The 144,179-nt window shown below is 32.2% G+C and overlaps 2 protein-coding genes across 12 annotated transcripts; one reads left to right on the top strand and one right to left on the bottom strand.

Moving 5' to 3' along the window:
- The first annotated feature begins 656 nt into the window (after nucleotides 1-656).
- LOC127724041 (anoctamin-2-like) lies at nucleotides 657-69,053 on the top strand. Of its 7 annotated transcripts, none has more exons than XM_052230807.1 (27): nucleotides 9,773-9,876; nucleotides 16,981-17,005; nucleotides 20,502-20,657; nucleotides 23,204-23,319; nucleotides 27,000-27,023; nucleotides 31,829-31,990; nucleotides 32,901-33,005; nucleotides 33,627-33,653; nucleotides 43,190-43,338; nucleotides 46,282-46,400; nucleotides 46,645-46,700; nucleotides 47,796-47,899; nucleotides 48,644-48,778; nucleotides 49,130-49,290; nucleotides 49,945-50,027; nucleotides 50,492-50,563; nucleotides 51,410-51,487; nucleotides 52,108-52,317; nucleotides 53,011-53,159; nucleotides 54,225-54,279; nucleotides 55,584-55,684; nucleotides 56,962-57,098; nucleotides 57,917-58,069; nucleotides 58,712-58,764; nucleotides 59,479-59,657; nucleotides 61,225-61,330; nucleotides 63,512-69,053. In XM_052230807.1, exons 3-27 carry the CDS (start codon nucleotides 20,546-20,548, stop codon nucleotides 63,794-63,796), a joined length of 2,931 nt encoding a protein of 976 aa, XP_052086767.1. In that variant the 5' UTR covers nucleotides 9,773-9,876; nucleotides 16,981-17,005; nucleotides 20,502-20,545; the 3' UTR covers nucleotides 63,797-69,053. The 7 variants fall into 7 exon arrangements, with proteins under 7 accessions (XP_052086770.1, XP_052086771.1, XP_052086767.1 ...); XM_052230804.1 differs by lacking the exon at nucleotides 33,627-33,653 and adding an exon at nucleotides 35,079-35,123; XM_052230810.1 differs by lacking the exons at nucleotides 16,981-17,005; nucleotides 20,502-20,657; nucleotides 33,627-33,653 and adding exons at nucleotides 657-720; nucleotides 35,079-35,123 and having other exon boundaries at nucleotides 9,777-9,876.
- Nucleotides 69,054-77,744: 8,691 nt separating this feature from the next.
- Nucleotides 77,745-101,815, bottom strand: LOC127724044 (uncharacterized). Of its 5 annotated transcripts, none has more exons than XM_052230818.1 (6): nucleotides 101,762-101,815; nucleotides 88,292-88,383; nucleotides 86,777-87,018; nucleotides 85,717-85,849; nucleotides 80,532-80,660; nucleotides 77,745-78,415 (listed from the first exon to the last, which is right to left on the bottom strand). In XM_052230818.1, exons 2-6 carry the CDS (start codon nucleotides 88,365-88,367, stop codon nucleotides 78,027-78,029), a joined length of 969 nt encoding a protein of 322 aa, XP_052086778.1. In that variant the 5' UTR covers nucleotides 88,368-88,383; nucleotides 101,762-101,815; the 3' UTR covers nucleotides 77,745-78,026. The 5 variants fall into 5 exon arrangements, with proteins under 5 accessions (XP_052086778.1, XP_052086775.1, XP_052086779.1 ...); XM_052230815.1 differs by lacking the exon at nucleotides 101,762-101,815 and adding an exon at nucleotides 93,735-94,010; XM_052230819.1 differs by lacking the exon at nucleotides 101,762-101,815 and adding an exon at nucleotides 93,735-94,009 and having other exon boundaries at nucleotides 86,777-86,880.
- Nucleotides 101,816-144,179: the final 42,364 nt, after the last annotated feature.

A 144,179-nucleotide genomic window follows, 5' to 3' on the forward strand; every position in this document is an offset into this window, starting at 1 on the left:
CTCGCCTTTTTGTAATTTTGACGATATTATGCAAATACTGAATTAAAATGGCATTACTTTAACATGTAAACTATGCTATACATACAAAGCCTATGAACAGCCGTGATGGAAGATGAAGGGCCAATTACTCTCCATGGACATGAGATATCCAAATGCAAATACAAATGCATACAGAATATCGTTTACTTATCATAACAGGTTCCCCTTGATTGACCTGATCTCAAACTTTACATGAAAACTGAGCAAATGTACTTATGTCCATAGAGCATGACTAAGGGGGCAGGCCCAGCTGAAATTAAAACTCCTATAGCCTGTTAAACTCATTGTTTCATTATACGAAATGATAACATCACATAATAACTCAGTCCCAGATCATGGCTTTGATTTTTGAAAGCATCTAACGTTATCTTTGTCTGGAATACAATCATGTGTTTCGTTTGTTAATACAAATTTGTTCGGTATTTGCCCTTTCCTCTGTGTCTGTGAAAAGTTTATATCACCTTTTCTTTCTTTAAACCAAAGAAAACTGCTGAATTTTCTACAACTTACAGGTTATTTGTTTGTGAAAATAATGATAAAATTGCGCCCCATACATTTTTTCTTTTGTTAATCGGAATACCTTCGTTCGGATATTCTCTATTGTTTTCTTCAAAATTTGGCACTGAAGTCGCCGACGCAAGGCGAAAGGGCTTGGTTATGTTTATATTGTAGAAGAATCAGGTAAAACTTTCTCAATTAATCAGATCAATCCACATTTTTGTTTATCTGCAGACAATGGAACTTTTTCATTCTACATGTAACGTCTCTGCAAACACATGTAGGGCTACACTCAACCGGCATGAAATTATTCTGTCAGAAAAGCAAAACACATGTTGCAAACATTTATTTCACTGATCCTCGTTTGCTAATTCAATTTCGATTCCAAGTTTTATGTAAAGAAGAAGATTAACATATATATATATTGTAAAGTACATGGTTACATATGCAATAAATTTGAGCATAACCAAATGCTCTACGAGTTGTCAGGTTGGAATATAACTGTCTGAATAGAGCAGGGTTTGACATTAAGGTTATCCTGTTGCCCAGCACAAGTAAAAGTCATTCACAGGAAAGTAAAGGGTCCCGGTAAAGTGAGAAACGGAACAGAAACGAAACAGAGCGAAACGAAACGAAACATGGCGAAACGAAACGAAACGAAACACAGCGAAACGAAACGAAACACGACGAAACGAAACGAAACATGTAAATTGAGAAACGAAACACTACGAAACGAAACAAAATCTGCATTTTGAGGAACGACCTATAGAAAATCTTCCTGACATAGCCGAAGATCAATGTGTGTTAAGAGGGCCCTTTTGATTGATATCATTTAATCGTTTGCTTAAAAATCGTCAAAAAAACAACATTGGTGGTATGTTTATCTTTTTGGACAATTATGCCTCCCCCTTTCCTTAAACTCTGGATCTGTCTCTGCTTTTTTTATACATGTATATGTATACAAAAGATCTCGTTTAATCCAAAGAGAACGTGTGATTATCGGTTTATTCGAACACACATTACACACTGGGATTAACTTCACTGATTGCCGCACTAGAAAGAACGCATTACATACCAGTTCTATTGTGCTTTGCATTTTTCTATGCTTTATAGTCCCACACATTGTTATAATTAATATTATTATGATATATTAGTATGTATAACTTTTCATTCGATCACGTCTGTTAATATCATTGTATATGCAATAATCTGCAATAGGTTTTTATCATTTATTGTTTATGAGTTTGTGCCAAGAAAGGTATTTGATTCATGAATGAAACACTTACATGTACGTATCCCAAGTGAAATAACCATAGTCAAAATATGTAAATGGTATGGACACTTTGCCATACATAACTTTAGGTAGTAGGATCCAAATGTTCAAGTTGGATGCATTCACCCTATATGTGGCTACAACATTGTCAAGTCCGACCTGGGACGTCAAAAGGGGGGGGGGGGGATTTGACCACGTTGCGACCTGAAAGTACATGTGACCTTTAAAATGTTTAAACCGAGAATCAAATCAGTTTAGAACTGCATAGTTTGCTTAAAAGTGACCTAGTGACCCGAGGCAATTTTTAATCGTGACCTTGTGATCTAAAGTGGTACTGGAGCACAGTCACTTTTCTCCTTTTATTCATACAATATTGTATGTTCGACTCGTCATGTTCTACTTTCTTTTTTAAACTTACGGTACCGAATATTGTGTTTTGTTATTCGCCATTTATCTTGACAGACGCGTGTTACTAGGTGTAGTATCCACCACATTTTCAAAAGATAAGCTACGAAGTACGTACGGCATCTCCATACAGTTGAAGTCGATGGTACCTGTTGTAAGTAGTTTAAAAGGTTAATATGAATTGAACTTGTATTAAACGAGATTATGTCTTGCCTGATTTGCAACAAAATGAAAGAAGAAGAATGTCATCATGGTCATGGACTGCCATAATAAAAAATCACTGAAACTTTAAAACAAAGAAGAAACGAATACAAACTAGAATATGTTATAGTGACGAATTAGAAATGGACATATTGTGTAGACACCTATCTATTGTTGAAATTATACTATATGTTGCCTTCTAGATGTCCTTAGGGGACGACCATTTGATATTCTGGGGGGGGCCAGGAGGATTTGTTTTTGATCGGTTATTTATTTTTGTAAACTAAGAGGACAGATTATCTATTTTCTGCACTGTTGAAGCAAGATTTTTCATTTTCATTAAAGCAAGGGACTGATTATTTATTTTCACAACTATATTTATAATTTTTGAAAACATACAATTTTTAAATTCATTTTTTATTATAAATAATACATGAATAGTCCAATCATAATGTACCATTTGATCAGAATTAATCATCATCATCTGTAGAAATGAATCTTCTGAATTCCCAACTGTTTACATGTATTGCATACATACAAGATATTATAGTTTGGCTGTAATTAGCGTCTTTTAAGTATTCCAAATGATTTATGCCGAGCGGAGCGAGGCTAAAAAAAATTTGAAGGGTTTTGGAGCCGCTGAAGTCCCCAAGTTGCTATAGAACTAATTATGCAAAATGTGTTTCCCATACCCTTTATTAATCTGAAAATGAAGGTTCTGTTTTAATAATTTTTTGACAAATTTTGGTCTTAAGTTTTTAGGAACAGCATCAAAAGACAAAGATAAAGCAAAAATTTAATTCACATAGTTAAGTATGTGGCTGCTGTTTTTTTTTAAACTCTTGATCAAGTTAATAACAAAATTACTAAATTACAAAAGGAATGCAACACTAACAGAATACAGAAGGCAATCAATGAACAAAAGACAAATAAATAAGAAACATTGATCCCCAAAAACAGGAGCTACGTCTGAGGGAGAACAGAACTTGCTTCTTGCCGCGAAAACAATTTGATATGAAGACAAGCTTTTGGTTTTGAAATTTCCTACATGAGGCATTTGCCTGAATGTAGTTACTGCCATATGTAATAAAAGTGAGTTAAGTGTTCCTGAGACAATATACCTCAAGTTAAATGAAACCCATTTTTCAGACATTTCAAGTATTTTAAATAATATTTATACTTTTATTATTCAAAGATTTGGGAAGTGATTCCCGATTTTTTTTTGAAGAAAAAGTTGAATTTTATGAAGAATCTGGTGCAATCTCATGCTCTCAAATAGACCTGCCGAGTTATTTATTTTTAATACATTGCAAGTCAGGTTATTTATTTTCAAACTACCACAGAACAAACCATTTATTTTTGTGATTATCAAGGCTGAGTTATTTATTTTCAAAATCCTCCTGGCCCCCCCCAGAATATCAAATGGTCGTCCCCTTAGTTTGTTCTTGTCATTTGGTTGCTATCTTATTGACGTGTAACCTACATTTCATACAGTTTTAGTTCCGTTGAGTGTACTTTTGAATCGGTGCATGAAAAATCATAACTAAACTCGTTATTGTGTATAGATTAATTGTCTTTCTTTCCCTCAATAATTCTAGGAAGATGAACCAAAGAGAGATGTACACAGACACTTGTTTCTATCAATAATTAATACATATGAATAGTCGACCTTCCCATGAGGAGATGTACCTAAATTAAAAATATTAATATGTAAACAGAAAATAATGTTACACTTTTCAATCTTTAACTTCCCCTCCCTCCATTTTTTTTACTGTATCAATTTTAAAGACATGTCGCTTCTAAACAAAATCTGATTGATCTGTAGCTTATCCCCCAAACCTGCTTTGATACAAACTTGAATATGTTCCTTATTAAATTCGATCCCAAAACTTAACAGGCATACATATCTAAATAGTCGTAATTAATTCCATTGAGCACGAAACTATAATCCAAATCAGATTTTATTTATTTGGATATTCTAAAATACATTTCTTTTTCGGCAGAAATTACAAAAAAAATTATTATTATCTGGTTTGACTGGGAAACACTGATTTCAGATGTACATTGTACACAAAATATTATAAAATGTTGTGTCCCACCCTTTGAGTGGAAAACATATCATGTTTTAGCATAAAATCGTCTATTTTGAAGTGAAAAAAATTGGATGATTTAAATAAATTAGATGTTTTTGATGGTCTTTTGGATTCTGTTGACAGTTTTGACTTTTCTACTCTAATTAAATGGTCGTTTGGTAGATCTGAATGCGAATTTTCTACTCTTTACACACAATCTTATCAAACAAAAGTTTTCTTATTTAATTAAATGGTCGTTTGGTAAATCTGAATGCAAATATATTTGCTGCAATTCATTTAAAGCCTTCTTCTCTAATGTGAAAGGTAAATATGCTAGATATACTTACTGAAGGTGGGATGAGATGATTGAAGCTGTTAATTTCCCCATGATAATATTTATGTACGTTTTGGCAACAAAGTTTATCGACAGGTTGTAGGTATTCCAATGGGCACTAATTGCGCCCCTTTAATATCAGACTTGTTTTTGTACTGTTATGAATCATAGTTTATGACCACACTAAGTAAAGACCCGTTAAACTTGCATTTAACTGATAAATTCAACAACACTTACCTTTATCTTGATGATATTTTTTCGTTAAAAAATCAAGAATTTTCTAAATATACTTCCGAAATTTCTACAAAAGGGACGATTTTTCGTTCCCGATTGTTATTTTTCCCTTTTTGGATGGTGATGTTCCATTGGCACCACCTTATGGTGTTTGAATTTCACAACTCGTTCGCTATGCCCGTGTCTGTTGTGACGTTTTTGATTTTAACGAACGTAATCTATGTATTACTGGTAAATTATTAAGCCAGGGATTTCGTTACCACAAATTACTTAAAACCTTTACTAAATTCTTCCACAGATATAAAGATTTGGTTTTGAAGTTCAAATGGGATAGCACATCCTAATTTTTATGGAAATGTTGTTTACCGTGCCCGGAAATTTAGAAACGATCCTGGTAAACTTGTCGATCCGTGAAATAAACTTATTCTAAAAGGTTACCAATTCAACACTGTAATTAGATCATTGAAAATTGTTTTATTGGTATCAATATTGATTTTGTTGTCAGTAAATTAAAAGCAAACTACATATGATTGTTATATAATTCATATACACATTCATGGATCTACAATCTGTCGATACCTGTATCTTGGCATTACACAAGGTCGTGTTTTTCCTCTGACTGTTTATGACGTCTGTACACTAAATCCATTGGATGTTGGATGCATACAGATTGATAATTTAGTCTTAGATGCATGATTTTTATATTACTTGTTAGTGGCTTTGAACAAGCTGACAGTAACTTCGAGTACTTTCAGATCAGTACTTAGTGTCTTTTTGTTGTTGGGATATACAAGTACCCGGCCACGTCCACTCTGTGTTTTTGTTAGATGTATGTTATTTATATCCATCTGATGAGTTAAGCCTTTTTCAACTGATTTTTATAGTTCGTTCTTATGTTGTACTGTTACACCACTGTCCCAGAATAGGGGGGGGGGGGGGGGGGGGGGGGGAATCCCGCTAACATGTTTAACCCCGCCACATTCTGTATGAATGTGCCTGTCCCAAGTCAGGAGCCTGTAATTCAGTGGTTGTCAATTGTTGAAGTGTTACATATTTGTTTTTCGTTCATTTTTTGTATATAAATTAGGCCGTTAGTTTTCTCGTTTGAATTGATTTACATTTGTACGTCATTTCGGGGCCTTTTATAGCTGACTATGCGATATGGGCTCTGCTTATTGTTGAAGGCCGTACGGTGATCTATAGTTGTTAATTACTATGTCATTTGGTCACTTGTGGAGAGTTGCCTCAATGACAATCATATCACATCTTCTTTTTTGTATTCGCTACATGTACACTCGGTGATATTTTTAAAATTTTATATGGAATTACACTCCTTTCAAAATCGAGGGTCCGCCCCTAAAGGTAAGAGTACTTTTGAACTGTGCAGTATATCTGAGGTAGTAAATGCACACCTTTGCTGTGCATTATCCAGATTATAGCACAGTAAGAACAAAGAGATTTTACTCATGGCATGTGTTAAGTATCCATAGGACAGTATGACTCGCTTAAAATATCAAATTTTCATGTTCATTGAATCGCAAATTATGGTTCAAATTCCTAATTTGGCATACATTTCAAAAAGAACATGTCATAATGAACATGTGTATAGTTTCAAGTTGACATGAACACAACTACATTGTAATTTAATCTATCTTAACAAACAGAATAAACCTAGTATCGGACGGACTGACGGACGGCAGCACAGGACAGAAAAGATTATGCCCCACTACCGTAGGCGGTACATAAAAATCCAAGTCACAAAGGTAAGAATGACCAATTTTGTTTGAGGCTGATATTCAGACGATCCCCAGTAACAGCTATTTTAATTTCAATGTTCCCTCGTTGTTGCACGTGACAAGAAGCCTTGATATTAGAACAGGCTCTGTGGCATAGCTGACGCACCTAAGCCTCACATTTAACAAAACAAGTTGACTAATTGCAACTAATGCACGAAGATACAAATGTAAATGACGAGTATTTTTTTCAAAGTTGAATGGAATATTCGGTGTCTTCGGCTATGCACATATCTCGTCAGGAAGATTTTCTGTATGTCGTTCCTCAAAATACAGATTTTGTTTCGTTTCGTAGTGTTTCGTTTCTCAATTTACATGTTTCGTTTCGTTTCGTCGTGTTTCGTTTCGCTGTGTTTCGTTTCGTTTCGCCATGTTTCGTTTCGTTTCGCTCTGTTTCGTTTCTGTTCCGTTTCTCACTTTACCGGGACCCGAAAGTAAAAGCTGCAATGTACTTGTCTGATTGGCCATGCAAAAATGTAGGGCATATAATAGGCCTAGCCCTTTCACAGTTATTGCAGCCATATTGGAGGGTCGTACATGTACTTCATGTCAAATATTTGTTAATAACAGTAAAAAATCTTGCCAAATGATGTTTAACAGTAATTTTCGGTGCATGATGATAAAATGTACATTTTCTGTATGCCGATAAAACAATCAACTGATTTTGACGAATCAAGACGGTAACGGATAATTATTTGAGACCTCTGACGAATCACGATAAAATTTTAACAAATTTGATGCTAGCGAAAATGACTGTTTTAGGCCTGACGGTGAAGGGCATTCCTACCCTCATATTGAATAGGTAGCAGATTTTCATAATTGAGGTGAAAATGCTTTGAAAAACAAGGGAAAACATCATTGAAACAGAACAGTTGCTTGAAAACATGCATAGGTTTCCCCCCTTCTTTTTTTACTATTTCCCCCTCCATCCAAAAAATCTGCCCCCTATTCAATATGGCTGCAATAACCATGAAGTGGCCTATTTCTCTTTGTATCAATAAATAATCATCTCAATCAGTCCTGACAATATTGTGAAATTCAATGATTTTTAGTGAACCTCATATTTTCCCTATCTCATTGTTGCTTACATTTTGTACATGGACTATAGGAAATTCAATAATATTGGCTAGTTCGGTTGTTGACACACATTTCGATGGATATATCATGTGTGTCACAGTGTGACACCTAGATGTTTCAGAAAACTATTTACAATGTAAGAATGTGAAAGGCAATAATAACAAACTGATATAACCTTCAAAGTGGCAAATTTAATGCATATATATTGGATTATTCACTGAATCAGGACGAGAACACGTTAAAGTGATATTTGAATATTGCTTTGTTCTAAACCGAGATGCTGAGCCAAATTTTGAAAGTGCTACATTGTAGTGTACATGGTAACATTTTTGGATCCTATCTGATCCCATTATTCTGACTCAGAGCCAATCTGTCTTTGATCTTTCTCCTTACTGTCACATTCTTACTGGAAAAACAGCAAATACCAATTTTAAAGTCTTTGGTTTGACCTGGCTGGGGATCGAACCTTTGACCTTCACACTCGATTTGATCAGGCCTGAAAATAGATTTCACTTTTTATAACAAATTTTATGCCGAGAATAAAATAAGGCATTCAGAAACATTTCAAGTAAAACTGAATTTGTTTCTTCTTCTACAGTGTAACCTACACATCCACATTTATAACCGTGATAAGTCTTTCATTATGATGAATCAATAATTGTAACAAACATTTGTGTACTTGAGTTGCTGTCCAAAAATTCATAAAAATGACGATCTTCATGATACACTTTTGCAGCCACAGGCCTGACCCTCATTTGTTTGAGATTTTTGTTTGAGATTCTATTTCCTTCTAGTAGAAATTCAGGCTTAATAGAAATTTTACAAGCCAGGGGTGGTGGGTTATGGCAAAGTGTGAAAACTGAAATTTAAAGGTCATCTTTCTCTATGTACATTGTAACCATGGTAACCTGCACATCACTTATATATTAAAGGCTGTTTCATAGTAATCAAGGAATATTTAAAGCATACTTGAGTTGCTGTTCTAAAATTCCTCAAAAGTATAAGAATATGACAAATGAGAGATAAGTAACATAGGGAGCCAACTGTATTTGAATTAAAATTTAAATTTATCAAAATAAATCAGTACAATTGAAATTGCGCAGATTTTAAAGGATGATATTTAGTTTCAATGTCATTAATGTCATGGAATCTAAGATTAAAACGATTGTAAAGCAAGGGGTGATGCCTCTGATAATCTGATTGTTATGCATCTGAACTTATGTGGAACTATTGGAATGTTAAAAAATTTGTATATATTTGGGGAATGTTAAAAAATTTGTATATATTTGGGGAATGTTAAAAAATTTGTATATATTTGGGGAATGTTAAAAAATTTGTATATATTTGGGGAATGTTAAAAAATTTGTATATTGATTTAAATGAGTAAAGTAAAGCTTGTATATGTAACTACAGTGTCTAAATTCCTCTAAAATGCATAATAACAAACTGATGCATATATTTTTCGTTGTGAGCCAAGGCTCCGTGTTGAAGACCGTACTTTGACCTATAATGGTTTACTTTTATTAATTTTGACTTGGATGGAGAGTTGTCTCTTTGGCACTCATACCACATCTTCTTATATCTATATAATAAGTACAAATGTAAGGCCATAATAAAAATATTCATAGATTCTCATCCCTTGCCAAATTTGTTCAGAGCCAAAAACAAATTTTATTCAGATTTCTGGTTTTTTTCTTTCATTTTGCTAGAGATTTTCACCTAAAATGGGAAAAGATAAAATTTTACAGGATTTTTATTTAATTTCATATGCAAAGTTTCTTCTGTGAGTCTGTGGATGCAGAATTGCACCATTATTATCATACTAACTTACATGTACATTTACATTTCAGAGATCCTAACTTCTTTTGAACATTTGAAATATATAAGCAATGGCAGCATCAGAAAAAGATGATGTAAAACTTCACATGTTGGCTGAAGATCAACAGGACAGTATGTATACTCATAGATTTGTATAACATGTAGAATTCTTTACATTTTAATGCAAGCAATTTTTACCTCTTTGGACATGAACTTTAATTTGCAGCTCCTTATTTAGATGAATTCCCTTATTTACTCTTATATAACCCCTTAGGACATTGTTACATTTCACAGAGGGACGAAAATTAAAAATGTTTAAATTTTTCAACATGTTTTGCATTAATGTTATAAACTTGCTTTAATCAGGTTTTTATTAAAATTTCTTTTTGGAAAGGTTTCATATTTTGAATTCTTGACACTTATAGTTTAGTATACAATATTGGCTTTGCTCATTGTTGGAAGTCTGTACCTGAAGAAGATTAGCAATTGTGTACACCCTTGTCCTTTGGTTGATAGTTGTAATATTTGCAATCATACCACATCTCCTCACTTTTATATATGTATACACATGCATCACATATGTCAAATATCCCTATTTTTTAAAAACTGACAACAAAAAGAACTAGTACATGTACATGTATAAGTCAGTTTCAAATTTAAAGGATGTCTTAGGACGGCAATCCATTTTGATAAGTTTTTTATTGTGAAAAATCCTAAGATGGACAGTCTTTGTTCTTCAACACATTAATGCAATGGTAGTACCTTTCTCTTTAAATTAATGCTTTTTTTTTATCTCAGATATTATTATCTGATTTGTCAAATTTCTATGCTGCAAAAGTTTTTTGTAATAATAAAATGTTTGATTATTATAAATTAAAAATAAGTAACTGTTTTGCTTAATTACCATGATTTTCAGCTTCTGTATCTCTCCTTTCTTTGGTGGTTTAGTTTGAATATTACTTGTTACTGTAGAACACTACTAGTTAAACTGTCTCTTTTTTTTAGCCACAAAACCAGGTTCAACCCACCATTTTTTCTTAAAATGTCCTGTACCAAGTCAGGAATATGGCAGTTGTTATCTAATAGTTTGTTTCTATGAATGTTGCATTGTTGTTTGTTTTTTGTTGCACTTCTGTGTTCTGTTATTTCATTGTTTTCCTCTTATAGTTGATGTGTTTCCCTCAGTTTTAGTTTGTAACCCAGATTTGTTTTCTCTCAATTGATTTATGACTTTCGAACAACATTATACTAATGTTGCCTTTATTTATAACAATGTTTTTAGGGGAACTTCTGTTAATGTGGAACAAATATAAGTTTACACCTTCACTCCGTTGGATTAATTTGTACTGCCCAATCTTTTAAAAGTTTTCTGTGTTATGTTTTGTGCATTATTTGTCTTTTCGTCTATTTCTTTTGGCATGGTAAGATTTTCTTCAATTTATGGTTTTTGATTGCTCCCCTTGGTACTTACTCCCTTGTACATGTATTTCAAATTATTAGCTTTTCGTTCAAATGGACACAAGTTGACCTTAACATTTTTGTTCTGAAAAAGAATTTTTGGGTTATAGACATGAGACAACAATCTCCTGAAGAACTCGACCAAAACAGTTAATCAGAAGAACAGTTGTTTAATCGGGTAAAATCAAATCAGCTCTAGCATTGACTTGTGGACTAAGAATGCATATGCGAGACAAATCGTACCTTTCTCTGAAGATAATGATAGAGATTGACCAGTATATATATATATTTATTAACATGAACAATTACAGGTTGCCAAAAATACAACACTTAACCTAGTTTGGCATGTTACTTGTAAGATCAAAATTATTGAAGAAATCATTTGCTCTTGAAATCTAGATTTTCTTCAAACATTACTGTTTGACTCTTTATGTACATTTAATACTGCATACTAACAGTACTAACTTATTGCTATTGTGTATTTTCATCTGAAATGTACATAAATTGGGCATTATATATTGTTTTATTGCTTTTTTTGTCACTGTTATGACATTAATTTTATTCATTTCATGCATAAATATCATCAGTTATAATGTCATATGTACAGGTACTTGTTTTTGAAATACTTTGATGATTATAATTATGAGTCTTTTATTGGTTCATAGATGTTGATAAAAGTTGAAATTTTAACAATAAAATAACAATTAGATATACAGTACCCTTTTCTATACATATATAACATGTATTTGTAATTCAAAATAGCCAAAACTGCTTTTGGTTTAGTTTAGAATTCAGTGTTTAAAACATATTTAGCTTCCCAAAGGCTAGTGGATTTTCACTCGTATATGAAAGACAATGTATCTGTTCTTGTACAGTTGTGTCTTTGAACCCCACTCTGATCATACATGAAAGGGGTTTACCGTGTAGGAATTATTGCATTAATTTGATAAATTTTCACAGTTTGCTATTGTAGAAGTACATGTAGTATTGGAAGACCTCTTCCTTCAAGATTCTTTAAACAATGAATGAAATGATTCAAAGCATTTATCTTATATGTTTATTATGAAAACTAATATCTGTATGTCTTAATTTAATCCAAATCGGTTTATTATGAAATACTGATAAATCAGTCAGAATCAGCATAAGAAACATGTATTTGATGGATTTAATTAATGATTTATTTATGGTGATGGTTTCTTCAAGTTGTTACATATCTGTCATTCCCAAGGTTCGTCAGACATGTGGCAATGTCCAGTAATAAATGGTTTGGTTCAGTAAAGTGTCATCAATTACTGGTCCAAATGACCAGTGTAGATGTTAGAATTTTGTAATAATCTTATTGTAAAAGACTGTTAAAAACTGACTGGACCAGTAATGCTTGAACAATTACTGGACCAAAAGACCACTGAGGTCCAAAAAAAACAACCTTTGGAACCTCTGACATATATCAATGTAGGTATATCTGTAACAATAAAAAGATTTCTTTGTTTATTTACTTTTAGTTTTAATTTAAATTCAAGTGGATGTCTTGTATGTTAATACATTCTATGTTTTATGATGGGTAATGGGTTGGAACATTGAAAGAAAGGTGAATAAAGATGAAAGACATAGTAATGAAATAATAGACTCTTTACACACTTATTGTCTTCTAAACTAATTTAAAAGGCAGATATAGGATTGACTTGTACCAGTTTTCTTGTATGAATTGTTTGAATTGAATTACATGCAAACAAACATAATTGTAGTAAATTTAAAAAAATAAGTATATGGTGTAATGTTTTGTTAAGGATTTTTCGGTTTGGAAGTTTTCTCAATCTGGTAAAATAGGGAGATCTATGTCAACACAATGAACAGTGTATGTGACATCATTGACATGCCTAAAGGAGAAGTGAGATCCATTGGTTATCTGGTGTTTTCATTACATTTCAAGGGAAAGAGTAGAAATGTTTCCCGGATCCTTCCTCTACAACATCTATGACATCTCCCTATTCTCTACATATAAATTTACACACTGGTATGTAATTCTGAAGTGTTGTTGAGCCTACTTAATTTCTCATATTCCTTAAGTTTTTTCCTCAAATTCAAAATATCAGTTATTTAGGGCTGTTACATAAAAATATACATGGGACCCAGGTAAGGCACTTTGAAATCTCATCTATGGATGGGTGATTTTGTACTGTTAACTGTAAGAGAAATTCTTAAATTGCCGCTATAGACGTGATAGATGGTTATCCCATTTCCAGAGCGCCTTCCCAGGGTGCCATGTATGTTTTAATGGAACAGCCCTTAGTAAATTTTCATGTATATCTGTATAATACATAATGTATAATATTTACATTTATTGTCGAGCCTGCGACTTTTGTCGCAGAAAGCTCGACATAGGGATAGTGATCTGGCTACGATGGCGGCGGCGGCGTTAGCTAACTTCTTAAAAGCTTTATATTTTAGAAGCTAGATGACCTGGATGCTTCATACTTTGTATATAGATGCCTTATGTTACGAAGTTTCCGTCTGTCATATGTCCATTGTCCTTGACCTCATTTTCATGGTTCAGTGACTACTTGAAAAAAAAGTCAACATTTTTTGTAATGTTAATTTTTTTCTTATTATGGGTAATAGGATAACTATATTTAGTATGTGCGTACCTTGCAAGGTCTTCATGCCCGTCAGACAATTTTCATTTGACCTCGACTTCATTTCATGGATCAGTGAACAGTTTTCGTGGTCAAGTCCATATATCAGATACTATAAGCAGTAGGTCTACTATATTTGGTATATGGAATGATTGTAAGGTGTACATGTCCAACTGGTAGGTGTCATCTGACCTTGACCTCATTTTCATGGTTCAGTGGTCAAAGTTAAGTTTTTGAGTTTTGGTCTTTTTTTCTAATACTATATGCAATAGGTCAACTATAAATGGTGTATGGAAATATTTTATGATGTACATGTCAGTCTCACAGGTTTTATTTGACCTTGACCTCATTTTCACGGTTCATTTCTCAGTGTTAAGTTTTTGTGTTTTGGTCTGTTTTTCTTCAAATATAAGCAATAGATCAACTATATTTGATGTATGGAAGGATTGTAAGGTGTATATGTCTGTCTGGCAGGTATCATCTGACCTTGACCTCATTTTCATTGTTCATTGGTCAATGTTAAGTTTTCATGGTTAAGTTTGTTTCTTACATACTATAAGCAATAGGTCAACTATATTTAATGCCTAAATTGATTGTAAGGTGTACATGTCTGTCTGGCATGGTTCATCTGACCTTGACCTCATTTTCATGGTTCATTGGTCAATGTTACGTTTTCTTGTTTAATACTGTTTCTTAGAAACAATAAGCAATAGGTCAACTATGTTTGGTTTATTGAATGATTGTAAGGTGTACATGTATTTCTCGTTTGGTTTATCTGACCTTGACCTCATTTTCTTGGATCATGTTAAGTTTATGTGTTACTTGTTGTAAAGCTTTGCATTTAGGACTATCAACATAAAATCAATGGTTTGTAAAGAAGGTGAGACATTTCAGCATGTGCACTTTTGTGATATTCCATATTGTTTTGCAACTGCAATAATGATACATGCATCCTAGCGGCCATGTCCCTTTGATGTAAGCCACTTATCAAGGATTGATGATTGGATTTTTAACGCCACCTTCAGCACTCATGTCATTTAGTTTTTTATTGGTAGAGGAAGATGGAGTGCCGGGAGAGAACCATGACCTTCCACAAGAGAACTGGCAATCCTTGTCAATTAAGATTGGAGTCAAACACACCTGAAACATTTGGGGTTCGAACTCACAACCTCATTGTTGACAGACTAATGATGCTGTAAATGAATTACTTCGACCTCTTTACCACCAAGGCCCCAATATATCAATGAAACCCAATTCAATCTGTATGATGAGTTTTTGTAACTTAATTGTTCTAAGCTGGTAAAGTATAAATCTAAAAGTTTACACTGCATCCCAGACAAATTGAAGTAATCTTTTCTCACACTGAGTTCAACAAAAGGAGAGAAAATGTCATTGTTGGGTAAAGCTGTCAGTGTTTAATCAAATACATGTATATTTAATGAGACAAGGTGTCATTTACCCCCAGGCTTACATGTCAAATTAAAATTGAGATACATGTAACATGATAATGTATTACAAGGTTACATGTAATATCTGCTTATCAAGCAATTAAAAAATCAGATATTATTACCCCCCCCCCCCAACCCCAACCCTATCCTTATCCCCCCTTTGCAAACAAAGTTTTTTGGGGGATACATATATGATTCACTCTGTTTGTCCATCTGTCTGTTTGCCTGTTCATATCCCTTGTAAGCAAAATTCCAAACTGGCTGGTTTGATGTTGATGAAACTTTACACAGTGTAGAACACTACATGTACCTTAGGATGTACTTAAGGATGTACTTAGGTCAGGTTTAGGAATTTTTGTCAGATGTTCGGACTCCTTGGTTTTTTTCCTACAATACTGGGTAAAATATTTTGCCCCATATCACCCATTTTTCTTTTCATATAAGACTTCAATAGCTCATTAAAGGTCATGTACCAAAATTTAAGCAGATTCTTGATTTCTTTTCTTTTGATTTTGGGACCCAAATGATACCAATGCAAATATATGGTAAAAGTCCAAGTCAGCCTTTTCCCGCCATTTAAAAAAAATCAAATATCTTGAAAAGGAGCTCCATTACCTATCAATATTTTTAGCTTATTTTATTCCTCAACTAATGCTCTTCTGACTTATAGTATCAATTTTGAATTCTAGATTTGTTTTAATTTCACCCAAGTACATCCTTAATGCTAAAGGGAGAAAACCTTAGTCCTACATGCTGAAGGGGAGATAATCAAACTTATCGACTTCGATTTTACAATGTTTGGCAAGGATATGTATAGTGAAATCCTTGTGTATGGTAATAATATTATAGGGAGTATCTTTTTTGAGTTCACTCACATTTCTAGTGTTCTCTCCTTTGAACACACCAGAGCACTAAAATTAATATCTGAATTTTTAACAATAAACTTTAATTTATATGGTGCAAATCATCACAGCAATCTTTGGTATCACAATCTGCAAATAAAGAAAATCTTAAAATGTGGTTTAGTTTGATAATCTGAAAATATAAGGTATGAAATTGAATTACTGTATTAAGACACAAAATGATAGAAAATATGCAATAATTTCAAATAAGTAAGAAATATTATTTTGTTTTTTCTGTCATTGATTTCATTAATTTGTTGATGTTTGCGCTTATGAATAGAATTAATTGACTTGAGATTTAAAATTAGGGGAACTATGGTTCCCACTTTGTTTTTGGCAAAATAAATTTAATGAAAAATGGAGAGGACAATGAATAACTCCTAAACTATTAGCAGATTAGCAAAAGAAAAGCTTTTTTTCTTTATTATTCTTCTTACCTTCTGAAGTTTGCCCTCCCTCCCCAAAGACTTTTCAGTTCATAAGTATATGTCATGAATACTGCTTTTATCTTTTTTGCAGTTAAATGTATACTTACATGTATAAAATGTACACTAAATCTATAAAATATAAGTATTTGTTTATAGGGCAATAAAAATGGTATTTTATATGGTAAATGTCACACGACCTTCATCTATGAACAATTTGTACAGTAAATGAAGCTGAAAGGCATTTATTATGTGTTATTATAAATTGTGGCACAAATAGTCAAATAAATGAAGCTGGACTTCTAGGTACAGAGATTAATTTTTATACCAGGAATAACTGCTTTTGTGATTCATATTTTTTATAATCTAGGAATATACACTTCAAATGGAAAAAGGTAGGTGTCACACCGTTCTTTGGTGTTTTTTTTCTTCAATGATACAAAAGTTGCAAATGTTCCAGGTACTATACTGTGAAAGTTTCAAGTTATTTGTGGGTTAGTTAATTTCATAGATTTGTGTAATACTGTGGATTTATTATTATTTTGGTGTGTTACATGGGTATAGGTGAACCACAAATTTAAATGTTTAACGAAGTATAAATTTTCCATAGGCTTGTACCGTTATGCAGAATTGGCAAAAGCAGAAAATCAAATATCCACGAAAATACGATTTTTCCTCATTCCACGAAACTTTTGTACACTCGAAAATAATTGAATCCACAGTGTAGAAACTTCAAATTAACATGATTAAGATGAGGTGGAATACAAACTTTGATATCATTTATGTTCCAGTTTTTGAAATTACGCTTTTTTGAAAATGGGAGGAGGTATGATATACATGATATATAAGCCCTTATCTGGCCCCTGAAATTACACAACTGTTAAATTATTCAATCTTTTTTAAATAAAGCTGATTTTATTGATGACTTGATAAGATGATATATACAATGTAATCTGGACAGTTAAGTGCAGAAAAGTCAGTCAATTGACATATATTTGACCTGAAATGGTGTTCTGACATATAGTGATTGGCACTATAAAATAAGTAAGAACCAATACCTTGCCTTAAAAATAAAGTTTTATCTACATTAACATCTTTGCATAAGACATCTTGTAGCAACATATCTTTTGGTGCAAGTCTTTGGTTAGTACCTAAATATTAATGGCAAGATCTCTAACTAAGATATTATGGCAGTTTTTTGCATTATTGCATTACGGTAAATGCAAGAAGTTTAAAGCCTAAAAGACAAAATTTAAAAATGTGTGTAAATGCTGATAATTGATGTCTTGTTAACATCTGAAGAATATTATGGGATAGATTTATAATACTTTAATTTCCAAATCTAAAAAGGACCAAACAAGTGGCTTTATCATATCGTCTCCCTTTCTAGAAACCATGATAACTCAGCTTCCTGTACAAATAAGTAGTTTTCACAGTATAGTATAATAGCTTAGCTATATATATGCAATGTCTTTAATGCCATGCATATTCAAGAGTTACAAAATCTTATAGTTTTTTTTTTAAGTTAAATCTGTTGTGAAGTATTTGTTATATTTTGATTCATCTTGGAATACTCATGTTGATTTGATATTATGAACTTTGGACGCTAAAGTAAAAGTATATAGAATTCTTGATTTAATGGTCTGTACGAATGTAATGTATCAATATACCTTATAAAAATTTAGCCTGGATTGGACTAAGGGAGCTACCATTTGATTTTTATGGGGGGCTAGGATGCCAAGTTGCTCATCCGGCCTCTTTTTTTTTACTCAAAACTCCTGTCCTGCCTTTTTTTTTCAAATTTCATCCTAGCCCCCCTCCCCCCCCCCATAAAAATCAAATGGTAGCTCCCTAAATAGCATCAAGGTCTATAATATTAGTATCTGCATTAGACAAATTTGCTTTCCTGTCCATCTATATCACGAAATTGAAAATCATACATGATGTAATCACTTAAAATATAAGAGTTAAGATTTTTTATCCGTCTTTTGAAGAGTGAGCAAAAACAGATTAAAAATTTCATGCTGGAGTTAGAATTGCCAGAAACTTCTTGTCCTATAGAACTTTACTTTGATATAGGGTTTTACATAAATACTTTCTTGTATTAGATGACCAACATAGTGGAAGCTTTATGAGAAAAAAGGTGGGGGGGGGGTTTGAAATATAAACTGATCAAACTCTGTGAACATTATGTTACCTGATTATAGTTAAAATTTTTGTAGCCCAATAGACTCTTTAGTGTTTCCATAAAATTTAGTTGGTGTGTTTGTTGGACATTCTGATGAACAGCAATCATCTTGAAGAACACGGCCAGATGTTGAAAACTTGGGGAGATTTGAAGTTTTCTGCCATTATTGTTGTAATGCATAGCACAGTCTTGGTGCTATAGCATGAGACCTTTTATTTGCAAGTTTGAGAAAGAAATTTGTTGCACACACTGCATTTTCATCATCTTTCCTTACAAAAGTCTTCAATTATCTGCCTATGAAATGTTTAAATAGTTTGAGATTAAAGTAAAGATTTAAGTAGTTTTGACTTATTTAAATATTCCTTTTTATTATATTACGTTTTCTATTCAGGTTTGCATACATTATCAAATTGTAAGCCAATTACACCTGAAGCTTCCCCATGCACACCTTGTCAAATTTCTTATTTTATCATCCAGGTATCAATAAATGTTTACTATGTTTACCTGGATCTTGACCTATGACCTTGTACTCTCACACAAATATGTAGGAAATAATAGTAAATTTACACTTTTTTATGCAGGGAAGATCTTTCTAGTTGACTTATTTAAGGTGAAAATAGGTTTGTGAAATTTGATTTTCTTTCCAAGTTGGAGTAAGTTTTACATTTCATTCACACACAAACACACCCATGTATCTTCCTTAAATTACATCAAACTGTCATATTTTAGCTGGTGTCCTACAGTGTCATTTCATGAAATATTAGGTTAATTTTATCTGATAAAAAATGACCGCAATTGTGTCCCAGAATGTTTGCAATTTCAATTAGCTAGTAGGTCATCAAGGGCATGTACGTATAGTAGATTCACAATATTCAAAATTAGACTACCAATATTCTTGTGATGAGACAATTATAATTTTTTATGTGAAATGCTACTGCCTTAGGACAGAACTTTAATGATTTATATTATCCATTTACAACATATATACATGGCATTAGCTAACTGTAAAATACCTTAAATTAAGTCTTGTGGAAAAAAAATAACAATCTGAATTGAAGTTTGGATAGTACGAGCACTCATCCATGTATCAAGGATAAAATTTAAATTCATAATGTAAATTGATATAAAAGATTTTTACAAATCAAGGCCTTCAAGACATCACATCCTAAGCTATGAATTAATTTTAGTAAGATGGTTACCACTATAATGAAAGTTTGACAGAAGGAATATTATTATAGTCCTTCCTCAATGTCATATTGAGAAATGATGCATCTTCGAGCACCTTGCAATGAATATAATGAATTAGTTGAAATAGTAAACAGTTAAGAAAAAATTATGAATATATTGATTATTTGCTTAAATATTAAATGCAGTTTTAATCCTTCTCTTACAACTATCTAGTGTGGAATAAATAATTTCATTTTCAATGTGCAATTATATTATTAGTAATTATTTATTTTGCTGTTGTGAGATGATAAAGTCTATCAAATCGTAACTAACATTGCATAGTTAAATGTCCATAGCCCTCTGCTTAATTGTAATCTACTCCCCATGTATATTACATCAACACAATGTTCAACACAACGCTTAGTTTTCAATGTAATTCACCTTGTGCAAATCTCATCTTAAATATCTTCCTCATATATATTTCCTTTTGAAATCAATAAAATTATAAGATATCCTTATCTTTTATATTTTATTAGATAAACACACTTTATAATAAGACAAAGTAGGCTAATTATAAAACATGGACAGTGGTACTGACCGGCTCGTTGAGAGGCCTCCGTCAAGTCGGTTCTCCTACGCTCAGATGTCACGATTTCCAGATTATGTTGAATCGTACAATCCAACTCTATCAGGTACATATCAAGATGCTTTGCTGTAAAGAGATTTTTGTGTAGTACTTTGTAGTATTGGTGTATAATATAATATAGCAAACTTTATTCTGGCAAACTTCTCTCCTGTGTTAAGATAGAGTTTGAAAGCTTCATCTACTAAATACTTACAAATTTCTTAATATTTTTCTGTTGGCAAAATGTGTGAAGAAAAAGTAAAAGATGAATAATTGAAAACTCTGTATGTAATGTTTTGAAAATAGCTTATTCTAATTGGTGCCCAATATTACTACTTTTTTTTATTCATATTCCTCAATATCTGAGAGTGTTTTGATGCTTGTCGTTTGTGACATTATTGGTTGTTTTTAAAAGTTGATACTTGTATGAACTGATAAGAAAGCTTTGAAAAGGAACACAAGTGCTGTGCTTGGATTTTATGCATTGTCTGATTGATATTTTATATTAACACTGGTAACTTCTGAACAGCTCAAAACTGCTTTGTTTTAGAGTGAGATATTATGTAGCATTTTAATCTTTCTGGAAAATAACAGAACTTTTATTCTTGTGTAAGGCTTACTTTTCAATGCTTCAACAACAGCAACTAAAATGCTAGCTGAATTCCTAAAGGCTTTTCCTCTCTCAGTACATGCATGGTCTATTGCAAAATTGACAAGACCACAAAGCTAAGTAGATTTAGATGTTGATGGATGGTCTTGCTTATTGCTTGGAATTTTCAGATGCCAGCTTCAAGTTGATCTGCTTGGAGAGTCTCTAAGTGTTTACTAGAGATTTACCTTTAATCAATAATTTTCTGAAATGTTTAAAATCAAACCCTTGTATTAAAACAGTTTTTGTTCAGATTCATTTCCTGTTGTCAGGTGTAATATATGTATGTTATTTACTTGTAAATAAAAGAATCATATGGATTTGTATTATATAATTTCCATTGAAGCATCCCTTCCAAAAAGAAATATATATATGATATATAATGCTGTATATATATATACAATATTATATTTATGTAAAAGGTCATATTCAGGACATGGAAGCTACAAACATACTAATGGCTTAACTTGTTTGAATATATTGTTCAGTGTTCTTCAGTTACATTTACTAATATCGTTTATACATTTGTGTATGTATGGTACACATGAGCATTTTTTCTGTTTACTACAATGTTGACAATACATGTGTTAACAGTTTTCCTTCAACTGGTCAGTTAAATTGGAATTTTATGTAGAGCTAATTTTAACAATATTGATAGATGTTTGTATTGCAATCAATACTTCTGTGGTGAAACATCTGTTTCAGGTTACTTTCTCCTCAAGCAATTTTTATTTCAATGCCTAACATTTTCAAACAGTTGTTAAAATTTTAGTAAATCACCATTTGCAAGAAATAGGTTAAGACATGTATTGCTTATGCTATAATGACCAAAGAAGTACATTATTTTACATTTTCAACAGTATTTCAAGATATTCAGCATTATTTTATATTACTAATTTTCACTAACTCTTACTAATATTAAAATAGTTTTTCTGATAATACATGTAACATGATTATTCTTTAAGACAGGGAAGAAAAGCTGCTGTACTACATACCACTTATTACATTTTCAATGTAAAAAAAATGCTGTGATACAGTCTTCAAACAGTCTCGACAAGCATTAAATCTTAAACCTTTTATCCAATAACGCATGAATAATTTTCAGTTTCTTCAAGATCAGCCTCGGTTATTTAAAGGCTTTAGAAACTTGAAGGGGCATATATACCAATAGTAATATAAAGACCTTTCAAAAACTGAGGTATAAGTAGTTTTTGCATGTTCAATGTACCAGAGGTAAATACCCTATTTTAGTAAACCTTCACCAATATTAATATCTAAAGTTCTCTCCTTTTGTCATTGAAATTCCTACAAATAGATATAAGAAGATGTGGTATGAGTGCCAATGAGACAACTCTCCATCCAAGTCACAATTTGTAAAAGTAAACCATTATAGGTCAAAGTACGATATATTATATCCCCTCTGGGCCAGTTGCTCTATTGCAATCACCTTGTCCATCCTTTCATCCCTTTGTCTGTCTAACAAATATTTTCTTCATATTTTCTCAGATAAGAAAATTCCATTGCTTTAAGTTTTATAAAACTTATTTGATGCAAAATGGTGAACAACAACCATAATAATTCCATAACAAATCCTAAACTGACATCTAGATGCCTTTTTGGTTATACAGATGAATATGGCTTTGGGACAACTGTTTTATTGATGAATGGTCTTAGAATTTGATGAAATTTTCAACAAAAAAAAAGATTTTGTATATTTTCTATTTTAGTTGAATAAACATGTTGTAATATTTCTAAAATTTGATAATCATTAGTCTTCCACTGTAAACATTCTGAATCTGTTCATTTTTAACTTGAATCCTCTACAATCGTAATTGTCTTGCGCAATACATTGTGACTGAAATTAATGAAATGACCCTTAATTTAATGTAAATAATATTTAAATTAGAGGTTGCTCTTAGAAAGTTATATACCTAAGTTAATTTGAATTCTCTATTCTTTTATAGATATAACTTTAGATGAGACAGCACCAAATGGTATTGAAGATGAGGTTAAACCAACAGCAGACACAACAGTCAAATCTTCAGGAGGCAATGCTGATGTACAAGATAAGAGTGCCCAGGTTGGTTACAATTTAATTGTTGTGTTATTAAATTTTAAACTAAACTCTAGTATGCAAAAGCAACACATAAATGAGTAAAGTAAAACAACTAAACCAATTAAAGACTACCTGACTAGAATAGATACTAATAAATGGAGATTTGGTGTAACGTCACAATCCCCAAATTGCACAGAGTACCTAAATTGCACCTATTTAGCAAAAATAGCATCAGTAGTCTTATAAGTTTTCTTAGAGACTAAACCAAGTTGTATTTTTATGATTTGACAGTATACATGCCTTTCAACATAGGTAAATATATTCAAATATACACAAAACTTTCACAGTATATATCAACAGATGAAGTATTCAATGGAAAATGTAAAATGTACGGAAACGTCGCCATGCGAAGTCCACAAAAGTCATCTTTAAAAAATGAGCAATTAAACTATGTTACAAGCATCCATTTCTTAAAAAATGAATAGACAGCACTGACGAATGTCAAATTGTTCTAAATATTTGAAGAAATAAAACAAAACATCTGTTATTCAATTTTAAGGATGTGAATTTAAGCATGGATGCAATTTGGGTACTCCTTATTACAGAATCATGGATCGTTTGGAGGTCTGTTCAAACCCATTTTTCTATGATTTAATATGGATTCAAAATTAAATTGGTGAAACCATATAGTAAATAATGATACATCTACGAAATAAACACAGAACGGAAACCGCCACATTTTTGCGCCTGTCCCAAGTCAGGAGCCGCTGGCCTTTGTTAGTCTTGTATGTTTTTTAGTTTTAGTTCATTTATATGTTTTGGAGTTTAATGTGACGTCCATTTTCACTGAACTAGCACACAATTTTATTTAGGGGCCAGCTGAGGACCACCTTCGGGTGCAGGATTTTCTCGCTGCATTGAAGACCCATTGGTGGCCTTCGGCTGTTGTCTGCTCTTTGGTTTGGTTGTTGTCTCTTTGACATATTCCCCATTTCCATTCTCAATTTTATTTTGTCTGGATCATAAATAGACGTAGGTGAAAAAACTGTCAAAATAAGTGCAATTTGGGTACCCTCAAGTTATACATCAATGAGATAACCCAACGACACAAAAAAAAACAAATAAATCCAAAACGCAGTCTTCAATAGTAGGTAATTTGTCAACTGTCCTGATCGAGTCTTTGTAAATAATTTTAACAGCGACAATCTGCCATCATTAGTATGTAAATTACCAAAATCTGTAAATGATGATAACATTTAGATATGGCATACAACAACCAATGGTGAGGTTCCAGACCGTTCCTGACTTGGGGCAGACACATAAACACCTGTGGCTATTTTCACAAAAAATCTTAAGAGTAAAAATACTCGTAAGTCATACACATTTCAGTACAACTTAGTTTTTTTGTGAAAAGAGTCGCTGGCAGTGTTAACTTTACTATTAAAAAAATCGAAGATAAGATACATAAAATCTGCTAGACCAGATCCTTTTTCGGTCTACTTGAGACTCATCAGTGGTACTCAGAGTTCTCTAAAAGTGGTGGTCCGATGTTTTGACCACCAAAATTTTCCAAAGGACCGACACAATTTTGGAATTTTACAATAGAAATAATAGTGAGGACCAGCAGATTTTCTTCAAGGACCACCTGAGGGATTTTTTTTCAAGAACTCTGGCATACTTAAATCAAAACAGTTGGAAGGCCTTATCTAATACAAAGTTGAAGTGCATTGAAAACCAAAATTTTTTTAAAGTGGTGTTGATTGCGGCTAATGCAGTCTATGTACAATGCAAGGGGAGTTAAAAACCTTAGCGTTTCAAATAATTCATGAACTACATTATTATATCTAAGAACTGCATTTGATCAGGTCAAAGAATTGAAGAACATCCTTAAAAAAAATAATTTAAAATCTGAACCTTTTGTCAAACTCAAAGTTGCCGAAATGCTTTTGAAAAGAAAACTTTAAGATAATGACCCTAGTACAATTTAAAAAATGTCTGTCTTCAAAAGCAAGAGATAAAAATAGATAGAGAAGGTATCAAGGGGACAATAATTTTTCTAAAACACGATAAAATGAAAAGATGAAAAAAATAATAAAAAAATACCCAGAAAGGATTGAGCAACATGACCCCCCGCCTAGGGTGTGAAGTTGAACTCAGGTGCTCCGGAAGAATGAGAAGGTCCTGCTCCACCAGTAGCACCCTTCGTGTAACTCATTGTAAGTAAACATATGGAGATATGGTACCAGCTTTTGTAAGAGACATTTCAGCGTGTGCACTCTTGTGTAAGAGAATGACAGATAAATAAAGAAACAAGCAAAATTAGAAGATAACTCAATATCTACAAATTTCATATAATTTGGAATTAACCAGAATCATGACTTAAAAGTATCTGAATGTTTTGATGCTTTTGTTAAAGCTGTAGAAATAAACAACATGGCTTCTGTATATAAAATAGCATGTACAGTATTTGTTAATGATTTATGGAAAACAAATTTACTTGATTAAATTTTTCTGTTTTTTTTTTCAGTGACATTAAGTATTTTGTATATAATTTTTTAAATATTACTCATTCTTTATCCTGTGCTTCCAAGATACCAAAAATATGTAAAAATAATGGCCCACCAAAATTAATTTATTGAATGTTTTGAAACAGGGATCTATTTAGGGGTTAATGGACAACGACAAACATAATATATTTTTTAGTCCCCTACCGACAAAGTCGAAGGGGACTTTAGGTTTGCACTCCGTCCGTCTGTCCATCTGTCCGTCTGTCCATCCGTCAGTCCAGGAAATCAGCTTTCCACACTTTTTTTCTTCGTTCTTGAAGATATTGATTTGATATTTGGTATATAGTTTTATCATGACAAGTTATAGATCAAGTTTGAATTTTGTTCCGGTCTGATGAACTCTGGACCATATCTAATGTTAAGAGTACTATGTTAAACCATATTTCTGTACAAAGGGAGATAACTCATTTTTTAAAAGACATTCTTTGTTAAATTATTTGAAGAATTTTTTGGCAGGTTTGTTTGTTATTTAGTATAAACTAATTTTCTGAATGATATATATTTAAAAAAAAATTATGAAGAGAAATCCTTTAATTAGATAATAATCTATTTTTATTAATGTATATATTTCAATACATTACATTGTGTAGATAAAAGTTGTTGACATTTTATAGATAAGTTACAAATCTATATTAGTTTGTGACAAATGAAAGAAAAAATATTTGGAACTATTAATTATATTTGATTATAATTTGAAAATAGATGTAAACTGTATTACATCATATCTAATTTTAGAGAACTATTAATCATATCTAATGTTTTTTTCACTCATATAATCAGTTTTCCACACTGTTTTTAGTCATACTTGAAGATATTGACATGATATTTACTTTTTTGTTTACACCATGACCAGTTATAGAACAAGTTAGCATTTTGTTCCCGGTAGGGGACTATGTATTGCCATGCAATACTCTCAGAATGCTTGTTTCATTTATTTATTTTGTTTGTTTGTGTTTTGTTGACAGCCAGTTTGCCTCTTTTGTTTTGTATTGGCATTCTGTTATTTACAACTTTTTAGGGCATCAATTTGTTTTTTGTTAAAGACAATGAATACTTCTTAATTAGAAGTATCACTTGTCACATTTTCATAGGAAAGAGGAATGTGTGCTTTGAATGCCTTTGTTTTATCTCTGGCAGGGACAAAAACAGAAAGGGGAACAGGTAAAATGTGTGTGGCATAATTCAGTGCATTATGGTCAAGTTTCATTTTCCTGCTACCAAAATAATTAAATGTTTTGAGTAACATAATGTCTCAGATTTTTTTTTGTAGGTTTTGCTTTGAATTTTGAACGTCTATTTTATTTATTGCGTTAACATGAAAAGAAAAAGATACTTTTATTAACCGGATTTTCGAAGTAAAAATCAGTTATTGATTTTTTTGTGTGTTAAATTTATCAAATTTTATTAGTAGGATGTTATTATAAATGTCATAAAAGTTTTTGACCTCCTGAAATTGCAGTAAGGTCACTGTCTTTTCCAGTATTTATTATCATTGATTTTGAAATAAAATGTAGCTAGTTCTGCCAGTTTATCATGTTTATGTATTATCTTCATTCTTCATGCAGTGAAATAAATATGAAATTCATTTTCCATAATTTATTTTAGCTAGTATTTCATTTTGTTTGAATATTACAAAAAAATAAAATTGTATTTTGTTCCTTTAGTCCAAAATAATATGCTAGTGAGTATAAACCTGTGATTGCGCAATCCTCAGCAATGAAACTCACACTTGAATAAATTATTCTTATATTACAAATGCAATAAGCAAGAGCAAAAATTAAACCAAACTTTTGACAATAGAATTGACTGTGTATTCATTATTATTGTGGGGTACCAATTTTTTCATGGATACAGATAAACCATGAATTTAGATGATCAACGAAGTACAAATTTTCTATACGCTAGTATGCTGACTTTGGCAACCCACAACATTCAAAATTATGAAAATGTTCTTCAATCCACATTATTTGGTACCCACAAAAATAGATGAACTCACAGTATCAATTTATTAGGCTTCTATCAGGAAATGAAACTTGTATGATTGATATTGTTCCTTGTTTTAACATAAACTGTATACTAATAAGATGTCTTGCTAAAATTTGATCTGCACTTATTATATATCAAGAAAAGAGAATGGTCACTGTGGGTTGGAAACAGTTCTGTATATTTAATCAGCCCCTGTATTTGTTCTGTCTATCTGTGTACTAACACATATGTCCTAGAAAGGTTGTGCTTAAGTGAGTAGGAATGGTCACAGTGGGTTGGGAACAGTTCTGTAAATTAAATGAACTCCTGCATCTGTTCTGCCTATCTGTGTACTAACACACATGGCCTTGAAAGGTTGTGCTTAAGTGAGTAGGAATGGTCACAGTGGGTTGGGAACAGTTCTGTAAATTAAATGAACTCCTGCATCTGTTCTGCCTATCTGTGTACTAACACACATGGCCTAGAAAGTGTGTGCTTAAGTGAGAAGGGAATACAAATCTGTACTGCTGGTTATTAAAAATATTATTGCGAACCAAATGAAACTTTTCCACAGAGTCAGCTCCTATTAGTCAATCTTTTAAAAACTTTTGTCAGATCTATTGTCCCATTGTCATTGAATAAATACAATAGCTATTGTTCTCTGTGTAGTTTATTCATTTTTAGCATTGTTTCTATTGAAATTTTGTATTTTTTTTGTTTTTCATCAGTTTTAGAATACATTTAAAAAGGCCTTAATTTAAACATCATCATTTTCCAGTTTTTATTTGTCAAACATACGAAGAAGAAAAAAATTTCAATAGGAACAATGTTGAAAATTTTGTCAGAAATCAACTTTTTATGATTGAATTAGTCTTTATATTGAACAGATTGAAAATGTATTATTGATATTGAAAAAATACAACATCATGAACATCACATGCAGTTTTGTGAGTTGAAACACGTATTTTCATTTATTTAGAAGATAATTTTATTACTCAGGTAAATTAAATCTATGAGAGATGGATTTCTCTTAGAAGAAATTTAAGGGATCCAGTGAATAAACTACACAGAGAACAAACAATAGCTATTGTATTTACTCAATGGGACAGTAGAACTGACAAAAGTTTAAATAGATTGACCAATAGGAGATGACTCTGTGGAAAAGTTTCATTTGGTTTGTAATAAATTGATAAAAACATGCTAGAAAATTGGTTAACTTATCTATGATTTTGGTTGTATTTGTATAAATGTAAAACAATTATCTTTATAATGTTAAAATTTAATTTACTCTTTTCAGTTCTATTTAAATTTCATACTGGAACCTATTATTAATATGTAAATGGTGAATACTGATAGTAATAATCAAATTTTGATATCTGAACTTGAATGAAATGTGAATCGCATGTTTTCGTTAGATATAAGTTTGAATTTGATAATCCAGATTGCATCAAATTTTAATTTCAAAATTTGAATAAAATGTTTTTTATTGTTTATGTTAGATATTATATCGAATTTGATGATCCCGATTGCATGCACAGCAGGTGTAATAAAATTATTTTGAAAAATATTTGTCAGAAAGATAATGTAATATAAGCATCAAGTGTTTTTATGTCATGTTTTACTAAAACTTAGCATGTCAGTCATAAAATTCATGCTGGAACTGCTCTGCTTGCATCATTGCTGCATGCTGGTATATTAAATAGAAAACAATGTACCAAAAAAAAATGTCTCAGAGAAAGTGGGTCAAATAAAAGATTATACTGTGTATTCATTATTATTTGTTAACTACCAATTTTCATGGAGTTGGTGGAAATGTGGGAATGATGAATTTAAATGTTCATCAGATTACAAATTTTTTATAGATATGTATGCAGACTTTAGCAACACCACGAAATCAATTATATGTACTAAAGTGCAAGTTTTTATGAAAATTAGAACTTAAGAGAATAAATGAATCAACAGTACTGGTATATAGCAATTTGGTGTGAAAGGTTATAAGAAGGGACTAAACAAAGATATAATACAAATGACATATGTCCAACAAAAACTTTAAGACACACACACATGAAAATCTATAGGTCACTGTGAGGTCTTTAAGGATAAGCAAGACTCATATCTCAAAGGTAAATTTTGACATTGCCTAAAAGTATAATGTGCAAGTTATAAAAGAAACTAATATTACTCATTACAAATACTGTAAACCAACTAATTTTCACGAGCGCTTTATTTTCGCAATTTTCGGGAGTAGAAAAATAACGCGAATATAAATCGTCGTGAATATGTAAAACTTGGATCTTTCCTTATTAAACTACATCAAGTTAATTAGAAAATCGCAAAATTAAATAGCAGCCAAGTGGACTAGAATGTGGTAAACGTGAAATAAAGTATCCACGAAAATAAGTTGGTTTACAGTATATATGAATTAAGAACATTGAAGGAGAAACAGATGTTATAAGAAGACATCTATAATCACTGGGCTTAGGACAGACATGCCAATATGTGGATGTTTATAAGCCCTCAAGCCACATTCTCCTTTTTGTACTGGAAAAAAAGTGAAAAGTTAGCTAGCAAAATAAATGAGAAATGGTATTTGAAAAAAGATCTTATTATTGCGATCCAAATGAAAGTTTTCCACAGAGTCATCTCCTCATGGTCAAGATATTTAAACTTTTGTCTGTTCACTTGTCCCATCGAATAAATACAATAACTATTGTTCTCTGTGTACTTTATTCACTGGGACCTTTAAATTGTTTCTAAGAGAAATCGATCACTCATTGATTAATTTACCGTAGTAAAAAATTATCTTCTAAGTTGAAGAAAATACATGTATTATTACTTAAAGAAATGCATGTGATGTTGTATTTATTTAATATAATTAATATATTTTTAATCTGTTCAATGTAAACACTGATTCAAATATAAAAAGTTTATTTCTGGTAAAATTTCAACATTGTTCCCAATGAAATTGGCCTTTTTGTTTGTTTGACAAAAAAAAAACTGGAAAATGACGAAGTTTAAATTAAGGCCTCCTTAAATGTACTCCATAACTAAACAAACACAAAAAAAAAATGCAAATTTCAATAGGAACAATGATAAAATTTTTGTCAGATATCAAATTTTTATGATTAAATCAGTGTTATATTGAACAGATTGAAAATATATTATTTATTTTGAATAAATACAACATCACATGCAGTTCTGTGAGTAATAATACATGTATTTTCATCAACTTAGAAGATGATTTTTTTACTGAGGTAAATTAAATTCCAAATAAATCATGTAAATCGAAACCTGTTGAAGATTGATTAGAATTTTTTTGAACAATAGATGACTTAGGGTTCACACGAGAGAACGGAAGTTCGTAACTACCAAAGGTCATTCTTTAGAGAATGAATGATCTGAATTGTAGAGTAGGGAGGGAGCTGGCCCAACAGTGTTAATTGTAAACTTATAAAAATCCTCAGACACTTTTAGGGGCCTTGGGGGCCAAGTGGTCTAAGTAGTTCAACTATTGTATTACTAGTCTGTCAACACTGAGGTTGTGAGTTTGAACCCCATCTGTAGCAGGTGCGTTTGACTCCAATCCTTATTGACTTGGATTGTTTGTTTTCCTGCCAAAGTCTGTGGTTCTCTCCGGGCACTCCAGCTTCCTGCACTAATAAAAACTGGCCGCCCCAGGATAGCCATTGGCATTAAACACCTAAAGTCAATCATCAGATGCTTACTCAAGGTTTTCCACCAATAATTCCCAGCAATTATAAAGCTTCTATATATTATGCTTTGCTGAATTGTAAATACATGTACATGCTTGTGATAATATATATTAATTTGTCAAACATGATGAGAAGATATGTGCACGTGTCATTCTTGAATTATAGGGACAATACAAAATGAGGATTTGTTCTGATGAGAATCATAGTTTGGTACAGAACAATCAAATATTTCCCAATTAGTTTATCTAAATACATTTGAAAATAAAAATATTTTAACACTAATTTCAGGGCAGAAATATGTTCTTCAAGGATGGCAAAAAAAGGATAGACTATGTCTTGGCTTGGGAATCAAAGGAAGATGACCAGAAACATAACCACAGAAACAAAAAGGCTAGGGAAATCTTTGAGACACATCTGAAAGAGGAAGGTCTACAGTTAGAAGAAGATCTGGTTTGTATAGATTCAACACTACTCTGCTATCTTCCCCCAAAGTGGGTACCAGATACTTGCATTAATTATTTGTTAACCATCATATTAACTATGCATTTAGGATGTGTATTGGCTTGGCATTTTAAGTATAAAAAAATGTGTGCTACAATATATATAAGGTGATGTGGTATGATTGCCAATAAGACAACTATCCACCAGAGTTTAGATGATGTAATCAATTATAAGTCACAGTCTGCCTTCAACAATGAGCAAAACTTATACTGTATGCAAGTTACAGACTTTTTTTTTACAAAGGGAAATAACACTTGGGATAGGATAAACTGTTTCCACAACTACCGATGCATTGAAATTGGAGTTTTGTGTGACGTCCATTTTCACTGAACTAATACACAATTTTATTTAGGGGCCAGCTGATGACCACCTCCGGGTGTGGGATTTTCTCACTTCGTTGAAGACCCATTGGTGGTCTTCGGCTGTTGTCTGCTCTTTGGTCGGGTTGTTGTCTCTTTGACATATTCCCCCTTTCCATTCTCAATTTTATATAACATGATGAAGTATCAGAAACAAGAAGTTACAGATTGCAAAAGAACAATCAGGTTTATGTTACAAAGATAAATTTCTCTTGACTTCCTCCGAATTTATCTTAATCGAAAAAAGACTTAAGAAAAGTATGTAGACATACATTATACACACCCCTTTCTCAAAAAACTACTTCAGTGTAAAATCAATATATATACACAACTGAATTTGATAGGCCCCCTCCAAACAAAAATCCTAGATCTATCCCTGTTTATATATATAATTTACAAACATACTAACTATTACATAATTCAGTGAATCAATTTATTAGTAAATTATGTAATTTCTTTTTTATGAACTATCTCATTTTCATTATATATGTTCATTTCAGACTGTTTCTAAAGAGGAAGAAGCAGATTTTGTAAAAGTTCATGCTCCATATGAAGTACTAACAAGATACGCTGAGATTCTAAAACTGAAAATGCCTGTTAAGAAGGTATTTATATGTTTTTTTAAAGAGTATGAAAATTAACAAATATTGTCAATTCAACAATAAAAAAAATCTGATTATTTCAAAATTTGATGCATTACATTAAAGTGAGAAATCTTAACTCTATAAACAATACTATATGAAAAGTAGAAGATGTTGTATGATTGCCAATGAAACAAATCTTCACCAGAGACCAAATAATGTAGAAGTTAGCCTTCAATAATGAGCAAAACCCATACCGCATAGCAAGCTATAAAAGGCCATGAAATGACAAATGTAAAACAATTCAAACCGGAAAACTAACAGCCTTATGTTCAAAGCAATAAATGAAAAACAGTATGATATACAGTAACAAACGACAACTACTGAGCCACAGGCTCCTGACTTGTGACAGGCACTTACAGAACTTGGTTATGCTCAGTGCAGCCAATACCATTCAGTTTCACCATATGGGCAATACCATTCAGTTTCACCATATGGGATTTGAAAGAAAATTCACACTGATTTAGCATTTGAGTATCTTTCTCTGAGAGAATTGTTCTTCTTTTTATCGTTCAGTTTGTTGAAGGTTCCACTTCTTTACAAATAATTTATTTCATTAACAAAATGTGTATGATTTGCCAACAGTCATTCAAGAATATGCAGTCATATCAGGTTTGTCACACACATGCAAATCAGTTGAGAAACAGATTTCTGCAAAATACTGATATAGATATATATTTTTGTCACATACATGTATCAGCTTTTTCAATAGATATAATGAAATGGACAATTATGATTCAGTATAGTCACATGAGTTGCTTTCAGAGCATTTTGATGATGTGTTGCTTAATAGTCTTCACATTTTGTGGATCCATTTTTTTTCATGGAATATTAATTTTAGTGGATTGGCTATCCGGGAATATTAAGTACTCAACATGATAATATGAAAAAGTACCCTTAAACTTACAAGTTATTTTTTTAAACGGTGAAAAATTGCCTCCATGAAAAGAAGTGAAACCACAGTTTATGTTAAAGTTATGTAGTACTGTATCAGAAAAAAAAAAGAATCAATTGTCCACATAACAGCATTTATGCATACATGTATCTGCCAATGAGTAACTAATTGCAGAAATCTTTATATATGCACACAATTAACAATTTTCATTTTTAATCTAACATGCAAAGCTGGGAAATTTTCAGGTTGGTTGGAAGATTTCTGTTGTCTTAGATTTTAATTAAAATCATTAATCATCACAAGTAATCAGCTTAATTGACTTAATTGAAATATGCCAAATTTAACTAAAAATAAAGTAATGATTGTTAATTAATTGAAATTTTTGTTCTGTCGATTGGCATGTATTTCTACATTCAGATAAGCTGATTATATTACATTATCATTCCATATATAGATGGCCGTTTTAGGTTTAAGGAGGTTTTAATTTTATGCTTGGCTTACTAAATTTGTAGCTTTTAAATAGAACAGAAAGAAATATACAAAACATTAAATGATGTAAATTGTCATATTCTTTGGAAAATATATAACTCTGTCATCTGTATATCAATAACATTTGTTTGTTTACCTAAGAATACTTTTCATTTTATATTTGTTTTAAATGATCAAACTGGCATATTTCATAGCCATTGCATTACACAGCTGCTACACCTTCAAAGTTGGGTGCTAAAGAAATGCAAATATGGAAAGTGAACAGACTTTAAAATTAATGATAAATTAAAAGGAACTAACATGTTTTCATAAATTTAGGCAAGCAAACAAACAAATGCTCATTTTAGTTGGTCAGCATTGCTTTTTCCCAGTACGTCAATTATGTTAAATTTACTTCTAATTTGAAATAAAAAATGTACTTAAACATGTTAAGGAAAACTTTTTATAAACACGACTTCATAGTCAGTTTTGGTTCCTTTGGACAAAAATAAAGTCAAGATTCAGAAAATATTTTCTCCTTGTTAAAACTTGTTCTAAAGTTTGTAGTACTTTGTCAAAGAGCAGTGCTGTACATTTTTGTTGTATTATTCACATTACACTATTCAAGGGATTATGGATATATTTTTTTTATGTTTTAACTAATTTATCGACAGAACTTGGTACTCGACAAAATACAGATGAAGTATGCACAGCTGGAGGTATAGAGTAGTGTGCTGTTGATGTGTAAAATGTTGGGGCAAGGTGGAAAAAGTGGCATGAAAATAGAATTATAAGCATCAGTCTCTTAAAGGATCATTTAGGGGTTTAATTATAGATATTTTTAAACAAGTTGTGATAACAGTGGTGGTTACAGATTGTTACTTGGTGAACTGATAATCATTTATAATCTATTTGGAAATAAATCTGATAAATTTTTGAATTGCAGCATTCAAATCTTATACTGTAAATTCTGAAATTATTGCCAGGGTTTTATTAAAGCGACTGGGAGAGTATCACAATAATAAGAAGTCGCATTCTGACATCTGATCATATATTTGTATGCAAATTTTACTGAAATCGCAATAATTTATCTCCCTTTTTTGTACATTCTTAAAAAATCACTATAATATTATATGCAAGCAATAATTTCTGAATTTACAGTATTTGAAAACTGTCGAGTATAAAACAATGATTAACTTTAGAATATTTGTTCTCCAACATCACACAGCATTGAGGTAGAATATAAAGACATGAGTTTTGTAATTTACTAGAAGTTCACCAGATAACAAATTGAAACCCCTTTTAACACATGTAGTAGATGATCATTAAAAAAGGTAGAAGATATAAGCTCTCTATTTGAGTAATGAAATTTAAAATGAAACATTCATGAGGCTTGCAGAATTATAAGTCTAGTCTTGTATTTATTCATTAATCTTACCCATTGTGTTTGACCCGATTTGGAGTGGCTTTAATGTATGTATCTTTATGGATATTTTATTCAGGCAGGTCAAACAGTAAGTGATAGTGATTTCTAATCGTCTGAGTTATTTAAATCTCCTTACAAATGAAGTGAACATGTGTGAAAATAATAGCTAATATTTGCCTGTGATATTTCTAATATCAGGTGATTTTTGGCCCTTCTACATATAGGATTATAGTGAGTACTACACTGAAACTGAACTGGTTCACAAAAAACAATATTTACCATTCACTGAACCCTTGTCATTTAATCCATTAATTTCTAAAAGTTTTGTTTCTGAAAGTTATATAATGATAAGTTTAGTAAATAAATTTCTAAACTCTTAACCGAAAAATAATTTCCCAATATGTCTGATTAATTTTGTTATAATTAACGTGGGGTTTGTTATTCTCATTTTTTCATTGGTCAAAATTTGTTTATGACGTCAAATTTTTGTGCTTTCCTCTGATTTTGCTGCTGTGATGTCATGAAATAGGCAACCATGCCTGATGTCACATAGAAAAAACCTCAATCTTTTTGAAGATCATTGAAAAAGACAAAAATAGTTTGGAGAAACAGATCCAAGCATCTTATCTTGTGCGATATGATATCTCTCCTCTTTAGACAGTTAACTTTTTATACGACCGCAAAAAAATTTGCGGTCGTATATTGGTATCGTCGTCGATCGTCGTCGTCGTCGTCGTCCGAAGACATTTGGTTTCCAGACAATAACTTTAGTAAATGTAAATAGAAATCTATGAAATTTAAACAAGGTTTATAACCACAAAAGGAAGGTTGGGATTGATTTATAGTCCTAACAGTTTAGGAATTAGGGGCCAAAAAGGGGCCCAAATAAGCATTTTTCTAGTTTCCAGACAATAACTTGTGGAACGTGTATGGATCTCTCTGAAATTATACCTCAAGTTTTCATATCACAAAGGAATGGTTAGGATTGGCTTTGGGGGGTTATGGCTCAAACCGTTTAGGAATTAGGGGCAAAAAACAAGGGTTTCCTGGGTTATGGACAATTTAAAAGCAGTGTAAGGGAGGTAATCCAAACACATTTAAAGTACAATGTTGTGTATGTTTGGATTTACCTCCCTTACACTTCTTTTAAATTATGGATAAAGTAATGTTGTATTGTCTTGAGGTGATTAGCTGTCAATTTAGTTTTAGAAGTTACTATTAAAGGAATATTGATTTTAGTCATGACTATGTATGTTATTTTCTATTTTAAGACTTTTATGATGTATTTTAATTGGTAATTATGGTTGCAAACTCCATTGGAAATTTGAATTGAGATTATGATCATATCTTGAGGGAAAGAATTTTTTTTTTGGAAAAGGGGGGGGGGGGGGGGGGGGGGGGTAAAAAGAAATTGTGTGGGGGGGATCTTTTCTTATTTCAGATTTCAGAAATTAAAAAGAAAATTTCTTCAAATATTTCTTTTTTTTTGGGGGGGGGGGGGGTCAATTCCCAACAACATAGTGTATTGCACAAAAGCAAAAAAATGAATATAAATTCAAATCATATAACCAATTCTAAGTACTTTGACTACAGTTATTCTGTGTCAGAAACCTATTATGTGTCAAATATTTAATTACAATCCAAATTCAGACCTGTATCAAGTGCGAATATTGTGTCCATTTTTGCCCCAACTGTTCAGGGTTGGACCTCTGCGGTCTTATCCAGCTGTGCTCAGCGAAGCATTTTATTAATATTAAAAAATGCTTAGCAATCCTTGCATTTTAAATTTGAAAATTTGACTGTCTCGAGAGAAGAAATTTTGTATCACACTGGATGCATTGGTAGAAACTATAAATTTTTAGCATATAGTTTCATTCACTTTGACTAAAATTATTGCTAAAGTTAAAAAAAAATGTATATTATATTTGTCTTTTCAGTTAATTTTCACTAAGTTGAAGTAAAATGACTTTAAAAAGAAAAAAAAAACATGTTTGAAGATAACTTTGAAGTATATTACATAGACCCATGTCACATTATTTTTTATTAGTTATCACACCAGTCCTGATTGTAATTATGTTTCCAATCACTTTTAACCCAAATTACACCATTTCACAAACATTGCAGTAACTATGGTAGGGTCCAATAGTGTGTCATTATATTTATTGTTTAAGCATAGTAAAGTTTTTCAGAAATAGGTGTCAGGTACTCCTGTTAAGTTTTGTATCATAATATTATGTAAAAGGGTTTTCTTTTTCTTTTAACATTTACATGTTTTTGTTCTTTTAGTCCCTCAAAATGCAGGTGAGGTTCCCGTGATTTCTGAGTCTTTTCCTTCCGTGTTCAATTATGTGTAATATTTATTTTAACATTTCACAAACTTTTACGGTATCTTATGTTGGTATACATTGTATAGTTAGTTGTCCTATGTTTTTAACATACTGACAAGAGAGTATTTTTTGCCAAGAATTAATTCTTGCCCATCATCCTTAAATACCTTCGTTTGAGACGTCACATTTGTACTGACTCTCGACAGGATAGTGTCCATGGATAATATAATTTCAGAAATTATTGTGTGCATTTATTATTGCAATTTTTGAAGACTTGACAAAAATGCGAAATTAATTATTGCAATGTCAGGAAAATCTCCATACTGATATATGTATAAGATATCAGAATGCAAGTTCTTATTATTGGGATACTTACCTAGTTGCATTATTGGCATTCATAAAAACCTGGCATTAATTTCTGAATTTACAGTATTCATAATTATTGAAAGATCTTATGGTTAAACTTTGCACATACTTATTAATTATCCTAATGCATCAGTGTGGTGCAAGGCAAGAATTGTTACTTGATAAAAACTATTCTCTCACCAGTAGACATTTTACTATAGTTTTTCATTTTGTCAATTTATAAATCTATATGCCATGAATATTCATTTGATGAATGAAAATTCCTAACATATAGGCAAAAAATTAAATTGACAAATTAATGGAGTTCTTATACGTTGTACCTCATTCCACATTTTCCCTTTCTTCTGATACAGTTTGTTGGTTTAATGTTGTTAATACTGTTATAAAAGCACTTTCTGAAACTTTGGATTTTAATCGATATGCACATTGTAATAATTCCTATTTTCTTACTTTTCTGTTGTAAAGATCCCAAAAAATTAAATCAAAGGCCATCCCTTTAAAAGGGGGTTTGTTCAAATATAAAATCTGTACTTGGAGAAATGAAAATTTGTCTCTTGATTCAATTATATACAATTATCAATAAAGGATTTATTATAATATAATTGAATGAATTGTTGTGAACTTTTTACATAACATTTTTTTTTCCATGATGTCAATTTTGAGAAATTTTCAGATTTGTCCCTCCAGAGTACTGGAACTAAATCCTTGAAATTTCGAGAATTTTGAACATGTCTAGTGATAAAATGATTTTGTCGTGTATAATCCTTCTGAAACTTTTACACAATGTTTTGTTCTAGTAAGACCAGGCAGTGCCCTACAGATTTTGCAATTTTCTTTCATTTAATTCAATGATATTTTGATAATCTTACAACCAGTAAAAGCTACCAGCCCTTTCAGTTTTTGAATATTTCCAGATTTGTTGTTCTGGAGTTTTTGAACTTTAGTGGTGGAATAGAGTGGACAGGGTTAGGGTGTCTGAGCTGTTGATAATTCTTTTCAAGAGTGACTTCACAAATTAGATATTTCTAATATATGTGTGCTTCTACCTATATACTAACAACAGCCTTAATGTGTGTAATATTTTAAAAGATCATTTAAATTTTTTTATTCTGGCATATATATGAAAGGAATTCACTATAAATTGTTAAAAAGACAAACAATGAATATTCAGTTTCTTTGTTTTGTTTAATCCAGAATTGTAATGCCCATGTCCTAGAATTTAACAAGAAATATAAAAGAAATAGAGACAAAAGATATAAATAAAATATAATTAAAGCAATTTAAGATTGATTAAACTTGATGGGATTGTCAAAAGTAACCTTGCCAACAGCAAGCAAAATAATTTGTTTTGCTATCATACTGATGACTTTAAACAGTCATTTAAAAAAATGATAAGTCAAACGTTGTCAAATGCTACTAAATCTCACGTTTTTATGACAAATGTCAAAGATTTTTTGTCGAGCCTGTGACTTTTGTCGCAGAAATTCCGACATAGGGATAGTGATCCGGCGGCGGCGGCTACGGCGGCGGCTACGGCGGCGGCTACGGCGGCGGCGGCGTTAGCTAACTTCTTAAAAGCTTTATATTTTAGAAGGTGGAAGGTCTGGATGCTTCATACTTTGTATATGGATGCCTCATGTTACGAAGTTTCCGTCAGTCACATGTCCAATGTCCTTGACCTCATTTTCATGGTTCAGTGACTACTTGAAAAAAAAGTTAAGATTTTTTGTAATGTTAGATTCTCTCTTATTATAAGTAATAGGATAACTATATTTGGTATGTGCGTACCTTGCAAGGTCCTCATGCCCGTCAGACAGTTTTCACTTGACCTCGACCTCATTTCATGGATCAGTGAACAAGGTTAAGTTTTGGTGGTCAAGTCCATATCTCAGATACTATAAGCAATAGGTCTAGTATATTCGGTGTATGGAAGGACTGTAAGGTGTACATGTCCAACTGGCAGGTGTCATCTGACCTTGACCTCATTTTCATGGTTCAGTGGTTATAGTTAAGTTTTTGTGTTTTGGTCTGTTTTTCTTATACTGTATGCCATAGGTCTACTATATTTGGTGTATGGAATGATTGTAAGGTGTACATGTCTAGCGGGCAGGTGTCATCTTACCTTGACCTCAGTTTCAAGGTTCAGTGGTCAAAGTTAAGTTTTTGAGTTTTGGTCTTTTTTTCTAATACTATATGCAATAGTTCAACTATATTTGGTATGTGCGTACCTTGCAAGGTCCTCATGCCCGTCAGACAGTTTTCACTTGACCTTGACCTCATTTCATGGATCAGTGAACAAGGTTAAGTTTTGGTGGTCAAGTCCATATCTCAGATACTATAGGCAATAGGTCTAGTATATTTGGTGTATGGAAGGACTGTAAGGTGTACATGTCCAACTGGCAGGTGTCATCTGACCTTGACCTCATTTTCATGGTTCAGTGGTTATAGTTAAGTTTTTGTGTTTTGGTCTGTTTTTCTTATACTGTATGCCATAGGTCTACTATATTTGGTGTATGGAATGATTGTAAGGTGTACATGTCTAGCGGGCAGGTGTCATCTGACCTTGACCTCATTTTCATGGTTCAGTGGTCAAAGTTAAGTTTTTTGAGTTTTGTTCTTTTTTTCTAATACTATATGCAATAGTTCAACTATATTTGGTGTATGGAAATATTTTATGATCTATTTGGCAGTCACGCAGGTTTTATTTGACCTTGACCTCATTTTCAAGGTTCATTGCTCAGTGTTAAGTTTTTGTGTTTTGGTCTGTTTTTCTTAAACTATAAGCAATAGGTCAACTATATTTGTTGTATGGAAGAATTGATAGCTGTACATGCCTGCCTAGCATGGTTCATCTGACCTTGACCTCATTTTCATGGTTCATTGGTCAATGATAAGGTTACTTGGTTAATGTTAAGTTTATGTGACAGTTGTAATAAAGCTTTATATTTAGGACTATCAACATAATATCAATGATTAGTAAAGAAGGCGAGACATTTCAGCGTGTGCACTCTTGTTTATATATTGATGAGATTGTAATGACCATCCCTTGTGTATATTTAATTTATTTTTTCTATAGAATCGCATTGTTGAGATGACAGAAAATCCCTGTGCCTGGTGTTTGGTAAATTAAGTCAGAATGTCTGAGTGTGTCCCCATCTTTATTCAGATTTGAGGTTTTCATTGGGTTGTTTTTCATTGTGAATGCATGAAATTTGTCTGCATTTCAGGCTTGGTGTATTAATCAGTAAGTTATAGTTGAGTGAAAAGTTCAATCTGGTTGAAATACAGATCATATGTGCATGCTACACTTACAAGGATTTCACAATGCTTAATTATACTTTCTGTTTTTAAAAAGAAAGACCTTTTGGGGTTCTCTGGTTTTGTCTATATGATACACACCTTCAAAAATTTGTAGACAGGAATTTCATTGGCTGATGTAATAATAATGAGAACAGAAAGTAGAACAGATGTTGTCAGATCCTTGTAGGCAAAGCCTGAACACAGGATCTGTCTTGTAATCACATTGGCAAAAAGTTCTGCTTAACAGGCTTGGCTCAATTGAATATGATTTCTCTGTTTTTAAAAGTGTAATCATAACACAAACAAATGTTCTTTTGTTAATTAAATATTATTTCTATATTCTGCCTGATATAAAGATAGAATATAGAAAAAAAAACTTTAATTAACCATGTCTGTCAAAGATGTTTTCCAAGTCCCACTCCTAATGTCGTCTTAGTGGACCCCCTTTTTCAAAATCCTGGATACACATCTGGATCCTGTCTGTTTTCTGAAAATAGGGCACTGGGCTCATTTTAAATTCTAACATTTCATTAAGATTAAGTGTTTTTATACCAAGTTATTTTTCCCACTAGTGGAATTTTATGCTGATGAATTTGAAACATGAAAACTTGTAACAGGTTTATTCCCTAGTGGACAACATTTGTATCATTCTGACATGTTTGATTGAAAATCAATCAATTCAGTTGAAAAAGTATGTAAATCAGAAGACCAAGTGAGGTCATGCTTACATCCTACCAGGTTCATATGGCCCGCTAATTAAATGCAATTACAGCTTTTAGTGTTTTGCTGTTTGAGTCTTTTACCCTTAAATGTTTAACCAAATATTGCTTTGGTAAATAATGTCACCTGTTTAATGTGAATTCAAATTAAAGTTGTGCATGGAATTTTTCTTTTGTTAGTTTTAATAAAAAAAAAAATTATAAGGTAGGAGATGCTTGTGTTAATTTATTGTCAGGTCACACTTCTTAAAAAAAATATACTTCTAAGATATAATATATGTTAATACTGCTTATGTTAAATAGTTTTACTGTAAAATATTGTAGGTCATTTTGTCTTGCTGTGGATTAGTACAGTTGACTTTCATATATTAATTGATTGTATTTTGACATAATTGTATTGTATTAAATTAACATGTGTTTACTATTTACAATTTTAAAAGTTAACAGTATATTTTAAAGATAGTAAAGTTTTTTTTTTCTTTTTATCATCTTTAAGTACTAAATATGGAGGAATAAGAGAAGCATAAATATTTTTTCAATTTGGAATATTTTGTTTTTAAACATAACTAATCTATATTTACTTATTTTTGATAATGATAATAAAACACTATTAAGAAAATATTTTACAACAATATTTATTTTTCCAGAATCCCATGAAATCGGTGTCCACAAAGTTATGGACCAAAGTAAGAGGGATTGCTAATAGAATTTATACACCATTCCAACTGAATGAAGATCAGGTGCCACATGTCAAAAGGAGGTTTACCTTGGTATACAGCAGAGACAAAGAATACTTGTGAGTATGAATAAATAAGAAGACATCAAAAAGGGGGATGAAAAACTATGTTGAATAATTCAGTCCCTCCCCGTGATCATGGAAGTAATATTGAAAGGAATAACAACGTCGTCACTTCAAAGGTTTCATCTGCGTTACCGTCCATCTTTCGATAACTCGTTAATTGGTTTAATATCTGGCATGGAAGTTGATTCTCCGCATGTGATCGATCAAATCACTGACACTTTTCGGTCATTTTCGTGTTCACGGAAAACTACGAACAGACAAGTTTTTGTCGTATATACATGCGAAGTAATCCGAATAGTCCATTCGTTACATTCCGTTGATGTACGCTGCCGAATAGAGTCATTCGTTCAATTTTTATTTTAGTCCAATTTTCCTATTTCTGGTTAGTTCGATCTTAATAGTACCGACAGCTATCACATATGAAATTGGAGAACAAGGCTGGGTCATTTTCAATTTTAATATTTACAGACAGTTAAAAAGCCATTTCCGTAAGTTAAGAAGATAATTGTACAAAAAATACGTTTGGACCCCCTTTTATTAAATACGAATAATCTAAGTCTTTCGTGTATAAGTCAATTAAAACATTCACATTTCTAAACGGTTCTATCCTTTAATTTATAGTTCTTGATACATAAAATAATTCGTGTAAAAATGAATTTGCCGTAAGACAGATAGCGCCAAGCTCATTTTGTCGGTTTGTTTTGATTTTTGCTGTAGCTTGTTATATTAATACAAGTATTCCACAATAAACAATTCTTAAAAAAATATATATTTACGAACATATTATCCCTATTTTAGCTGTCCAGTTTCAATAATGTAATCAATGACATTTATGACATATACATAAATTTAGAATACTTCTCGATAAACTTTGCACATTTCAACAGTAAAAAAATCTATTTCTAGATTTGTCTACATTATTTTGTTAAACATCATGTGAAACCTGATCGATTCATCGGTATTTAACTGTTTTACTCGGAATCCGCTTTTAACTGGAAAATACTTTTAGAACAGTTTAAAACAAACGGTAAAAAGCAAAAATATGCTAAATTAAATACAATTTTCCATGCTAAACTGTTGTAGATTGAACAATTCTCGTCCGTTTTTCAAGTTTTTTACATCATACGACTTCTTTCTGAAGGTAGATGTTTTATATGATACAGCGCCACCTTCTTATTAATAAACCTCGGATTTCACACAGGTGCTTTATAATTACCGGACTCGATAAAATCAAGTGACTGATAAGAAATTCCAGATGCCATTTTACAACCGCGGTATCACAGATAGGAACCAAAGGGGTCTTGCCGCTGAGACTATAATTGAATAAAATCGTATGACTTTAGTACAGAGCTCTGCAGGCTGTTAATACATGCTAATTAGTCGTTGTTATTCCTTTTAAATATTACTTCCATGCCGTGATCTACTCTTTTTAGTTAGCAAGTGCCTGAACATTTTGTACCATAAAATGTGTCACTAATCAAGGATTTTGATTGGGGCTCTCTCTATGAGCTTAATGTTATTGAGATAGGTAAATCCTGAGCTAATTCCCAATGATTAGTTTGTGATTTTTCATTGACTAGGCCTTTGAGTGTTAATGTAGCCATCGTAGAGCAGGGGAATATAATGACTGAATAGCCATGTTAGAGCAGGGGAATATAATGACTGAATAGCCATGAATAGCCATGTTAGAGCAGGGGAATATAATGACTGAATAGCCATGTTAGAGCAGGGGAATATAATGACTGAATAGCCATGTTAGAGCTGGGGAATATAATGACTGAATAGCCATGTTAGAGCAGGGGAATATAATGACTGAATAGCCATGTTAGAGCAGGGGAATATAATGACTGAATAGCCATGTTAGAGCAAGGGAATATAATGACTGAATAGCCATGTTAGAGCAGGGGAATATAATGACTGAATAACCATGTTAGAGCAGTGGAATATAATGACCGAATTATTCTGAGTTTCAGCAACAAAAACCTAAAATGGTACCTTACCTGTCAAAGCCAACGGACTGTATGTTAAAGATTAATGTTCTACAGTAATTGCATAAATATTGGTGAATATTTTCCTGAGTAGATTTTTATACTTTAATACACCTTGCAAGTGATATATATATTCTGTGAGGGTTAATATTCATCAATATTCATACAATAAACCTTTTATTGTATAGCAAAACTTAAAAAACTATTTCAATATATTTTTGTCACTGATGACATCACTAATTTGAAGCTTTATTTGTACTAGTGCAATATGATATATAATTACAGGCTAAAAAGTAAAATAACAAAAATACCGAACTCCAAGGAAAATTCAAAACGGAAAGTCCCTTATCAAATGGCCAAATTAAAAGCTTAAACACATCAAACGAATGGAAAACAGCTGTCATATTCCTAACTTGGTACAGGCATTTTCTTATGTAGAAAATGGTGGATTAAACCTGGTTTTATAGCTAGCTAAACCTCACACTTGTATGACAGTCGCATAAAATTACTTTATATTGACAACAATGTGTGAACAAAACAAACAGACATAATAGGTAAAAATGTCAAAAATAGGGGTACAGCAGTCAACATTGTGTTATAATCTTATAAATCACTATAAAAAAACAAACAAATATGTCAACAAAGAAAAACCAAATGGCATATAGACAAAGCACATAAGCAAAAATGAAAGACATTTGGTTATATTCTGTGTAAAGAAATATGTTATTGCTATACAATAATTAAGGGTATTTGTTTGAATGTGATCTCTAGAAGATTTTTATATTGTAAGAGCTTGTGAGTGCAATATATTTATGTGGGATAATAATCATGTTAATATAAAATGTTGGAGGGCTTGGAAAACCTAGCCCTTCCCCAGTTCCTTAGCCTCATACAAAAAAGTTGATTTTTTTCTGACATCAACCTAATATTGTCTATTTTTTTGTTTCAGGTTTGACATTCCAGAGGATAAAGACACCTTCTTTGATAATGCTACAAGAAGTCGTATTGTCAATTTTATTCTGAGGAGAAAATCATTCAGCACTGATAAAAATGATGCCTATTCTTTTGGTAAGTACAAGTTAACCAAGTTAATTAGGTTTTTGCTTTGGAATATATTATCTATTGTTCTGAAAACATGTGTTGACTGTACATTTTATCCCATTTATTTTTAAGACTTTATAACAATTATATGAAATTTATAAGCAACAAGATGTTTTTTGGAAGCCTTGGTCTGTTTGCATAACGGCAAATGTTAAATCAAATAAAATATATGAAAAGGAGCATTTGAACATAATATTTTCTTTCTTTTCAGGTATCAACAAGATGATAAATGACAATATTTACACAGCAGCCTATTCATTACATGAGGTAAGTAAAAAATGAAAAATGCATCTCTCAGTGAATCATTCTTTAGGTATTAGTTTGAATTGACTTGTCAAGTTGTGTAAATACCATTCCCAGTCTTCCCTGTTGGTTAAATCTTTAAAAGACTTGAAAGGAAATGGACATAAACACTCACATAACTTGATTGAATAAAGATTGTCCTTAGAAAGAACAAAGGTAAAGGGACTGAAATTGAAAATAATTATTAGAGACATCCATTGAATAACACTCACACAATGTGGAAAAAAAATCATACAGGCACAGTTATTTCGTAGTGCATTTCTTTTAGACAATAAATTCAAATTAAAAAAATCGCACCTGCTCTATCTCAAAAAGATTTTTACAGTGTAGTGTACTACTATTGATACAAATAATATCAAAATTATAGAAACTTCTACCAGCTCTAACTCAAAATATTGACAATTCTGTGTTAAGGGGGGCTAAAATTCAGTTTGACAGCTTCAGACATTCTAATTTTTGACCTTTTTTAACTGGACCAAATCACTACTTAACATAAAGATTCAGCACCCAAATTTTTTTAACATGTAATTTCATCCCCTTACTTAATATTTCATGCATAAAATATCAAGAAATAAATTGGGAAAGTGTATCAAAAAAAAATGCAAGTTATACACTGTTCACACTAGGGACTATATTCGTAGACAACGAAAACCAAAGGACGATAACTGTGTCCTTGGACCATACAACTTGAAAATGTATAAACCTGTCCAAATTGGGGAAGGGATATAGGGAATAAAATAAGCAAATACTTTTGAATGTTGATGGGAAAATTAGAAGAGTTGGGGAGTGTCCATAAATATTACTTTTTATAGCATGCACAATATGACAATTCCGTTTGGACATTTAAAAGAGAAACTTTCATATTCTTAGAGCTTGGATATTTCCAAACACAACCCGCTAGATTCTTCAACTAGACTTTCTACAGTTTCTAAGTTTTACCTATAACACAGGCTACGAGACAACTGTTTTTTTTCAGCTGATACTCATGTTTCTCAGAATTGGGAGCATAGATTCTTTTATCAAATTCATACATGTATTATTTCTACTATCACTTTATAGGGTCATTGGAAGCCAGGCTCAGCACCCAATGAAAGAAAACTGCTTTTTGATCACTGGGGAAACTGGAGGAATATGTTTAAAGTTCAGCCATTGGAACATGTGAGGTAAGCTAAGCTTCCATTGCAGAATTTGTATTTTATCCTTTTTTCGGTATTAAATTAACATAGAATCAATGATAACAGAGGTCATGACTACTGTGAATTCATTTATTTTCGTGGGTACCAATCTTCAAGGATTATGTAAAAAATAGTTTTCGTGGATTTTTGATTTCCAGGTGTTACAATAGTCTGCATACAAATTACAAGCCTATAGAAAATTTGTACTGCACCATTCAATATTGCTTTGAACTGCAATTTAAGATAATTTTTGCATCTTTTTTATTTATATTTATTGTTTCAGTGTTTGATTTCAACATTTTCCTATGTTGTTTTGTTTTATTGTTAATAATTAGGTCACAAAAACCAGTCAAATGCAAAATGTTTTTTAAACTTTATTTTATTCTGCAATTGGCCATTTTAATATACAAATAAAGGTTTACAAATTAACATATTCGCTGTTGTGTACAAGTATTGTCTTGTGTTCTCTTTATTTTATAACCAGCTAACATTAGGGATTAAATTACTGTTTACATCACAGCTCATTTTACACTTTTCTTTACTCTCCATGTTAAATCAATTTGGAAATATAAACTGAACATTTAAGCATCAGTGTTAAATTTGCTGAATAAAAGAAATGTACATAGTTATTTAATGTATATTTTTTACTTATTAAGTATTGGAAAATACAAATTTGTCACTAAAACATGAGTTTCTGAAAGTACAAACAGTTGTTTTCATTTATTTTTACAGGAATTACTTTGGAGCTAAGATAGGGATATACTTTACTTGGCTAGGATTCTATACAATGATGTTAATACCAGCCTCTATTGTTGGTTTAGTGGTTTTCATATATGGAATAGCTGTGGCACCTGGCAGCTACCCAGCGTAAGTTTTTTTAATATTTCCTAATACACTGATATCTCTCTCATTTCTACAAACATATAAAAATAGAAAACTGTATGCTTCAATATCACATGCATTCTTGTTTGATTTCTGTGGATTTATTTTCATGGCTGTCAATTTTCATGGATTGAGGAAATATTATATTTTTCGAGGATATTTGATTTCGCTGTTTATACCAAAGTTTGCATACAATCTTGTAGGAATTTTGTGCTTTGTTGATCACTAAAATTTGTGGTTCACATTAACCCTCGAACTCCACAAAAATTGGTACTCCACAAATAATAATAAATACACAGAATATAATAATTTTTTAATATTTTTATCTTATTTTAGGAAGGAGATCTGTGATCCCAAAAATAACTTCACCATGTGTCCATTATGCGATTTTCAGTGTCCATATTGGAACCTGTATGAGTCATGTTCTAATGCCATAGCTAGTCGAATGTTTGATAATGGTGGGACAGTCTTCTTTGCTATATTTATGTCATTCTGGGGTAAGTCAGTCTTTTTTAATTTGATAAGTGACTGTTATATTATTTAGAAATTTTCATATGTTTAAAAAATACTTTCTTTTATATCTGTCATATAATTTTGATAAAACTGTGCTTTCTTACCCTAATATGCAGTTGAAACATGAGGGTAACTGAATTATTTTGTACTGGTACTAGTTTGGTGGCTTTGCTTCATAGCGAGGTCAAACCATAGACTTTAAACTTGGGATTTATTGCTCTGAAGCTAGGGAAACTGTAATCCATTAAGGTGCGTTGAGTAATGAATAAAAACAAGTCAGCTCTGAGCTATATATATTCATGTGACATTTATACATGTTATCCTGAATTTTAATATAATACTGTCAATTCAGATATTTCGCAATGTTCGTATTATTGCAAAAATTGCGACCATATAGGTGTCACTAAAATGAAAACTTGCATTTTAAATTCTGATTGTATAATTTTTATGCTGTATTCACAGTTTCTTGAAATCCCAATAATTAAACATGCATTTGTATCCATTGTTTAACAATAGTGATAATAAATGCACGCAATAATTTCTGAATTTACTGTATATTGTATAGCCACAGAACTCATCCTTCAACCTATCATTTTGTGATATTTGGTTATTTATATCTACATATATAATTTGGACAGGTACTTTATTTTTGGAATTTTGGAAGAGAAGACAAGCTACCATGCAGTATAAATGGGATTTGTTGGACTATGTTCGTGAAGAGGTAAATATATGTTCATCATTTATGGTTTACATGCTAGTTTATCGTCAAAATATAAAAATAGGATGTGGTATGATTGCCAATGAGACAACTCTCCACAAAAGACCAAATGACACAGAAATTAACAACTTAAAGTATGATTAAAAAAAAAATAAAAAGAAGGAAAATAGATGTGGGCCATCAGGCAATGAATCAGAAACAAACATCACAGTAGAACCACAAGTATCTGTGAGAAAGAAAAGAAATGCTGGTATGAACTAATTATCTTGAAGTTTGTCGATTTTACTCTGGTTTTAATAAGAACTGTTTGAAAACATATCCGGCTTTATTGTCATAAAAAATTTGAGTACAATTATCTTGTGATTATCAGAAGGATGTTGTTTAATAAATTTAGAATGCTTTGATAATTTTTGAATTTAAGTAGAAAAAGATGGTCTAACCATACCTTTTCCTGTTCAATGTTTCAGCAACCACCTAGACCTGAATACTTGGCAAGACTTGAAAACTGTACACATTATAGAATGCATCCAATTACTGGGGTAAGTGAAACCTATACTCACCATAGAAAACTGTACTCAGTAAAGAATACATCCAATTACAGGGGTAAGTGAAACCTATACTCACCATAGAATGCTTCTCAGCGAAAAACTGTTATTGTACTAACTATAGAACTCTTTTTTTTACTATGGTAAGAGAAAACTGCACTCACTTCAGAATACTTCCCATTATAAGAGTCGATGAAAAATGTACTTCTTTTAGAATACAACCTATGATAGGGGTCATTTTTTGTATGGTGGTGTTTTAGTTTGATGTCTTACAGACATCCTTTATAGCCCTTTCCAGAATCTTGTTTCCAAAATCATTAAATTTACTAAAAAATTATAATTTGAAGCAGGTTAATTCTCTTGTCATGAAGTAGAACTGCTTTACTGAAATGAAGCCTAATGAAGAGTCAACAATTAGCTGGTTTTCATCCCTGTTGATTTAAAGATAATATTTGGTTGATTTAAATATAAAAATTATTATTAATGGTCTTTTGCTTTTCAACATTATTGTAATAAAACTCAATTATAAAGCTGGAAATGTTTGTAAATTGTATTAACAAGTTGTTTTCTATTTATGTCTCATCGTTTCTCACCACTGCAGTGAACCAGTATACTTCCCAACAAGGGAAATAATTTGTAATCAATTGTAATTTTAAAATCAGATTCAGGCATTTAGAAGTGAGTTTCTAGAAAGTTCTATAATGAGGGAAAATAAATATTTATGACAATAATTTCAAAATTAAAATTCAACTTTTCTGTAAATGCTGTAGTTTATTTATACAACTTACAAACTGTTTCAGTTAAAATAAAATTCTTAAAGTTAAACCTTTCTTTTTACAGTTAAAAGAACCTCATCTACCATTCTGGACAAAGAGAGTACCTATTTTCTTGATGTCTTATTCAATCATGTTTTTTCTGGTAAGTATAACAACCCTTATCATACAGTATTAAACCAATCTCATAGAAATGCCCAAAGAAAATAAGACAGTTGTTTATAATTTCGTCATATTGATTGAGCAACCCAAACAGACAATACTTGGGATCCAGCCGCCAAAAATGTGCAAACATACATCACAGACATACAACACAATCGACTACAAAATTCAAACAAACATACAAATAAATCTAAGGAAATGTAGGCTCTTTTACCAGAGTGTTATTGATTGCCAAACTTTTACAATTGTTTAATTAGCTGTAGCTAAAATTGAAATTGAACTGACTGTTAAATGACATTAATTGTCATCGTTCCCATAACAATACCTTTAAAAATGACAAATGAACAGAATATAACTAGATTATGTGTCCATTGGAGACCATGCCCCAACAACAAATAAAAAGGTCTCAAGTTAATGTTACCACAAGTTCATATTGTTACAATTTCAGAAAATGCTGCAAACAAATTGTGCTATCAGAATTGAAAATGCAATTTTTGCGAAATCTATCCTGTTGCAATTTTTGTAGAAATAAGAACATTGCAAACAATTCTGAATTTACAGAGTAAAGAATACCAATACATAAGTATATTTATTTATCATTAGGGATTCCTAGCCATAGCTGCTGTATTTGGTGTGATAGCCTATCGTGTATCGGTGTTGGCTGCTCTGCAAGTTTTAACAAAAGACCGACCAACATCAACTAATTCTTCATTGGTTGCCACGACAACAGCGACAATCTATGAGAATGCCAGTCTGGTGACAACTGTAACTGCTGCTTGTATCAATCTGTTGATAATTATTATTCTAAACATGGTAAATTTGTTACAAGTTCTGAAATATTATTCTAAACATGGTGAATTTGTTACAAGTTCTGTTATATTATTCTAAACATGGTGAATTTATTACAAGTTCTGTTATATTATTCTAAACATGGTGAATTTGTTACAAGTTCTGTTATATTATTCTAAACATGGTGAATTTGTTACAAGTTCTGTTATATTATTCTTAAGGAAACATGGTGAATTTGTTACAAGTTCTGTTATATTATTCTAAACATGGTGAATTTGTTACAAGTTCTGTTATATTATTCTAAACATGGTGAATTTGTTACAAGTTCTGTTATATTATTCTAAACATGGTGAATTTGTTATAGGTTCTGTTATATTATTCCAAACATATTAAATTTGTAAGAAGTTATATAATATTATTCACTACATGGTAAATTTGTTAGAAGTTCTAAATAATATTCTGAAAATGGTAAATTTGTTAGAAGTTCTGTAATATTTTTCTTAACATGGTAAATTGGTTAGAAGTTCTGCCAGTACTTAAAACCACAGAAGTTCCTGCTAAATATTGCCTCACAATTTAAAACATTTGATGTCATAATCAAAAAGGGATTAATGCATGACGTCAGAAGGTCATTCATAGACATTTCTAAGGTCTTTTGCAGACAATTCAGCTAAATACCCAAAAGGGTAAATATGTCTATTGAATATATATTTACAGATCTACAGTCGGCTTGCTTTCTGGTTAACTGACTTGGAATGTTTGAGGACACAGAAGGAATATGATGATAGTATCACATTGAAATTGTTTGCCTTACAGTTTGTCAACTACTATTCCTCCATTATATACATAGCTTTTTTCAAAGGAAGGTGAGTTGATGGTTAAATGTTCTTTAACATTTGACATGTTTGCCATTCCAATTTTTGGTCTTGATGATTGACATTCCAAATTTTCTTTATTGATTTTTGGCTGGGCACCTGAAAAAGGTTAATTGAGAAATATATGTTGTGCACACAGAAAGGACAAGTTTCATTTTTGCCAATATATGGCCGTAGTTTTGAATTATCATAAAATATGGAAAAGGTCACAATTTGGTTCGTATATTGATGTTTTTCAAAGGCCTTAATGCTAAGTAAAACAAATGTCTTCTTAAAAGTACATTATATGCTCCAAAGTCATAAAAGTACATTAAATGCTCCAAAGTCAGCACATTTTTGGAGTATTTGCCAAAAAACTACGATTTTGTGCATTTTCTGATATAAAAGCTTCTGGAACCTTGGACCCTACTATCCAAAAAAGTAGTCAGGATTTATATTACAAATTGATTGGATCAGTGGTTGCGGCCAAAGTTAATTATTTTAAAAAGTGTCATAAATTAGTGGAAAAATTAGACCAAAATTCAAGCTTCAACACAAATGATGCATATTCAAAGGGTTATAACTTCAAAATTTATAATGTGATGTGCCAAAAAGATATAATATTTTATAGATAGTTATATCACAACAATTTTTATGTAAAGTTCGTAGTATTTTGGCCAGATAAAGAAAACAATAAAATCTGAGCCATTTTTAATCCTTTATTGGCATGCTCCTTTGTATTATACATTTATTTATAAAGGAAAATCTTTTCATCAAAATTGTGCAATTGTTTACCCCAAAAAAAAGTTTGAAAAAGCTAAAAAATTCACACACCCTCTTTAAAATAGGCTGATATTAACTTTGTATGACATTTTAACTTTGGAAATGTATCATTCTTGTTTTTTATCTCCCTTTCAACTAAAATATTACGAAAACCTATTTCGTTTATTAAATTATTTTCTGTTTTAGAAAACATAAAATTTGTTTTTGACACAAATAATTCATTAAGAATTTTGACGAAAAAAATCATATTTCAAAGGGATTCATTTGATCTTATGAATTACTTTTCTATTTCAGAATTATAGGAAGGCCTGGAAAATACACAACTATGTTTGGAGCCAGACAGGAAGAGGTATGCAGACTATTTTAATTTTTTTATGATAATGTCAGCCAGCTGGATCAGCTAATAGAAGTGTACTTTTATACCTCATTAAAACAAACTTAGAAGTCAGTTTTTATGTGCCAAATTTATACAAGAAGAACCTTCTTTTTCAATTTGATTGAAATACAAATCATGTGACCCTGCCACACTAAGAAGGATTGACAATGCTCTGTTTTACTTACGTGTTGATAATCACAGCTGCAAACCCTAAGGATCTGAATCTCGAAATAGTCTTTAAGAAGCAGAAAGTAAATTGGAGGCTTGCCAGGTCCTTGTAAGCCAATTATATTACCTCAATTAAAATCTTATACCTCTTAGTGACATTTTAGTTCTTATGTAATGGTTACATATGCTTATAAGCTTCCCATGAAAATTAAGTCACCTTGACTTGTTAAATTATGTGCTTCTAATTTCTTTTTTATACCCCCGCTGTAGCGGAGAGGGCATTACGTTTTACCCTTGTCCGTCTGTATGTACGTACGTACGTCCCAAAGTTGGTTTCCGTTCTCTAACTTAAGTTTGCCTCTACCAAATGTTATGAAACTTGTACACAATACTTATTACCACAAAACACAGATCAAGTTTGAATTTTGGTGGCGCTACTGTAACCGTTCTAGAGTTATGCCCCTTTATAAATGAAAAAATTGCTGAATTTTTAGTTTCCGTTCTCTAACTTTAGTTTTCCTCAACCAAATGTTATGAAACTTATACACAATGCCTATTACCACATAATACTGATCAAGTTAGAATTTTGGTGGTGTCACTTTAACAGTTCCAGAGTTATGCCCGTTTACAAATGGAAAAATTCCTGAATTTTTCGTTTCCGTTCTCCAACTTAAGTTTACCTGAACCAAATGTTATGAAACTTATACACAATGCTAATTACCACAAAATACAGATCAAGTTTGAATTTTGGTGGCGTCACTTTTACTGTTCTAGAATTATGCCCCATTACAAATTGAAAAATTGCTGAATTTTTTGTTTCCGTTCTCTAACTTAAGTTTGCTTCAACCAAATGTTATGAAACTGATACAAAATACTTATTACTACAAAACTCAGATCAAGTACAAATTTGGGTAGCGTCACTTTCACCGTTCTTCAGTTTTGTCCCTTTATAACTTTATATGATATGCAAGCGGGGGCATCATCTGTGTCCCATGGACACATTCCCCATTAATTTTATCCTGTTCTTGAAATAGTTTGAGTTGAACATACATTGTTCACACTGAACTGATGTTTTTATGCATTGTATTTTTGGTTTTTGTTTTATGTAGTGTGCAGCTGGAGGGTGCTTGATAGAACTGTGTATACAGCTTGCTATTATCATGACAGGAAAACAGTTATTTGTTAATAACTTTACAGAACTTGTTCTACCGTAAGTAATATTGAAACACATCTCTATAAAGTCTTTCATTACCAAAGTTAACCGTAAACGAAGGTATCTCATTTTGGGCTAATAATACATAAGAAGATAGCAACTGGAAATTTTTCATAATTCAAACATAGAATTTGTACTGATACTTATCATTAAAATAAAACAAAGAAACAAGTTTCCATTTGCAGAATTTCTTAAAGTATAACCTTGGAGACCATTATCAGGAATTTTTATGGTGAAAATAATTGTTTTTAGAAAATGTTTGTGTTTATAGTGCTTTTTAGTTTTTAAATATGGTTTTCAGGTGGTTAAGGTTACTGCTGTCGTCATCAGTATCATATCTATCGCACTTTGTTTAAATACAAATTCTTGAAAAATGATTTAACAGAATTCAACCAAACTTGCAAAGATTCTTCTGCAGGACATGGCAACATATCTGTGGTGCACCTGATTTATATCTGTGACGCCAAAGCCTAAAGCAGATCTAGTAACCTCTTGACTCCGTCCTTCCTTCCATTTGTCTGAAAGAACTTGGATAAGAAACTTTTGTCAAAGTTTTCTTTGATTCTATGAAAGGAAATGATTTAATATATGGTCTGTAGCTTGATAATGTTAATTTGTAGGATGTAAGCAATTTTTCATCTGCCATGTAGACACTTCCCATTTGATGATAGTTTGAAATTTCACAAAACTCATTGTACAAGCAAAATTTTCTTCAAAGTTTACTTGGCTTCTATGAAGGCGAATAGTTTATTATTTGGTCTGCACAATGATAATGTTCAGTTGTAGCTGTAAGCAGTTTTTACATCCACGGTGCATTCACTTCCTGTTTGCTGATAGTGCACTCATTTCACAAGGAAAATTTTTGTCAAACTTTTCATGGCTCCTATTGAAGGGAATGATTTTATATTTGGACTGAAGCTTGATAATGGTGGTTTGAAGCAAGTAAGCAATTTTCACATCCACCATGCAGCCACTTCCAGTTGGTGATATTTTGAAATTTTACAATACTCATTGTACATTGAAAACTTTTGTCAAAGTTTTCGTATCTTCAATGGAAGGGATCAGTTTTATGCTCCAATCAATGGCATGCAGCAACGCAGGATCAGTCCCTGTATTGGTCTTAAGCTTGTTAAATTTTTTATCCGAGTGATTTTCAGGGTTTCCTATACCAAAACTTTTGACTTTGCCATTCCTGCTTATTTTATTTGGAGGAAGAAGGCTATTTACTTAAAGTTACTGCTATCATTTATTTTTAATGTTTGTTTATTCTTCAGAAAACTAATAAAGATGATAAAGAGATGTCTTTCCAAGGAGACAAAGGCAGAAAAAGCTTCCAGAGCATCCTATGAGAAAGATTACAAGTTAGAGGCTGCTCAGACAACCTCATTGTTTTATGAATATTTAGAAATGGGTTAGTATTTAGAGCTTTCTATGAGAAAGATTTCAAGTTAGAGGCTGCTCAGACAACCTCATTGTTTTATGAATATTTAGAAATGGGTTAGTATTTAGAGCTTTCTATGAGAAAGGTTACCAGTTAGAGGCTGCTCAGACAACCTCATTGTTTTATGAATATTTAGAAATGGGTTAGTATTTAGAGCTTTCTATGAGAAAGATTACAAACTTGTACTAGATTCTTAATATAAATGTAAGATATTGGTTTCATTGCACACACCAGATGTTTTTATAACGACCATAATCAAGTACTGTAAATTCAGAAATTATTGCGAGGTTTTTATTATTGCGAATAATGCGACTGGGCGAGGATCGCAATAATAAGAACTTGCATTCTGATATCTTGTACATATGTCTTTATGCAGATTTTCTTGAAATCGCAATAATTAATCTCGCATTTTTGTCCATTCTTCAAAAATCGCAATAATAAATGCACGCAATAATTTCTGAATTTACAGTATGCACCAGATCAGAAGTTTTGAAATTAAATAATTTTTTTTAGACATTTGATTTTACTGTGAAAATGCATTTTTAACTCTGTATGCATTTTTAAAAATAACTTGAATACATTTTCATTTTTGAAGAAAGTACTTTGTAGTGGCTAAACTTTAAAATTTGATGAAAATCACAAATCTGTTGCATATCAAACATATTTAACATTTTTTTTTATCGTTATATTTTAATTGACAGAGAAATTAAAAATTATGGTATTTGGCTTTTGCCAGTTTGTGGATTAAATTCTTATACATGTTCATATTGTTGTATTTTTTTTAATAGTGCTACAGTTTGGATTTTTGACAATTTTTGTGGCAGCTTTCCCACTGGGACCTCTCTTTTCTCTCATAAACAACATTATAGAGATCAGAATGGACTCATCCAAAATGATCACACATCTGAGGAGACCACTTGCTGATAGAAGTCCAGATATAGGTATGGATCAGAAATTAGAACAATTCCGAAATAGCGTTGCATTATGGGAAAGTCACTATGTTGGACATTGTGACAAGTCCAAAAATCATTTTGGAGGACTGTGACTCCACTCAATATAATTTAAGAGGACAAAAGTGAATTATTGAAATAGTTCTAACTTCTCATTAATTCATGGAAAGGCTGTTCAAGTCTTGTTTACCAGTATGTCACACTACAAAGTCTGTTTATTTACAGCGTTTCTAGACACCTGACAATTACAGCTTTACCTATTGTGTAGACAACAGAGGTCTTATATTTCTTTCTGAGTGTCATAGAAGTTTGACATTGCAAAATTTTTTAGTTTTCATGGAAGTAAAAATAAAAGTTACCTCATACATTGTGTAGCTGTTAATCTATTATTTTGCTTCTAATTTAGATTGATACATAGAATATTCAATAGCAAAACAGGAATGTGCATGCAAAATTTACTGCTTTAATTTGCAGCCTCTTGATTCATCGTTTTCTGTGTAATATTTTAAAGATGGATTATCATGATTATTGTCTGTTAATTTTGCCTCTATCTACTGTGCTTTGTTTGTCAGGCTTTGATATAGATTGTCCATAGATTTTTTTTAATTTCACAATATTTTTTTTAAATTTCAGGCATTTGGTACAGTGTATTGTATGGAATCTCAAGAATAGCTATAATCTCTAATGTAAGTTCTGCAAAATAAGAGGCATAACATTCTATATGTCGTAACAATGATATATAAATGAGGAGTAAAAATGGCATTCAGTTTCAAGCACCTTTCTAACAATTTTCCACTGCAAGTGTATTATTATTTCTAAATCTCTTATTTCTGTTCAATTATGATAAACCCTTGAAACAAGATACAATTGGTTCAAAACAATCAACTTAAGTAAATGGCATATTACCTTTAAAAAAAGTGACATTACAGGAATTATATCAAACAATGTGCAGAAAATTTATTTATTTGTAAAATCTTTCTTCGATGTCACAATTTGGAGAGAGCCCTTGTTTAAACCATACAAACCATTTTGTGATAATCTCTTAACAGAAAACATGCAACACCCATAATTTTGATCCATGTAGGAGTAAATGTTTATGCTCCCCTCAGCAGACTTGCTTGCCTGTTTGCCTCTAGTTCGAGAAGTTGGTTTGTTCCCCATTTTTGTCATACCGAATATTATAAAATTGATATTTGGTGCTTATCCACCTAGCCTACAACATTTAAAGTAAGAGCAAAGAGTGATTTGCTTGGAAACAGAATAATTTGTCTGTGTAAGGTGACTTGTCTTCCTGCAGACTGTTAGCTTGTGAGCCAATTTGTTAAAAATCTTATCAAACTTGTTGGTATAGTGAAAGGCAGGTTTAGTGTCTCTTATAATATTCTATTTATATTTTTCAGGCCTTTATAATTGCTCTTACATCAGATTATATACCTAGAATGGTATATCTGAATTCCTACAGTAAAGATGATTCTCTGAAAGGATATCTCAATCATACAATGTCATATTTCAACACATCAGATTTTGAGGTAGATCATAGGCCTACATATGCAGGAAGTGAAAACATACAGATTTGCAGGTATGGTCTTTAATTTATCCAATAAAAGAAGCAGTTTACTGATTATTGTAAATAAAAATTCTTTTTTCCCTTCACTTACAGGTTGCCCTTCATGTTTTTTCTCCTCTTATCCAGAGTTTGAGTCTGCTGCAGCCGGCCTTCCCCCAACTGACGACTCGGTAACTGAAAATTTATATGAATATTGCATAACCATCTTTTTGGAATATGATAGTTACAACGCAGATTGTTGTTTTTTGTTTGTATGCTTTTCTTGGATTCATGGTATTTCAATCTTTCACTTAGGCCACCCTTAAAAAATTCTATGTTTGATGTTACCTACCCATGCCTTGTAAGGTTGGGTAGGTAGGTAGCTATTTTTTTTATTTTTTTTTGGCCAACAACACAAGTTACATGTATTATACAAGAAAACACTGTTAGAGCAAGAAAAAATCTTTAAAAAAAAAGTTTAAACCGATTTGTGTCATAAAATTTTTTGGGTAGACTGCATTTTCATGTTTTGAGGTGGTTAGGTAGGCAACATCAAACAATCTTAATTTTATTTTTGTCCTTATTAATCAGCGTAGGACTTATCTCTCTATCTTTCAATTTTTTCTTCACTAGAACTGATCTTTGCTACATTTCAAAAGAAATCAAATTATAAAGTCACAAATCATATACTAAGACATATAAATACTAAAAAAAACCATTAAATAGAGCTAATTAAAATGGGAATTTCTAAAAATACCAACCTGCAAAGGTATATCATAATTTTCTTGCAACTGGTAATTTTTTTATAAATTGTATCTCATATTGAAGAAAGAATTTGTTCCAAAAGAACTCTGTAAATAAAAAAGTTGTCTGAAGCAGTTTTTTTTTTTATCATTATTGAATTCAGCATCTTATGAAATGTCACACAATCTCTAGATACAATGACGAGTTGGAAAGTCATAAGTAAACATCATTATTAGTTCTAGTGTAAACCATTTATCTTCCTAAACATGCATGAAATATTTGCCACTGGACATTAAGCAACCAACAATCAATCCTAAAGGCTGTTGATTACATTCATCCTGTAAGTCTATTCTTTTCGTTAACGTAACTTTTAATCTTTAAATGAATGGGTTGACATGACAAATTATTTTGATGATAACAATTTGAGTACCGTAAGCTACCTCTAATTAGAAGTTTCCGAATCTAAAGAATTGTGGGTAACATTATATTTTCGTAAACCAACATTACACAATTGGTCCAATATACATTGTGTGAAACACTATCAGCCTATCACAAGGGTTTGGTTTATGCTTTGAGTGTATTACCCAGAATGCATTGGATTATGAAACAATGAATTTTCAGGGTTACATTTTACCCCAAAAAGTTCAAAGTTGTTCATTTTTGTCTGCTTCATATTGTTAGGTTAATATCTCGTTGATGCTTTCCCTTGTTTCTCATCTTACTAATAATTATTGACAATTTTGGTACTCATTTGAATGCCTGGGCATTTTTGATGACCCATTTAATATTTGAATGAGTGGACATGTATATTGTGAAAAGTATTCTTTCAATATTAAATATTTTCCTCTATTTATAGATACAGAGATTTTAGAAACCCACCATGGTCAGAGAATGCCTATGAATTTTCACAATTATTCTGGCATATACTGGCTGCTAGATTTGTATTTGTAGTAGTATTTCAGGTAAGGTTATATTAGAATCTTATTTTTTTCTTCCATATAAGGAAAAGAGGATTGATAATTTATTTATCTTGTTGAATTTTCACTTAGATTTAATGAATTTTGAAAATATATTTGATTTCTTAAAATTACTTGCACTAAAGTCCTTTTTTCTTGTAATGTCACTGGTTTTAAATAGAGTACTATTTTCTATGATTGAAAGTTTCATTTGCAACTCAACTATTGATTGGTCAAAATTGGTAATGGTCAAATTCAAGTGAAACTCGGACAGCAGTATGTGTGTGAAGAATTTGTAAAGAAAATATTGAAAACTTTCCATATTGCCCTTAATAGTTTCACTGAAGAAGAAATAGTTTTTACTCTATGACCAGGGACTTATTATTGCTTCATGTATGTGCACTTACCATCATTCATTCATGTGTATGTCTGTTTGTTTTGCTCACACATTGTTGTCAATATAATGGAATTCTATGTGACTGTCATACAAGTGAGAGGTTTAGCTAGCTATAAAACTAGATTTATTCCACCATTTTCTGCATAAGGAAATGCCTGTATCAAGTCAGGAATACAACAGTTGTTTTCCATTCATTTGATGTGTTTGAGCTTTTGATTTTGCCATTTGATAAGAGACTTTCTGTTTTGAATTTTCCTTGGAGTAAGGTATTTTTGACTATCATTGAAGGAAAGGTTTAAATTGGTTATTGACAGGAATAAATGAACTTTTAATGGGACATTTGAAAACATTTTAAGCACATCTTAGGATTAAACTTCATTAAGAGCAGTCAGAAGTTTTTTAAATGATAAAACATGTCTATATACCAATCTATAAGGGAGTAATACATTCAGAAAGGAACTGAAAAAGAATAGCTAATTTATCTAATGTCTTTAAGATTGTTTGCTTGTTCCATATGAAAAATTGTAAGGAGCAAAATCTGGTTGGCTTTGAATCATAAACAAAATATTGTTTGTGGAAATTTTCCTCTTCTGCAGACTGTTGCATCAGTAAGCTAACACTTTAAAAAAACAACTTAGCCTGTCTGCTAGATAATAAAGATTTCTGAGAGAAAAAAATCTGTGCACCTCTAAATACAAACCTATTTCAAATATTGAATACTGGACTTCTGAACAAACTATTATGAACTGAACACCACAACAAAATGCATGAACCAACCTAAGGAGTTAATCTCCAGAGAAATAATCACAAAAAATCATTATCAACAAGCAGTTTACTGAGATAAAATTGAGAATGGAAATGGGGAATATGTTAAAGAGACAACAACCCGACTAAAGAGCAGACAACAGCCAAAGGCCACCAATGGGTCTTCAACGCAGCAAGAAAATCCCGCACCCAAAGTTGGTCCTCAACTGGCCCCTAAATAAAATTGTGTACTAGTTCAGTGAAAATGGACGTCACACTAAACTCCAAAACATATAAATGAACTAAGATTAAAAAAACATACAAGATTAACAAAGGCCAGAGGCTTCTGACTTGGGACAGGCACAAAAATGCGGCGGGGTTAAACATGTTTGTGAGATCTCAACCCTCCCCCTATACCTCTAGCCTGAATTTATAGCAGTCCATAGAAAATTATAGTTTGATATCCTTATCAAATCTAGAATGAAAGGGGTGTGTATAGTATAGTAACAAGATACTATGCATGATATAAAAATAAGGAAATACCCACCAGTGTCCAATTGACATTTATCTATCACTGTATGACCTTCAATAATGAGCAAAACCCAGACTGTATAGTCTGCTATTAAAGGCCTTAACATGACAAAATGTGAAACGAGAAAACCAATCACTTGATTTATAGCAAAACAATGAAATAAAAACAAATATGACAGGCAACCATAAGACAACCACATCCTTTGGAAAGGCACATGCTAGATGTGGTGGGGTTAAACATGTTTGTGAGCACTCAAATCTCGCCTAACCTTGGACAGCGGTGTAAAAGCACACCATTAGAACAAACTGTTAATATCAGTTGTCTTTTGGTAGCCAATAAGACTGACAAAGACCAATTGTTATATCTTAGCTCTGTTATTCAAACAGTCTCTTTAAATTTTAAATATTTTTTTTCAATATTAAATCAAATATATTTTTTAAAGTATATCTCGATTTTAGATGATTTTACAGTGATCAGGTTAAATATAATTTGAGCTCATATTATTTTTTTTCAGAATGTAATTGTTTTGATCACTGGTTTGATTGCTTGGTTAATCCCAGATGTCCCAGCAGAGTTGAAAGTTCAAATCAGAAGGGAGGCTTATATTAGCAATGAAATTATTATAAAGACAGAATTACTCCGGGCCCAAGGAAAGTCTCCAGAGGAAGGAGAAGCAGCTATTGAAGCAATATCTGAAGTTGGACCACAGTATCAAGTTGATGATACAGGAAGTGCAAAATTAATGTACAGGAAGTCTCCTGGGAACTCTCCTGAAAGGGAGGAAGAAAATATTGTATAAATATATAAGATTTGTTTCTGAAACTTTTCCCAAAAGCAGATTTTGAAAATAGCTCACAAAAGATCTGGATTGTTGCATCTTGTACCCATATATATTTAATAATGAGATTACTTGATAAATAGTTGTAGAAGATTGATAAAATATGACAGAGAGAGTAATATTTTTAGTGCTAAAAGATCTATTCATTTGTACAGATTTAGAGGTTCTTAAAAATTGATATTTTTTTAACTTATTAGTGAAAAATTTAGCTACGTAGGCTTTTGTTATATTCTTGTTATTTCTATTTTTGTCATGAATAATGAAATACAAGGAAGCATATCTGTTGAATTTCTCATTTTTTAGTAGTTAGTGATGTAGCAGTTTTTTTCTCCCCATTCCTAGTTTTTGTGATATTCATGTTCTGATTGTTGGGATAATTTATGTAATTGTTTCATGAATTATAGGTGCTTTAAATGACATGGAATACTAAACTGTTATTAAGTGAATATTACAAAATGATTACATGAACATTCATGTGTTAAATATAAGTTATGTAGTAATATTTTTGACAACATATAAATTGCTTGCCTTTTAAAAGTATACATTTTCTGTAAACTCAGGGTCACAAATGATGTTTTTTGATTAATGTAGGTTTCTGCTTCTCATAAACACAATAGAATCTGGTTGATGAGAACATTTGAAAAATCTTGTTGTAATATGTGGGTGTCTTACGTATGAACCATAAACAAGGGTGGTAAAGGATTATTTTTGTGCAACGTGTTTTGCCATTTTTATTTCACGTGCAGCCGTGAAAAAGGGTCGTTATTCACCGTGTTTCGGGAAATTGGTAAAAAGATCAACGTACAAGAAATTTTTAATTGTTCATTCATCGTGAAATGGTTATTTTATATCGCGTTCTTCCGTGCAGATACCCCCCTTTACGCCCCTCATAAACTATTAGTGTTTTGACCAGTTCTCATGCAATTTTTAAGTCTGCTTAAAATCTTTTTCAGAGGTTGTTATTTTTCTAATTATAAAATGTTGATATTAAGACTGTTCTGAAAAGATACAGCTTAATTCAGTTATGGACTATTACATAAAAGTGAATGATGGAGGGAAGGAACATAACATGGGTCATTTGATGTTTGCAAAATCGCTCAAGTAAAGTATGTTGGTTATAAGTCCCTTTCTTCCCTCTCCCTTCCATTCTAATTGAATAGACCTAAGTATAGTATTGATACTCTAAAGTTCCACCTGAGCCATTTGGATTTCTACAACTAACATATTTTTGAAAATCTCTTACAACAATTGAAATGGATTTCACACAAAGTTTTTTCTATTTTTTGAGTCCATGTCATTTGTGAGTTGAAGATTTTCACGAAGTCTCCTTTCAAAAAATTATGTTGTTGAGTGTCATGACAGGAAATCAACTTTTCTTTCACATTTCTTATTGTTATAGAAAGAAATGCTATAGGATGAAGAAAAATTATGCGATTAAAAAGGATTTGACCATTGAATTAAATTGGTTTACACATGAATGGTTAATACTGTAAAGTGATTGGTAAACATTTGTGGGACATTGACATGGGAGTTTTCCAAATGAATAGGTTATTGTTAAGTCTTTCTAAGTTTGGACTTCCTTTGTTATGATAATTTTTCCTGCATTGAAGGTTGACATCATAATAAAGGTTCAAAATTTAATGTGAACAAATTGGATTGATTAATAGGTTGTGTCTGTGAAATTGATTCCAGATTTTTCCAAAATGTTGTTTTGTTTCTGTTTTTATAGAGTATTTATTTCTGTGTGTTTTTTTCAAAATATGATTATTTATAGTATAAGTTTCTCCATTCATAGTTGAGATTTAATACAGTCTACATGAAAACGTTTTTGACCTACAAGCCCAAAAATCAGGCTGTCATAAAGTTTTTGTAAATTTTTATGGCTTGTGTGACCTCCTTTTAGGAAAATGTTACTGCCCTGAAAACTTTTTTGGTCTGGGCCTTAGGGCTTGTTAATGTTGTTTAACCTGAAGTCTACTAATACCTGTATATAAATTATTTTCAAGGCAAATCATTGAAATTTCATACATCAATGGTTGCCACTTTTTTTCAAATTGTTCCATCATTTGAATTTTGTCATATTGAATATAGGCACAAATACTCTAGTAAAGTGATTTTTAAGGTAAAAAAGACATACATACTCAAACCATGTTGAATTTGAATTAGTTTATGTGTTTGTTTATTATAGCTTTAGTAATGTAGTATTTGTTTAAAAGTAAAGAACTAGTTTGTATTTCTCTTGTTTTATTTTTTATATATTAATATGGCCTTGTCTTTTTGTCAGTATTAGAGTAACTTTATTTACTATTTTACTTTTAGTTAGCATTAAGATAGATACTGACTGTCTTCATTGAATTTGAAAGTAGATTATCCCTAGAATGGATAATTTGAACAAGGAGAATGAATACATAAGCACTGTTACACAATTTTTCTTGTGTTGAAATTGATTTTTAACTTAATGTATGCAACTCTTTATGGACTTGTTCATTAGTATATAAAGCATTTTTTAGCGATGCATTTTATTTTTGGATTTTTGTTTCCTATATTTTGTATGTACAGTAAAATCTGTTTTTTTCAACAAGTCTTTAAGAAGTTGAAAATTAAAATACCCTACCTTAGTTCATTATATTTATTTTTATTTTTTATTTTAGGTCAACCCTCCCAACTAAATCAGTTTTCATTCATGACAAAGTTGACATCTCAATACAATATTAATGGCATATGATGTTTCCATGTATTTTTTATTTGTTGTAAATAATTGTTTTTCAGCTTAAATGCTTAAAAACCTCATCTGTAATATTGCTTTTAAACTTTTTTAACTTCTTCATTCTTGATACATAAGTTGAATAATTGTCTTGGAACCCCAAACTGGGTACCTGTTCATATTACATGTCATGTAATCTGTTTCCACTTGAGTACCAGGCAAAGCCCATTATTAAGTATTGGACCAACATTGAGTGAGTTGGATTATTTCCACTTGGTACAAAACAGCATTTATAAAATACTATAATTTTGAGAATTAACTTTTTTTTCTAGTTTATGTAGCCATCCATTTTATTGATAAATAGTTTAGCGAACTTTGTCATCTTTTCCTATGTCTCTGAGTCTTTTCAGCTCATTTCTTTTGCAGTAAAGGTTGAAAATCCCTCAAACATTTTTAGGTGTTGAAACTAAAATTTGTAAGACCTATCAATTTTATGATAGATCTTGATATAGATTATTTTAACCTTTACTGTTGTAAGAAATTGGGTAACACATGAACAGTTTCTGTTGTAAAAAAAGAAAAAAAAAGTGCTCTAATGCTGGAACTCTGTATGTTCAATAAAATATTGGATGTATTAGTATGTCAATTCATTTTTGCATTTGACCATGAAGATACTCATATTTCTTGGAGGGAGTGATTTTAACAGGTAGATGTTAACAAATGTCATTAGGCCTTCCAATCTCATTTGACATTGAACATTTGAAATTTTTATGAAAGTACCTCTTATAGGTAGGATTGTTATGCATTTTCAATACTGATGACATAGAGCTAAATCATCAAGACAATGATTTTTGAGATATGAATGTACTTGATTTTTCCCATGAAAATGTAATTTTGTGCAGATTTTATACATTAGATATTATATAAGTTTTTGTATATTTTGTTTTGACAGTAAACAATCTTAACACTGCAGAACTCTGTTATGGTTAAGTGAATTAATAGTTTTGTAATTATATGAACAAAAACATTGTGTATAAGAAATATACTTTTATCTTATCATATTTTCTAAATTTTAAGTTTTGTAGATGCAGTATTTATTTTTTACATTTGAAAGGTTGAAAATTTTCCTTACCATTAAATTATGTATACTTATAAATTTTAAAAAAGTCTAATAATTTTTATAATTATAGCTTTCATCATTACTAATGATGCCATATATGAGTTAACAAAATTTTCTGTTACTGGTTAATTCTGTTTTGAATTTCATCAAGAAGTTGTTTAAAAAATGTCAAACATTTTAAACTGTGAAAACAATATTACTAGGATAAATTTAAATTGAAACCACCTGAAGCTAGCATTTTCATCTGGGCAATTTTATTTTCGATAATAAACAACTGTTGAAATAACTCTAAATAAAATTCATCTGACCAGTTGCACAAATATTGGTTAATATATTTACTTGTTTGGTTATAAGAGTCTTATTATTTGATACTAGTTTACACCAGTAAAACCATATATATTTTTATGTGCAATATCCTTTGTAGGACACGAGTTACATGTATATCTTTTAACAAATCTGTATATATTTTTATTTCTTAGACCTGATTGCCATTATAAGTGCCTATATTATAGTGTTCTGATGTTTGATAATCTTATTAATGATGAACTTGGCTGCTATTTTCAGTTTTCTTTCAAATGATATTATGGTCTTTTTAGATTGCTGCAGGACTAAAGAGAGTTTAGATAAAGAAGTTTTTTTTTCAGAGCAAAATTGTTCTAGCTTGGTTAATGTAAACAAAAAAGGGTAAATCACTCAAGTAAAGATTTCCAGGTGGCATTTAAACTGTTTACCATCAAAGTCAACCATACATACATTTTTTGTTGCCACTGGTTTCATTTTGATCTGAAATTATTTTTTATCAAATCTATTTTTTTTCAAGATGCTGTGAAAATGCTTTAATGTTTATTTTATGGATATTTTTACTAAAATTGACCATGCATTGATATACCTGATACACCTTTGGAACCCTCTGCCGAAGCACTTTTCATTTTAACAGCCTTCCTTTTTCCAATTAATTGCTATTAAATGTCAGAAAATGAAATAAATTATTGCAAATTTTTTTTTGATAGTATGCAAACAAAAGGTAAATTTTTCTCAATTTAAACAGCCTTTAAGTTACTTGTTTACTTCATTACAAAGTTTTGTATATTTTTATCATAGATGTACATATATCAGAAAACTTCAGGCATGAATCTCTTAAAGTGTGAAAATGTCTAAACTATGACTTTTAAAACCAATATGTTGACTTTACTTCACAATTATAGCTTTTTGTCTAATATTTTTTTAAATTCCATACATTTTTTCAAATTTTCACATTGTTTACCTTACTCAAACATTTTTACAGCATACATTAATTACTCATGTCTGGTATTTAAAGTTGTATTGATATTGATAGTTATGTATTTATGAAACTGCATTTTACCCTGCAAATAAAAAAAACATACCTCATTCTAGTCAGTAGTTTTCTTAATTTGTAATTGAAAAATATTATACAGTTAGAAAGGTGAATCTTTCATTTATTTTTTATTTTTTAAGTTAACCTTACTTGGGTCAATGATTTTTGACATCACCATTACTAACAACAGAATATTCAATATAAGTATCTGAAAAATCAAGTAAAGAACAAATTGTCCCCAAACATGGGGTAAATGATACTCAATTGGACAGCCCTTATAAGGGTTTTAATTATCTTATAGTTGCATTCAGTATTGAAAAAAAGAAAATTTGTTAATTAATCCCTATAATTCTGTTAGTAGTTTGTTTTGAGATTTATGAGTAAAATATGGCTCAAACTGTTGAATATGCCATAATTCGAAAATGAGAAATTAAACAAAATACCAAATAGCAAAAAAATTTGATCAAGTATCAAACTTCAATGAAAGATATATGTGCGGCCCCTATAATCATTATCATAATTGGTTGCTACTGTTACTAAAACTAAAAATTTGCCAAATTAGAAATGTCAAATTAAAAAAATATTTCAAAGAATGAATTACAGTCAAACTGAGGAAAAGAATAAAATTATAAACTCTTTCTTATTATGTCTCCCCTTCGACTAAGAGAGACATTATGATTTAGTAGTGTTTCTTCTTCTGGTTCTGGTTCTTCCAATTCTCATGCAATCATGTCTCGGCTATAACTTATTTTTGCCTTTTGACACTGGCTTATAACATTTGGCATAGAGGTGTATAACCATAAGATTGTGTGTCACAAATCAGTATGACCTCTTATACCTAATTTGTTTTGACATTTTGGGGGCTAGAACATATGTTTTTTTTCCTGTAGGACATAGGCTTATGATATTTGGCATATGGATGCAGCATCTAAGAATGATGTCTCAATTATAATGGAAGATGGCCTTGACCTTTGACCTTGAAGGTCAAAATATTTATTTTTGTATGTCCACGCCAATACCATATATTTTCTTGCTTGCCTTTTCAGTGCAACTTAGGATTTGCCCATGGAAAACGTTCACGAGGACCTTGACAAAGGGTAGACATTAGTTTTAGTCCCATTAAACAGTTCTAACTAGCTTTATTCTATGATACACGCTCCCATCAAACAAAGCCTTGAATATTACTGAAAATGGAAAATTTGGAGGGGGTTATAAAATTAAAATCATGCTACTAGCCCTTATTGCTTATTTGATTTGGACTTGCAATTCTCTTTAAACATCTGGTTGATGACCCTGACAAACAATAAAGATGGATGTCACCATTAATAAGATAGGAATATGAATGCATAATAATCATATCACATCTTATTTTTATACTAAAGGGGAAAAAACGTTTCAAAGTGGATTGATTTTTGTTCCGTTCGTGTTACTGAATTAGTTGTAAACCCCTGGGACGTCATAAAATGGAAATCGCCAAAACATATATAAATTGATATGTTTCCCGTCCGGCATTGTAAATATACTCTTTAAAAGAAAACACCCAATGAATGTAACATGACAGATATCACTAGTGAAGCAGGAACTGCTAACCTTTCATTTTTGTCTATTATCATGAAAACTACAATAGATAGAGAGAAACTTTAAATAACAAAAATGATCATAAAAACAAGATCTACAAAGAAGTCAAATAACCAAAGAGTTCAATTGTCTCCTATTGCCCTTAAAGGAAGATTTATTTTACCATTTTTGTCATTGCTTTATTGCCTATTATTTTAAAAATATAATAGATAGAGAGAAACTTTGAAAGCAAACATTATCAACAAGACAAGATCTACCATTAAGTCAATATTGCCGAAATCGTTATTCGACTCTTTATATGATAGAATTGAGAATGGAAACGTGGAATGTGCCAAAAAGACAGCAATCCGCCCAAAGAGCAGAAAACAGGCCAGGGCCACTAATGGGTCTTCAACGCAGCGAGAAAATTCCGCACACGAAGATGGGCTTCAGCTCATCCATAAACAATATGTATACAAGTTCAGCGAAATGAACACCACATTAAACTCCGAAACATTTAAACCAACAAAAATTAAAAAAAAACACAAAAGACTAACAAAGGCTAAAGGTTCCTGACTTGGAACAGGCGCATAAATGCAGCGGGTTTAACATGTTTTGTGAGATCTCAACCCTCCCCCTATACTTCCAGCCTATGTGGAATAAACAATTACACAGCAATACGCACAGTAAAACTCAGTTTAAAAGAAGTCCGAGTCCGATGTTAGAATAGGTAACAGAAGAAACTAAGGAAAATGACGATGGTCAACATAAATTAAAAAAGGACTACTAGCAGTTATTGCAAGCTCCAGACCTCAATCAAACTGATCGAAAGATTATGCCCGTTAGGGGTTTAGTATCATGCCATCATTAATTATACGAGAAGAACATTACCCGTATCATGCAAACAACTTGTTTTAGAATAAACGTGTTTATATCCGATGCAAGACCCTATGAGTGAATAAATATTAATTCCAAAAAATGCCATCTTTAATGACTTGACAACAGTGTCGTAACTATATCACTTCTGAATAAGTCTGTTTAAAGCTTTGGTTAGCTTTTAAGGTGAATGCCGACATTTTTTGTGCTTTGTATAGAATATTACCATAAAAGTTGGGATGTAAAAATACCTGAATGTATAATGTCTGCATGTTGATTTTTGTTACGAATGATGTCCTTGTACCGATGATAAACAAACTGAAAACAACACGTTTAATAATTTCATGCGTCCGAAGCGCTTTTCTGGATTTACCTTCATCTGGAACGCTCAAAGCCAAACATTTGAAATCCGAGGGATGTGTAAGTACCGAAACAGTTGAAGAGCTATATGACAAAAATACCTAAAACAAATAGCCAAATCCATCTAAGGCCAACTTTGCCTGAGGGAGTTGAAACCTTAGTTTCTGTATAATTTCTAAATTTATAAACGGGCAATTTTAGAAAAGTTTGTTATAAATCATGTCAGTACCGAAGTACTGACTACTGAGCTGATGATACCCTCGGGGACTGATAATCCACCAGCAGAGGTATCGACCCAGTGATGTAAAAAATTGAAAACAACACGTTTAATAATTTCATGCGTCCGAAGCGCTTTTCTTGATTTACCTTCATCAGGAACGCTCAAAGCCAAACATTTGAAATCCGAGGGATGTGTAAGTACCGAAACAGTTGAAGAGCTATATGACAAAAATACCTAAAACAAATAGCCAAATCCATCTAAGGCCAACTTTGCCTGAGGGAGTTGAAACCTAAGTTTCTTTATAATTTCTAAATTTATAAACGGACAATTTTTTAGAAAAGTTTGTTTTAAATCATGTCAGTACCGAAGTACTGACTACTGAGCTGATGATACCCTCGGGGACTGATAGTCCACCAGCAGAGGTATCGACCCAGTGATGTAAAAAATTGAAAACAACACGTTTAATAATTTCATGCGTCCGAAGCGCTTTTTAGTAATAATTTTGACAAGTTTAATACATAGATTTCTTTCATTAAAATCAAATACGTTGTTACATACACGAGCGAATTGAACAAGTTGAGATATATAAACACCATAAGATGGTGCCAAGGGAACTTCGCCATCTAAAAATGGATAATTAACAATAGGAAATGAAAACTCATCTCTTTTATCGTAAATTTTAGTGATAAGCTTCCCGTTAAAGATATAAATATCAAGATCCAGGAAAGGACAGTGTCCATTGTTAGTATTAGCTTTATTTAAAGCAAGATCAACAGGAAAAATCTCTTTAGTGTACATACTGAAGTCGTCATTATTGAGAGCCAATATATCATCCAAATATCTAAAAGTGTTATTAAATTTTTGTTTCGATAGGTTTTTGCTGATTTTAGTCATACAATGTAATTCGTAACAATACAGAAACAGGTCCGCAATAAGTTGTGCAGTTATTCTCCATTGGAATAACTTGGAAATATATCGAATCTCCATAGCGAACAAACATGTTATCAAGTAAAAATTCAGTGCAGTTATCATATCAAAGCAGGACAAAATTGACGTATTTCTTTTGTTTGTTGTAACTAAAAAAATGACATAAAAGAATTTGAACATATATATTCACATTCTGACATTTTATGTATTTGATTTTTTTCTTAATGAAATTATGAGGCGAAGTGGTATATAGGGTAGAAAAATTCAAACTTTGAACAAATTCAAAAGCACCAATATGAGCATGTAATTTATCAAGTACTTCCAACGAATTTTCGAAACACCAAAAGTAATTAATTTCACTATTTTCGCATACCTTATTTGAAAAATTTATTACCAGGTTTTTGATTGTACCAAGTGTACTTGTAAGTAGAATATACAATTTAGAAGTGGAACAATAGCTTGAAGACGAAATCAATCTATATGTATAAGGTGTTTTGCGCAGCTTCAGAAGCCAGTACCTAGTTGGAACTTTCATGTAATTCGGTTATGCTTGTAAAGAGGTAGCAAACAGTTTATGTTTGTTAACGGTGTCATTTTTCTAAAATTGAGTCAGTTGGAATGTTACTGTTAGTGAATTTGTGATTTCCTTTTGCACAACCTCAATATAAAATGATATTTTTGGCAGCCTAATCGGCCGGGACAAAAACAAATTTCTTGCCGAGTTCTTTTTGCTTGATACGAGAAATGGGGCTATTATGGTTGTTGTTAGGAGTAAAATAGAGTTTGTTGTAGAATATTTTCAATGTCTTAATCAAAACTACATCCGCATCTTGTAATCGCCGCCATCTACACATTTCATCGACGTGAAAAACACGTGCAAACTTTAAAAGAGTTATTTTCACTTCGTGCATATTCCCCAAAAAAAACCAGTTAATTGGCCTATGCTCCCACGAGAAATAGGGTTATTTTAAGTTCGTGCACATTATCAAACAGGTATTTTGCCAACGTGCAGTTTCCCGCGCTAAAAAAGGGTGGGGTGGGGTACTTTTGGTGATTATTTTATCAGTGGTTACTATAGTAAAATATAATAGTAATAATGATAATGAAAATAATAATAATGATATTAACTTTATTTAATATGATCACTTATTAAGTTTACACACTTGTCGAGATGAAAAGGGAGATGATTGATATCTTAATGCTCTTGTTTGCCAACGTGTGGAGTGATACTTGTAAAAATGTCTATGTATTTATCATATTTAAAGTCCAAAAGGAGGAGGCCCCCTCCCCCTCCCGAAATCCGCCTCTGATGTTGCAGAGTGATTCACTCAGAGTCCCTGATGATGTTTTGGTTTATTTAATTGCAGATTATCTGGTACATACGGTCATGTATCGACTGTTCAGCATCAACTTATAGAATGGTCTCAAAGGAAAGAACAGATAGAAAACACATTTTGTTGTGAAAAGAAGATTGATATCAATGACAATACTCCATGCATTTCAAAACAAAACACATGGAAACCACCTAAAAAGAAATCTGTTTTGCCTAAAACATGTATAGCTGACTACACATTTCATAAAAATCTATCTGTGTGGGAAAAACAGCCAATAAAACGGAAACAAAAACGGGATTACAAAACATTCAATTCAGACCAACCATTTACTGAAGAAAAAAACCAAGTAGAGTTCAGAATGTAGTTGATAAGTTACTGTCAGACAGGATTTGCCGTGTACAAACAATATTGCAACTAAAATATGTTAAGAAGAATTTTGTATTATTATTGAAACTATTTCTGTCCGATTATAACAATTTTACAGACTACACCTGTGAGACTGATTTTATATATCAACGATCCATCAAGAGAAAAATATGCATTTCAAATGAAGCTATAATGAGGAGTACCCCATTATCACAGTGCTTATATATTATTTACAGTCGACAGTCAACAAACAACAATATTACAGTCTATCAATCAATGAATAACTAAGTTTTAGTCGAGTTCCAAATTAAATCATCCTGAAATGGATTGCGATATATTCTAATCACGTGGGTATATTGATCTGTTTCTTTCTTTTCTTTTTCTGTTGCTGATTGTTATGTATGTTTTTGTTTTGCTTCGTGTCTGTTTCTTTTCCTGTTTTTTTTTAAATTTTCGCTAGTTTGTCTTTGTTTGTTTGTTTGTTTGTTTTGTTAGCATAACCTGTTTGCTTTTCAGTTTTCAGTTTAACTGTTTTGCAAGTAATTGGTTCTTATGACCAACATTTGTACAATGTATTCTTTATATTAGCTAATACTAGACAAAGACTGAAGTTTAAAGTATTATTTTTTCTGTTTAATGTATCAGATTTGAGATCTGTAGATTAACATATGCTGTACATTCCACAGATTCAATCTCCCCTTCAATTAACAAATCGACTAATCCAAACAGCAGCTCGTCGTCATACACACTGACGTCGATCACAGAATTGTTAGGGTCACCTTCTTCGACGTTTTGTAAATTTGCAATGGGCTCTTCAATACTAAATTCCTCTATGTATTCATCTTTGTTTTCTTTGCTTTCATTTCAAAGTTGCTTGCAGAACTTTTCAATAAGCACTTTACGGCGAGCGACAAGTATTGGATCAGCAGTTTTGACAAATGCACGTTCGTAAGGTAAGCAATGTTTTGGATATGTATGGAAGCTAGTTGAAATGAAGATATCGGAATTCTTCTGGTTAAGAATCTGTAAGATTTAATTCGACCTATGGCATGTTCTACAAAAATTCGGGTAGATGCCATACCCTTGTTTTTTCGACCTGCTGTGAGTTGAATTGTTTCTTTTTTTATTTGCAAACGGTGGAACCAGAAGTTGTGCACCCTTTTCCTGAAATTGTCTCTGAAGGGTGAAACCTTTGTCGGCCATGTATACCTCGACAGATTTAACATTACCCAACAGGCCTTACTTTTTGGCACATTTCAACATCTGTTGTACTTTCAGAGAAGAGGTCGGACACCAAATGATAAGGAGCCCCTTAACATAAAGTGCAACCAACTAATACATTTGCCGTTTGACGACTCCAATATTCGGACCAAAATACCGACTGTTTATTTAGTCCACTAGGCTCATCTACCTCGAATTCTGTGCAGTCCAAAATCTTAACGCGGTTCTGAAATTTTTGAAGTATATCTCAGGCGGATCTGGGGGACATAATGTCTGGTATTCATCCATTGTTGGGTTCATATTAATTTTTGAAAATATTGATTTGATGTGACAGGCCCATTTGACAAAACACACAGTAGACATTGAAACATTGAACAAAGAGGAAAGAACGGTTTCACTTATGTCTTGCGTAGCCTTAACAAATACATAAAAAAACTGATCTTGTACTGATAAAGCTCTGTGTCTACCTTAATTTCCATTCGAAATTCCTTTTTATAAGACCAATACTGAATCACTGTGCTTAAAATTGTCATAGTCTGAAGAGTTTATTGTTGAGTACTTTTTTTTTCATTTGATAAAATTGTGTAGATGTATTTTTCTTGGAGTTTGTTCTGTTCTATGTCCTTTTCTGTGGGTTTTGATTGACAAGCGTCACCAGAAGGCAGTGAAGGTAATTACGAATGACTATCATCGTCAATGAAATTTAAAATATCATCTGCAACTTGGCTATCAAGCCATACTTCAGAATTTTTTTTCTACTTTTAGGGTTATACTTTTACTTTTTTTTTAACATTGTGTACCCATTGAGAGGTCGGAGATACCGTTACTGAGAACTTTTTCACCAGTGAAAAAATGTTCAGAACAAATTCTTGTTGACGTATATACGTTTTCCTCCTTTTTATTTAAGGCATGCATGTAACCACTTTTTCACGGATAAAACTTGGGAGGGATTATTATGAACCTAATGTATAACCAATTTTATCTGAATGAAGATTTATCCTTATAAGGATCAAAAATTGTTTTTCAAGAAAGATGCAATGAAACGCTAACCCAAAATATTATAAAAGCCGGAGAGGTGGTTAATACCAAAACAAAGTGATCCAATGTTTACAATTTGTCATTGCTCGTCATTCAGAAACACTGAACCAAATCATGCCGAGACGTAAATAGTTATTCAAGAAATACCGTTAACTCCAAATAAAAACAGAATACCAAAAGACGATATTAGTATAATAAATATTGTACAAGTTTATCTGTACATCTGTATTTTAAATATATTTTTAAAAAACATTTCACAATCTGCTATTTGAAGATGCCTAGCCTAGAATGTGACCTACCGAATTAGACTTATTACCGGGTTTGTACTACATGAGCAACACGACGGGTGCCACATGTGAAGCAGGATCTGCTTACCCTTCCGAAGCACCTGAGATCACCTCCAGTTTCTGGTGGGGTTCATGTTGCTCAGTCTTTAGTTTTCTATGTTGTGTTTTGTGTACTATTGTTTGTCTGTTTGTCTTTTTCTTTTTTAACCATGGCTGTTGTCAGTTTATTTTCGACTTATGAGTTTGAATGTCCCACTGGTATGTTTTGGCTCTCTTTTAATGGATATGATTCAATCAATGCATTAAACAATAGTAGCACGACGGGTGTAACTCGTGCAACAGGAACTAATGTCCATCCAGGAGAAAACGAGTACTCACCTGACTTTTGGTTCGGTTCGTGTTGGTTAATCTTTTATTATTCTAGTTAATGTTTTGTTTTTATTGTTATCTTTTCGACGTTAATTCTTTTTGGCCGCGGTGTTGTCTGTTTTTATTGGACTAGTGATTATGAGTATATTCCCTCTCTCTTTTTATAGATATATGGCTGATTAAAGGATAAAAGATATACAAATTACTTGTTTTTAAACCAGTGATTTCACATACAGAAATTTATTGATAATATATAGATTATGACTTTTTGTGTTAATAAAGTAGTATTTTTCTTTTTAATAAAATATATACAATGCGTACATTATCAATAAGTAAAAACCATTTTCTTAAAAATTATTTGCAACTACAACATTTTTTTGAAATCAACAAGCACATTAAAGTCTCTTATTTAAAAAAAAACAAACTAAAACAGTCTCCATAAACTTTTGACGAAGTGTTTAACACGAATCTCGTATTTACTTCAGTTTTGCAATTGTAAGACACGACCCTTCTCTACCTACCATCATGCGTGTTTTGGTTTGTACCCATACAGTATCGCCTACTTTTAACTCAACGGCAACAACAGCTGTAGCTGTTCCAACATTGGTTCCGGCATCACCATCGTACATAACATATGCACTTGCTAAACTTTTGCCGTTATAGTATATTGCGAACTGGGCTCGATTTGTATGCGACAAAATCCAGGAAGAAACTAGATAGAGCCCCTCTTTCTCAATTGTAAACTTGCCACTATTTCGGAAAGAGGATAAATTAGAAATGCCAGTATGTGTTTTGATATCATCAAATTTCACAACAGAACCACTGGATAAGAAAAGATGGGAAATAAGACATGCTGTCATGGCCACTGAAAAATAAATGAAAACAATTAAAAGACAATTTGTTCTCTGTATAATCGGTCATTGTCTTACTCGAAATGACTTTTATAAACGTTTGCGCTGACAGACAAATCAAGCATTTTACATGTTTTATGATTTATCTCTTGGTTTCACCATTTGAAAAACATAAAATATAAAGCGATGTTAAATCTTTTGAAAAAAAACATTATAATTTGCACGATTGATTTAGCAATGTCAATCCTTAAGCTCATTTTTTTTCGGACTACATATATTGGTTTGGTAACTAGACAGAAGTGTCGACTGACAGGGTCGGTTTGTGGCCAGGATGACAAAGTTCTTTCAGTTGAAATGGTTCTTAAGTAATAGCAGTTAGGAAAAAAAAAAACGGATGTTAAGTAGTTTTTTGTCAACAAGAAGTAATTCTATTTTGGTTATAATTTACCAATTAAAAGTACATATTCTTCGTAAACTTATCACTGAAAGACACCTTTATAACGGGAAGTGAGTGATTTTACAATCAGATATGTCATTTTGTCATATTTAAAATTGTACCCAATGATAATACAAATACGTGTTTCCCTGAACCCAAATTGTGAAGTTGCTGGAGAATTTTAAACAATAGGCTGCTAAACTTTGCCGTTTTGAAAATTATTTTTAACTTTTATTGCATTAAGTTATGTATATATTATATAGCTGGTCCCTTTTGCTGTCTCTTTCAATCTTTTATAGTTTTTAAGGAAAATATATAAAATGCAAAACTTTTTAATAATTTTCATTAAATTATATTTACTTTTACAATGCGACGATTTCGGGCATGTTTATTTTTTCTTGCTACTAAACGGCTCTCTCTTTGTGTTGAATATTGCAAGATATTTGCCAAAATTAACCAGCAAAATTTAGGTAACAATTGTTATTTAAGCACAGTTACTCATATAAGGAGTCGATTGAAAATTATCTTTATTGTCAATACTTTGTATATCATATCGTGCTGAACATTTATACTGTTTACAAATTCTCTTTGTCAATTATAATCTGGGGAAAAAATTACTCCTATAAGGCGTCGACGGACGATTCAGTCATGTTAACTTATTTGTAGATCTTATTTTGCCAAGCATTTTACTTATAACAGTTTCTCTTTTTCAAATTTAGTTTCCACAAAAATACCCCACAAAATATTGGTGCACATCGTCAAATAAGAAGAAATCCCATGAAGATCGATTTACGATTTTTGTCGTGTTATCATATTTTGCTGAAGTATGGTTTCCTATAAAAAAAAAACAATTTGGTAAAATCATTACTCACGAGTAATAACTCCTTTAAGTTTTCATGTTGGCTTATTTATATATCTTGTCTAGCTGATAAATTTTGCCGTTTAAATCTATAAAAGTTTTAAAATCTTTAATATAAGAAAAGCGAAGAAGGGTAAAAAATAATTTCATTTAAGGGCAATAACTAATATAAAGAGTCAACTGACCATTTCACTCATTTGGCTCAGTTGTAGATCTTTTTTGCTTATCATTTTTGTTCTTAAAGTTTTTCTCTATCTATTTTATTTTTCGCGCACAGCAGAATAAATTGCTTTAGTCGTATTTGGTACGACTTTTCGGAGTTTTCTGTTTTAATGCTCTTCAACATCGTTTTCGTTTTTAATATGGTTTTCCAACTGTTTTAATTCGAGCGTCACTGGTGAGATTTATGTCGATAAAACGCGCATCTGGCGCACACATTTATAGGACTGGTATCTTTGGTGAGTTTTCATATGGAAAGGTTCAAGCGTCAGTGTTCACAGTGATTGTCAACTTCCTAAGTAAACTATTTAAAATGCTTTCCCTTTGAATTTATAGATAGTTGAAATAACAAACATGAAGGGAACTAGCCATTATTTTGTTTTGATTCTTAAAATTACCCATTTTTTAAAGCTGATAACAGTACATAATGTTAAATCGCTTATCAGTTGAAATGGAAAATAAGAACAAATTAGGTTTCCAAAGCGGAAGTCACACACTTTTACCCATAAGTTATTCTTGTAAAGTACAAAGTCAGTTTTGGAAATTGTACTAGATTCCTATATTCATAAGTTTGTTTAACATTATAAAGGGAGTAACACTACTTAAAGTCACAAACCTCTAGCACTGTTTCTAGCAATCTGTTGTTGCAGTTTACCAATACGTGTGTTTACATCATCAGTTTCGTTCAGATTATCCATGTTCGTGTTTTGTTGAGCTACGGAATCCTTCAAGGCCTCATGAATTTCTGCAAAAAAACACATTATGAATTGTTTGTATTCTAACAAACTCGTTGTTTTACTGATGTCGGTTGAGAAAGGGTAAATACCAAACATGCTTCAAACGGATGTCTATAATTTGAATTATCATTCTAGACGAACTTATCTTTAAAAAATATGATTTGATATGCTAACAGATATAGATAAGTATGGCTAATTTTGTTCATATGAATATTCTGTTAGAGGGAATAAATAACACTTTCATAATGGTTGCAAAAATAAGGATATATGTAATGTAATCTACAATTAACACGCATAACTTGGTGACTTCATGCCAAAATTATATTCAATTCGTAAATTACATGTTGCATTATCGATTTGTCAAACATGCCTCACATACACGTGGTAAATGCATTAGCGTCTTCCAATTATGGTCATTAAGAAACATATAGGTGCATTTACTGCATTTGGGTTGCTAATCTTCTATTGATATAGTACTTCACTTGTCTTAATATCTTTTAAAATGACTAAGTTATGTTTATTTAAATATGAACACCCCAAAACTGTCTTATAAAAAAAAGTCCTATCATAATGTGAATAGATTTCGAAGGTAAACTAAATGATAGAATTTTTAAATAAATTATGAGAATATAGCTCGTATAAAATGCTTTCAGAATCTCAAAAGAAAGTAAGTTTTTTCCTGCTATAACATAGACGCCTGCTAAACAAACTACATCATTACGGAGTTACAGGACATACACCCAAGTGGATTCAATAATTCCTAGCTAAACATACCCAACAAGTCATCGTTGAGGAAGAATCTTCAGAGAAAGTTCCTGTGGTCAGTGAAGTCTCACAAGGGACTGTACTCAAGCCCTTACTATTCCTTCTTTTTATCAACGACTAACCTGACAACATAACATCTAACACACGACTAATTGCAGACGATTGCATAGTATATAAACAACACATCTCCTGTGGATACTAACATACTACAAGGAAATCTTTACAAAATTGCAGAATAGGAGAAAACCTGGAGGCATGGACTTTCACCTACAGAAGTGCACTGTACAAACTACTACCAGATCATGCTCATCAATAAAACACTCATACATGCTTAAGAGACAATTGCTGGAAAGATCAAGAAGTACAAATAACTTGGGATTGACATCGAATCGGACCTGTACTCAGTGTACTGGAAACCACACATCGATAGAGTAACCAAAAAAGCAAAAAGCATGCTAGGATTTCTAAAACGCAATTTAAGAACATTTCGGTACTGACATGATTTATAACAAACCTTTCTAAAATTGTCCGTTTATAAATTTTGAAATTATAAAGAAACTAAGGTTTCAACTCCCTCAGGCAAAGTTGAGCTTAGATGGATTTGGCTATTTTTCAGGTATTTTTTGACATATAGCTCTTCAACAGTTGTGGTTCTAATACATCCTCGGCTTTCAAATATTCGGCTTTGAGCGTTCCTGGTGAAGGTAAATCCAGAAAAGCGCTTCGGACGCTTGAAATTATTTAACGTGTTGTTTTAATTTTCTAATAGTGAAACGAAGACAAACGCCTATTTTGCAATGGTCAGCTCCAACTTAGACTACTTTACAACAGTATGGAACCCTTACCAAACAGAGCAGGTGAAAAAAGTTGAAATGGTCCAGCCCGTTACGCAATCAATTGCTATAGGAACACCAGTAGTGTGGGTAGCATGTTGGAAGAACTTGACTGGAAATCAAAAGACAGAGAAGTGACGCTACAACTAACCTTAAAGTTATAGATATTTCATATCTTTTGAATAATTTTGTGGTGTTTCGTAAATTATACCATAGCTTTTGTTGAAAACCCCGGCAATAACCTCACGAGACGAAGTCGAGTGAGGTTGCCGAGGGGTTTCAACAAAAAACTATGGTATAATTTACGAAACACCACAAAACTAACCAAAATATATGAAATATCTGTTTTAACCTATTGCATATATTGTTGTTTAAAAATGTGTATTTCATATATTTTTGTTTATTAACTTCAAAAATAATTTTGATAAGAATCGATCAAATTACCCTTTTAGGACCTTACACATTAAGCTCCGCCTACTTTCCAAAATACGCACGGGCTTCTGAAACAGCGGGAAAATCAGTTGGACAGGATTTTTCGACAGCGATGGATACACATCTACATTGGTGACGGGTAACGTTACAGACTAAAAACTGTTGAAGGAATTATATGTTCTGCATATGGACGCAATATATAGTTTGAAAGATTTCTGATACCCAGATTTAAAGTTGAACTGCAAAGGGTTAGTTTTTTTTTTTATTTTATCAAAATATTTGAAACGTTTTTAAGTTTTTGGTATTAATTTATAATTCTGTGGAAATTTAATTCACAATCATCTTTCTGAGAGTTTGGATGAATCATTCCATGTTTTACTTTGTACCAGAAGCCCAAGTTGTACATTTGATTTAATTTAATTCAGAAGGATTTCAAAATGATCACGATTAAAGATCATTAAAAATCACATGCAGACTATAATAGATAATTTAAACAAAAAGTTCACCTTTATTTAAAGTAACCAGACGCTTTCTATTCTTAACGGCCCAACATTATAGGTATTACTTAAGCAAATCGTTAAATTAAGATGTATATAAAATCGGATACGGATCCAGGATTTTGAAAAGCAGGGGGGTCTAGCCATCCAACATTTGGAGTAATAATACGAAATATCTATGCATTTACCATATATAAAGCTTCTTAAAAGGGGCATGCCTTCCCCCTCCCTCCCCTTAAAAAAGCCGCCACGGCAAATTTCAACCTTTACATGTAGTTATACAGTTGAGCCTAAGGGACTACAATCCAAGTATACATCTCAATAACCGAAAATCGAATTATATTTTCAAGTATATTATAATAATATATTTATATATACTTTTTTTTAAAACTTTGTTCTTGAATCGAATTTTCGTTCATTTAAAAATATAGGACAACGGAGTTGGTGTATGTGGGTTCGATTCCCACCCTAGGCATTCATTTATATCGGCTGGTGCAAAGCGGGCAGTTTAGCTTAGTGGCCCCACACTGACTCTGTTGTTCCTATTTCAAAAAATTCAGGCGGCCTCGGATAGGCCTTGCTATCTTTCTTTTTTTCTTTTCGAATACCAAATACAACAAAACCATGGTATAATTGTGAAAATTATACCATAGATAGCTATGGTATAATTTTCGATTATTGAGATTTATACTCTTGTTGCATTCCCATAGGTTACATTGTACAGCTATATAAATTGGTTAATGATCGTGTGGATATACCATGCGACAATTACCTAACACCAATGTCAGCAAGAACAAGATCATCACATACCAAGACATACCAGCAATACTCAACCAAGATTAATGGCTTCAAATACAGCTTTTTTCCAAAAACAGTGACCGCTTGGTACTCTTTATTAACAAGAGTAGCTGAGGCTCCTTCCTTGGCATCCTTCAAGAGGGAGCCTTCAAAACTCTCTTTCTAGTCTGTTCAGTCCCCCATTTGCCAAGTTAGTCAAATGATGGACTGGAGTGGGCCGGCGGGTATTATTTCCCTGGTACCGCCACGGAAGCCGGATTGGTTCAGGCCAGATGAACGAAAAGCAAATGGGTACCCCCTTTCTTTATTTATTTTTCTTTATTATTTCATATCATACATATATACTTGCTTTAAATATTTTTGGTTTTACCTTATAAAATACTCGTTTTCTTGCACCTACCGAAAGCGTTGAGTATTGGTCAGAATTGACAGTTCAACGTACGATGTACATGTAGATGTAGACATACAATAGAAAAATTTCCTGAAGATTCCTTTATAAATTATACTTTTTCTAAATTACCTCCCCTTAATAAAAAAAATCTAGACTTATCATGTTCTGCTATTTTACAATCCAAGATGGCAGAAGACACCCATACCACATTAAGTTTTGATTTCGTATTTCGTATTTTTACTTTTTTATTAGAATTAAAAATGTATTTGTTTCGTAGCATTGTTTTCTATCTAGTTAGAATGAACATGTGAGCCTACGTCACATCATGTGATATAGCAAACATTTTACTTCCTGCACGAAAGATCAGTTTTCAAAAAAGCCGTTTGTGTGCTCTAAATAAAACGTACAAAAACTTGTAAATTGATTTATCAAGTTTCCAAATAGAAATCAATACATGCATGTACGGAATCGATTTTACATAAATTACATTTGACTAACAGAAAAATATACTTTTCCAAGGAACAGTCAATATTCACTTATTAATCTTTTTAGAACATGCCTTATTACTATATCAACTTATACTTTTTTTTTAAGTCCACATCTTAAGCTTTTATTATATCAGCATTCCATGAAAAGTTAAGAACTTACATCAGTAAGTATTTTACAAAAAGTTACTGTAGATTTAATTAAATTCAATGAAATTGGATATTTCAAAGGTTTGAAATTGCCCCAAACGTGTATGAGTGGTCAATGTGTTCATCTAATAGAATTGTTGAATATACCTGCACGCGGCTGTGTGTTACAATATTGTGTTTCCGATTCCAAGACATTTCCAGTGCTGTTTAGTCTATGTCTACTTTGTATTCCTATTTCCCATGTCTTCGAACAGGATCCCCCAGGGACACCTTGATAAAATCAGCATTATCATACAAAAAATGAAGAATTAAGCACATAATTTAGAAGGCTTTATAGGTTTGAAACACTTTGTCATATTTTAAATAATGTATACAAAGTGTTGTTTTCATTTACTTGTCCTGTGTCTAAACCTCTGCTGGTGGACTGATGAGGGGCCTGATGGGGGGGGGGGGGGTCTCATCACGATTCACGAGTTAATTTTTTTGTCAATCACGATTCACAGAAAATAAATTTCCATGATAACGGATCACGAAAATATAAAAAAAAAATAAATCTGTAGAAAAACGGATCACGATAGCGAAAATGCGCCGATCACGAAGAACGAAAATAACCCATCAGGCCCCTCACTGATGGCATCATCAGCTCAGTTGACGGATACGCGGCAATCCCACTGGCATGGTTCAATATTTCAATATCAACAGAAAATACTTACGAAATGCTTTCACTTTAATACTGAAGTCATTCCTTGGGTTGTACAGCTGTGCTGGAGTTATTACCTCAAATGTAACGATTCCATATGTGGAATACAAAATACCTGTGTTCTTGGTTGAACAGGAAAATCTTTTCTGAAATTAGTAATCAATATACAATTAACACACGATGAACAGGAAAAATTACACCTTGAGATATTAAAATGGATAGAAGAATTACGAAATTACAATTTGAAACAATCAAATGAGCTGGGGGAATTTATGAAATTTTACATGAGACAATTCTTTTATCATTGTACATTCAATGTAAATGTATGGTGACGTAATAAGGGTCAATGTTAATGAGACAGCAATCAAACAAAGAAAGTTAATCAAAATAGAACTATGTATGCACAGAAGGTGATACAGTTAAGAATTTAGTTCTGGTTGTGATTTTTACCAGGAATATTGATGATTGTGGGTGAAGCACTCTGAAATATCTGTTTGTGTATTCCATAGGTATTATTTAAGAATTGAATGCTTCTTTTTGTAAATTCATTGGGTGTAAAAGCGTTGACCGAAGTACATTTTGTATGAAGCGCGGAAGCGCTTCATTCTAAAAATGTGCGCATGGTCAACGCTTTTACAACCCAATAAAATTACTAAAAGAAGTATTCAATACTTATAATTACATTTTTTGCTAAGATCATGAAAACACGATTTCTATCAAGTTTTTCTTTTATTTACCTGTGCACTTTATTGTGGAAGCTCGTGTCGTCATGAATGTTACATCTCATTTTGAAATGAAGGTTAATTTTAGAATGACGCGAGATTGCTGTTAGCCAATAAAAATAACGTATTATAATGAAACAGACATGTAATGTAATTATTAATATATATTTTATAAGCAGTACTCTGTCAGTTTCTGTTAACTCAGTAATTCTGCACATCTTTTAAAAATATATCTTTTAAAGTGCATAAAATTTGAAATGCAATTATACATTTGTTTTGAATATGTGCGGATAATATACATTTCCTTGTAATAATATACCCCACTCTTCCTACTATAAATAAAACACCTACCAGAGCAGTTCCTCCTGGTAAAGATCCTCCATAAATATTCAGTTTAACTCCACAATCCTTGATATCGACCATTTGCCGAGTGATCTGTATTCCGTAATATGAATCTGTGTAACCAGAACGAATCGTAATAACACAACGGTAATTCGGGTTGGAAGTTGTCAAATTTGCTCCAGCATTTATAACATATTCCCTATCATAAATATCAATTGCTTTCCCACAATAGACATCACTGTCCATAGTTACTGAAAAACATTTATTATAACAATACATTAAACAAAACATAAAGAATATAGAACATTGATGAAACACCTATACAACCTGCAAGACAGTAAAATCTATATTCTCCCTTTTTTGGTGTTTTTATACAAGGGTCAATCAGATGGAAGTTACTAGTAAGAATCATTTAACCCAAATGTGGGTTAAATTGTCTTGTGCAATTAATCAGTTATTCCAGGTGTTGTAATTGATACTGCAGTGTCCCCCCCCCCCCGAGATTTATGTATCATGGTGCTATAGGGCCATGAGAACAGAGGCGGAACGGCACATTGTATACAGCATCTTGATTTGTGTTATCATTATCCATCCTTTGCAGTGGTGATATGTCATCGATTACAAAAAATTCTTGTTGTGAACATCACTTAAAAATTTGTTGAAGGGATTATAAACATAATCAGTAATATACAAGAAGTAGTTCTGACTATACAATCTACATGTACACAATATATATGAATGTATGAACAGTTGTTTTACTAATATACTGTACGTTTCACTGTTCGTCACTTGTAAATTTTTGAAATGTTAGCAAAAATATGTGCCATGTATATTTTTACATTTGAATGCATGTCCCTTTAGTATCTTTTGCCTCTCTTTTACAGAGGTTGAGTGAAAAACAGTTTCTTTAATGATAAATTTTGCCCTAAATGAATATTTAATACAGTAAATATTTGAAATGAAAGTGATTTTAACCATCAATAAATCTTTCTATGTAAAACTTGTACGAGAAATATTTTCTTTGATTACAAAACACTGTTTATTCGATTTAGAGACATTAATAAATCAACCTTTTTTTATTTTAAATTTTTTGAAGGGAAGCTGAAATCGTACCATGTGGCAGGAAAAGATTTGCACACAGCACCTAGCCTGTAGCAACTTCTCTAGGTCCTTTCTCGCCCCTTAGGATACAAAATCCATTATCAGTGTTTCCAATTATGAAGAAATGGAAACCAACTGAGTAAAATGTGAAACCCAGGTTGAGTATGTAAAGTGCAAATTTTTGTCAGTACAGCAATAACAGATTTTGTTACATTTTTTTAAGGTAACGTATCTATTCAAATAATTTTAATTGAAATTTTCTGCAAAACATGACAAACTTGGGTAAAAGGGAAAATACAAAATTTCATAATTAGAAATAAGTCCACATCTTAATATTTATTGGTTCATTAGATATTTTTCACAGTGTAAGGATCAAGTCAGTTCATCTAACATTTCTCCAATAAAGGTTTAGTGTTAACTTACTAGTAAGCTGCGCATGAACACTTCCTAATATCACAGAAAACAGCCATATCACTGTCCCAGCTGTATACATCATCATTTGTTACAATATATTCCTATAAGAAACAGAATTCTTCAATTCAACAAAATTAATACAGGTGTGCTAGATTTATTCATTAACAGAGTTATGTCCCTTGTAAAAAATGTGCAGAAAAGGTATTAGGCTTGGAAATATTCAGTACGGTCTTCTGATTCTAATAACTTACTTTAATTTTCACTGCAATGGCCTAAATTGTGAATATAAAACTGTTGTGGGGCTTGTGCCTATTTAAAACTTGACAAATTGAAATAACAGTTTAATTATCATCATACAATGTATGTACATGTATCAATTGCAATACCAAAAAATAACTCTCAGTAAGCTTCACTTTTATTTTAGCCATTTTGTAATATGTCAAGAAATAATTGTCCTTTGAATACTTTTTAGCTCACCTGGCCCAATGGGCCAAGTGAGCTTTTTTCATCACTTGGCGTCCGTCGTCCGTCGTCGTCGTCCGTTTACTTTTCAAAAATATTCTCCTCTGAAACTACTAGGCTAAATTTAACCAAACTTGGCTACAATCATCATTGGGGTATCTAGTTTAAAAAATATGTCCGATGACCCCGCCTGCTTATCAAGATGGCCGACATGGCTAAAAATAAAACATAGGGGTTACAATGCAGGTTTTGTCTATTGATTTGAAAACTGTTATAAATAGATAAAATCTGACTGGAGCAAAAATGTTCAGAATGTTGAGCACTACCAATTGTCCGTATATGTCAAAACGGTCAGACGACTTTTTATAGGCGTTATTGCCCTTAAATGACAAATTTTACCATTTTTTCATTTTTCCTACTATCTTGAAAACTATAAAGATAACGAGAAACTTTAAATTGCAAAAATGATCAACAAGACAAGTTCTACAAATAATTCTCATGGTCGAAATCGTCAGTCGACTCCTTATTAGAGTTATTGCCCTTTGATGACAGTTTTTACCATTTTTTTGTGTTTTTGCCTTACATCTTAAAAACTATAATAGATAGATCGAAACTTAAATAAGAAAAATTATCAGCAAAACAAGATCTTCAATTAAGGTGAATGGAGGAAATCGTCCGACAACTCCTTATTGTCTGTTAACTTTTACAAAAATCTTCTCCTCTGAAATTACTGGGTCAAATTTAATTTGGCCACAATCATCATCGGGTTATCTAGTTTTAAAAAATGTGTCCAGTGCGGATATTCTTTATGTTTTGCCTGCCTACCAAAATGGCCCACATGTCTAAAAATAGAACATAGGGGTAAAATGCAAGTTTTGTCTATTATTTTGAAACCGTTATACATAGAGAAAAACGTTCAGAATAATGAGCTTTACCAATTGTCCTTATACGTCAAAACTGTCAGATGACACCTTATAGGAGTTATTGCCCTTAAATGACAAATTTTACCTTTTTTTCTTTTTTTGCCTATTATCTTGAAAACTATAACAGATAAAGAGAAACTTTAAATAGCAAAAATGATCAGCAAGACAAGTTCTACAAATAAGTCGAATAGTAGAAATCGTAAGTTGACTCCTTTTTATAGTTATTACCCTTTGATGACGATTTTTACCATTTTTTTTTGCGTTTTTACCTTATATCTAGATAGATAGAAACTTAAATAAGCAAAAATTATCAGCAAGACAATATCTACAATTAAGAAAAATGGAGGAGATCCTCTGACGACTCCTTATTGGAGTTATTGCCCTTTAAAGACGATTTTCATCATTTGTTTGCGTTTTGCCATATATGATAAAAAAATTTATAATAGATAAATAGACACTTTAAAACACAAAAATAATCAGCAAGTCAAGATCTACTAACAAAGCAAATTTTGCCGATATAGTTAGTAGACTGTCACTCTCTATAGGAGTGATTGCCCTTAAATGAGGATTTTGTTTACCCTCTTTTGTGTTTTGAGCAAAAACTAAAGAAGATAGAGAGAAACTAAACAGACTAACTAATCAGCAATACAAGATCAACAAAACAGATTTTTGCCATGAATTCTATTCTCGTCTACAATGTTGGAGAGTGTCCTTTGTTGAATACGCATATAGACCAAGGTGAGCGACACAGGCTTTTTAGAGCCTCTAGTTTTATTAACATATTTCCATTTCATGGATGTACTTGAATGAAATTTAAAACCAAAGTTAAAACGGAAATTTCTACAAGGCTAATACCGCTATGGTGGATAGAAAAATTGAATAAACAGTAAAATTTACTTATTAACCTTCTTTGAAGGTTTTTTTTTGCAAGGCACAACCACGTAAAAGGATTATGAGGTTTTCATGATCAGTAGACGAAAGTACAATTAATATAAAAACTTGAAATAAACAGATTTGTGGTACCAGAAATTTAACTACCATGGGAGATTACTCTTCATTTCAAAAAGACAATTTAAATAAAGTTATATGTAGTTTTTGCCGTGTGAAAAATTTGAAATATTAACTATATTCCAAATTTTCTGATAACATACAAATGGAAATGGCCTAATTTTCTATACAAAAAACAGTTTTTACTTTTAAATGTAGCGACAAAAAATAACGGTTAGGGATTATCTCAACCTCTTTACCTCGATTGAAACCCCATATTTCCGAAGCATAACTAAGAACTGATGCCACTATACTGTGAAATAGTTCAGGTTGTTTCTGGTTTAACAAGTACAAATTTTTAACTGAGTTTAACAATGATTATATAGCTCGTGAACCCTGTTGAGACACACCTTTTTGGATCTGTAAAAACTTTCCATTAAAATAAATCAGCATACCTAGATGTACAATGTACCTCTTTATTGGTGTTTAAAAAAAACAAAACATTTTCTGGTTGCCTTCCATTCTAAGTACACAAATTTTGTTTAGTCAGTAATCCCTTCAATGTTCCAATTATTACTATATATTAACAATTGATTGAAAAGATCTTGCAATAATTCTGGTGATTTCCAAAACATTGTCATCCACAAAAGAATAAAAAATATCAGAATATCATTCACGGTACAGCATTGTTCGGTACATCAAAATGTATGTTCTCTTAATTCATTAACAAAGAATAAATATACGACAGTGGGAAAGCCAGTGACATTGAAGAGTTCCTTCCGGTGGTCACGCGGGAAAGGGGACATAATCTAAAAATTTCGTGGTGGCGCTGTAATCAGCGTGTAAACAAACACATAGCCTGTGGTACACATAGCCTGTCTTTCAGACAATAAATCTATCAAAACAACTTAATATTTATTTAACAGTATTTTTGGTTGAATTTTCATCATACTAGATTTCATCACACGACTGCAAAACAAATACTAAAATAACTGCTTCGTTATTGAAATTTGATACATCAAGTGACGACCTCTGTTCTTCACATAAACGGTTGGTAGTAGTTTTGGAATTCACTAAATTGGGATAAAATTAAACTATAAAACCATGCTCACAGGTTTAACTGTTTAACTGTTCAAGACAATCAAACGCAATTGTTTTATACAACCGTAAAAAGTATATTAAAATATAGATGATAATATTGACAGGCCAAAGATAAAGCGTTTTCAAAATTAAAATCTCACGCTGGGACAGGGCGTTGATTTACATGTGGTCTATGGAATACTGGATTTCAGCTTCGAAAAGGGGTCAATATATAGCCATATCCGATCTGATCTATCAAAATAATTTAAGGGATATTGCTAAGACCTTTCTTCATTTGAAATACTGAATTATAAGGTAATGATAATTGGATTTTGTGAGCTCAGCAACCTACTTTTATGTGGATCTGTTGAAAAATGGAGTTGAATGATGCGCTTCCTTTTCGCAACCTCAGTTGAAATTTGACACGGAGTAATGGGTTTATTATCCATATATTTGGGTACTCCCATCATTATAGATTTAAATATCAATAAGGATGCAAATGTGTCAGCTATTTTCAGCTATTTAATTGTCTTTAATAATTTTTTTTTTTGAAAAATCACGCGTACACAACTCGATGTAAACAAATTACCGAGATGGTGCGATACTGTCGTCGTCTTTGTAAAATTTGCGATTGTCGCCACTGGAATCATGTCCGTTACGAAATGTAAAAGGAGGCGCATAACTGATGCGTGACTTTCCCACTGAACATGCTTTCAAGTTAAGTTATATTACATGGATTAACTGTATACCGCTATCTAAGATTGTAAAATAACACAATCGGTCTAGTTTTTTGTACTTAAATCTGCAAATTTTGAGACAATTTGGCAAATAATGTGTAAGACTGTTTATTTGAATAAAGAAAAATCAAGTGCTTTATTGCATTACTTAGACTGTTTTAATAATTAACAAATATTTGTTTTTGTTCGAATCAACTCTTCAACTTAGTCATATAAGGGGAGATACCTCTAATAGTAAAAAGTTTCTATATGAACGTTAAAGAAATTGTCATTTTTTACTTGTCCGAGAAAAAGAAAGCAAGAAGCAAGAAAACAAGTTAAGTAACACCATTTGTTATTTTTATTTTCTTAACGCATATCATAAAACCCATCTTCTCATATTTTATTTATATTCTATCTCATAGATTTATTTGTACTCACTAAAATGTGTTTTTCATGAATAATCTATGCCAATTTGGTTAATTTTGCACGCCGTCGCTCGCACCATATACTGTGCCCTAGCCCACTCGGCCACCTTTCCGACGAAGTTTATTATACTGTATTGTTAGCCCTGGATAACGCCAGGATATCCGATCTACGGCTTGAAATATGATATAAAAAAATAAGGAAATGTGAAGTATTTTCAATGAAACAACTATCCAACGGAGACCAAGAGACGAGGATTTAAATAACTAATAGATATTGTATAGTCTTCAACAATGAGCAAATCCCATACCTTATTGATAAAAAATGCCGCGGTATGAAAAATTGAAAAAAGAGAAAAACAAACTGTATGATTAATGGTTAAAAATATTAACGAAACATATGTAAGACAATAACCAAGACAACCACTGATTAACAGGCTCCTGAAATGTATCAGTCACACGTGGTGGGGATAAACATATTAGTGAGAACTCAACCCTCTCCCTATCTTGGACAGTAGTTTTACAGCACAACAAAAGAAACAATCTGAAAGAATTGATCTTGAAAAAGCTGCCTCTTCCGATATAAACACGTTTTTATTGTTAAAAATGTATGTCAAGCTTTCAGTTGGATGCTTTTTGTGTTCTTTCGTAAGGACGGTGCATTATAAATGTATTCCCGTACATTCTTTATTTACAAGAAATGTCGAAATGTCGATCAATGTTAAGGCATTTCTTGGCCAAAATTTTGTATAACCGTGACTTTTAATAGAGGTTGTGAACAATATCAGTAAAAGCATAGAACAGTACACACAAATATTATTTGAAAAACATTCTTGTTATTATCTCTAAAAATACTTACATAAAATTATAACAGCTCGTAAAACCGACACATCTAGCATCGATACAAAGTGGACTCTGAATGACTATTTTATTGAAACAACAATGTTTTATATACAAAACCTATATCCTTGCCGTGTATATTTGCGTCCATTCGTTTTTCATTTTGAAATATCAAAAACAAAAAACAAAAAACGAGAGTATTTTCATTTTTCGTTTTTGATTTCTCAAAAACCAAAATGAAAAACCAAAGTGTTTTCGTTTTTCGTTTTTGATTTCTCTAAAACCAAAACGGAAAACGAAAGTGTTTTCATTTTTTGTTTTTGATTTCTCTAAAACCAAAATGAAAATCAAAAGTGTTTCCGTTTTCCGTTTTTGATTTCACTAATGATGAATTGTGTATGTAATTTTAATTATTTCTTGTTTTATTATGTACACTGTTTTCCTTTCTTGCTTCACAGTCATTGATAGTAAATAAGGTCAATGTAAGCACCCCGGTGTTTTTTCAACATAATGTAGACAAAATAGACCGCCTGACTTATGAATTGAACTACGGTGATAAATGAATCAAAGCCTTTCAAATTACCTTGTTTATATCTTTACTAAAAAAATGAATATTATATTTAAATATTAAACGGATCATAAATTTAAATTGTACAATATAATATTATATAAAGATGGTACAAATAGATAGATAGATTACAACATCACATTAACAAGGGAGGTTACTACTTTTAAAACTGATAATAAAACTAGCCCAGTCGTTAAAGTATACATGCACAGCGGTTATCAGATCTATAGTATTTAAATCGAAGTCGACGGATGCAAAAGTCTTACTCAATCTGAACAATAAGGGTGTGTGATCTTTACTTTTAAGTTTAGAAAGGTTGATCTAAGATGATTAGAATTGATGACCAAGGTCCATCTGCCAGTATTATACGAATTCAGGACGATAATGTGTTTTGCTTGATCAATTGATTGAAAATCAAATTTGCGCAATTTCACAATTAAAACCGGGATTAGCATTCAATCATTTTGTCATTCGGAGCCTATTCGGTATTAGTTTTGCTTATTTGTGAAAGCTATATGGTGACCTTAACTGGAGGGTGTGGATGGGGGTTTACGGAAAAGAGAATAGTGGGCAAAAAATATGAATAAAAGAGACAATGAACCAAGACATACAAAAAAAGAATAATGAGGTGTTTAAATATGAATAGAACAAAATAATTGACAAAAAGAAACAAAGAATAGAGATAGATGGCCTAAAACACTAATTAAAGAATAGAGAAAAATGGTATAACATATCAAAGAATACAGAAATGAAGAACCCCGCATCCAGACCATCGTACTAGTTGCCTAAACCAACGTTATTTTGTCTCCGGTAGATTGTAATTGGTTATCATACGTTTTCTTTTTATTTCTATGCCTATCAATTAAGACGTGAGCTTTCATAATTTGCCAGCATATTACATTACAAAAAAAGACTAAGCCGAACATCACCCTGGATTTTTTCTCTTTCTTTTCTTCTAATGCAGAACAATAGTTACTTTTCATGAACTATTTGACAGGATACCGAGAATATGGAAAGCTATTTCACACAATAGTGCAATTTTGCCAACATTGAAAATAATTTCATAGTTATTTACCATTCTATATACACTCAAAAGTGTTGACTATTTAAAATGTAAAGCGTGTAGCACGCTGTGGGATATATTGAAAGCGGTTTCTATTGCATTTATATAATTAATGAACAAGAAATGAAATTTTAAAATTCATTGAATAATGTCTTTGACTGTTTAATTATATATTAAAAACTGATAATATAGTGGTTATATATTAATAAAAACATCCGAAGAACGTTTGAATCTTATGCAATATTTGGGTTTATATAAATATCTGAAAACTGGCTGCCATCGAAGTGGCTACTAGCGAGTGGCTGCTTGCTTGAGCCTGGTCTTACAAACTCCATATTTTCATTCACGTCTTCACATTACAGGTTGCAACACCTTGCCAAATTATTGGGTTCCAATAAACGTTTAGCAAATTATGCCAATGTGCTTTCTCATGGGGTTTTATGCAGAAAAATTACCGGAAATCTATGGTAGTTTGCAAAATACTTGTCAAAATCGAAATCTTACTGAACAAAGTAGATACCTTCATTAAAAAAGGTTGAGGCATTGAAGGCCAAACAAGTTTTCACATTTCACATTCTTGCGTGTCTAATTGTAATCAGACGGTCGTTGTAGAGTTCCAAGAAGTTTACAAATTAATTTAATACAAAGGCAAAAAATAACGTAAAGTTTCATTGGTGAAATTAAGACTGAGAATGGAAATGAAGAATGTGTCAAAGAGAAAACAACCCAACCAAAGAACAGAAAACAGCTGAAGGCCACCAATGGGTCTTCAACACAACGGTATTTTCAACCAGAGGCGGGCTTCAGCTGGCCCCTAAATAAAAATGTATACTAGTTCAGTAAAAATGGACGTCACACTAAACTAAAAATTAAAAAAAAACATACAAGACTAACAAAGGCCAGAGGCTCCTGACTTGAGACAGGCGCAAAAGTGCGGCGGGGTTAAACATGTTTTGTGAGATCTCAACCCTCCCCCTATACCACTATAGCTAGCCAATGTAGAGAAAACTAGCACACAGCAATACGCACAGTAAAACTCAGTTTAAAAGAAGTCCGAGTCCGATGTCAGAATAGGTAACAAAAGAAACTTAGCAAAATGACAATGATTCATAACTTAACAAAGGATTACTAGCAGTAACTGACATGCCAGCTCCAGACCTCAATTAAACCGAATGAAAGATTATGTCTTCATCACATGAAAATCAAGCACAATCCCTGCTGTGAGGGGTTTAGTATCATACCGTCATAAAATATATGAGAAGAAAATGACTCGTGTAATGCCACCAACCGGTTTTAGAATTAATGTGGTTATTACCGATGCAAAAACCCTATAAGTGAATCAATATTAATACCAAAATATGTCATCTTTAATGAGCCTCCTCATGGAGTTTTTGATTATGTGATTACTTGGCTGTTTTTTTTTGTTTTTTTGGTGTGATTATTTGATTACTAGACCAAATATTTCATGATTATTTGATTATCTAGGACTGTATTTTAGATTGATTAATTACCAAGTTTAAAAAATAAATTTGTGTGTATAGCAAACATATAAAATTTGGCTTGAAAGACGTCAATGTTTTTCGCCTCGCTCCGCTCGGAAAAATTGTTAAGAATTAAATCCGAAGATTGAACGCGTTTGTCCAGTAATCGTATTAAAATTCATACATATATTAACGTGCTCATACATTTAAGTATAACGACATCAGAGATATATCTTGTAATTAGATTGGTTCGTCTAATTAAGTATTTTCATCTGAAGTAAATTTACAAACTTCTTTAATAAAGGATTTGAAAAAGAATGTGCCCATAGTACATAAATGCCCCACTCGCACTATCATTTTTTATGTCCAGTGGACCGTGAATTTGCCGTCAGAACTTTAACTTGGCATTAAAATTACAAAGATCATATCATATGGAATATGTGTACTGAGTTTCAAGTTGATTGGACTACAACTTCATCAAAAACTACCTTGACCAAAAACATTAACCTGAAGCGGAACAGACGGATGAACGGAAGAACGAACGGACGTACAAACCGAAAAACATAATGTCCATAAATGGGACTAAAATAGGTACGGAAATTGAATGAAGGTATGGTAAATCTCAATGAGACCATAACAGGCATATCCAAATAAAGTTCCCTGAAGTCAAAAACAACTTCCCCCACCTGAGATCTATTTCCACTACTTCTGCAATATTGTATTTATCAATAATAATATAAATAGAAATTGTATGCATGTAAATTAAAAACGATAAGGGTAAACTTATCAATCCTTTAAATAAACCTATTTTAAAAGGTTACCAATTGAACACTGTAAATAGATCTTTGAATATTGTTTTAATTGGTATAAATATTAATTTTGTTATCAGTAACTTAAAACCATACTACATATTATTGTTATACACACCAAGTTACTATGATCTGTTGATACCTATGATTTGGCATTGCACAAGGGAATGTCTTTCTCTGACTGTTAATAACGTCTTTACACTAAGTCCATTGGATGTTGGATGTGTACTGATTGATATTTTAGTCTTAGATACATGATTTTTGTATTAATTGTTATTGGCTTTAAACTAGCTGTCAGTAAATGCGAGGACTCTCAGATCTGTACTTTGTGTCCTTTTTTTGTTTGTTAAGGATGTATAAATACCCTGCCACGTCCGGTCTGTGCTTTTGTTAAGATGTTTGTTTTCTGTTTTTATCGGTCTGATATGTTAAGCCCTATTTAACTGATTTTTATAGTTTGTTCTTATGTTGTGCTGTAACAAAACTGTCCCAGGTTAAGCGGAGGGTTGAGCGCTCACAAACATGTTTAACCCCGCCACATACTGTATGTGCCTGTCCTAAGCTAGGAGCCTGTAGTTCAGTCGTTGTCGTTTGTTGATGTCTGTCATATTTGTTTTTTGTTTTATTGTGTTATAAATTAGGCCGTTATTTTTCTCAATTGAACTCTTTCATATTTTTCATGTGAGGGCCTAGTATACCTGACTATACTGTATGTTTTTTTCTCATTGTTGAAGGTGGTAAAGTTGCCTACATTGTATATATAACTGCTTACATCCACTTCATTTGAACTTTGGGGATAGTTGTCACATTGGCAATCATACCACATCTCATTATTAAAAAATGTTGAGAGGGTTGAAATTTGTATTTCTTAGGAAAGTTCAAATGTTTTCCTCCCAGTTCACCAAGTTTTAATTGGATATTTTCACATTTTTCTGTACCCTTGGATTTGTGTTTAGAGCCAACCAGAGCTTTCTGCCTGTTGATTGGTAGTTGAAGGCCATATTGTGAGCTCTAGGTGTCTTTTTGTGTATTGCATATGGTGATTTGGTGATGTCTTCATGTCATTGTCCCATTACTTTGTATAGACAGCTTATTAGTCAACCTTATCTATCAAAGACGACAAATGATGGCCAAAGCTCTCCTGGGCTTTTGTATAGTCATGCGAGAATAAAGATATAAACTGACTTGGCTTGGTATAAACATGTATATTTAGTAAACTCGTATAAATTCAAGTCAAATTAATATTTTAAGACAACAAAAAATATAAAAGTGTAAAAAAAAATGTTTTTAATAAATGTTAAAAATATTATTAGGGCCCCGCTGAATGGCGGCGCCCTATAGTGATCAGTCTGTCCGTCCGTCCGTCTGTCTGTTCGTCCGTCCGTAACAAATTGTGTCCTCTCTATATCTAGAGAACCGTTACGATTTCAAAGTTTATACTTGACATGTATATTAACCAGAGGGTGTGTCATAATGTATGTACAAAGTCAAAGGTCAAGGTCAAATAATTTGGTTTCAGTTGAGAACCCCATGTCCTATGGTAAAGATCGTGTCCGCTCTATATCTTGAGAACCGTTATGATTTCAAAGTTTATACTTGACATGTATATAAACCAACACCAGAGGGTGTGTCATAATTTATGTACAACTTCCTAGGTCAAAGGTCAAGGTCATATACTTTGGTTTCAGTTGACAACCCCCATGTCCTATGGTAAAGATACACATTTTTAATGCACATTATTCACACCGGGGCCCACAGAGATGGCTCCCATCTCAATAATATCTAGTTGTGTTTGTGAGTGGCCGTGGATAAAGGCGTGTTTTATGGTCTGGGTTAAAAAAAAGTATTAACTTCGGGTACAAATCCCTGCCCCACCCCAGAGAATCAAATGGTTGCTTCCTTGGGAACAATAGAGATTGAAGATGTTGAGAGTCAATATCAGATAATTTTTTTTTTTGTTCTGCGGCGACGTTAAAGGAACACCAATCAGTCAATCGATCTTTATGACTATGGCTTCAGTTGTGTAATATTCCTTGTTGTAAAAGTTCATTTTCTGCTTTGTGTAGACTTATTTAGACTTGGAATAGATCTACGAAGACTAGTGAACGGTCATGTGTGGTTTTGCCATTTTATATGCCTACCGATGTCTAGATATGATACGATGCTACCGGACATAGAAAAAACTGTCCCTTTTTCATGAAAAATTAAACTGTTACAGTATTTTAAAGAATACAAAACTGGCTCTCTTTTCTGTAAATACAAATAAAAAGCTGACATGGGTTAAACTAAAGCTAGAAATCCCAATCTCCCGACATCAATTCGTTTAAAAAGACCATATATAGATATAAGAAGATGTGGTATGAGTGCCAACGAGACAACTCTCCATCCAAGTCACAATTTGTAAAAGAAAAACCATTAAAGGTCAAAGTACGGTCTTCAACACGGAGCCTTGGCTCACACCGAACAGCAAACTACAAAGGGCCCCAAAATGACCAGTCCAAAACCATTCAAACGGGAAAACCAACGGTCTAATCTATATACTTAACGAGAAACGAGAACACTTATGAACCACATCAACAAACGACAACTACTGAACATCAGGTTCCTGACTTAGGACAGGTGCAAACAAATGCAGCGGGTTTAAACGTTTTAATAGGTACCAAATTCACCCTTACTCGAAACAATAGTGTAACATATGACCTTAAAATTTAACATTGAAGGGCTAAACTTGCATCGAGCCTTGTTTAGGCCCTAAAATAGAAAAATAAAGAGATGTGGGGTAAATGAGCATGGGACAACATCGCACACAATACATAAAAGAATGAAAATTATCAATGAACAGGGCTTTTATTCCTGTTCTTCATCTCGAAAGTAGCCGGAGGGTCTTCGACGAGGCAACGAACCATTCATACCCTTCATATGTCTTTTGATGTTGTCCCTAAATACTAAAAGTCTTACACTGAATCTATATATTTTGATATAGTGTCGAAAAAATAAATAAAAAAAAAACTTGCGTTTCAGATTAAGAAAGGGTCCGAAAGAAACGTTCAGAATGCACGATTTTCGCCCTTTTTTTAGATCTTTTGGGGGCCTTGAGCCCTAGATCACTCGCCCAAAATATATTTTGCTTCACTTGTAATAGAGGCTAGTTACGGCCCAGTCTTATCATCTTAGATCAATCTTTCTAAACTTAAAAGTAAAGATCACGCACCCTTATTGTTCAGATTGATAAAGAATTTTGCATCCGTCTACATTAACTTCGATTTAAATACTATAGATCTGATAACCGCTGTGCATATAAACTTTAACGACTATCAGTTTTAAAAGTAGTAACCTCCCTTGTTAATGTGATGTTGAAATCTATCTATCAATTTGTACCATCTTTATATAATATTATATTGTACAATTTAAATTTATGATCCGTTTAATATTTAAATATAATAATTTTTTTTAGTACAGATATAAACAAGGTAATTTGAAAGGCTTTGATTCATTTATCACCGTAGTTCAATTCATAAGTCAGGCGGTCTATTTTGTCTACATTATGTTGAAATTAAAACACCGGGTGTTTACATTGGCCTTATTTACTATCAATGACTGTGAAACAAGAAAGGAAAACATTGTACATAATAAAACGAGAAATGATTGAAATTACATACAAAATTTATCATTATTGAAATCAAAAACGAAAAACGGAAACACTTTTATTTTCATTTTGGTTTTAGAGAAACCAAAAACAAAAAATGAAAACACTTTCGTTTTCCATTTTGGTTTTAGAGAAATCAAAAACGAAAAACGAAAACACTTTGGTTTTTCATTTTGGTTTTTGAGAAATCAAAAACGAAAAATGAAAATACTCTCGTTTTTTGTTTTTTGTTTTTGATATTTCAAAATGAAAAACGAATGGACGCAAGTATACACGGACCATCCTTTTATTTATACGCACATGTTTAATGCGACGAAACCTACATTAACCTACAAACTCTCTTTGTCCCAGTTTTGGACATGTTATTGATAAATTGAATGTGTAATTAAAATCGATATGTTCGTTTTAATTTAAAAGTGGATCATATCCAAATATAAAATGTTTGACTGGCAACAAGATTATTTTCAGCGGAAACTTACATCCAAATGTTCAAACAACTTTTAATGTATCCTAGTATCCATAATTCAGTTTTGTTAAAGATAAAACTACTATAAACTGATGCCGCCATTCAAGTATATGTTATTCTTTTATCATGTAAACAGACATCCAAACCTCTATTGCTGCATACGTTTTATTTTGATTTATCTTCTTTAAAAAATTCTAGATTATGAATTGAAAACCACTATATCAAATTTGGACTGTAAATATTTGTAACCTTGACCTTAAACGCATGATTGGATACAGGATGTTTGTAAACAATACAGAAAGAGGAAAACCGGTATGTAAGGACGGGGACATGAAATTGTCCATTTTTATCTGCGTCGCCAACGGCGAAAGAAGGTCGAGTAACCACTCACCTCCGTCCGTCCCTGCGTCCGTCATTCTGTCCGTCCCTCCCTCCGTCCGTCCCTCCTTACCTCCGTCTGTTGTCCCGTCCATCCCTCCGTATGCACGCCCGAAAGACCTAGGGTAGAAACTTTTGTCAATTTTTTTTAATATTTGGTCTAGAGCTAATTAATAGTGCGAATTGTAGCGTGTAAGCAATTTTTACATCTGCCGTGCAGCTACTTTCTGCTTGATGATAGTTCGAAATTTACAACACTCGTTGTACTAGGAAATTTTTCGTAAATTTCTTCTTTATTTCTGTATGGACTGGAATAATTTTATATTTAATTTTGAGCTTGATAATGTTTAGTTGTAGCGTGTAAAATTTTTCTTACATCTGCAGTGCAGCCACTTCCTTTTTGAAATTTTAAAACACTTTTTGTACAATGAAAATGTTTGTCAGTTTTTGTTGGCTTCAATAAAAGGGAATGATGTATATTTGGTCTTGGGCTTGATAATGTACACATGTTACCTCATTCGATTGTATGCAGATATGCAGGTCCAGACCCGGTATTGATCTTGTTCATCAAGAAATGGGGACCGACAAGTATTTCTTATAGCAAGTAGTTACTGAATAAGCCAGCTTAGGTATCATAAGAATTATTCATATCTTTGTCATAGTATAGGCAAAAATGTAGTATTTCATTTTCAGGGCATTATGTTAGCCTTCGTGTACTACTCAGCTAAAGGATGTATGGGTATACTATAATTTTTCAGTTATTTATGTTTTGAAAATAAAAATAATGGAAAAATGCAGACACATTTTATACTTTACATAAGCTTCTCCATTACAAGTAAATGTGAACTTGTATTGGTACGATGTCCAAGTTACATTTCAGTCAAACCTGGTAAATGAATAAATAAATAAATCATTTTACGTGACTAATGTTATTTATGGACAGTTTATTGGTCAAATAAGGTTATAACTTAATTGATTATTTTGGAATGATATGACAGTCTCATAGTAGAACTTAAATCAAGTTCTTTGTCCATCTAATAAGTTATTATGAAGGAAAAATCACCAAAATTTATAATATTTGAATTTTGCATACATTTAAATGTTAAAGCATTTAGTTTATGCAATCCGGATTTGTAAAATTCCCAAAAGAAAATGCTTGTAGGTAAAGAATTGGCATGAGATATGAGGTAACGAAACAGTTTTTTTATTAGCAAGTCTCAAAAGTAAACAATCATTAAATATTTGAGAGCGTTTTTATAAAAAATAAAATTAAAAAAAATACCGAACTCCAAGGAAAATTCAAAACGGAAAATCCCTTGTCAAATGGCAAAATCAAAAGCTCAAACATATCAAACGAATGGAAAACAACTGTCATATTTCTGACTTACAGGCATTTCCTTATGTAGAAAATATGGATTAAACCTGGTTTTATAGCTAGCTAAACCTCTTTATGACAGTCGCATAAAATTCAATTATATTGACAATAATGTGTGAACATGTATAAATGCAAGATATAAATTGGCCGCGGAAGGAAGAAAGGAGAAAGGAGATGCCGACAAAACTTAGTGTTTCTAGAAGAACCTTTATTAGATATGATCAAGATCAAAGTTTGGAAAGTAAAACAGTAGAAAAGAGCGGTAAATCTAAAAAGACTGTAACAGATCAGCCCAAACACGAACATTGTAAGTTTTGTTGTTGCTGTTTAAATTGTTTAACATTTTATAATATCGGCGTCTTTGAGTATCGGGTATACGGTATGGTAATTGCTTATTGTTGATGAACGAAATTAACGCTGTCCTATCGTTGTTTTCATTCACGCCAGTCTCTTGGACTCTAGTGGCTTGTTGTCTCTTTGGCAATCATACCACATCTTAGGCCTTATCTATATATATAATTATAGATTATCGTTTGTCATCTCAACGAGATTGATTTTCTCGCTTGAGCCGGTACGGCGAAAGTGAGAAAAACAATCGAGTTGAGATGACCAATGATAATAATTCTGTTTATCGCTATTTTACCTATGACGATGTTGTTAATTTCATTGACAACGGCACGTGCGCCCTTAGTTTCTAGCGATAATTTTCATATCACTCTACTATACTGAGAAAGGAAATTATCAGTCAGTAAGATCAAAAGAAAATTTCGTAAAATAGAGATAAATATATTTATCGCTATTTTACTAAAATTTCGTTTGATCTTACTGACTGATAATATCCTTTCTCAGCGGAGTCGAGTGATATGAAAATTATCGCTAGAAACTAAGGAGGCACGTGCCGTTTCTAATGAAATTGACATGAAATTGACAACATCGTCATAGGTAAAATAGCGATAAACAGATTATCATTGGTCATCTCAACTCGATTGATTTTCTCGCTTTCGCCGTACCGGCTCAAGCGAGAAAATCAATCTCGTTGAGATGATCAACGATAATCTATAAATACATATACAGTTACATTATCATCCATGATTATCACAAAGATGTGAAACCGGTTGGAGAAAAATGTAGTGAATTAAAGGACTTTAAGAGCATTTTGAACTTTAATTTTTAAATAATTCTACTTGTGTGGACGCAGAATTTGATTTTACGTATATATATAGTGTTTAATATATATAAAATAAATCTTAAGCTTTAATCAATCAATTTATTTATTGTGCAGCAAAATTATATGAACAATGAGCTGCAAAAGTTTCTTATCTGCATCAGATTTCACCTGGATAGATGCACGCCCGATGAAGCAAGTTTGTCTAGCGAAATATACGTGTGCATTCAAAACAAATTTCTTGGTAGAGGGGTCTAAATACAGCACAAACAATATTTTCCAAAAGACCAAAAAAGTGAAAAAGTATATTTTAACAAAACGCATTCGACTAGCAGGTTGAACAACAGATTTCTTAAACCCTGCTGACTGCCATGGCGATTGCCAAATAAACGGATCACCAGATGTAACAAAATGGATCTTAATTATAAATTTATTATCAAACAGAAAACAATAAACTTGCGGAAAAGATGGTATACCGCAAACATAAGGTGCAAACATTGGTACACCATATCCGGGTTTCGACAATTAATGTCTCTTCAGTGATGTTAGGAATCGAAACGGTATTTGGAAGGCCATATAATTTACCTCAATTTAGGATTGACTCTTGAATTTTGAAGAGTCAAAATAGGATGAACGGATCATGTTACAACTCTATCTATTTTTTCATATTGGACGTGCAAATCCATACCGGTATTCCGATCCGAAACCGCGGAGGTAACCGAATCCCAAGGAGCAATTAATGATATAATGATATTTAAAAAAAAACGATTTCTAGATTTTCGGGACTTAAGAAAAGAAAAATAACAATTTATGATTGTGATGCGTACGAGGCGCTCTTATAGATATACCTTCATCGGGAACGTTCAAAGTTCAAACCCAAAAATTTGAAAGCATGTGTAGTTATGAATACTTGAATACTTGACGAGATATCTGGCCAACAGGAACTTAAAAAAATGACTAAATTCAACAAAGGTCAAGTTTGCCTGAGGAGTTCGAACTTTAATGTCTTAATAATTTCTCTTATTCATTTAAAGTATGTTAAATTCATGTCCGTACCAAAGCACTAACTGTAAGATCATGATACATCGAATGACTAACAATCCGTTATCCAGTATCGACCCAGTGTTAAAAAAATGAAAATAACACTTTGTAATTTTGGTGCGTCTGGAGCGCTTTCCTTAATTTACCTTCTTCATTAGGAACACACAAAATAAAAAATATGAGGATTTAACCTTAAGATACCTTTTGGTCATATAGCTCCTGAAGTTTTCAAGTATTAATACATCTTTGGGTTTCATGTTTTGATGGTTTGAGCGTTTCTAGTGAAAGTAAATCCATTAAAACGTCGGATGCAAAGCGTTTTAAATACCTGTGAACTGGGGCAAGGTCAAGGTTACAAACATATACAGTTCAAATTTAGATATAGTGGTCTATAATATTTTAAAGGAGTATAAGCTACGATTTAGACAAACGTTAAAATATAAATTTATAAAAACTGAATTGAGAAATAACATTTCGCAATAAGCAGCAAGTTTGGTAAAATTAAGATAAAATAGGCTCATTGACAAAAACCTCGCTAATGTATATATTATTGGCTTGGAAGTCAACAATTCAACCACGTTTGAATCCTTACTAGCTGGAGATGGGTGACGCATGAACAAATCATGTTCAGTTATTAAAAAGAAAGAAATGTCAACATTAAAAAAGGAAAAAAGGCAACCATCGAAATAAAAACCATTTCGTTGACTGATTCTGTCACAAAAAATATCATACTTATACAGGTTAAACGATGGTTTACATATTTTCTATCTATGACATGAAATCAAACAGACATAAAAACAATTATTATTAAGCAATCGCACATGCTTGTTTGTGTATTTCTATTAATATTTATGTTTACATCAGGTCATATGAGCATCGACATTCTTTGGAGTCATCCCGATGCTGAATTAGATGGCGGCTAGTCTAAAATACACATGCAGTGCTAAAACATTATATTGAGTCCTTGCATGGTTAAAAAATGAGCAGGAAAAGGCTTGACTCTATTTAGAATTAAACAGGTTTTTCTTGTTGACAAATGCATGTCTAGGTTTCAATACGATGTCTATTTGGTTTTTGTTAGGTCGCTGCATCATTAATGTATCCCAGAAAGTCGACCAATGTTTAACAACGATTTTTACTAGAGGATGTGAACAATTTCAGTAAATGCATAGGACTATACACACAAATATTATTTTTAAACGAACTACTTGTTATTTAAATATTCTTACATAAAATTCAAATAGCTCGAATAAGCAACATGTCTAGCATCAATTTAAAGTGGATTCTGAATTTCAGTTTTATTAAAACAACAACGTTTTATAAACAAAACTTTGTATCCTTGTATTTATTATTACGCACATGTTTAATAAAAGGAAACCTACTTGAACTTACAAACTCTTTTTGCTCCCATTTTCGGATAAGTATTTGATGAATTGAATGCGTAATTTAAATCTATATCTTCGTTTAAATTTAAAAAAGGTGGGTCATGTCCAAATATGATTTTTTTTTCGCAACTAGATTATTTTGAGCGGAAACCTGCATCAGAATATTCACACAACTTTAAATGAATCCTAGCATAAATTCGCGTTTAAGTGTTGCCAAGCCTGAAACCACTATATGCAAAGCTCAAGATCTAATATTGTCATCCCGGTATCTTAGTTAAAAAATTATTTTAAGTCTTAGATACACGATTTTTTTTATTAGTTGTCATTGGCTTTGAATTAGCTGTCAGAAACTGCGAGTACTCTCAGATCTGTACTTGGTGTCTTTTGTCTTATGATGGGTGTATAAATACACTGTCTCGTCCGGTCTGTGTTTTTGTTAGATGTTTTTTTCTGCTTTGTACCGATCTGACGATTAAAGCCCTTTTCAACTGATTTTTATACGTCCGTTTCTGTCCATCCGTCTGTCCGTCCGTCCGTCGTCAACATGTCGGACAATAAATTAAAAACGCTTTCACTAATTTTGATGAAACCTTTGTGAATTGTTTATATCTATTGATGTAAGCTCCTTTTTAATTTTCATAAATATTAGACATTTCGTTTCCGAGTTATGGGATTTTATTCATAAAAAATGGGGGATTTTCCAGTTTTCTGACTATAACTCAAAAAATGCTTTGAACAATTTTCATGAAACTTTGGTGAATGGTTTATATATATTGACATAAGTTCCCTTTTGATTTTTATAAATATCTGATTATACGTTTGCGAATATTGTGACTTTATTCCTAAATTGGGGGGATTTTCCGGTATTTCTGACAATAACTCAAAAACGCTTTAAGCAGTAACCTTGAAACTTTGGTGACTTGTTTGTATCTATTGAAATAAGCTCCCTTTTTTCATAAATTTCTGATATGACATTGCGGAGTTGACTGATTCTGTCACAAAAAATATCATACTCATACAGGTTAAACGATGGTTTACATATTTTCTATCTATGACGAAATCTAACATACATAAAAACAATTATTATTAAACAATCGCACATGCTTGTTTGTGTATTTATATTAATATTTATGCTTACATCAGGTCATATGAGCATCGACATTCTTTGGAGGTCATCCCGATGCTTAATTAGATGGCTAGCCTAAAATACACATGCAGTGCTAAAACATTATATTGAGTCCTTTCATGGTTAAAAAAATGAGCAGGAAAAGGCTTGACTCTTCAGAATCAAACAGGTTTTTCCTGTTGACAAATGCATGTCTAGGTTTCAATACGATGTCTATTTGGTTTTTGTTAGGTCGCTGCATCATTAATGTATCCCAGGAAGTCGATCAATGTTTAACAACGACTTTTACTAGAGGATGTGAACAATTTCAGTAAATAGATAGGACTATACACACAAATATTATTTTTAAATGAATTACTTGTTATTTAAATATTCTTACATAAAATTCAAATAGCTCGAATAAGCAACATATCTAGCATCAATCTAAAGTGGACTCTGAATTTCAGTTTTATTAAAACAACAACGTTTTATAAACAAAACTTTGTATCCTTGTATTTATTATTACGCACATGTTTAATAAAAGGAAACCTTTTTGAGCTTACAAACTTTTTTTGCTCCCATTTTCGGATATGTATTTGATGAATTGAATGCGTAATTTAAATTTATATCTTTAAGCAGTTACCTTGAAGCTTTGGTGACTTGTTTATATCTATTGAAATACGCTCCCTTTTTTCATAAATTTCTGATATGACATTGCGGAGTTATGGAACTTCATTAGTTAAAAAAATTGTTAAAAACTGTCCAGTTTTCACACTATGGACAGTTATAGAATTTTATTTGTTCAAACACGAGGTCACAAACTTAATTAAACTTGATGTAACATTAAAAGTGCCCAATTATTCATGTTTTGTTTCAATAGGTACCACTGTGTGTAGATATAAGAAGATGTGGTATGAGTGCCAATGAGACAACTCTCCATCCAAGTCAAAATTTATATAAGTAAACCATTATTGTGCATGTTTTTTTTTTTTGGGGGGGGGGGATCTATTTGAGTAGTGCTCACAGTATTTATAGTTGATAATATGAATTCATTTAAAGCATAAAGACGAGCTAAAAAGGCGACGGGCGTAGCTCTTTGTTATAGTTTGTTCTTATGTTGCACTGTTACACAACTGTCTCACAAGGTAAAACTTTAAATTTCATACTATTTAGGAGGAAAAAGGGGGGGGGGGCTTAAATTGACAGAAAAACATTCATATAAATTGTCGCAAACTCAAGTGAAAGTTTTATTGCAGCAGTTAATGCCAGTTGACACAAAAGAAAAGCGAAAAAAATGTATGCTTTGGTATAGGCCAACATTAACATAACGTAAAACTGTTTAGAACACGTTTAAGACAGATTAATCTGACAATTCTAAAGAGAGGTAATAGCTGATCCCAACTGTATGCTATATATACTTGTCTAATTTTTTCCGTATGTTGATTTCTACATGTTTTTTTCTGGTTTCATTGTGTTATTTGGTTGCTGCATGTTCCCTAGACGTATATCTCTATACCTTTTATATGCAGAATATCGTGTTAGAGTACGAAAAAACTAAGGCGTAGCACCTTTTTGTCAAAAATTTGGGTTTAGTTTTACATTATTTTTATCAAATTGGAATTTTTTTTAGAAACGTATAAAACTTTTAAAAGATACATCTCCCAATATCTCCTCATACTTTGAGGGGAAATCGCTTTAAAGACCTCCGTTTACAAGTTCAGTACATTGTTTACTTGTTCATATCAACATCATTCTAAATTGTCTGAAAAGCTACAGAAAAGTACTGAATTGACTGCATGCCAATTGGTATTGGAACTGTGCAACAAACAATAAATGACCGTCAACCTTGAAATTAAATACAGTTCAAACTTCAAAGTCCTCATTTCCAGGCATTTTTTCAGTTTATAAATAGAACTTTGATGAACGTGTATGTACTAAATGTAACTGTGTTGCTACATCTGGTCTGAATGCAAGAAAATGCAAATAAACATAGAAAAAACAATCGTTGATATCAGACTTATCACATGCACCTTTTCTGATATATAGTCTTACTTGTCTGAAAGTTTAAAAGCCACTGTCCCAGTAGAAAATCAAAGAAATTTCATTATCTCAATGTCGTATATTTTATTGACTGAACAATCATTTGCGTGTTTACTGTACAATCACTTTGGCTTTTCTTGTACAATCGCTTGGCCAAATACAAAACTTTGGTAAACCAAAATTGAAAGAATATAGAGATTATATTAGTTGGCTTGATTTGTTTAACTCGTAATCCAATGATTCAAATATATTATATAATAATAAAAACTGGCTTATCACTGATATTTTCGATTGCAGGTTAAGTTGATGACAAAAATGTCATTGAAAATCATTTTTTCGTGATATAGCTTTAAATTTAAACATATTTTATTTGAAAGACATGACATACAAAATATGATCGCAGTAATACACAAAGGGATTCGGAAAACAATATTGCTTTTATATAATCCGTCTCAGGGTCAACAGAAAAAGGAAATGACTGCTATTTAAATGGTTAAAAAAATGTCACCAGATCTTTTCGTTTCTACCGGCGGCGGATGTGTGTTTCAAGGCTGTACCTCCCAAATCAGAGAAAAAGAGGAAGTCAATATAGGCCAAAAAGTGATCTGATATTGTAATGGAACAGAAGAGTTTCTAGCGTTTACATTTTCAGAATATTTATTTTTGTGAATAATTATGACACCAAATCAGGTAATGCCTCCTGCTATCTATTCTGCCACATTCATGAACAGTTTTTACTTTCATTTGTTAGGAGTTGTCACGTATAACTACGAGCAACTGACGGGCATTTAACGAGCCTTTTACGGATTGTTACCAGTATATTACGAACTGTTACTATTCATCGAAGCTTTTACGTGTTAGTTATGACCTGTTTACGTGTTGTTACGAATAGTTACAAATTAGTTACGAGGATTTACGAGTCCTTACGATTTTGCAGCTCTTCTACCTTTCCCTTAATCGTAAATATTTATTCGTAAATCCTCGTAAATACACCCAAAGTGCTCGTAATAATTCATAACAATCCGTAAAACCATCGTAACACGACCCGAATGAAATCGTAAACAACACATAATAATTTGTGAATAAAACTAACTGTAACAATCGTTAAAAAAATTGTTTACGAGTCATTAACGGATTCTGGCGAGCAGTCAACGGATGGTTACGTGTTGTTGCGAGAGGTTTACGATACTAACAGATTTTTACGAGTTATTTACGGAAAAATCAATCCGTGGACAATCGTAAGAAGATTTTTGACATGTCAAAACATTTGCCTCTCTTTTCATGGATTCATTAAAGTGTCTGCGAGTTGTGACGAATTATTTACGGATACCAGCGAGTAATTTACGGATGATTGCGATTGACTACGAGTCGGCTATCCGTAAGGAATCGTAAGAAAAATCCGTGTATGTGAAGGGGGCATACAGTAAACTATTCATTAAAACTACTTCAACCCAACATATGTCTGGCATGAGGTATTTTTCCTTACGTTACGATGTAATAATATTTTTTTTTTTTTTTTTTTTTTTTTTTTTTTTATCAAATTTCGATTAAAGCCTCAATTACACATATGAAAGTGTTACTGTGTGTTTTCACAACTCTCACCCCGATCTGTAATACAATTAATTTTGTTATGAGAGTTTTGTACCATCAGTAGCTATAGCTTTTAATATATCAGTTTTATCTAGCTTCAAATATTTGACTCTGCATTCGTTTTGTTGATATTTTGATATTTTGATATCTGCCCTAGCTAGATGTTTGTTGACATATACGCGTCTTTTCGTGATTCCGTGAATAGCTACTACCATTCCACGTTCGAATGCCTATATCAAGTTAGAATATCCCAGTCTTCTGATGAAACTTTCTTTGTTGTAATGTTTATATGCATATCTTTTATTCTTTTAAAATGTTGGTAAATAATAATTAAAGTAAACTTTAGAATATGCTTACACTTCGGGAGCACCTAGTAACGTTTCCGGTAATTTGTTTTGTACGAGCTTTATTTTTCTTATTAGTGATTTCTTTACATTTGTATTGGCCTTTTATTTTGTTTGGATACTTTTTGTTCGATTTTTTATTTTGACTCTGATATACATACTATCAGAGTGCCTTGAAAAGGTGCCCTTGATAGAATCTTAATCGGCAAAATGACTGAATTTATGTTCACTTTTATTTCAAATACCATAGATAAATATAATAGGACAGACAAGGAACAAACAATGAAATACATATTTAATGTATATTATGAATGTGGCAAAGTGATTGTACAGGAAAGGCCCAAGTGATTGTACAGTAAAAGCGCAAGCGATTGTAAAGTCAATAAAATATCCGACAATGACCAGGCTGAAGCTAGCGAACAATAACTAGCGAACAATAAGCCAGCGAACAATAAGGCGATATATCTACCAACCGAAAAAAAGAATAAGACAGCAACGGCCGATAAATGAAAAATATTTAAAAAGGCAGACATTCCGTCCAAATATTGCAATTTCAACTCTATCATGAAATGGTATTTATCCCATCCATTGATAAAACAAGTCACATCTCTTTTTAAGCTAATATTCAGTACCACAGTAAATTGAGATAATGAATTTCTTTGAATTTCTACTGGGACAATGGCTTTTAAAATTTTAGACAGGTAAGACTATATATCAGCAAAAATACATATACAAATTCTGAAAGCAACGATTGGTTTTTCTATGGTTATTTTTTGCATTTTTTGTCGCTGTTGTGTGCCAATTTTGATCGATTTACTCGGAGCTCCACCATTCTAAGGAAAACGTTTGGCTGCATATACCGTTTTTATCATTTGATTGGTTCATATTTACATGTAAAATGCTTTCGTTACCACATTTTGAAGCTGAAACTTTATATAGCAACATTTGAGTTCATCAAACTTTCTATCTAGAAACTTGTTATTTTTTCGAATGTCGGAGCCCCGCTTGACAGTCTCCCGAATGACAAAAAAATTATAAAAACGTACAGTTCCGTCCCCACACTGTGGAATTTCTAATTGTATAAAGCAATCACATAGAAAATTACACAGAACAGAATGTGGCGTGGTGTTAAACATGTTTGAAGGCGCCAAGCCAACCCTCCCCTTAATCCACAGGAACTTGTTTCTAATTTTTTTTTACCTATATACTTTAATATAACATAAGGTACCTAACTCGTATATTTGAGAAATGTCACCCGGTCGCGATCTTCCCTTATATATCAATTTTGCAGTTGTCTATCCCATTGAAACTGGCAATCCCGTAAATTTACATTAAATTATCTACAATATGGTGTATAACACGCCTATTTCTATTGTCGGAGTCATTCGTAACAGGCCTTCCAAGTATGTCAACCGTAATTATTTCGTCTTTTCCCAGCCCAATGAAAATATTAATCTCGCAGTGAATGATTAATTATAAAATGTATTTCCCCAAAACCTGTTATTTTTTCTCTGAATAGCGCTTATCATCCAGATAGTAAATTTGTAAAAGATTCCGAGAAAAACTATAAAAGTCTGTTGAAAAGGGCTTAAGATCGATACAAAGCTGAAAAAACATCTAACAAAAACATAGACCGGACGTGGCAGGGTATTTATACATCCATTACAACTCAAAATACACAAAGTACAGATCTGAGAGTACTCGCAGTTACTGACTGCTAGTTCAAAGCCAATAACAACTCATAAAAAACATTTATCTTACACTAAAATATCAATCAGTACACATCCAACATCCAATGGATTTAGTATAAAGACGTCTTTAACAGTCAAAGAAAAACATGGCCTTGTGCAATGCCAAAATATAGGTATCGACAGATTGTAGTACCGTAAATGTGCATCTGTGTATAACAATAATATTTAGTATGGTTGTAATTTACTGATGACACAATCGATATTTATACCAATAAAACAATATTCAAAGGGCTACAGTGCTGAATTTGGAACCTTTAAGAATAAGTTTATTTAAAGGATTGATAACTTTATCCGGATCGTATCTAAATTTCCAGGCTCGGAAAACGACATTATCGTAAAGATTAGGATGTGCTATTCCGATTGAAATACGTTTTCTACAGGTACAGCCAAACTTCCAAACCAAATCTTTGTATCTATGGAAGAATTTAGTAAAGGTTTAAAGTAATTTGTGGAAACGATATCCCTGACTTAATAAGTTACCATTAATACACAGATTGCTGTCATTGAAATCGAAAACGTGAATACAGATACGGGCATATCGAACGAGTTGGGATGTATAAACATCGTAAGACGGTGCCAAAGGAACATCTTCGTCTAAAAAGGGAAAATTAACAACAGGGAAAGAAAATCGTCACTTTTTGTGTAGAGTTTCTAAAACTAGGAAAGGGCAGTTATTGCTATTGATATTAGATTTATTCATAGTAAGTTCCTTTGGCAGTATATTTAGAGAATCCTTGATTATTTAACGAAAAAAAATCATTAGATAACGGTAAGTGATACTGAATTTATCAATTAAATGGAATTTAGACGGGTCTGTTTGGCACCTAAAATTGTCTTTCTTCATTTTTCTTTTATACCACCTCGGTGTCGTCTACTTTTTTTTTGGAAATGCGTATCATTTTTAATTAAACATTTCATTCTATTCTGGTACAAGGGATAAAACTATAATAATGTAAAAATGTAACAAGCATTTAACGTATTCCGATAATTTCTCTACGCAAATACAGTATAAGTTGAGTTGCTTGTCGATTGATTGACTGTGGTTCGCTTAACGTCCAGTGGCAATTATGTCATGCATACTTTTGACGAAAATAAATACAATAGGTAGGTTCTAAAAGGTATGCTGACAGGAATGAAGGACAGGTAATTTGAACTGCCACTAGAAATACGTTGAAAGTGGGCAGAAACTTAGCCTTGCAACGTTAACTGGCCACCAACGGACCCTCAAATACTTGTTACAAAAGTTCTTTAATTTGTAGAATGTTCGACACTCTTTCTTCGTGAAGCATCGGATTTAATGTCTCCATTCTGACCGGACGTGGCTATGTATTTATAAATCCCGCATAGCCAAACGGACATCCCATCTCCGCAAGGGTTTTTACTACCAGCCGGAAGAAGACCAAGGTGACCACATTTCGATACTCCAGTCACCCCATGGTAATAGTTGCCTGTCACAACCTCTTTAATGCTTTAATGAAGAGAGTAACAAGTGCCTTTGTTCTGTTAAATAATCACCGTTAAAAAATAGGCGTAAAAGTAAACTAAGTAACTAATTATTCTACATATATACTAGTTTATATTTTAGAATTGTACAAAAGTTGTTCAGTTTTTGATATGTATTACGTATAAAACTGTTTAAATCAAATCAGAATAGATTGATAAGATTTCAATTTTATCATACTGATGAAGAAAATCTGTTATCTGAAATATTTATTGATACTTGTACTTTAATACTGTTCTACAAATACATACGCGGCGAGCCTCGCGTTTTAAACTTGAAAGAGGTAGGGCAAATTTCCCCTGATTTTTTTCACAGAAGGGCCAATTTCAAAAAGTGCTGAAAGAATAAAATTTACGACAAAAACAAGAAATAAAAATGTTTTTTGATCAATATCTCGATTTTTATTTATAATGATATGTCTGAAAATAGTTAATTTAACCCCCCAAAAAAGATGAAAGTCGAATATGCGGAATTTACCGTGTTTTTAGGTGGGAAAAACAGGGAATTCCCCGAGAAGGACATTTCAAACCAAAACAAAGTTTTGTTTTTAGTTGTTGTTGTAATTTATACAACTTTTTTCCTCAAAAATGAAATTGGTTTAGAGTGTCCTTAATAACTAAAAAACAACTTTTTTAATAAATAGTTGAACATCACTAAATTGTACCTATATAGCTGCTTAATAACTATTTTGTCTCCAAAAGTCGCCGTGGCTCCACCGGTAACGCATAGAACTTTACTCTAAATGATAGATTGTTTTAAAGAAGGGGTTCAAGTCTCACGCAGATTTTTTGCATTTTTTGTGTTGAATTATTAAATTGTAATGTTTCTATCATATTTTTGGGGATGTTTGTTTAATTCATAGAGTCATTATGGATCATTTTGACTATATATCATACCATTAAAGAAAAGAAAAATAATGTGTTGTGTAATGTCTCTACTAGACGATTATTCTGGATTAAACCAAAGGCATGTAAATATACAGAATAATCGTCTAGTAGAGACATTACAACTGGCGACGAGGATATGGCAGAAGCTAGGCCGGTATTGACAGATGTTGGAGGGATTCCAAAATTTGATGCAAATGGGGAAATAAATTCAATTGGACCAAGATGGACCAGATGGAAGCGTGGTTTTGAACTTTTTGCTGTTGGAAAAGGTGTGGTCGAGGCGGAACAAAAGAAAGCCTTACTTTTACATACTGCCGGAATTTCTGTGCAAGATATTTATTTTACTCTTGTTATTGCTGATCCAGGAGAGGGAGAAACTGTTTATGATGCAACAGTCACAGCATTAGACGCGCATTTTACACCGCAAGTAAATTCAGCATTTGAACGTTCACAATTCCGAGCAATGATGCAAACTTCAAGTGAAACAGTAGAACAATATATAACACGTTTGAGACAGAAAGCTGTGTTTTGTGACTTTCATAACATTGACGAAAACATTCGGGATCAAGTTATAGAAAAAGGTTATTCTCAACGTTTAAGAAGAAAATTGTTGGAGCGTAACAATGTGACTTTAGCGCAACTAAGGGAAATTGCTCAATCATTAGAAGCGTCCGAACAGAGAGCCGTCTCAATGGAACAAAAGGAACAAATAAACAAAGTAAGTCAACATAGACATGATAGATTTGATAAACATTCGAAATTTAAGACACAAAGCCAAGTAGATTTCAAACAAAGACGTTGTTTTGCATGCGGTCACGAGGGACACATTAAAACAGACGCAAAATGTCCAGCAAGGGGAAAGAAATGTAGAAAATGTAAGAAAGAGGGACATTTCGAAAAGTGTTGCAAATCAAAACAGAACAGAAATTTCAACCCGAGACGTGAAACTGTAAGAAATGTAGAAACAGAGAGTGACTATCAAGATCCGTATGTATTTACAGTAAACAGCGGAACTGCCAATAATACAGATTTCAAGATAAAAGTGGGAGGAGTTATAATGCCAATAATTATAGATTCAGGAGCGTCGGTCAATGTTATTGACAGGCACATGTGGGAATTTTTGAAGAAGTCTAATATTAAGTGTGAGTCAAGATTAAGTGATAAGAAGATTTATGCCTATGGGAATACACAACCGTTAAATGTTGCAGGAAGTTTTATCACTAGTGTATCTGTTGGAGATAAAAATGTTGATGCAGAATTCTTTGTAGTTGAAGAAAAAGGTCAAGCGTTGTTAGGTAAAACAACTGCAATATCTTTGGGAATATTAAAAATTCAGAGTCCGCCGGAAAGTGTTAATTCAGTTAATTCCGATAGGAAAGCAATCATACAGCAGAAGTTTCCGAAATGTTTTGAAGGCATCGGAAAGTTAAAGAAATTTCAACTGAAAATACCGATTGATGAATCCGTGAAACCAGTTATTCAGCCGATTCGTAGAGTAACGTTTCATCTAAGGGAGAAACTTGATCAAAAGCTTGAAGAATTACAAAGATTCGACATTATTGAGAAAGTTGATGGACCGAGTACATGGGTGTCGCCTGTCGTAGTTATACCCAAGAAAAACTCCGAAATACGCCTATGTATCGATATGCGCAGAGCAAACGAGGCCGTAGTCCGTGAAAGGTATCCAATACCTACCGTTGAGGAAATATTACAAGATCTCAATCAAAGCAAAGTATACAGTAAATTGGATATTAAGTGGGCATTTCATCAAATCGAGCTGTCACAAGATTCAAGGGACATTACAGCGTTTATGACACACCAAGGACTATTCAGGTATAAACGTTTGATGTTCGGCATCAGTTGTGCACCAGAAATGTATAACAAGATTATTCATCAGGCTTTAGGTGGATTATCAGGTGTAAATAGCATTTACGATGACATAATTGTACATGGAAAATCCGACGATGAACATGATCATAATTTGGAGCAGTTATTGTGCCGTTTGGAAGAAAAAGGACTAACTTTAAACATCGAAAAGTGTCAGTTTAACATGGAACGTATAGAATTCATGGGACACATTCTTTCGGAACACGGAATTGGTGTTTCTGAAAGTAAAGTACAGGCAGTTAAGGAAGCCAGAAAACCAAAAACAGTTACGGAAGTAAAAAGTTTTATGGGACTTGTAAATTTTACCGGGAGATTTATTCCAAACTTAGCCACTATAGCTGAGCCGCTAAACCGTCTTATGAAGAAAAATAAGCCATTTAATTGGGGACTGGAACAGGATGATGCATTTGAAAAACTAAAACAGTGTTTAGCGAACAATACGAACTTGGCATACTTCGACATAAATGCAGATACGCAAGTTATAGCTGATGCAAGTCCAGTAGGGTTAGGCGCCGTATTAGTTCAGAAACAAGGAGATTCTCATAAGATTATATGCTACGCGAGCCGTTCGCTGTCCGAAATTGAAAGGAGATATTCGCAAACGGAGAAGGAGGCTCTTGGTTTAGTGTGGGCTTGTGAACGTTTTCACGTATATCTATTTGGGAAAGAATTTCAGCTATTAACTGACCACAAGCCGCTCGAATTCATTTTTTCGCCGAAATCGAAGCCTTGTGCTAGAGTGGAACGTTGGGTTTTACGTATGCAAACATATCATTATGTTGTTAAACATATACCAGGAGCGAAAAACATTGCAGATTCGCTGTCCCGTTTATTATCTACAAACGAGCAGAAACCCGAATACAATAAAACGGAGGAATATTTACGTATGATAGTGGACGAAGCCACTCCCGTAGCTATGAACATTCGCGAAATCGAAGAGAGTTCCGAAAATGACGACGAATTTAACGAAATAAGGACATGTTTACGAACTGGTCGATGGTATGAGTTAAAATACAAACAGTATTTGACAGTTAAATCGGAGCTTTGTGCTTTAGGAAATTTGATAATCCGAGGAACAAGAATTGTTGTACCCAGCAAACTTCGCGAACGAATCTTACAACTTGCTCATGAAGGTCATCCCGGCATTGTAATTATGAAACAGAGACTCAGAACAAAAGTATGGTGGCCTAACATAGACCGTGACATTGAACAGTGGTGTAGACAATGTTATGGATGTCAATTAGTATCTAAACCAGAAAGGCCTGAACCTATGCAAAGGTCTGCGTTACCGTCGCGACCGTGGGAACACTTAGCAGCAGATTTTCTTGGACCACTTCCATCAGGAGATTTATTGTTTTGCGTTGTGGATTATTATTCACGGTGGACAGAAATTGCTGTTATGAAGTCAACAAATGCCGAGAAAACTGTTGAAGCATTGGATAAAATGTTTATAACTCACGGATTGCCAATATCCATTAAGACTGACAATGGACCACAATTTATTAGCCAATATTTTAAACAGTATTGTGAACAGAATGGCATAACACACCGTCGAATTACACCGTTATGGCCGCAAGCCAATGGAGAAATCGAGCGACAAAATAGATCTTTTCTGAAACGACTTCAGATTGCACACGCGGAAAATAAGAACTGGAAAGAAGAACTTCAGAAGTATTTGTTTATGTATCGTGCAACGACACATTCAACAACTGGAGCCAGTCCAGCCGAATTATTATTTGGGCGTCAAATAAAAACAAAACTACCCGAACTTGGACATTCTAAAGAAGATATAGAAGTCAGAGATAAGGACCGTGAACGAAAGGAAAAGGGGAAAATGTACGCTGATGAAAAGCGAAAAGCAGTTAAAAGTGAGTTACAACCGGGAGATAAAGTTCTCGTTAAACAGAACAAAGAAAATAAATTATCCACTACATTTCATCATAAGCCGTTACTTTTATTAGAGAAAATTGGTAATAGTGTATTAGTTCAATCAGATCAAGGAGTTAAATACCGCCGCAATGTCACACATGTGAAAAAATTTGAGCAACAAAATATGCCAAACGAAAATATGTTAGATAATAATCTAAGTGAGAATGTCAATACAAGTAATCAAAATCAATGTGAAAATGTAATTATCTCAAACGAAATAGTGTCCGAGGAAACATCAGATGTATGTCATGCTGATAACGATAACAAGATTGATGATGTAGAAACCGCAATTAGCCGCGTGCGACCGAAGAGAAATCGCCAATTACCAGCAAGACTGAAAGATTACATTATGAACTGATTAAAATAGACTTGTAAAGAATTTTCAATTTGATTTTATTGGACATTAGTATTTGAAAGAAACAAATATACATTTTTATTTATATTTTTTTAATTTTCATTTAATTTTCAATAAGAACCCGAGAAAATTAATAAGTAAAGTCTTACAGGGATAATAAGTATTTAGATTTTTTTAAGTATTTAGAATTTTTTAATTTGATTAATAGCTAATAGAATCTTATTTCAGTTTAGTTTAGTTAAAAAAGATTAATTCACTTTAATATAAAAAAATAGAAAAAAGGAAGGGATTGTAGTATCGTTCTATAAGTATCTAGAGTTATCTAGCTTTACATTGATATGATGCTGTGCATCTAAAGGCTTATCTGTAATATAATATGTATAAGACCGGATGTGTTGTTGATTAAAGATGGTACCTTCAATGGTGTTCTGTATATTTACATGCCTTTGGTTTAATCCAGAATAATCGTCTAGTAGAGACATTACATGTTGCTTATTGTGTTCGGTCCTATTACTATCCATACTCGTGACTTACTTCTTATTCCTGTGTTTACATTTATTATTATATGCAAGGAACAATTGACGTCAAACTGAAGTAGGTGCTTGTACATAACCAATAACACGAGAACTGATTATATTGCAATGAAGCCCAAATGTTGTTTGTGTAATATACACATTACGAAAAAGGCCATAGCAGAAAAATTTCAAAACAACAAAAAACTATTTTTCGAAACCTTGAACAAGAAGGTTTTTGAAAATGGTATTATATATATAACAAATGCAGACAGCAATTTTTTCGCAATCAACAAACTGTGTACTAGTACTGACATTGTTACCACCGTCCCTAAATTAAATTAAATCAAATTAAACGTGTTTTGTATCTATATATAACCCCCGTTTTTTATTATCTTGTTAGTTTTAAGTTGAACAAAGCTATAAAATACATGTACGCTACAAATCACCTACCAACATTAACACGCTAACTGAAGCAACATGTATTTTTAATACAAAACTAATTTTGAATATCAATTAGTTGATAATTCATATTTTAATGTTTCTCAGGGGCATTAATAAACAAAAGCAATAGTCTTGGCCTTGTTTATTGTAGGAATACCTGTTCAAGGTATGAAAAAAGATGATGTGACGTATTTTCATGTACTATAATTAGGATCTATCGGGCTATTTAAAAATATGATTTACCTACGTAATCAAATGAAAAAAAACAGGGGAAAATGGCCCTACCTCTTTAGCTGTTTAGAGTGGAGAAAAGGCGTATTTCACTCGATGCAGTATATATGCTATCTTTTTCATCTGGGCAATATTAGTATCAATAACGAACAACTGCTGAAATACATTTAGCTTTAAATACAACCCAACTGACCAGTTGCAAAGATGTTGGTAAATATATTTACTTGTTTGGTTATAACAAATCTTATTATTTGATACTAGTTTACACCAGTAAAATCATATATATTTTTATGTGCAATATCCTTTGTAGGACACAAGTTACATGTATATCTTTTAAAAAATCTGTATATATTTTTATTTCTCGTACCTGATCGCTATTATGAGTGCCTATATTATAGTGTTGTAATGCTTGATAGTCTCGTTAAAGATGAACTTGACATGCTATTTCGCAGTTTTCTTGTTAATGGTGAACTTGACATGCTATTTCTCAGTTTTCTTGTTAATGGTGAACTTGACATGCTATTTCTCAGTTTTCTTGTTAATGGTGAACTTGACATGCTATTTCTCAGTTTTATTGTTAATGGTGAACTTGACATGCTATTTCTCAGTTTTCTTGTTAATGGTGAACTTGACATGCTATTTCTCAGTATTCTTGAGATTGATATTATGGTCTTTTCAGATAGGTGCAGGACTGACGGAAGTTTAAATAAAGAATTTTTAGAGCAAAATTTTTCAGGCTTTGTTAATAAAAATAGAAATAAAAGTAATATCATTCGAGTAAAAATGTCTAGCTGGCATTTAAATAGTTTACCATCAATGTCAACCATACATACATTGTTTTATTGCCACTGGTTTCATTTTGATCTGAAATTGTTATTGTGATTTTTCAAATCTATTTTTATTTCGAGCTGCTCAGTAAATGCTCAAATGTTTATTAATGATATGGATATTTTGACAAACATTTACTATGCATTGATTATACCTGATACACCAATGGAACCTTCTACGGAATCAATTTTCATTTCAACAGCTTTTAATTTTCAAATTAATTGCTAAGACAATTGCAATTTTTTTTCTCAATTTAAACAGCCTTTAAGTAACTTGTTTACTTCATTACAAAGTTTTGTATATTTTTATCATAGATGTACATATATCTGAAAACTTCGGACATTAATCTCTTAAAGTGTGAAAATGTCTAAACTATGACTGTTAAAAGCAATATGCTGACTTTACTTCACAATTATAGCTTTTTGTCTAATATTTTTTTTTAATGTCATGCAATTTTTTCAAATTTTCACATTGTTTACCTTACTCAAACATTTTACAGCATACATTTATTACTCATGTCTGGTATTTAAAGTTGTATTGATATTGATAGTTATATATTCATGAAACTGCATTTTACCCTGCAAATAAAAAAGATACCTCATTCTAGTCAGTAGTTTTCTTAATTTGTGATTGAAAAATATAATACAGTTAGAAAGGCGAATCTTTCATTTTTTTTATTTTTCAAGTTAACCTTGCTTGGGTCAACGGTTTTTGTCATCATTATTACTAACAACAGAATATTCAATAAAAGTATCTGAAAAATCAAGTAAAGAACAAATTGCCTCCAAACAATGGGTAAACGATACATAAAATGGGCAGCCCTTATAAGGATTCTAATTATCTTACTCACCATCAAACATAGTTGCAATAAGTATTGAAAAAAAGAAAATTTGTTAATTAATCCCTATGAAGTCATGCTACCTGTCCTCATTGCTTCTTAATTTTGATTTGCAATTTTATTTGAAAATATGATTGATGACCCCTAACTGCCATCAAAGATGGCTATTTCAATTTTTAAAGGAAAATTTGACAATAATGTGGTAATTGGGGTAACAATTATGTTTTAAGTAAATTCTTTCCAAACTAAATGAAGCATTTGTGATCCTCATTTTGTTTTGTGATTTATGAGTCAAATATGAACCAAACTGTTGAAAATGCCATCATTCTAAAATGAGAAATAAAACAAAACACCAAATTACAAAAAAAATTCTGATCAAGTATCAAACCTCAATGAAAGATATATGTGCGGCCCCTATAATCATTATCACAATTGGTTGCTACTGTTACTTAAACTAATAATTCCCAAAATAAAAATGTCAAATTAAAAAATTCTTCAAAGAATGAACATGATGAACTTCAGTCAAACTGAGGAAAAGAATAAGATTATAAACTCTTTCTTATTATGTCTCCCCTTCGACTAAGAGAAAAATTGTGTTTTAGTAGTGTTTCGTCTTCTGGTTCTGGTTTTTCCACTTCTCATGCAATCATGTCTGGGCTATATTTTTTTTTTGCCTTTTGACACTGGCTTATGACATTTGGCATAGAGGTGTATAACCATAAGACAGTGTGTCACATATCATCATGACCTCTATACCTAATTTGTTTTGACATTTTGGTGTCTAGAGCATAATTTGTTTCCTGTAGGACATAGGCTTATTGTATTTGGCATATGGAAGCAGCATCTAAGAATGATGTCTGAATTATAATAGAAGATGACCTTGACCTTTGACCTTTAAGTTAAATTGTTTATTTGTGTATGGCCTTGCGAATTCAGTATATTTTCTTGCTTGCCACTGCAAGACCTCTTCAGTGCAACTTAAGATTTGCCCATGCAAAACGATTATGAGGACCTTGACAAAGGGTAGACATTAGTTATAACTACTAGTAGTTGTTTTCTATGATACACCCTTCCATCAAACAAAGCCTCGAATATTATCGAAAATGGAAACTTTTGAGGGGTTATAAAATTTAAATCATGCCACTAGCCTTTATTGCTACTTTGGTTTGGGCTTGCATTGCAATTCTCTTGAAACATCTGGTCGATGACCCTGACAACCAATAGAGATGGATGTCACCATTACTAAGATTGGATTATGAATGCATAATAATCATATCACATCTTATTTTTATACTAAAGGGGAAAACACATTTCAAAGAGGAATGATTTTTGTTCGGTTCGTGTTACTGAATTAGTTGTAAACCCCTTGGACGTCATCAATGGAAATCGTCAAAAGATATATAAATTGATATGTTTCCGATCCGGCATTGAAAATATACTCTTTAAAAAGAAAACACCCAATGAATGTAACATGACAGATATCAGTAGTGAAGCAGGAACTGCTTACCTTTCATTTTTGTCTATTATCATGAAACCTATAATAGATAGAGAGAAACTTTAAATAACAAAAATGATCATAAAAACAAGATCTAAAAGGAAGTCAAATGACCAAAGAGGGCAATTGTCTCCTATTGCCATTAAAGGACGATTTATTTTACCATTTTTTTGTCGTTGCGTTATTGCCTATTATTTTAAAAATATAATAGATAGAGAGTAACTTTGAAAGCAAACATTATCAACAAGACAAGATCTACCATTAAGTCAATATTGCCAAAATCGTTATTCGACTTTTTATATGATAGAATTGAGAAAGAAAACGAGGAATGTGCCAAAAAGACAGGAATCCGACCATAGAGCAGAAAATAGGCCAGGGCCACCAATGGGTCTTCAACGCAGCGAGAAAATCCCGCACACGAAGGTGGGCCTCAGCTGATCCTTAAACAATAATGTATACAAATTCAGCGAAATGAACACCACACTAAACTCCGAAACATATAAACCAACAAAAATTAAAAAAACACACAAGACTAACAAAGGCTAAAGGTTCCTGTCTTGGAACAGGCGCATAAATGCAGCGGGTTTAAACATGTTTTGTGAGATCTCAACCCCCCTTTACTTCCAGCCTATGTGGATTAAACAATAAAACAGCAATACGCACAGTAAAACTCAGTTTAAAAGAAGTCGGAGTCCGATGTTAGAACAGAAAACAGAAGAAACTAAGCAAAATGACGATGATCAACATAAATTGAAAAAAGGATTACTATCAGTTATTGCAAGCTCCAGACCTCAATTAAACTGATCGAAAGATTATGCCTTCATCATATGAAAATCAAGCACAATCCCTCCCGTTAGGAGTTTAGTATCATGTCATCATTAATTATACGAGAAGAACAGTACCCGTATCATGCAAACAACTGGTTTTAGAATAAATATGTTTATTTCCGATGCAAAGACCCTATGAGTGAATAAATATTAATTTCAAAAAATGTCATCTCTAATGACTTGCCAACAGTATCGTAACTATATCCCTTCTGAATAAGTATGTTTAAAGCTTTGGTTAGCTTTTATAGGTGAATGACGACATTTTTGTGCTTTGTATAGAATATTACCATAAAAGATATGATGTGAAATACCTGAACGTATAATGTATGCACGTTGATTTATATTTACGAATGATGTACTTGTACCGATGATAAAATTTAGTAATAGATTTGACAAGTTTGTGATATCGAAAACCCTGGTGTAATAATTTTTCAGTAATACATAGATTTTTTTCAGTAAAATCAAATACGCTATTACATAGACGAGCGAATCGAACAAGTTGGGATATATAAACACCATAAGATGGTGCCAAGGGAACGTCACCATCTAAAAATGGATAATTAACAATAGGAAATGAAAAATCATCTCTTTTATCGTAAATTATAGTGACAAGCTTCCCGTTAAAGATATAAATCTCAAGATCCAGGAAAGGACAGTGTTCATTGTTAGTATTAGCTTTATTTAAAGCAAGCTCAACAGGATAAATCTATTTAGTGTACATACTGAATAAAATTGAGAATGGAAATGGGGAATATGTCAAAGAGACAACAACCCGACCAAAGAGCAGACAACAGCCGATGGCCACCAATGGGTCTTCAATGCAGCGAGAAGATCCCGCACCCGGAGGTGGTCCTCAGCTGGCCCCTAACTAAAATTGTGTGCTAGTTCAGTGAAAATGAACGTCACACTAAACTCCAAAACATATAAATGAACTAAAATTAAAAAACATACTAGACTAACAAAGTCCAGAGGCTCCTGACTTGAGACAGGCGAAAAAATGCGGCGGGGTTAAACATGTTTTGTGAGATCTCAACCCTCCCCCTATACCTCTAGGCAATGTAGAATAAAGAAACACATAGCAATACGCACAGTAAAACTCAGTTTAAAAGAAGTCCGAGTCCGATGTCAGAATAGGTAACAAAAGAAACTAATCAAAATGACAATGATACATAAATGAACAAAGGACTACTAGCAGTTACTGACATGCCAGCTCCAGACCTCAATTAAACTGAGTGAAAGATTATGTCTTCATCATATTAAAATCAAGTACAATCCCTCCCGTTAGGGGTTTAGAATCATACCATCATAAATTATATGAGAAGAACATAACCCGTATCATGCCAACAACTGGTTTTAGAATAAATGTGTTTATTTCCGATGCCAAGACCCTATGTGTGAATCAATATTAATACCAAAATATGCAATCCCTAATGACTTGACAACAGTATCGTAACTATATCCTTTCCAAATAAGTCTGAAGTCGTCATTATTGAGAGCCAATATATCATCCAAATATCTAAACGTGTTATTGAATTTTTGTATCGGATGTTGTTTCGATAGGTCGTTGCTGATTTTAGTCATACATTGTAATTCGTAACAATACAGAAACAGGTCCGCAATAAAAGAGGGACGAAAGATACCAAAGGGACAGTCAAACTCATACATCGAAAACAAACTGACAACGCCATGGCCAAAAATAAAAAGACAAACAGAGAAATAATAGTACAGATGACACAACATAGAAAACTAAAGACTAAGCAACACGAACCCCACCAAAAACTGGGGGTGATATCAGGTGCTCCGGAAGGGTAAGCAGATCCTGCTCCACATGTGGCACCCGTCGTGTTGCTTATGTTATTACAAATCCGGTAAGTAGTCTAATTCGGTAGGTCACATTCGTGAAAAGGGAAGGGTATTGTAGTTACGACATAAGGAACATATCCGATATCATCTGTGAAACGGTTATTCCATAACGGTCAACCAACTCGTGATGACGTCCGTAAAATTTACGAAGGGATGATTTCAACTTCACCATTTGAAACTCTTGGTTTAATAGCTTCCTTGTGAGCAGCAATACCCTATCAAGGAATATGATAGGAAATACAAGCCCTGGAATATCGTATAAATTTTCGCTAGTTTGTCTTTGTTTGTTTGTTTTGTTTGTTTTGTTAGCATGACCTGTTTGCTATTCAGCTTTCAGTTTAACTCTTTTGCAAGTAATTGTTTCGTATGACCAACATTTGTACAATGCATTCTTTATATTAGCTAATAATAGACAAAGACTGAAGTTTAAAGTATTATTTTTTTCTGTTTAATGTATCAGATTTGAGATCTGTAGATTAACATATGCTGTACACTTCCACAGTTTCAATCTCCCCTTCAATTAACAAATCGACTAATCCAAGCACCAGCTCTTCGTCATACACACTGACGTCAATCCCGGAATTGTCAGGGTCACCGTCATCGACGTTTTGTAAATTTGCAATGAGCTCTTTAATATAAAATTCCTCTAAGTTTTCCTCTATGTTTTCTTCGCTTTCATTAAAAAGCTGCTTGCAGAACTTTTCAATAAGCTCTTTACGGCGAGCGAAAAGTATTGGATCTGCAGCTTTGACAAATGCACGTTAGACACTCGTAAGGTAAGCAATGTTTTGGATATGTATGGAAGCTAGATGAAACCTTTGTCGGCTATGTATACCTCGCCAGATTTTACATTATCCAACAGGCCTGACTTTTGGCACATTTCAACATCTGTTGTACTTGCAGGGAAGAGGTCGGACACGAAAGATAAGGACCCCCATAACATATAGTGCAACCAACTAATACCTTTACCGTATGACGACTCCAATATTTGGACCAAAATACCGATTGTTTATCTAGTTCACTAGCCTCATCTACCTCGAATTCTGTGCAGTCCAAAATCATAACGCGGGTCGGAAATCTTTTAAGTATATCTGGCGGACAAAATGTCTGTAGTTCCTCCATTGTTGGGTTCATATTAATTTTTGAAAATATTGATTTAATGTGACAGGCCCATGTTGACAAAATACATGACACAGTAGACATTGAAACATTGAACGTAGAGGAAAGAACGGTTTCACTTATGTCTTGTCGTAGTCTTTACAAACTTCTCTTTTTTCAACTTCCGAGAAATCTATAAAATCTGTACTTTATCTCGTGCTTAAAATTGTCATCATGAAACATGATAGATTATTACATTGCGGTATTATACCTAGGACACGTTTTCCCACAATTACTCCTTTGTTCCAGTGAACTGAATATTTGTAACAATACCTTACAAATTTAAAATTTTAATTTACCCTGAACAAATTTTAAAGGTAAAAAAAATATATAATGAAATCAGAGGTAAAGGGACTTCATGCTTAAGTTTTCAGTTATGGCTTTACATTAGTCAAAAAGAAAAGGTAATGTTTATGAAGTAGCTGCATGACCAATCGCCATGAAGCAAACTAACAAATGCGTGAACATAAAAGGTCATTATAAGAGGCAGACAATTGTAAACGTTCTAATGTAAACAACATAAAAATAGAAATTGCAAAAATGAAAATCGACAAAAAAAGTAATTTTAATATTACAGTTCGTTCAAATCAACAGAATATCAGGTCTCTTCAGACGATATTTGTATAATATATATCCCATATGTTTATTTGAACACTATTTTAACATCATTTGCGTATGATGAATATGCGAAAGGAAATTATTAGAACTTTAGAAAAGATTAATTCCTATAAAGATAAATATCGTACTTATAAAGATTATTTGCTGCTCATTTTAAATATTGTATTTCTGTTGTTTACATCATAGGTTTGTTGGTTGCTGTATGTATTATATGTTCATTTCCTACTTTATATGTTTCATGTTGCTGCTTAAATTCTTAAACATATTGTATGTTATACTTTGTTTATTACTAATAAATGTCATGTTTTTTTGCTAACGTAATATATAGTGAGTTTCTTGGTTTCTTTATTGTATCTTGCTTTTTGGCTACTTTATGTATTTTGTGACTCTTGGCTATTTCATGTATTTTCTGTTTCTTGGCTACTTTGTGTATTTTCTGTTTCTTAGTTACTTTATGTATTTTGTGTTTCTTAGTTACTTTATGTATTTTGTGTTACTTAGCTACTTTATTTATGTACATTTATATAATATTGCTTTCTTTGTTACTCTATATATAGTTAGATTTTTGATTATTTCTAATTCAGATTCAAAATTTAACATATCAATTAATTTTTTTATACTTTATATTTTGTATGTATGTTGATTTCTAGTATATTACATGTTTAATATACATTTTAAAGGCCGTACGGTGACCTATAATTATGTTAACTTCTATGTCATTTTTTTTTCTCTGGTGGAGAGTTATCGGCACTCATTCCACATCTCCCTATTTTTATATTAGTAGAACATACAAGTTAATTGTATATGTAATACAATCAATGACAATTGTACTGTATCAGCCATATGACATTCTCTATTCATTAGTAAGATGTATTTGTTTTGCTTCAGTATCGATCTGGACTTATTGCATTAATAAAGTATTACTCAACGTTTTATTTTTATTAATAAATTAGAAACATCAAATAAAGGGTAAAAAAATTTTTACGTATAAAATATGACACTTTTTCTAACAATGTGTAAAAATATTACAATAAAAGCATTTTCTTGAAATCATCTAGCATTTCTTGAAAGATCTTATGCTTGTACTTATTAATAAACATGTTCTGTCAACATAAACTTTTGTCGGGAATCTCGTATCTATTTCAGTTTTGCAATTGTAAGACACGAACCTTGTTTACCTACATACATTTCAATTTTAGTTTGTACCCATACAGTATCTCCTGCTTTTAACTCGACGGCAATGACAGTTGTAGCTGTTCCAACATTGGCATTTCCGGTATCGCCATTGTACGTAACATACGCGCTTGCCAAACTATTACCGTTCCAGTATATTGCGAACTTGGCGTCATTTACATCCGACAGCATCCAAGAAGAAACTAGATAGAGCCCCTCGCTCTCACTAGTAAACTTGCCACTATTTTGGAAGGAGGATAAATTTGAAATGCCGCTATTTGTTCTGACATTATCAAATTTCACAACAGAACCACTAGATAAGGTATAAGTGGAACGAAGACATGCTGTTATAGCCACTGCAAAATAAATGAAAAAGAATAAATTACTGCTTTAATCCGTACAATTAGTCTTTACCTTGCCTTGTGCCCTTAGTCATTTTGCTCTGACAATTCAAGCATTTTATGATTATGTCTTTTGCTGTTGGCATGACCATACAAAGCAATGTTGAATCTTTTGGAAAAGTTTTTAAAATTCATGAAACGAATCATTTATCAATTTTCATACTAAAAGTCAGGTAAACTCTATGAAAGACATTTGGTATGTTCTTGTATTAACATTGGCACATCTCATTTCTATGGAGAAACTTTTGCTTAGATTACATATAAGGCCAGTTTATGTAGAACCACTTATGGCAATTCAATAATGTTTGGTATGTAGTTGCAGCTGCCTTAGCATTTGCACATCTCATTTCCATGGAGATTGTATTGCCCTACCCCCTCATCAAGGTTTATTGACTTTGAAACTTTTGCATAGTTAACATGGCTAAGTTTGTGTTTCAGTCAGTCTATAGGGAACCACTTAAGAAAAGTTAATGGTATTTGTTATGCAGTTGAACTATGATAGGCATTTCGCATTTCCACGGTTATTTGGCCCTGCACTGTCAGTCATTGCACCGGCTTTAAATGTTTTGCATGTTAAAGTATTGCCATTTTAATGTCCAAATTTGCATAATATTATCATCATTATTTAAAGGCGAGATATATCTGTTTCAACTTTGTAGTTGATTACGAGGTTTCATCTCCGAAACTATATGAACTTCAAGGTGAAACATTTTGAAAATTCACAAAATTGATAATTGAGAAATCTTCTACAAACAATCCTCATTTTATGTTGATTGGATGGTATACTTTTTTGACACCCATTTCCCTTAAAACCCTATATGAAATCCAATGTTTACGATTTTACTACATACATGTACATATAAATAGTTCATTTCGACCTTGATGGATTGTTATCTCATTGTCCAGCATCTCCACATCGCCTTGTTTTCATATACATTGGCAAATTTTGACCAATCTTGACAGACATGATGCATGAAAGGTTCTGTACACGTTTAATATTGATTGGTTACAAAACATGACCACCTGAGACAATTTTGGTTTTAGTTAGCCGAAAAAGAAAATGCTTTTCAGAAACTACTTTAAAAGGTAATTTATGTAAAATTTTATAAGATAATGACTGGAAGACGCATTAGCGTAATTTTCATGACGTAACAAATAGTACACATTTTTATTTCCCACGAAAATAAAATACAAATAGGTCAATTTCCACGGATTTTAGGAATTGGAAACATAGAGTGTATGCGTTGACGAAAAACATCTTTTGATATAATGTTGTTAAAAAATTTTAAATACCTAATTTGAATGTTAAGGTTGTCGAAGCCTGTGTTCTATGTTTACAAGTCCTAAAGTTGGTTGAAATACAGACAAATGTCACAAAATTACTACGTTTAAGCTTATTTGGGTTGTAAATGTTAACGCTTTACAAGACAAGCTTGACAAGCAAGTTCTATTTCACCTCCTTATATGTCATGTCATCAACATCGCACATTTTTTATCCTGATGCAAATAACTTAATACTAAGGGCCAAGTACGACCCTTATCGAACTTACTCCTTTAGGCGATTAACGCAGTCGTAGATTCTGATAAAAACCCTTTCAATTAGCGTATAAAAGGAACACAAGTCCATACAAGGTTAGCGATAGAGGCTCCTTGGTAAAAAATGTAAATGGTGTTCGCCAATGTCCCAAATATTCTTTCACAGTCTCTATCATGATTTCAAAGTTAAATCTATAACAGAGTTTAAGGACGAATTGACATCTGAGTCATTAAAATACATAAACGGTACCAATTGTACTGCAACAGATACACTTTTCGACAATATAAGTCTCTTAAATGATACTCTTGTCCAAAGTATTTGAAAATCCCAAACCTAAAACAGACTTCGAAGAGATGTTAAAACCAAAAAGGCCACACAGTATATCCGAATCCGGAGAAGGCATCTGAGCTTTTTTTATGCATGAGGGAGATATATTCCTTAATTCAGAATAGTTTCCAAAATTTGATAACAGCAAACTCTATACTTCCATGCCAGTACTGAAACACTGAAGTATCTAGGGTCACATGAAATCTCCGCATGATTTCCAATGAAACAACTATCTACATTATGACAAACGGATAAGGATATAAACAACCGAAGGTCAATGAAAGGCCTAACACAATGAAAAAAACGCACACCGTATAAGGTAGCTATAAAAGGCCCCCGCATGGACATATGACATTTGCGTTAATTTTGAAAATATAATTATTTAATTTGCGCCAATCTAATTTGAAAAGGTAAGATCTCATACAATTTAGACAATTACTGTTACTTAAGTTAACCAAAAGTGTGGTTTTCACTGAGTACATATTCATGTTATATGTTTATGTCTATACATATATGTCTCATTGATTTGAAAACTTCTGTTATGATAAGATGAATCTTCTGCACACAGGAACAAACCGAGGAAATAAGTCGATAATCTTTGATGGATATTGTTATAGGCAATAAAACATTCTCAAAATTGAAATATTAGCTATAGAGGTCGCAGTTCATCAGAAGTGAATCATATGATATCAATAAATTCTGTACAACTTATATGTCTCATATCTTGTGTTATCTGGGAATTGGCGCAAATGAAGAAAAAAAAAATTATTAATGCAAACGAAGACAAATGGCGCAAATGAAAAAAGAAGAAAAAAAATTGACGCAAATGCAAAAAAAAACCCAACCATGCAATAACGTGTTACAAAGTATTAGCAAAATTTGCGGAATGAATTAATACTATAATTATTTGCCCCCAAATCACGAGTGGAGTATTTCAGTAAGATTCTCTTTCTAATGCATATACAAAGGTAATTAAATACTGAAACATGGCTGAAACAAGATAATAATTTGTTCTCATTGTTTAAGATTTATAAATTGTATGCGAGGTAAAAACAAAGTATCAATAATTAACATCAGAAACCTCTAGCTCTGTTGTTGTTAATTTGTTGCCGTAGTTTTGTAATACTTGTGTTCACTCTCGAACTTTGATGAACCTCTAAATCCTTTAAGGCTTGTTGCATTCCATCAAATGAAACATTATGACTGATTTCTATTTGACCTTACCGGATTTGTGTCTGTTTTTCTTAATTTATAGGTATTTATGTTATAAAATCAATAAATTCTGTACAACTTATTTATCTCATATCACTTGAAGCTGTTAATTGGCGACGATGAAAACAAAATATTGGTGCAAATGATAAAATTTTTTAAAAATTATGGGCGCAAATATAAAAAAAGATTTGGCGCAAATGCAAAAAAAATGCAAAAACATGTTAACAAAGTATTAGCAAAATTTGCTGAATAAGATAATACTATAATTATTTGCTCCCAAATCATGAGTGGAGTATTTCAGTAAGATTTTCTTTCAAGTGCATGTACAGAGGTAATAAAGTCCTAAACATTGCTAAAACTAGCGAATATTTTGTTCTCATTTTAAAGATTTATAAATTGTATGTGAAATTAAAAAAAATTTATCAATAATTAACATCACAAACCTCTAGCCTGGGTGTTATTAATCTGTTGTTGCAGTTTTGCAATACTTGTGTTTACTCTCGCAATTTGATGAACCTCTGAATCCTTTAAGGCCTGTTGCATTCCAGCAAATGAAACATTATAATGAGTTTCTAATTGGCCAAACCGGATTTTTGTCTGTCTTTCGGAGTTTATAGTCATGTTATATAATGCACGGAAATCTTCACTTCTGGCATGATCGCTTACACTCAAAGCATGTATTTCCGAACTAACGGATTGTACCTTGGTCTTCAGAGATGAGAGATCATTTAATGGTTGAATATTTTTCAAATTCATTAACGCCAATATTTCCGTGTCATGTTCGCTTACTTTGTTCTTGCATTGGGATAATTCATTCAGTTGACCTATTTGATTAGCCTGTAATAAATCAAATCGTTTCTGCAAAGCAGTATAATTCTGCGACAACTCCTGGTATTTCTGCTCTATTTCGTCTGATCGATTGGTTTCCTTTTTAGAAATCTGTTGCTGGAGTGAATTTAACATCTGTTGCATATGTGACGTTAAAACATTAGCTTTCTGTCAACATCATGACGTAAATCGTTTGTTTCGTAACGGCTTTCTTCTATTCCATTATGTAAACCAAATTTAGCAGCAAAAAACTCATATGCAGATATAAATTGACTGCTTAAATTTTGAGGATTTTTTGTCTACAAAAGAAATCCAATAGCCAAAGGGAAAACAACTAAAATAAATACATGTATATGCCGCATCATCGCGATCTTAAAATTCTTAATGTACGAAAGGACCAATAATGCAGTATAAGTAAAGACACATGTTCTATTTTGATATGTTATCAAGAAATTATTATGTTATCAGATGTACTCGCCAATCTTTGCCCCTTTAATCATTTTGATAATGTTATCATTTGTTACGCACTTCTTTGTAATACATGGGGATATGTGCAATCATAAATGAACAGTTCGATAGATCATATGGTGTTCCTGAAATGTCCAACATGTTTCGTTTTCGGCATAAAGAAAACATATTTGATGGTTTTATTGAAAAGCATTTGTATCTATATGTTGAAAAGGCGCAATTTAGAGGATTAAATATTTCCACGAGGGCATTTCCACCGATATTTGTTTTCGGAGAGGAAAATGGCTAAGGACCAACCACTAGATTAAAGCTAAAGAAAGAGTGACAAGAAATTAAAAAAAAAAAAAAAAAACACTGAGTGAACGCATATGCAGTTGCACTTGTAACATGTATAATGAAATGTAAAAATTATCAGTCAAAAACGGAATTGTAGTACCAACGAATTAATTAAATATATCCATAATCGTTAGTGACGCAGATACTCCGATTAACCAAGTCATGGTAGTGCCAGATGCAAGTCAATTTGTGAAGAAGATCTAGCTGTATCTGTGTTATAATTTATCTCAAGTTCAAGTTCAACGGGATAGATAAAATCAGTATTTCACCAACGTTTGAATTATCCAGTGAAAGTACTTTATCCTAATAGTGATTGGGAAGTTATAGGATAATACTTTTTTTTGAATTATTTGCGATAAAGGAATATATCTCCCTCATGCAAAGCTCTGCTTCCTTGTCCGGATTTGGCTTTACTTTAGGTCCGCTTTGGATTGATCCCCTATTCAACATTTGTAGTAGATTTTGGATATTCAAATACTTTGGCCTCGAGCATCACTAAAGAGGCAATAATTGTCGAAATGCGCATCCTGTGTATTTAAATTGGTACCGTTGATATTATTATACAACTTAAAAAAAACTAAATCGGATAGAAAAGAAGAAAAAATGAATTCCATAGAAAGACCGACTAACCTATATAAAACATGTTCACCAAACGAAAAATATGTTTGAAAATAAAAATATTTGTGCGAGTCTAAGAAAACGAAACGTGTGTCACCTGTCGTCTAAAAATCAGAAAATAAGATTGGGCGAGAGAGAGATCATAATAAAAACAGACATTATTGTACTATTAATTTGATATTTACGTTCACGTTTTATTTTACTAATGTATTTCAAATAATTTACTTTTCGAATAAAATTAAATACATACTGTGGGGTTAATTTGGTATCAAAGCTTTACAGTGACGGTTAAATATCGTTTTTTGCTAGACAATGCACTTTAATGAGTACATATCAATCGGCCACTGGTACAAATTTTTAAACGTTGAAAAAAAGAGAAAAAAAGGGAAAACTATGAGATATCAACAACATTAATCATAACTATTTTTCATAAAAAAGTAGGGCGAAGACGTATGATTGCAATGATACAGCTATCTGTCAAAGTCCAACTGATCTGGATTTAAGCAACCAAGTTCATATTGCATTCATTTAAGCAATACAGTCCATAATGTCAGCTGCAAATTGTTAAGAAAAGATGAAATACTCATTGTTATACAAAATATAAATCAGAAAACACACAGTTATAAGGATGGAAGCTTAACGCGCACAGAACGTTTTTAAGAATGGAGCATTTAACTTGCCATTTAGTTTACAGGTTATCGATAGCGATTGTAAATTACTTTATATACAAACTTGGATATCTTTTTGATGACATTAAACGGTTGATTTTGATACATTAGTTGGGGTTTTCGACCAATAAGGTACAAACAGTGAAGCGTGAAGCTAAAAGATAATAATAAAAAAAATGGTAAAGGGTATACCACCAAAAATAAACCACGTAGAGCCGGACCCAACAATATAATTACAAATACGCAACTAACTTTGAGATTTTAATTTTTAATTTTGTGTCAAACAACTTGAAAGATGTTTTTTTTTCAACATCTCATCAAAGATACCAGGGTTATAACTTTGTACGCAAAACGCGCGTTTCGTCTAGAAAAGACTCATCAATGACGCTCGAATTAAAAAGGTAAAAAAGCAAATCAAGGACGAAGTTAAAAGTTGTAACTCAACGTATTTTATGGACACACTGGATCCTTATATTAAATGACATGGTCATTATGACACCTTACAATTGAACTATCATCTGGGTATCATTTGTTATGTGCATTATTTAAGCCTACCTACAGATAATAATATTTTAATTGTACTATTTATGACATTTATCATGATCGCGATATGGGTATTACAACTAAGATGTCCATCCTTTCATTTAAGACAATTGACGGAATAAAATCGACTGGAATCAACCGTATTTTAAATCAAGGAATGTCCAGTAGCATGTTTCTAAATACAAACGTGTCAAAACCAGTATTTAACCTTGATACATGTACATGGTAATGAATATACGGGGTTTACGAAAGAAAACATTTTCTTTAACGACCAACAATTTTTGAAAGAAACTACTTTACTATAAGACTTCAAGGGATGAGCTACTCTCAATCGTTAAAAAAAATCACCAATCAAATGCAAATCTTTTTTAGGGTATCCGTTGGTTAGAATGTTTCGATTGTTATACTTGCATTACTAAGAAATAATAGTTTTTCGACTATCTCAATGAATTTCATAATTATATTGCTTTTTTTCAGATGTTCTTGACTAAAATTTATACATCATACATAAGCTTTCATGGCCATTGCTTTTGTGCTTATGTCTGGGTTTTTTTTTCGAAGGAGGCGGTTGTGGGTAGTTGATATGATCTGTTGTACTGTTCGATATTTTGAGCAGTTCCCGTGAATTCTTTTTATGTTTTAAGTCACGATTACCAATTTAAAAGTTTGGAGTGCATATCAGTAACGCTATCTGAACAGCAAGGAACCAGTTGGGATTTAACCTATAACATTCTTCATCAAGAATAGCATGTAATGTTAATAACATTTCAACAAAGATTTTTCACAAAAGTCTTTCTTTATAAATCAATTGGAACATATTTATGTTTTTTATTTCAATATTCTATTTAATTTCCATGTGTTTTATCAATCCTTGGTCGTAAGAATAGTTATCAATGACCGTAATTTGTTGAAGGTAAACTCAAAAAGGCACATTCGACGTACCTAAAACGACCCTTTTTACATGGAATTATTACCACTCGGTAGATAGCTTTAGTTTGCAAATAGTCACGAAAATTAGTTTGCGCAGTTAAAATTCTACGTTTACAAATTGTATAAAATTGACACGGAAACAACGTTCGTAGGCATCTTTTAATGAAAGTTTCTTATGTCTTTACCGATCCTTATTTTGACTGAAATCAGGATTTTAAAAGATTGATCAAGAAATGAACAACAAATAAAGCAAATAAAGCAAAACCATTGCGTCTATCGCTATTTTCTGATAGAACCGCCGAGAAGAACTTTACTACCCGATGCTATTTACCCACTATTCATTTAGCAGTCGTCAAAATATGTCTCGTTACATTTAAAACATTTTCAGCTGATAAACTTTGCAAAATTAACATGTTAAAGGTATTTTTGCAAATTCCTCAATTAATATTGATATTACATGGTTTTACATTAAGTTTCTATTTGCTAAAAGAACTCCATTATCCTTTCTCTGACCTCATTACTTTCGGTTTTTAAAAAGATAATTACTTAAAGTATGCCTCACCGTCAACGTTTCACTTGTAACGTTAACGTTTCTGCACTCCTCATAATTATTTCCTTGTCAATTCAATTTGCATTTCAATAAAAAATTGTTTTGTTATTTAAATTTTGTAAAGGTATATAAATAGTGTTTAAGTAATTTCAAAAAAATAAATTTTTCGGAATCCCATGGATATTTAAATGAATGTAAATTTGTGTACTGTAAAAATAAAATGTAACACAATAGATGGTGTCTTTTTAACTGACTTTTCATGGTTCGTTTTTATAACATCTATAAGGAGTATATACATTTATTGTGCGCTGCATATTCATTTTCCTTATAACTGTTGGTGAATTAAAATAATCGTCAGGATTATCTATACAGGAGGGTTTCAAGACAAAAAAGGTAAAACTTAAAGGAATAATATTTTTTTTTCTCTCTTACATTATCCATTTCCGATTATGTGTTTTAGTTTTATGCTTGTAATAATATGTCAGAAAGCAAACCTATGAAAAAAGCTTAATATATCAGAAACTATGTTCGAAATAAAAGATCGGATTCTATAAGGTTGTATTCCATCACGCTTTGATAATCACTATTAAATCTAAAACAAATAATAATTAACTACTCATGTATCTAATGACGGTGTTGCAATCTTAAATTATCTTCAAAAGAACAAGTTAATTAAACATTTCTATCTTTGCTTTCATAGAGCTTTTATAGTTTTTTTTTTGTCGCAATCACCAGTTATAAAAAATGTTTAATAATTTAAAAGAAAATTAGACAGGAAATTAATCTTGATTGAATTACCTGAATTTTCATAGTGTGCCAGTTTGACTTTATTTCTGACATTTTTGAGGTACTATTGGGAGAATTAAAAATACTTTAAATAAAAGGCAGTAGTAGTTAAACAATGTTCTAAACTCATTGATCAATTTGGATTATATCACCAAGCGAGAAAAAACATTAAGAAAACTCAAAACAGTTCATGACCAGATGTTTTGACAGAGTTAGTGATCTTACTAAACCATGTAAGCCAAGTTACTATAATCACAACTACCTAATAATCATAGTGAATGATTTTTGATAATTATGTATAATTTTTATATTAGAGGTAGCCCTAACTTCTGAAAAATGTTTGAGACTTTGGATGTATATCTTAAAAAAATGTACTTTTTAGCTTGTCTTAATGGTGTTTGCCGAAGATTAACAGTTGCAAATATCACAGTTCACGTAAATCAAATATTGACTTATATTGAGGTAAGGACAGAAATTTCCCAACTATATTTTTGTGATTATTCAGCATATACAATACTATTTTGCGAATTTATCTATGCCTTAGAATGTACGACAAAAAGATATACAAACCAGAGCTTATTTTGTTATCTGGTGAGACTGATTTACACCTTGCAGTCACATTTGATCATGAGCATTTAAATGTCATTCTTTTTCAATGTGCATTGTGTTTTATTTCTTTATCAAGATCAAACAAAGTTATTATTTTTATTTGTTTTTGTTAGCTTTGTACGTTGGATTTTAAAGTGTTTCTTTTTGGAACGTGATTATTTAGGTTCGTTTCGGAAATTGTCCTCAAATCAAAAATATTTTAAACTATCTCGGATATTCGAATTTAGTGTTGAATGTATGTACTTAAATAAAACAATGCTGTTGTGGTTAAAAGTATACCGTTTACAGGTGTTATACAGCCATGAAATTAGAATAATTCATTAAAATGGTGAAATTATGCAAAATCCTGATTGACTTACTTGTACGTGATTAAAAATAATATAGAGTACAACCACCGCCCAAAAAGATCCGTTTTTATAACATTTATACAGAGTACATTTATTCATTGTGCGCTACATATGCATTGTCCTAATGAAAATAAAACGCATCAAAGAAATGTTGTTGAATCAAAATAGTCGTCAAGACTAATCACACAGTATAGTTTAAGAGACAAAAAGGTAAAATTTTCATGGAATGATATTTTTCATTACTTTTTTACATAACATTTTATTACTGATTCGGTGGCTTATGTTTGTAATCATATTTAAATTCGCATGATAGCATTTTTTTAAAGGCTAATTTAATAGAAACCATTTCGATACAAGAATGCAACAAGGGCGTGTTTGTGCATACTACGACAGTTACTAATACATCTAATATAATTAATTATTAGCATGTTCTTGATGACTTTGTTGCGTTTTTTTATACTTTTAAATGAATACGTACCATGGACATTTTACACTTTACTGAAATAAAGCTGGGGTATTTTGTTTGACGAAAACAACAGTTGTTTTTTGAATTAAGGAAACTAAACACGGAAATTAATCATTTTTATAAAGACAGTTATGTTTTTTAATCTTATTATAACACATGTTGAAAAATTGTTTTCTCATAATCTATCTTACTATTCTATCGTTTAGTTTTCTTTCTATCACACAAAATGCGTTTTCCGAGTATAATTTATACAAAATCTGACAATTTTGCCCAAACTGTAGCTTGAAAAAAACTAAGTGACCAATGCTTATTATTATATTTTTGAAAATAGTCTAGATTTTGGCATTTGTTAAAAAAATCGATTGATCTACCCTAAATTTGTCTTATTTTCTTAACCGTATATTCCAAAATACAAACATTGCGATTCTTTCAAACGTTTATGTAGATTGAAGGAATGATACCATTTTCCTATTAATATGCTTGGTGTTATAAAGAATATACAACAAATGCTATTTGACGAATTTCTATATAAACCTTAGTATGTACAATGTAAAAATGAGGGGATGTGGTATGATTGCCAATGAAACAACTATCCAGCAAAGTTCAAATAAAGTGGATGTAAGCAATTATTGGCAACCATACGGCCTTCAACAATGAGAAAAAACCCAAACCGTATGGTCGGCTATCAAAGACCCCGACATGAAAAATATGAAACAATTCAATTGAGATAACCAAAGGCCTAATTTATAACAAAATAATTTACGAAAAACAAATATGACAGACTTGAACGAACGACAACCACTGAACTACAAGCTCCTAACTTGGGACAGACACATAAAGATTGTGGCGGGGTTAACATGTTTTTGAGAGCTCAACACTCCCCCTAACCTGGGACAGTAGTGTAACAGAACAACATAAGAACAAACTATAAAAATCAGTTGAAAAAGGCTTAACTCATCCGATTGATACAAATAGAAATACATCTAACAAAAACACAGAGTGGACGTGGACGGGTCCGTATACATCCCCACAACAAAAAGACATTAAGTACAGATCTGAGCGTACTAGCAGTTACTGACAGCTAGTTCAAAGCCAATAACAACAAATAAAAAAAATCATGTATCTAAGACTAAAATATCAATCAGTACACATCCAACTTCAAAAAATTAGTGTAAAGACGTCATTAACAGTCATAGAAAAACATGACCTTGTGCAATGCCAAACTATAGGTATCGACAGATTGTAGTACGTATAGAGTGAGAGTACATATGTGTAATATTTAGTATGATTTTAATTAACTGATAACAAAATCAATATTTATACCAATAAAAACAATATTCAAAATTTTAATTACAGTATTGAATAGGTTACCTTTTAGAATAAGTGTTTTTAAAGAATTTATAAGTTTATCCGGATCGTATCTAAATTTCCGGGCTCGGTTTACAACATCACCGTAAAATTTAGGATTTGCTAATCCGTTTGAAATTAGTTTTCTACAGGTACAGCCAAACTTGCAGACCAAATCGTTGTATCTATGGAAGAATCTAGTATAAAAGGTTTTAAGTAATTTGTGGTAACGCAATCCCTGACTCAATAATTTACTAGTAATACATAGATTACGCTCATTGAAATTCAAAACGTCACTACAGACACGAGCATAGCGAACGAGTTGTGATATATATATGCTCCGTAAGACGGTGCCAAAGGAACATCACCGTCCAAAAAGGGAAAATTAAGAAAAGGGAAAGAAAATCATCCCTTTTGTCGTAAATTTTTGTGTAGAGTTTGTGTAATACTGAAATATCTAAATCTAGGAAAGGACAGTTATTGTTGTTAATATTTGATTTATTTAAAGTAAGTTCCTTTGGGTAAATTTCAACAGTATATTTAGAGAATTCTCGGTTATTTAATGAAAAAATATCATCAAGATAACGGTTAGTGTTGTTGAATCTATCAATTAAATGAAATTTAGACGGTTCTTTACTGAGTTTTGCCATAAACTGTGATTCATAACAGTAAAGGAACAAGTCTGCTATTAAAGGGGCACAATTGGTGCCCATAGGAATACCTACAACCTGTCGATACACTTTATTGCCGAAACGTACATAAATATTGTCAATGAGAAAATTTAGTGCTTGAATCATCTCATCACACCTCCAGTAAGTATATCTAGCATATTTACCTTTCTCATTAGAGAAAAAGGCTTTATATGAGTTGCAGCAAATAAATTTGAAACCAGGTTTATTAAACGACCATTTAATAAGATAGGAAATATTTTGTTGAATAAGATTATGTGGAAGTGTAGTATAAAGAGTGGAAAAGTCAAAACTGTCAACCGAATCAAAAGGACCACCAAAAGCACGTCATTTATTTAAAACCTCCAAAGAATTTTTACACTCCAAAAATGGTTAATTCCACGGTTTTATTACAAAATTAACGATAAGTTCTTTGATAGTAGTTAAAAGCACAGAAAGATTAGTGGTAGAACACTTACTAGAGACCGAGGTGATCCGATATTTTACGGATTTTTTGTGTAGTTTAGGTAACCAATACATAGTTGGGACCTTCAAATGTTCTGAGGAGGCCTTAAGCTGAGCTGTGACATAATTATTTACTAAATGACCCTCTGTGGAGCGTACGCCTTGAATGTAGTTGAATGTATAATTTCAATCATTAGGACTTCCGTGTAGTATTTACGTCATACCACCACCACATTGTTGGCTGCTTTGTCGGTCGGTACGAACACAAAACGCTTTGATGGTACTTGAATTTTGTTATTAATCCTAGAAATGGGCGTATTATACTTACTCTTTTATTTATTTCTAAATTATTTTCGAAATGTGATATGCGAATATCAACAATATTCAGACATTTATTTAAATAGGAATCAAGTGACGTTTTGTCAGATTTCTCCCGTTGACACCATTTGTTACAATAGGATGAAAGAGCATCTTAAATAACCTGACGACACTCTTCCCAATTTATTTTCGACGGTGGGCCTTTTTTCAGAAAGTTTATAATATCTCGGTCTTGAACGATGATGAGGTCCCCTGTAATTACATGGCCATAGGGATCATATCTAAAC

The sequence above is a fragment of the Mytilus californianus genome, unplaced genomic scaffold (assembly GCF_021869535.1).
Source record: "Mytilus californianus isolate M0D057914Y unplaced genomic scaffold, xbMytCali1.0.p SCAF_14, whole genome shotgun sequence".
NCBI lineage: Eukaryota > Metazoa > Mollusca > Bivalvia > Mytilida > Mytilidae > Mytilus > Mytilus californianus.

Excerpts from the sequence above, each read along its gene's own strand:
- LOC127724041 (XM_052230804.1), top strand. The coding sequence starts at position 20,546 with ATGGACAGTGGTACTGACCGGCTCGTTGAGAGGCCTCCGTCAAGTCGG. Across the intron at positions 23,320-26,999 it reads TACAAGATAAGAGTGCCCAG|GGACAAAAACAGAAAGGGGA; the intron begins GTTGGTTACAAT and ends TATCTCTGGCAG. Across the intron at positions 53,160-54,224 it reads ATAGCTTTTTTCAAAGGAAG|AATTATAGGAAGGCCTGGAA; the intron begins GTGAGTTGATGG and ends TTTCTATTTCAG.
- LOC127724044 (XM_052230818.1), bottom strand. The coding sequence starts at position 88,367 with ATGATGATGTATACAGCTGGGACAGTGATATGGCTGTTTTCTGTGATA. Across the intron at positions 85,850-86,776 it reads TACCAGGAGGAACTGCTCTG|AAAAGATTTTCCTGTTCAAC; the intron begins GTAGGTGTTTTA and ends TACTAATTTCAG. Across the intron at positions 78,416-80,531 it reads TGCTAGAAACAGTGCTAGAG|TGGCCATGACAGCATGTCTT; the intron begins GTTTGTGACTTT and ends TTTATTTTTCAG.